Raw genomic sequence first — 121,896 nt, forward strand, 5'->3', positions numbered from 1 at the left:
CTCCACCCTCATGACCTAATCACTTCCCAAAGCGCCCACCTCCAAATACCATCACTTTGGGCATTAGGGTTTCAACGTATGAATTCGGGGAGGACACAAACATTCAAGCCATAGCAGTGTGCTGGTGAATTTCACTCACTGGTTCCATCACTCAGGGAGTGAGTCAGTCATTGAACAAACGTTTATTAGCCCCTGCCACATGCCAGGCCCCATGCTGGACACCAAGTCTGCCATGCACACCAGATAATCAGGGGCCCTGCCCTGCTAAGCTGACAGGGAGGAAGCAGGTACAGTCCGGAGTGATCAGGGAGCACAGAAGTGGAACTCAACCTATATGTGGAGGAGGGTCAGTGAGAGATTTCCGGTAGAGGTGACAATTGAACTGGGACACAAACAATGAGTAGAAGTCAGCCTGGGAAAGGGGGCCAGGAAGGACATCTCGGGCAGAGGGAACAGCCTGGGAAATGTGAGAAGGCACAGGATGTAGACACAGAAGGGGCCCTCCCACAAGCCTCCTTTGTTTCAGGATCAGAATCCTCTGAGCGGCAGGTGTGTCCAGCACCATGTGACCCTCACAGCCACCGTGCCCCTCACCCCTATCCCCAGCTAGATATTATTCCCATCATGGCACCTGAGGCAAGGGAGGCTCAGAGAGGTTGAGTAACTCGATTGAGGTCATACAACAAAGACACTTTGGATCTGGACCAGCTTGGTGATCCAAGGAGCTGTTTATCGGGGGCTCTCCCAGAGTCTCCAGGGTTTACAGCCAGCACCCTCAGCAAGTCACCTCTCCCTGATGAGTCTCAGTTTCCTTACCTGCAAAATGAGACCTAGGTGAAGTGCCCCCTCACACACCTGTTAAAGCCACATCTCTCACTGACTTCATTAGGGCAATTGGCCTAGAAGCAGTGGTCCCTGGGGGAGGCTCAGCTACAAACCCTGTCCCAACTAGGCCAGGGACAAGGGCATCCCCCTGTAGGCATCTGGCCTAATTGGCAGGAGAACCCCCGGGAGCTGTGCCCGCTTCGCTGTGATCATTTCATGATCCATGAAACATTGGTCTCAAGCGCCTCTGAGCCAACCCCAGGACCCAGCTCCTCTGTGGCCGGAGAATGGGCTTCAAACACCAGACAGAGCCCTTCTCCCTGCCAGGCCCACACTGGATACCTGCCATAGATGCCATCACTTGATTCCCAAAGCACCCAGGGAAGCTGTACCTGTGTCTCCACTTTCCAGAGGAAGATTCAGGGTTGGGGCACCACCCACAGAGCCCTAGCCATGCTGGGGGCAGCCCTTGAGGGCTCCCCGGCTTCCCAAGCCTCGGTTCTCTCATCTAGAAAATGATGATGAGGCCCCTCTTTGAGCAAGGGATGGCCTAAGTTTCCTCATCTGTAAAATGGTGGGGATCTGACTTGCCAGGTTCCCGAAGGGTTAATCACCCAATAATAACAATAGTGCACAACTATTGAGCATCTACTGTGTGTCGGGTACTTTTTAGGATCTCTGCAGGTATTAACTCTTTTAATTCTCATAGCCATCTCTGGAGGTAGCTCCTGGTATCATTCCCATCCTACAGTTGAGCAAACAGAGGCACCGAGAGTTTAAAAAACTCACCCAGGACTTCCCTAATGGCGCAGTGGTTAAGAATCCACCTGCCAATGCAGGGGACACAGGTTCGATCCCAGGTCTGGGAAGATCCCACATGCAGCAGAGCAACTAAGCCCATGTGCCACAACTACTGAGCCTGCACGCCTAGAGCCCGTGCTCAGCAACAAAAGAAGCCACTGCAATGAGAAGCCTGCGCACTGCAACTAAAGAAAGCCCGTGTGCAGAAACGAAGACCCGATGCAGCCAAAAAAAAAACCTTACCCAAACTCAGATAAAGGTCTTAACACAGGAGGCCTCAATAAAGGTTAGCTTTCTTTTTTCTGTTCCACTCCCTTCAGTATCCAAAGAACCGCTCCCCACACTCTCCACCCTTCCCATATCTTCCACCTCCTTCTAAACAGTGACAAAGTGTGTCATTTGTGGGATCACCTAGGGGACAGAGTTGCAAATGCTTTTACCTTGACTAAAGTGAGACAGCAGAAGGAACTTCCCAGCCACGGGAGCTGTGAGCAAAAGAGTGTGTTCCCCAGAGTCAAGGCTGAGAGATGCTGAGATAAAAACTTTCACGAGACAGCAATAAGGGCAGGGGGCAGACAGCCCTTCCAAGTTCCTTCTGGCCTTAGGATTCTAGAAGCAGGACGGCAGCGGGCCCACATGATGCCATCTTGCTTGTATGTTTCTTCCTGGGGCTGGAGAATGTCAGGCTATTGTCTGGCACTGGGGGAGGGGGAGCTCCTCGGCAACAGGATCCTGGGATTGGTGACAACACCCCCTTCGCCACCCCATGCATGCCAGCCCCCCAGAGCAGCTGGGCAGCATTTCTGCTGTCTGTGGGCTCATTTATCACTCCAAGGGGGGCATCGCTGCCGTGAGGTCCCTGGGGACAGCTCTGCTGGGCCCCATCTGATTGAAATCCAGGCCCAGTGCACACACGGCCCAGGGAAGTGGCTGCCCAGAACCTGAAATAAATAATACCACAGGCAGGAGGCACAAATCTGCCTCTAATTATGGCATATCCTGATTAAATGGGGTGCATAAATAAATATTTCAGCTTGAAAGATGAATCAGCCTGGAGGACCGCGGTGGCCAGCCCCGCTCTGAGCCTCTGTTGTCCTGCTTCTTCCCCGTAGGGGCAGACAAAGGACAGAGCCTTGGCCTCTCTTGCTATGTGACTCAGGATAAGCCTCTCTCCCCACTCTTGGTCTCAGTTTCCTCATCCATCAAATGGGTATCAGTGATTACCCTTCAGCCAAGTTCAAAAGTCTGGAGTTAGAATCTGAAAGGGCATTTGGGGTGACCGGGTTTCACAGAGCCAAGGAGGAGTGATATTAATAGTAAAGAATAAATAATTGGGGGCCAGGTGGTCATGAGTTTGAATCTCAGCTCTGGGACCATCCCAGTGCCTCAGTTTCCCCTTTTGTATGTTGGGTAGATGCAAAGAGCCAGTGGGTACTCTGAGCTGCGCCTGGCACTTAGCACAAACGGTAGCCGCTTTGAGGATAAGCGACACCACACACGTTATTGTCACTGAAGTGGAGGTCCCCAGAAGACCCAGCCCCAGGCAAGGTCCACATTCTCCACACCTGCTCGGAGGCCCCCACCTAGAGACTTCTGTGCCTGGCCTAGCAGATGCCACCTACTGACTTCCGAGAGGAAGAGTAGTGATAGAATCGGGGGCCCAGGGGAGTGGAGGAGGAGGGAGAATCATCCCGGAAAAGTTTAAATCAATTAACTCCCTTCCAGAAAACAGGCTGGGAAATGTAATGGAGAAATAATGACTTTTCTCCACAGGATGAAATGACATAGACCAGGGCTCAGGAAGGAATCGGGGAGGCAGGAGCAAGAGCCCTGTCTGTGACTGCCTGTGTGGCCTTGAGTAAGTCTTGTTTCCCTCTCTGAGCCTTCATTTCCCATCTGTGCAAGGGGAGGGCTTGGGCCAGGAATGGCTAATAGATGGCATGCCTCCTGTCACTCTCCCCTCCCATGCCCATGGCAGGCATTGCTAATCAACTGCAGTACTGTTTTCATTGAACCAGGATGAGGTAGCAAAACTAATCCAAGCCAATGCTCGAGGCATTTCCCCTGGATGAGCCAGAGTTGGCATACAGGCACAGACTGGGTTTAGAGGGTCTGCAAGTCCTCCACTAGCACTAGGTCAATATTCACCAGTACCATTATCACTGGTTTGATAGACTCAATCCATCACAGCACTAATAGCAAAGGTTAGCATTCCCTGAGTGTTAGCTCTGGACCAGGCACTGGTCTAAATGCTTTCATATATTAATCTAATCTAATAACCATTAGATCTAATAACCATTAGATAAACCATTCCTATTATTATTATGCTCATTTTAAGACCAAGGCTCAGAAAGGGGAAGTGATTAGCCCACGATCACACAGCTAATAAGTGGGATCAAGATTCAAACCCATGCACCTGTCTTGCCGGAAACAGGCCAGATGGGGTAAGGGAGACCTTCTCTTCTCTTTTAATTGAAAGCCTAGGGAAGAGAACCACCATTTCTCCCGGCCAAGCTTTGTGCCAAATGTGTCACACACATTCTCAGTTTGGAGCTACAATTATCCTTATATTCTGGATGGGGAAACTGAAGCTCAGAGGGGTGATGGGACCTGCCCAAAGTCATATGGCTGGTCATTTGCTAGGGGTGGGGTGAGATGGCACTGTTCTCTATTTTCCACTGGCCCCCACCTGCAGGAATGATGCCCGTTTATCCTGGCACCTCCAGTGCCCTGCCCAGGAGCTGGCACCCTGGGGTCATGGAATGAATGAATGATACTAGTACTAGAGGAGTTCCAGGCTTAGGGTACACAGCACCCCTTCCATTACCAGCCCTTGGACCTCTAAGCCGACTCCTTGTCCCTGTCCCTTGCTGACCCACCTGCCCCAGCTGGGTGACCTCTCACCTCTGCTCATGACCCCAGATGACCCTGGAGGCTTCTGGTTGGGGACCAAATCCATCACTCCTGCGTGGTCTGTCTCAGCCCTGGCTCCCCCCATCCATCTTCCCACCACAGATAGAGGGAAGGGGAAGGTACTGCTCCAGGAAACACTGTCCAGTGTCCTCCCATCACCTCCCAGACAGCCTTTCCCCACCTGCAGAACCATTTGGTCAAATACCTTGGAACCCAATATATGACACTAAAGGCAGAGGGCTGTGGCTGGAGGGTACAGGGTGTGAAGGCACCTGCCTAGTACCCAACCCTCCCTCTTTGCCTCCCAGCAGCCCCCAGGGTGGAGACCCCAGAGACCCTCCAGGAAGCCATGGAGAAAAACTCTGTCCTGGGGACCAGGAGACCTAGGTTTGAATTCCTGCTCAGCCACTGGCTCGCTGTGTAATCTGGAGCAAGTCCCTCCCCTTCTCTAGACCTCACTTTCCCCATCTGCAACATGAGAGGATTGAACTCAGTGGTTTTCAAACCTTTTATTGTTGGAACAGTGGAGAGCTTTTTTCAAATTAAATCACGTGCTGAGCTCCGAGAGGAAAAAGAGATGAAATTGAATGTTCTCTGGTTGAAGTTGGCAGGGTGAGGGGTAGAGTGTGGACCTCAGAGCTCTAACTTTTCCAGCTCCGTTTGCCCACTCCCACCACTTACTAGTGGTCCCTGAGGCATCTTTCTAAAACTCTAAGGTTCCTAGAAAGACTTTGAAAATATAGGAACAGATATTTTTTCAATCATTTTATTATGAAACATTTCAAACCTACAGCAAAGTCGAAAGACATTTACAATGAACACTCAAATATCCACCATCTAGATTCTACCATCAATATTTTACTGTACTTCCCTTATCAAATAAGGGCACCCTCAAAGCTCTGCAAAATGCCATGACTCAGAGAGGACTGTGTTGGGGGCAGGGGTGGTTCTGAGTCCTTCCTGGGAAGCCCTGCGAATTCATGATGGCAACACCAGCTGCTGTAACAAATAGACCCAAGCATCTTAGTGGCATATCTCAACAGAGGTTCATTTCTCACCTAAGGGTTCAGAGCCTGTGTTGTTGGTCAACAGGTGGGCAACTTTCCTCAAGTGATTTAGGGACCCAGGCTTCATCCATCTTTGGTCCTGCCTTGACCTAGAAGGGTCGATCACCTGCCTGAGGGCAGAAGAGAAAGCTTATAGAGAAAAGGCACATTCACTTCTCACATCATGCTCACATTTCGTTGGCCAAAGCTACTCATTCAGCCATGCCTGGAAGTGTCATCCCCAGCTACATATTCTCCCTGGGCTCTGTTTCTCGGCGTCATTTCACCCATGGAATGGGCTATGAATTTCAGCAGGGGGTTGGCTATCTTTGCCATATCCAGCATGGCTGGAAGCCCCACCGGCCACCCTAAGTCATCCTAACTATGCCCTGTCTCCATGCTATCCCATGCCCAGCCAGCTCTCCAGAGGAGTTTAACTTTGCTCAATAAACATGTATTGAGCTCTTATTGTATACCTGGGCTCTGCGCCAACCCTTGACCATACAAAGATGAACAAGACCAGCCCCCTGTTCTTCAGTGCCTTCCAGTAAATGAAACAGACAACTCTTTCCCCTCGAACCCTCCCTTTCCTGAGAGAAAGCCCGTGAGATTTTCCACTTAGGAGGGAGGGTATATGTGACGTTGGAACACTAGAGGAAGGATCGGATGTGATAGATCTTTACTAGGCACATTTTGTGTGCCCAGAACATTCACGTGTGTGAGCTCATTTTTCTTTCACTCTGGCAAAGGCACTTTCTCCATTTCATATAAGGCAATGGATGCCCAGGCTCAGAGTGGTGAAGGACTTGCCTAAGGCCACACAGCTAGCAGTGGAGAGGGGATTTGAACCCAAATATCACTTTCTAGTTCTCTGCCCTTTTCTGCTCCGCCAGGGTGTCTTCTGGAATCTGTGATAGAAGAGAGACACAGAGCATTAGCTTCTTGACACAGGCCCTAAGCTAGGGGCTTCACACATGTCCCCTGATTTCTAAATCCCTACACCCATGAAGTTGGGGCTGTTATTCTTGTCATTTTAGAAGGTAAAGAGCCGAGGCTCAGAGAGGTGAACTGACTTACCCAAGGCTGCACAGCCAGTTTAATTTCATATCCTGGTCTGTTTGACCCCATTAGGTCACGTCTTGATGTATGGGTGGTTTTTGTGGCTAAACATAGAGGCAGTGGGACTGTTCCTTGTTACCAGAATGGCTTAAAAGGCAAAGGGATGCTTTCTCCATTAACGATGGTGTGAACACATTTTAAGGAATGGAATGGTGTCTCTGAGCAACAATGGTTTACAAAACAGCTGCAGACAGCTTAGCAGATCCCCTCCCTGCTGGATCCCAGCCAGAAGGGGGCTCTGGGGCAAGGCAGGAGGCACCTTCCTGGAGCTCTCTGGGTCTGAGCCAGGGGCTGGGGCTGCGGGAGGGAGCCCAAGGCGACCGGGCAGGAAGCAGGGACCCAGCCCATCGACAACAAGGACCCAATCAATGCTATCTCCCCAGGCCATGCCTGGCCAGACATTGACTTCTGCCGCTGTTGTTAACTCCCTGTTTATGTAACGCCTGAACTTTGCACAACTGAACCGTTTCATGTTCAGAAGAGGGCCTGTTGCCATGAAAACCAGGCTGCACGTGACAGCCGGGATGCGGCCGTGTCCCTGTTTTATTGGCCTGCGCTGAGTGTATTTTAACCTTGATAAGTCAATAACTTTTTGTACAAAAGGAGATCTGCCAGGCGGGCTGGGGAGGGCCTGCTGGCCTTTCCAGGCCAGAGGGGAGGTGGGGCGGGCTGGGTTTAATCCCCTGGAAATCTCACTGTCACTCAGAGCCCAGGAGAACCAGGCCCAGCTGGCCAGAGAGCAGAAATGACCTTGTTGGGGGGGGGGTCGCCTTTGAGGGGGGGTTGCCAGGACTACCCCCATCTCCAACCGTTTCTGGTTTGTTAAGGCCTCCAGCGAAGTCAGCAGGCCTTTGTGCAAAGACACCCACCAGGGCTCAGATCCTAGTTCCACCCACTCAAGAGCTCTGTGCCACCCTGATCAAGGCCACTGACCCCATCTCAGGGTCCACACCTGTAACACAGGCCAGTGGGTCCTCTTCATGGCTTGTTGCAAGGTTTACAGATCACGTATGAGAAGCACCTGGGGTAGTGCCTGGTCCATAGCAAGGCCTCAGAAGATGGATGTTATTACTATTATTGTTGCTATATTTTACAATAATAATCATTGATTATGCCTATAAAGAGCCCATTAGGCTTTTGGAAATGTTATACATATTTTCTCATCATAGTCCTTGAGTTAGGCAGGGCTAGTCCCAATTTTCAAATGAGGAAACTGAGGCCCAGGGAAGTTGGCTGGCTTGTCTAGGGGGTCATGTGATAAGATGGTGGTGCTGATTGAAGGAACAAAGCCTCCTGACTCCCAGTCCAGTGCTCTTTCAAACTCCATGCACAGGAATAGCCAACCCTGACTCTGGCAGACATCACTAATCAATGGTAGCACAGTGTTCTTTCCATTCTAATCCTGAGTGAGGCCTCAGAATCCTCCTCAACACAGAGCTGGTATTTGAGATGAGACTCATATGGAACTCTGTGCTCCCAAAACGGCTCCAGGTTCAAGTCCCACCTCTGGCCCAAACGTACTGTACAACTTTGGGTGAATGCCTTCCCCGGGGTTTCCTGATCCCCAGTAGTGAAACAAAGGATGGGGGGCATTTCATGGTTCCTGGATTTTCCGGGGGGTCTCCCAAAGGAAGGGACCCCCACCACCTCCTGTTTCCCATCCCAACAACCCAGGCCCCTCGAACCCTCCCCAAACTCCATCTACAAATATTGACAGAGAAGCTGGTATGTGTCTGTGATTACACAAGGTGCTGGGGACACAGCAGTGAAGATGGTGACATTGAGTCCCACCCCTACAGAGCTGACAGTCTAGACAGGGAGACAGGAAACAAACAAGTCAACCCACAGTGCTCAGAGAGTTGCCAACAGTGATAAGTTTGGGGAAGGGAAAAGCAAAAGTGAGGTGCTCTGGGGAGAAGAACTTCAGACGGGGGTAGTCAGGGAAGGCTTCTCCGAGGAGGTGACATTTAAGCTAATGAGCCAGCCGGGTGAAGAGCAGAGGAAGAGTGGTCTGGGCGGAGGGAACAGCTCATGCAAAGGCTTCGAGGTGGGAAGCAGTTTGGCGCCTTCAAGCAACCAAGAGGAGGCCAAAGTGGCTAGTGGGATGTGAGGGTGGGGTGTGGTCGGGGAGCTTGCGGGTGCCAGTCCCTGCGACTACCTGGGCCTCCTCAGCGCCCCTCCGTTGGCCTCCTTGCCCCATCCCCCCCAAAGCTTGGCCCAGAGAGAGGCTCCAGGTACTGGGGATGGGGGGCAGGGCCGGGTGAGTAACAAGGTTACACGTGCTTCTTCTTTCTCCTTTTCTCCAGAAGAAGCATAAAGAGCTCTTTCTTTTCTGCTTATTAATAGCTCTGATTAAATTATCTCTGAAAAACCTACATGGCGTGCACCAATGGGGGCTCGGCTCCCTCCAGGCTCTGGCCTAGATTACAGCAATGAGGGCAGGTGAGGCACCTGGGGGATGGGGAGGGAGGCTGGGCCAGGCCTGCTCCCCCTGCCAGGATAAAGGCTCAGTCTCCACCTCCTTGCCTCCCTCCCCAGCCCCAGCTCAGCCTCTGAGCCACCACCACTCTGGGGACATTCACCTGGGACACTGGGCCTTTGCATTGACAATTCCCTTTGCCAGGAGCACTCTTCCCTCACCTCTCCCCTTGGCTACCTCCTACTCATTTTTCCCAGGACAGCTGATCATTCTTTCCACCATCACTAGCCCACCAGCTGGGTCAGGTGCCTGCTCTGTGCTTTTCCCTTCCCTGTTACCCTAGGTGATAACTGCTAGTCGCCTTGTCTCTCCCCCATGAAACTTGATTTCCACAAGGCCAGGGACTGCGTCTGGGTTACTGCTGAATCCTCAGTGGCTTGCACAGGGCAGGTCCTTAGGAAATGATGAATGAATGAGTAGGGTTAAAGGGGGAATGATCAGGCCTCAGTGAGAGAGGCATGACTAACCTTACACACGTGGGAGAGTGGAAGCAAAAATTCTAGGCTCCAGGCCTCTTGAGCAGTGCCGCTGTGTCAACTAACCCCATTTCACCGATGGGAAAGTGAGGCACAGAGCAGACGAGTCACATGGCTAGTCACCTGAAGAGTTAGGATTCAAATCCAGCCTGTCTGATTGCCCTCCCTCTTCCTCTCCCTGCTCCCCCTCTACAAGAAAACAAAACAGAAACCTGGGCCACATTCATCTACTGACTCAGAGATTAATTCAACAAACCTTTATTGAGCATTGACCGTATGTCAGGCCCATGCTGGGGATAAAGCAGTTTGAATGCAGCCTCTGACCTCACAGAGCCCTCAGGTTGGTGGGGAAGACTGACAAAAGAGTGGGCCATTATAACACAGACTGGGTGTATCTATGAAAGGGGAAGCATTCCAGCCTGGAGAGCAGTAGTCAGGGAAGGCTTCCTGGAGGAGGTGGCAGCCTAACTGAAATCTGAAGGCGGAGCAAGCATCAACTACCTACCTGGAAAAGAGGACATTTTAGATGGAGTGGACAACCTGGGCAAAGGCCTGGAGGCCAGAAAGACACCTGGGAGGATGTACAGGTATTTTAACAAGGCTGAAGTGTAAGCGGCATACAGGGCACATGAGGAATGAGGTGCTCTCGGTCCCCTTTCCCCCTTGGAGCCTCTTGGACCCCTGGCTGGAGCCAACACAACGTTCAGGGGCCGACCTGCCTGTTGGTTCTACGGACCGTGGCAAATCCATCTTGACATTGTCTCCATTCACATAATGCAGAGTTATTGGACATGACCAAAAGCAAGGAAAGGCTGGGTCAAGGCTGAGAGTTGGGGGGCCAGGGGGCAATGGTACAAGGGTCTGACCTCAGGGCTGTGGGCTGTGGGAAATGGTATGGGGCAGTAGCACTGAGCTTGTGTATGGGGCATAAGTGAAGGTCCAAGCCTGAGCATCTGTGGGGACATCCACCTGCCTAGAAGGGTATAGGGGCACCTGGAAGATGAGTTCCCTATGTAGCTACCTTCGAGCCTGGTGCTGCCTGAAATGCCACCATTTAGCACATCATGGACTCACATACCTTCAGAGATGGAGGGGCCTTTTGAGATCATCTAACCCCTTGGCTGCACTTTGGAATAATGTGGGGATCTTTGGAAACTATTGAGGCAGAGACAGGTTGCCAGCTCCAGAGTCTGATTGGCAGGGCTGGGTTATAAGCCCCAACCTCCATTTTATAGCAGAGGAAACTGAGGTCCAGAGAGGAGAAGAAACTTGCCCTCAAGGTCACACCCAGTCAATGAGAGGCTGGCACAGAGCACAATAAATCAAGGTCAGGGGCTCTGGTTGGGACCCCAATCTGTCATCGTGTGACCTTGTGCAAGTCGCATGGCCTTCCTTGGCTGTAAGATGTGGATAATAATGGAATAGACCTCACAGAGTTGCTGTGAGGGTAAAAGGAGGTAGAAATATGTGATATAAATAGCACTGAGCATGCGCTTTGGCACATAGTAGGTGTCAAGTCATGGTAACCTACGACGGAAGAAATCCCAAACTTTGCAAAGGCTCGGGTGTGGCCCCCTGCCGCCATCTTCCCTTCCTGCTCTCTCTTTCTTCCCAGGGTTTTGATTGTCGCTGTCCCTCGCCTTGCACCTGGCCTGGGTCCACCAAGCATTCTCCCCACCTGCTCACGCCCAGGTCGACACAGCAGGTCGCCTGGGCAACCCACCCAGACGTCACTGGCAGCTCTGGCGGCTGGCCCAGGAGCTGAAGCAGCTGGTGGCTGGATCACGTTTCCAGGTGAATCCCCTCCCCCACCACAGCCCCCCCTCCGGGGGGTTTGGGTGGGGCAGCGGGGAGAAATAGAGTGGGGCACGGAGACAGGGAGATGCTGGGAACGGGGAGCGTGGCGGGCGGCCTGAAACAGGGCCAGCTTCTGTCCTAGATAAGGCAGTGCGTGGCCTACTTGGGCCGGCGCTGGAGCTTCCCTGCCGGTGCCTCTCCCAGGCTCTGGGTAGCTGTGGGTTGGCTCCTGGAAGTAGGCTAGGGCCCAGCTATAAGCAGCTCCTCCCACTGGGTACATTCACGAGGGTCTCCAGAGCTCTCCACATCTGAATGACCACAGCTGGCATTTATTGAGCACTTACTGTGTTCTGAGTCCTTTCCAGGCAATAATTCACTCTGCCCTCACACCAACCTGTAAGGTAGGAATTACGATACACAGACAAGAAACTGAGGCACAGAGCCATGAAGATAAATGTCAAGGCCACAAGGCCAGGGCTAGAATCCTGCCCAGGTTTTGTGGGACTGGGGGGTGTGGGGTGGGATGGGGGTGAGGGTCACACAGACATAGCCTGAGTGTGGTGGGAGGAGTTCTGACTGCTGCTTTGCATTTCTTTAGGGATCCTGAGATCTTTCCTGGAAAGCTGCCTCCCCAACTTGCTGTGTGATGCACACATGGCAACTGAGGGAAATGTCCCTCCCAGGGCTCAATTTCTCCAGCTGTAAAATGGGACTGCTAAATGGGCCAACCCGCGGGCTATCAGACAGAACAAATGAGAACCTATTAAGCTGCTTAGAAAGTAAAAGGCAAGGTGCGTATAGTTTGATGGAGTCAAAATTTGGACCCCAAAGAAAAAAGCAGGGCAAATAAACTTCCAATGAAGTATCAAACAAAACAAAATAAAACAACAAAAACAGAAACCCCAGGTGATACTGTGCCTCATTTTCTCCATCCGTTAAGTTGGGGCGGTGGGTACCAGTGCCTACCTCCCACATGTGTGGTGAGGATCCGGTGAGGTGAAACTTACAATGAGCATGGGGCCTGGTTTTATAGTTAGTGCTCCACAGATCTCAGCTGTGATGCCAAAATCAATCACTGCCACCAATATGAATTGAGGCAAAACACTCTGGAGTGTCACTTCACATCTCTTAGCCTCAATTTTCTCTATAAGTTGGGAGTATAATGATAGTACCTGCTATATCAGTTTTCTCATGTGTAAAGTGAGGGTGATAATACCTATCTCACAGGGTTGTGTGTGAGGTTTAGGTAAAGTATCAATACTTGGTTACATGTGTTAGCTTCTTTTTTTTCTTTTTTTATGTTGGGGGTAGGAGTTTATTAATTAATTAATTAATTTTTGCTGTGTTGGGTCTTCGCTTCTGTGCGAGGGCTTTCTCTAGTTGTGGCAAGCGGGGGCCACTCTTCATTGCGGTGTGCGGGCCTCTCACCATCGTGGCCTCTCTTGTTGCGGAGCACAGGCTCCAGACGCGCAGGCTCAGTAGTTGTGGCTCACGGGCCTAGTTGCTCCGCGGCATGTGGGATCCTCCCAGACCAGGGCTCGAACCCGTGTCCCCTGCACCAGCAGGCAGACCCTCAACCACTGCGCCATCAGGGAAGCCCTGTTAGCTTCTTTTATTACTTTTATTATTTTTAACGAACTCCTCATTGGGGTGTTTCCAAAATTAAGTGAAACAATGCAGACAATGCACCTAGCTTGTGCTACCAGATACTTGCTCAATAAAATGATACCGATTTTTCCACTCCTCGTTCCCGACAAAGGGACTACAAGTACCAGCATGCCCTGCGCCCCCAGTTGGGGCCCCTACGACCGGTACTGGCGCGCTGCATGCCGGGAGTTGCAGTCCTCACGAGGCAGGCTCCGCCTCGCCGCAGCTTGGGGTTGGAGGTTGGAGAGCCGCCCTGCCGGCCTTTGAATTTTGCCGCGAAAAGCGCGCGTGGCGGCCCTCGGCTCCGCCCCCCGCAGGACGCGGCGCCGCGTCACCCTGGTAACCGCCTCTCGGACGCCGCTGATTGGGCCAGACCGCAGGGGGCGGGCGGGGGTCGAGACGCGGCTGCGGCTGCGGGCGCTAGCGCCTGTCAGTCGGACCGGAGCGAAGCAGCGGGCAGGACTGCAGGGCTGACGGTTCCGTCGAGAGGCTGCGCGCGGCACCCGGGGGAGGCGAAGAGCCGGGCACGCCGCCTGTGGGGCGCGGCGCGCGGCACCCGGGCCCGAGGCGAGGCGAGGCGCCGGCGCGCGCCAGGCGGCTTGAGGCTGAGGCCCCGGGAGCCCCCACGCGCCGCCCGGGGCCATGGGCGCGTGAGAGCCCGGCGCGCGCCGCCCCTGCTGCAGCTCGAGAGCTCGAACGCCCAGTGCACCATCCTCCGGGCCGTCCTCACATCCGCCCAGCGCCACCCGGACCGGTTATTTCTCGGCGCCGAGGCCCCCGGGGCTGCACCCGAGCCTCCACCACCCGCTGCCGCCGACGCGGCTGCCGCTGCTCTCCGGCTTCCCCTCCCCCCACACCCGGGGCTCCGAGCAGGAGGAGGAGGGGCCGGTGCATTCTCGCCGCCTCTCTTTGCAACCTGCGGGGGCCGGTGCATGCCCAGCGAGGAGCCGGGCCGCTGCAGGTGCTTGCAGCCTCGGAGGAGGCGACCCCCCCACCCACGGGCGAACCGGGGGGCTGCAAGCCACGGGCGGGCGGTCGAGCGAGAGGAAGCAACAAAGACAGGCTGCAGCTGGGGCCGGCGAGAGGAGCCGTGGTCCCCGGGCTCCTGGCGCGGGCAGAGAGGGCGCCCAGGGGAGCTGCAGCCCCGAGCGGGACCTCGAGGGGAGGCGCAGCGCCGCCCGCCGGACGCTGTGAGCACAGGCCTCCGGCGAGGATGCGCCGCCTGAGAGCCCGCGCGGCCCGGATCCCGGGCGGGCACGACCCCCGCTGAGCCGAGAGAACCCCAACCCCCGACTTCGGACGGCGTGGGCCGGCGCCTGGATAGACCACACCGACAGCGTCTCTTCCCACCCGGAGAGAGGCATCGGCCCCCAAAGGGGGCTTCCTCAGGCAGCCGCTGCCGCCTCTGCCACCTCTGCATGGCTGCGACCCGGCGAGCGGAGAGTCGTAGCCGCTGAGACCTGGTGCCCTTCGACGGCCTGGCTGATTAGGTGAGTTCCGTGGGGCGGGGTTCCGGGATGAAGCTGGGGGCACCCTCTGGCGTCGGGGCAGCCAGACTGGAAATAAAGAGGCCCTGGGCTGTTGGGGATCCTGAAGCAGCAGTGGCCCTTGTCTGCCCCTTTCCCCCCCGCGCACAACTTGTCTAGACCGGCCTGTCGGCCAGAGTGGACATGGGGCGCTCGTTGTGAGGACTCCGGCAGAGCCCTGGGTGGGGCGTCTGCCGGAGAGGAAAGGTCACCCCACCCCTAAAGCCAACAGACAAAGGTAGCAGCTCAATCATCCGAAAATACCCCGGGAGTTCTCGCGTCTTAGAGTGGTTGGGGGAGCACCCAGGATGGCACACCTTGGGCTTCTCCCGAGTAGCCTCTGAAATCTTCAAGGGACATTAGCTCAGAGGGGGACGTGGTGTCCCGACCATGCAGGTGGCTGCGTTGAGGATTGTGCCCTCTGAGGCTGCACTGTAGCAGGGTTCACCTTACCGCCGCGTTCCTACAAAGAGCTCGCAGGGACGATGGTTTCCCCAGTGGGGTCATGGCGTGACGTCACTGCCAGACCTCTGACGTCGCTGCGGTTGCCGTGGCGACGCGACTTGTCCTGACCCAAGGCCGGAGGGGGCGGGGTCGTGGTAACCTGGAGCGAGGCTGGATGCCTTTGAGTAGTGGAGGGGTGAAAGCAGACTTCCCCCACCTCCAACTGCAGTCCTCTGACCTAAATCCCCAGCGCCCCAATGGGGTGGGAGAGGGAGGCAGTGCCAGCTGTCCCTGCTGATGCTCCTCCCCCCAAAGACAGGTGTTTAGCTTTGCCCATATAGCCTGGCAGTGCCTGGGGGCGCAGGACTCCCAAGCAGAGCAACTTTCTGCTTTCAAAAGGGGATGCTACAGAGGAGAGCTCCCTGAACCCCAACCAGCAGGCTGAAGTTCCCAGGGTCCCCAGAGTGATGTGGGCCCCCAGCCTTAAAGCAGGCTACTTCTGCTCAGGGAAACAGGGGTGACCCACCCCCAGCCAGGGAAGGTGCAGGGGAGCTGCTGCTTGCTGCCCCTCCAGTCCAGGGGTTCCCCCTGCTGCTCGACCCCAAGATGGCAGGGCCTTGGCCAAGCCTGAACTCCTGACTGCCCCACTCTCCTCTTGGTGTTTAAGATGATTTGACAAGCACAGTGTGGTGCTCATTAAGTGAATGGAGGATAAGTCAGGCCCATCAGTGCCAAGGTCTGAATAAGCGTGCCCCTGCCAGGGGCCAGCTTTGATGGGGGTCAGGCAGCAGCCCTCTCTTCCCCGCCACACCCCAGCCCTGGCCCTGTTCCTTGTGAAGGCCCAGAGCAGCATTCTGCTGCTGGCTCTTTGATTCCTCTTCTAAGTTCCTTCCAGCAGTTGCTGCCGGTGTCGGATGTGGGTGAAACTGCTGTGATCACATTTCTAGGAAAAGGTTAGAGAACTGTGTCATTGCTTAAGCGGTGCGGGGTGGAGTGACAGCGGAGGGGAGTGTGTGGGGGTCACTATGAGAAGCCAGGCCCCAGTCTCTACGTAGTGAGCTTCCCCCCACCACCGTTCTCCTACCAGGCTATCTAGCTAGATTTAACAGGTCGATAAGTATCAGTGGATCTGCTTTGGGGGGCTTGGCAGGGAGATGATATTTCCAGCTGAAATGGTGTCGTTAAACACACAGGCTTCCAAGGACAGAGCAACGGCAGATGGGGGTAGAAGCGGGAGAGGTGGGCAGAAGGGCTGTTTGCGCTGCCTCTAGAAGCTTCCCAGTTTAGAAACAAACTCGGAGTGCGCGCCAGAGATCCACAAACACAGGCAGTCGGAGGTCCTCCGTGGAGTGTTTACACTTCCACAGCCAAGGCGGAGGGAGAGGCTGTCAGAATTGGGCAATTCCTTCTGTTCCCTTCCCTGGGCTTGGCAATAGCACCAGGCGACAAGCAGGAGGGAGTGCCAGCTTACCCGGCGTCTCCTACGTGCCTGGCATTTTACAGGATCTCAGTTACTCTTTGGTAGTAGCTTATGTGCTGTGGCCCATTTTACAGATGAGGAAATTGAGGCTCAAACAGAGGAAGCAACAGGCTACAGGTGCTCAGCCAGGCAGCTGCAGAGGTTCAGCTCTGAACTGCCTTGGCTCCTGAGTCCCCAGGTCTTCCCGCCCCTTCCATGGGTGGAGGGAGGCACCCCCACTTGTTGGACAAGGGTCCCTGTAAGACTCAGGGGCCATCTGCTATGGAGGCACTGTGATGCCTTCCCACACTGAAACCCGGGTTTGAATCCTGCTTCCCCATTACCTACAGGACAGTGTTGAGCAGAGTAGCAACTTATGTCCTGGCCTTGTGAGCAGCCTGTTCCCCTCACCCCCAGCACCCCTTTCTCCAATACTGGGGTAAGAAAGGTATGGCATGAAACCTGCCTTCCAGGAAGGGTCAGGAGAGCCAGCCCTAGGCTCCTTGTCACCTACCCCTCTGGGCTTACCTCGGGGAGGGGTGTGAGTCTGCCCTCAGCCATTCTGGGCACACTCTTGGTTGGCCCTCAGCTGGTGGGGAAGTCAAGGATGTTGATGGGGCAATGACAGCTTTGGCTCCCAACCCAGCCTGAGGGTCAGGAAGGGCCCTATAACATGGTACCATGTGAGTCTCAGAAAGGACACATAGAGACCTGCCAGGCAGGGGAGTGGAAAGGTGTTCTGGGCATTAGGAGTGGCCGTGTAGCAAGCCTGAGTGCTGGAGTGTGCTGCTGAGGGGAAGAGGTGGCCCTGGGGTGGGTGTGTCCTGGAGGCTGAGGTGATGGGAGAGATTTAAGCAGGGAGAGGATCCAGTGAGGGCTCCCTTGACAGTGACGGAGACCCTGGACATCCCTTCCAGTCCGGGGGGGGTGTGGAAACCTTCTCAACTCTCTGAGCAGTCTCCTCTCTCAAGGTTAGCTCCCTACCTTCCACCCGCAGTAATCCTTATCACAGGTCTAATTCCATATAAGCTCACCCACCCCCTATCCCTTCTGAGCTTCACAGTTGCTCTGGACCGGGGCTGCACTGGGCTGGGTTTCTTAATGCCCAGTGGCTCGTGATTAAGAGGCAGGCTGTGGAGTGGGTCCACCTTGTTGGCTGTGTGACCTTGGGTGAGTAGCTTTGCCTCTCTGAGCCTCAGCTTCCTCATCTGTGAGAAGAAGCAGATAATAGCATCCACTGCCCAGCCTCGTGTTAGGGATTCAGTGAGGGCTGAGCACAGACGATGGCATACCATAAGCACTCCATAAATGCACATTCTCATGGCCACTGGTAGCCTTATCCTCAGAACAGGGCCTTGAATGGCTCTCCCAGTCCCTCTTGGAGCCAAAGATCAAAGACCCTAGGGCAGGTCAGGGATCCCCACCCTTCCAGCTGCCTGTGCTGTGTCTCCCACCCACCTTCCCAGAGCACCCCACGTGGTGAGCACACGTGGCTCCCATGTGAGCCCTTGGGGGCCTGGGGCCTGGCCAGGGGCCCCCCCTGCCCAATCTCCCTTCTGCCGCCTCCGCCTTCCAGTCCCTCACAAACCGGAGGAAGCTAGCGGAGCAGCTCGTATTCAAGGACCGTAATTCAATCGGGCGGCGGAGATTCCTCTGGGCTCCGGGGCGGGGGTGAGAACGGGGAGGCGCACACAAAAGGGCCGCCTTATTACCTCCCGCGGGCCGGGGATTGCTGCTCTCCCCCAGCAGCGGCCGGAGCCGCCTTTATTGTGTTAACCCATTTGCGTGTCAAGAGCTATTGTGCGCTTTCTCTGCCTGTGCGGGGCGGGCTGCGGGAGGAGGGCTGCGCGCCGGCCGGTCACCTCTGCGGGTGCCGCCCACCGCCCTGATTGGTTGCTAAGTGATTTGCATCCAAGGTAATCACTTTTATCTCAGAAGGATGTCGACTATAATTATAAGCTACTGACATCTTTTGAAATCTGCCTAATGACTATTTTAGTCTGCACGGGCTGGGGGTGGGGAGGGGGATTCTGGAGGCTGGAGGGGTGGGGTGAGGGAGGAGGCTGGAAGGGGGAGGGATTCCTTCCACCTGGGCCGTTGGTTGGTTTGTTAGTTGAGAAATATCTGAATGCCTACTGCGTGCCTGGAACAAAAGGCGGGGAATGGGGGGGTGGGCGGGTTGCATTCCTAGGGGCGGAGTTAGTACCATTTTAGAGATGGGAAAAATAGAGGTCCTGGGGATGAGCCACCTGCCCAGAATTATACACCCAATAAGTGGTCAGTCGGGACCTAAGTCTCTCTGACCCTAAATTCACGCGCTGGCCGCTGCTGGCCGCTGGAGTGGGGTGTAGACAGACATAATAATAGTAATCATTCCTGTCTGATACCTCCCAGGGTTTATGTCATAGCCCTATTTGACCAGGGAGGAAACAGGGGCACAGAGAGATTACATTACTACCCAAGGTCACACAGCCAGGGAGGGGCAGAAGTGTGAGGTCTGTTGATGGCCAGAAATAGGGGTGCAGCGTGGGCAGTGAGAAGGGTGAAAGGGCAGGCATGGGTTCCAGCTCCCCTCTCCCTCACCCCTTTGTGTTTCCATTTGGTAAACAATGGGCATCAGCCTGGGTTGAGGGCACCCTGCTGGCCACTGTCTGGGTGACAAAGCTCTAAGGAATCAGATGCCCTGCAGCCTACATGGGGAGTAAGATGAGTCTGCAACTGACTCGAATTATAGACAGAGCCAGAGCAGGGCTGGAGGAGAGACACTGAGGAGGGGAAGACTACAGCTGGTCGTGGAGGGCTTCCTGCAGAGGAGACTTTTGCTCTAGGCCAGGAGGACTGGGTGGATCTGCCCAGTATGGAGTGAATGGGGATGTCACTAGGAGGGAGTTTGAGAACCCAGGGGCATGACCAAAGGGGCAGGGGGAGCTTATAAGAGGGCGGAGGTAAAAGGGAGTTAAGCTAGGAGTGTTGCGCTAAGTACCTGACTTGTCCAGGGGAAGAGCAGCCAGAAGCCAGTGAAGGTGTCTGGCAGGGAGGGGTGCAATATGATCTGGGTGCCCGTAGGCCAGTCTGGCAGCCTCTGTAGGGGCTTGGGCGTTGCAGACTGGGATGAACCTTGGCTCCATTCTCGCTGGCTGTGTGTCCTCAGACAAGTCACTTTGCCTCTCTGGGCCTCACTTGCCTCATCTGTTCAAGGGCATAATAGCAGTTTTCTCACAGGCTTGTGGGTGGGATGAGCTTGAGTGTGCGGAGTGCTTGGGGGAGCTTGACTGAGCCTTTCAGAGCTAGGTGGGCTCAGGCCCAGGACCCAGCCAGTCATCCTGGCCTCACAACAAACCAGCATCCTGGCCACAGCAGCTGTTTGGGGCCCTGGGAGCCCCTGCCATTGTGCAGAGGGCACAGGGGACAAAGGCCTGGGAGGTCAGGGGGTAAGGCCGAGGCTGGCTGTGAACAGGTTCCTGAGGATGGGGACTTAATGACTCAGAACTTACTGACCTAGAGTCTGTGGGGCAGGGGGCCGAGGAGGGGGAGGAGGAGGGAGGTCCAGCCACCAGCTGTCTGCTCCAGGGTTTGCTGCCAAGGCAGGGGCAGCTGCCCCGCAGGGTCCAGGCCTGAGCTTGGCACTGGGAGAGGCAGAGGTGGCAGAGCCTCCTGGCCTGCAGTCCCCAGGCCTGAACTGGGGGCTCGGCTTTGCCCCTCACATCTGCGTGACCTCAGTCTCCTCATCTGTCAGATGGGCCAGAGGTCCACTTCGGAGGGCAGCTGTGAGGCTTGGCAGGAACCGACAGCAAGCGGGCAGTAAACAGGAACTGCTCTTTTTGCTCTTTATTCATCCGTTCATTCCGGGAGATTCACCGCTCTGTGCTAGGCTGCCTGCCAGAAGCTGGGGATGCAAAGATGAACAAGCCCAGTTGCCTCGAGAGGTGGTGAGGCTTTAGACACACCATCACAGTATAGTGGGTAGGTCGCCACAATATAGGAATTCACAGTGTGCAGGCACTGTGCCAGAGGCGGGGTGACAGCAATGAACAAGCCAGATATGGCCCCTGCCCTCTGGGGCCCCCAGTCTTTCAAAAGCATGCTAGGAAATCAGAGGTGGAAATGACTACTTCGAGCTGTAGTATTCAGGGAGGGCTCCCTGGAGGAGGAGGCACTTTCTATTGCTAGCTTTGGGGGCTTCTGTCTAAACACCATCACCTATTATGGGAATCACAGGACACGGCTGGTGTCTGCTGTGTACCAGACAGAGCTTTCCGCTTTGGCAACCACATCCTCATGTGGTTCTGGGAAGGGTGTTTTTGTCCCTGTTTGTAAATGGAGAAACTGAGACTCAGCAAGGTTTTGTCCCTGTTGTGTAAATGGTGAAACTGAGGCTCAGCCCAGGGCCACATGGCAGGTCAGCAGAATCCCCTTCGTTATCCACACAAGCTTTTGCCTGTCCTCTGCCTGTGAGGGTGCTGGGCTGTCACAGGAGGATCCCTGGGCAGGAGCTAAGGGGACCAGTTCTGGGCCGGCTGTTGCTTTCATGAGCTCACGACCTGGAGCAATTCACCCTCCACTCTAGCCTGGCCTCAGCCGTGTCCTTTGTAAGATGTCAAGGATAGCAAATCCGTGGCAGGTCTGGCTTGCTTTACTCTGCTGTGCCCTTGGCAGACATTGCCAGTCAGTTGCTGCCCTCTTCCCCCGCTGAGTTCTTCCCCTGACCTTGGGTTCTTGCCAGGGAGGGCTCTGGGCAGGTGGCACCAGTCAATCAGTGGGGCCTATGTGCTGAAGCCTGCTTGCCTGCCTGGCCTCAATAAGCTCAGGGGTCCCTTTAGCCCATCTTTGTACGGTTCAGAGGACCAGGGTACCAGAGTGAGGTGATTTCTGGGGAATCTCCTCTGAGGATATGGGTTGTTCTTCAGCCATGAAGACTGTTGAGGTGTGAGAGTCTGTTACCTTCCTCCAACTCCCAGAGTTGCACAGCCCATCACATGCTGAGCATGGGGTGCTGTAAGCAGATTGCAGATGCCTTCAGTCTGGGTAATAATAATAGCATTTATTGAGCTCTTCCTGAGAGCCAGGTCCTTCCTGGGCACCCTCTCATTCATCATTCCCCAGAGCACCTGCAGTGTGCCTCTCAGCACTCGTAGGAAGAAGTCTTAACCCATTTTAGAGATGTGGAAACTGAGGCTAAGAGCCATTAAGCAGAGCAGGGTTACATACTTACTCAGTGGCTGAGCTGGCATTCAAATCCAGGTCTTGAAGTCCACAGCCTGGGACAAACCGGGCAGCCTTCCTGGAGGAGGTGTCATTAAAGGCCAAGGCCTTAAAGGCTGGTGGACTTCTGACAGGCGGAGCTGGGCCTTCTGGGAAAGGGAAGGCGGTCCTTTTAGGTGAAGGGAACAGCATGAGAAGCAGCTCAGAGGCCACAGGCAAGAGTGTTTAGGTTGAGGGACTAGTGTATGGCTGGATGTGGCTGGAATGTTGGGGGGGACGGGGCTGTGGAGGAGACTGTGGTGGTCTTGGCATTTAGACTTTGCCCTCCCGTAGTAGGGAACTATGGCAGATCTTGGAGCACAGGAATGATCCAGTCTTGTCTAAGTGTATTTATTCAGCGCCTCCATGAACCCAGGGTGAGGTCAGCTGGTGCTTGGGGCTACCTCTGGTCTACTGGAGGCTTTAGCCTAGAACCTTGCCTGGCACATAGTAGGTAGGCATCCAAGAAATGTTTGTTGAATGAATCAATGAATGAAAATGCTTACCGGGTTGAAACGCTCCTGGTGTCCCTGTGGGCCCAGCTGCAAGGAGGAGAGAGGCCAGTCTCTCTCTCCAGGAAAAGCTGAACACCAGGCCTGGGGGTGAGGGCTGGGGGAGGGAACCAGGCAGGTACCTGGGGCAGGGACTTCCCGCCTTCCCCAACCCTGCTGCGTGTCCCCAAAGCCCTCCTAGACCTTTCCACAGGGCTGTCCGCCCTCCTCACCACCAGGCGTGGCAGGCAGCCTGGACCCAGCGCTTGGTGGGGATAAAAGATGAAGGTTTGTGACCATTTTTTAACTCAATAAAGGGAGAAACAAGCTGCAGGCTGCAGGCCGGAGATATAATTAGTTCACAGCAGTGGCGCTTTCTTGATTTAGCTTCTAAGAGAACAAGACAAGGATGTTATACCCAATTAGCAGTAACATCCAGTCGGGGCCTCAGTAGGTGAGATAACAAGCTATTTTTATGACTTTTCTTTCCCAGCTTGGAGGGGGTGAGGGGAAAGGGGGTATCGGGGCCTTATTTCTTTTCATCGGGGAACAATTATTAGTGAACGCGGGATTTCCCAAAGCCAAATGATGCATTTATTAACCCAAATTAAGCAGGCATGCCAGTGTGGCAGCTGGGGTGGCATTTTGAGGCCAGGACTAGTGGAAGGGATGCAGGCCCCTCACCTCCACTTTGGAAACCCTTGGAAATGGCTCCAAATGCAGAGGGTCCCTTGGTGTGGCAAGGGGAAGCCCAGGCCCTTGAGATATTCTTAGTGACTGCCTTGATTTCCCTACCTGCTTCGAAGAGGTACAAAGAGGCTTTGCCAGTTCCCCTGGGGATGAGGAAGGAGCCAGTTCTGGCCCTCGGCAGCTCTTCCTGGCACCACCTGATATCCTTTCTGCCAACTGGGCCAGAGGTTCTGGCTCCTCAGCCTTGAACCTGGCATTGCACTCTGCCCGCTGGACCCCCATTATGGCTCGTGCTGCCCGACCACACTTCCTGCCTGTCCTGAGTCCCAGCCCCAGTCTCTGGCAGGGGCTGAGTGGTGATTACCTCCCCCCCTCCCCCCTCATTACCCACACAGCCGGGTCACCCAGCACTGGCCAAGTCTCCGCTGGGTAGGGGAGCCCTGCCAAGCCCCACCCCAGCTGCCTGGCCATACTCCGACTCCTGGCGAGGGCTGGGGGATGCCCAGAGAGGGAGCTGGCCTGGCTGTCTCAACACACCATCATCTTGGGCCACAAGCCCAGAGCAGGTTTGTGGGCCTCCAACCGTCCTGCAGAATGTGGCCCCGCCCTGCCCCAAGTCCCGTCTCCCTGTCAGTGTGGAGCCCCGTGCTTGTGGCTCACACAACTGACAAATCCAGCCATGCAAAGTGGGAGTTTAATTGCAAACAGTTTTTATGGATCATGGGCCCATCTGTGCCACCATATGCAAAAGGGAAAAAAAAAATTCCCATAAAAAAGAAAAAACGTTTCTGCCTGCCCCATCCCCCCAAACTGACTCCAAAAGAAACATTTGCCAGGGTTTTTCTGGCTGGAGCCAAGCATGGAGCTGGGATCCACCCTGGGGGCTTCCTTTAGTGTGGGCCCGGCAAAGTCGGGGGCTAGGCGGGGCAGGGTTGAGCAGGCCCCGTGGGGCCTGACTGCTGAGACGAGGCTTTTTTGGCCTCAGCAAACTGCCAGGAGTTCCTGAACCCACTGGGTTTTCTCTGGGCTCCGGGCCTTTGCACATGCCATGGAGCTGTCCAAGTATCTGCTGTTCTTTCTTGGCATGGAATGGGCATTGTGCAGTATCGATGCAAATGTGGGCACGAGTGGGGCTCCTGGAACGAGGCGCCTCTTCTTCCGTTTCTAGCCCAGGAAATGCAGCCCCAGGAATTCATTTCCCCCAGGCTGCCCAGGCCTCACAGACTCCGCTCTTCCCATTGGTCCTGGCCACCTGGCATGGTGCCCAGCCCGGCTGGGCAGATGAGCCCTGTCCATGGGGTCAGCGCTCCTTGGGACCTCAGGAAGGGCTGAGTGGGCTGGTCTTCTGAGAGCACTCACCTCTGGGGCAGCCTGCTAGGGTTCTGTTGCCGCACCGCCTCATCCCAGCTGGGGGATGTCAGACTGTTGTTTTTTTCCCCTGCATGCCTCAGTTTTTTCCTCTGTAAAATGGGGATAAGAACTAGATGCGATACTGCATGTGAAAAGCCTCTGTTATCTGTCTGTCATATCTCTTCCCCAAGTGAAGGTCTTTGTTCACTGATGTCTTCCCAGGTTCCTAATCAGGACACTCGATGTTTATTGAATGAATAAGTCAGTGAGTGAATGAATGCATGCATGAGTGAGTGAAGTATTTGGAGGACTCTCTGGGGAGGGAATGAGACACAGGCTCCAGGCCAGCCAGAAACTCAGGGTTTTTACACCCTTTCTATTGGAGTCTAGAAACCACTCTGCAAACTGTGGGGATTATGAGTTCCATTCTACTGATGGGGAAAACTGAGGCCCAGAGAGAGCCAGGGCCTCTCCCAAGGTCATGCAGCTGGAAAGAGGCCCGAGTTGGGACCGGAACTCTGATCTGACCATGTTCCTCACCCTCACATTGTAGGTGAGGAAGGTTAGGCCCAGAGTGGGGAAGGGATTCAGCCAAGGTCACACGGCAAGGAAACAGCAGGCAGCGTTTGTGGGGTCCTTCCTAGTCCCTTGTAAACTGAGGAAACTCAGCCCCTCCAGCCTCGGAGCCAGGCCAGCCAAGTGTGCTGCTCCTCCCTCCTCCCCTGCCCTCCAGCTCCCCCAGGTCTGCACCAGGATCCCTGTGCCAGTGGGTTTCCCCATCAACTTCACCAACTGGCAGCTCCAGGCCGTATGCTGGGGTCCTGGTGCCTGAGGCCCGGTACTTGGGGCAGCCCTCCTGCAACAGGTAGCGGGGAAAAGGGGACCCCTGGGACCCGGGCAAGCACAGGCCAGCCAGGCCCCTGACAGGAGCCCAGGGCAGACACCAGGCAGCCCATTCCCCACCTGGCAGTGATCACCAGCTCCCGTTGTAATCATTAGAACTATTAGAAGGAAACGTTCGCTTGAAGCAAATGTCAGGCGCCGAGTTGTGCTTTGTAAACGCTCACAATTAATGCCAATCAGGGCCGGAAAAAAGCCGGCCCGGAATCCTGTCTGTTTCATCTCATTTGTCAGCTGGTGCCGCTCCGTGTTGCACATTTTCATACAATTGCTATAAACATAAAAGGGAAACTCCACAGTGTTCCCGGGCGCCCGGATGGTGCACGCCGGCTTAATTACTTGGGATTCTGCTGTTCACTTGGCCGCCCCGCGCCCATGGAAGGGAGAAAGGGGGACTTTGTGTTGGCAGGATGAGGGCTCCTGGGGGTCAGCCAGGGAGATGGGTCAGGCGCCCGGCCCGGGTCTCCAGCCATACCCTTCACAGGCTGAGGATGACTGTGAAACAAGAAAAAAAAAACAAAAAAGCAAAAAAACACCTAAAATACGTCTGCAAAATCCTCAAGGAGAAAAGAGGGGCTCAGTGTTCACCAGACTTTGGCTTTGAATCCCATCTCCTAGAATGATCTATCAGGTTTATTGCCCTCCCCCTGCATGCCAGGCCCTGTGCCACTTGCCAGCCGGGCCTCAGTTTCCCCACCTGTGAGTTGGGGGGTCATAGCCCAGTAGGTCAGGATTTCAGGCTGGCTGGGGCCAAGTTCCGGGCTGCAGGCATGAAGTAGGCTTTTTCTCATTTAGTTGTTACGTGGACCCTTTGAGGGCGGGCTGCTCTTCTTAGCAACAGGGAGTGTGAGGCCCGGAGTCTCACAGCCAGAAGTGGTGGAGCCAGGATTGCTGGACTCCAGAGCCTACCCTGCTGTGCCCTCCCAGGGTAACTGTAGGGTCAGAAGGAGATGATGGAGCTAAAAGTCCCAGCACACAGTAGGTGTTTTCATAAACAGTAGCTGCTGTCATCCCACTGCCTGCAGATGGGCCAGGGGTAGTAAGGGGCTCAGGTCCAGGCCTGAGGGACAGCACCAAAAGACGTAGACCTTGCTGGATGGAGGTAGTGAGGGGAGTGGTCTATAGGGGGATGCTGCCTGCCGCCTCTCCCGCAGTTGCCTCTGACCTGCCTCGGAGGTGCTGGGTGCTAACTGCATGCCAGGCCCGTATACCTAACCAAACCCTCCACTGCCCAGAAAGTTGGGCAGGTTGTCATCATTGCCTCCATTGTACAGATGAGAAAACTGAGGTCCAAACTGATCTAGGGCTGCAGAGCTAGGAGGTGGGGAAGCTGGAGCCAGATTCAGGTTTAGCCACTCCAAAGCCCTTCTCATGCCTTTCCAGCCCCCTCCCCATCAGTGGCCTGGATGTGAGGCCTGGCCAACTCTACGAACCCTCCCCAGGACCCTTTTGAGCTCTCTAGCTCTCTGTGGATGGGGTCTTCTGAGGCCAGGCTGGCTCGGCAGGGACACACTGGCCTTTGTTTAGGCTTGGGCAGGCTTGGGCCAGGCGGGGCAGCCAGTGGAGTGGGGAGAGGCGGTGCAGCCCAGCCGGCCAGGGACACATGCTCAGAGCAGGAATAGAGGCTCCTTTGTGTGGTGCTCAGTGGGGGAGGGGGTGCTGCCAGCTGCCACCCTGTGTGACCGGGGAGGCCTGAATCCTCCACAGAGGCCTGCCGCCATCCCCAAGGGACTGGCCAGGGAGCCTGTCATCTTCTCCCTGCCACCTCCTTCCACCATGATTTGCCTGCCTCTTGTTTTCTGGGGGCCCCGGCTGCTAGAGGGGCCAAGGGCAGCCATTAACCTGGCTTGCCGTGGGCCTACTGTGCGCCAGCACTGGGCCAGACACTCCACCATCCCTGCAGGTCAAGGGCAATAGTCCCACTTACAGGTGAAGACACTGAGGCTCAGGACAGGCCACTTGTCATAGTCACACAGCTGGTCCTGGGGCCAGGATTTGGCCGACTTCAAAGCCTTTTCTTCCCATGGAGTTGCCTTTTGGGCCTAGACCCAGAGCTGCAATTTGAGGTGCCGCTTCAGTTGCCGGGGTGGCCTGAGGAAGGCTGCTGGCTGTCTCTGTTGCCTGGGCAACAGGGTACCAGGCGTCCATTCCATCCCCATCCTGGCCAGGCTCTGGGCTAGCAGCTGCAGCTTTAGTGGAGACCAAGCCCGGGACCTGTTGAGGGCTGCCCTACCCATTAAACCTTCTCTGAGCTTTGATCCCCTTGGCTTAAATATGAGAATGAAATAGAATCCACCCCTGGGAGCATCAGGGTTGCTGGGCCAGGGGGCAGGTAATGTGCCAAGCTCAGTGCCTGCATGTACTCAGGCTGCACAAACGTGGCCTGGGGTTTCCCGGCACCCCTACCATCTCCTGGGAGAGGTGAGAGGACAAGGCAGTGGGTGGGTGGCATGGGTGTGAGGGTAACTCTTAGGAGCACAAGCACATGGCAGGGATTGGCTCACTGTGTCCCTGCCATAGCCCCATTTTGCAGGTAAGCAGACTGAGGCTCAGAAAGCTGAAGTGGGTTGTCCAGGGTCCCAGGGCCCTAAGGAGCCCAGGAACACAGGGAAGGTAGCTTCTCAGAAAGCCCAGCTCTTAGTGTTTTTCTGACCCCCACCTGGCCTGCAGCCACTGACCAAGTCCCGTCTGTGATTCCAGCCCTGTGGGAGGCCCAGAACCACCCACAGGAAGCCCCCAAAGGCCACTTGGCTTCCCATGGCATAGTCCAGCAACCTGGGACCAGCTTGCATCCACCAGGTCGTTCCCTGCTCTGTGCCTTTGCTCAGGCTGGGGCTCCCACCGGGAGCGCCTTCCCCACCCCAGGCTCATGCGGGCACACTCATGCCTTCTCTTCAGGGGTGATTCCAACTCTCCTCTTCCCTAAAGGGCTCCAAGTCCCTCCTCTGGGCCTGTACCCTGCTCACCAATGCCACAGCCCCAAGCCTCTTTCTCCAAACTCTCCGTCCACAGTGTGGCATGTAGTAGGCCTTCAGTGAAGTCTAAACAAAGATGCAGCCCTGGCCATCAGGACCAGGTCCCTGCCTAGCCTAGTGGAAGAAACAGATACAAACAGATCAGTGACAAGGCTGCATGTCTGGGGATGGGGTCAAGTGCAGGACATCCGAGGAGCAGGCAGGTCCCACCCCAGCTCTCCCTCCTCTACCCAAGGGAACCAACACTTCCAAGCCCTTACTATGCTCCTGAAAGCTCGGCCATCTCGGTTTAATCCTCCCAGGGCGAGGCAGGGGTTTACAGATGAGACAGGAGGCTCAGGAAGACAGATGCTGGCTGAGGTCACACAGCTTCTGTGGGCGGAGCCTCTGTTGGAGGCTTGGACCATCCGATCCCAAAGCCTGTGCCCTGCTCCCGGGTGGAAAACTCAGGTACCCACATTGGCCAACCAGGTGACACAATGAACAAAGCAGCTGCCACTGGGCCTCGTGGGAATGTGGGCCCCGGAGCTGCCAGCTCTAGTTTGTTTTCAAGAGAAACCAGACAATGAGAATTTTAGATGGAATTTTAGTTCTTTGCTTTTCAATACTGGCAACCGTGTCACAATTTCTTTTTACTTCAACAAACAGAGCACAGAAAAGATGTTCGTGGGCAGGATTTGTACCCTTCACTGATGTGGTGTGGTCTGGGTGGCAGGAATGATGGGGCTCCCAGGATGTCTTGCCTTCCCCATCCCCGGCCAACAAGAGTCCCCAGAACCCAGTGGCAGCTCCACGCACCCCTGAAGGCACCCCCAGCCACCGCCTTCACTGCCAGAGGCAGGAGGCAGGGCCCGAGCCCCACGAGGGCACCACCCAGACAGTTATAATCAGCAGCCAAGACTTCAGACTCACCCCATTATCCTGCGAGAGAAAACACAAAATGAAAACAAATTAACATGTTTGCATAGAAACTGCTGCAGCAACACACGCAGCCGCGCACACGCACGTGCTGGCGCATGCCCCGGCGAGGCTGGGAGACACCGCTGCCACCCCTCCCCAGGTCTGGCACCCACCTGGCAGGGCTGGGCCGGGCCGGGCTGAGCCCACGGCCCAGGGCCAAAATGTGCCCTAGGCCCAGCGACCTGACTATCCCCACACCTGGCTGGGCACTGTCTTAAGTCCACTGGCTTTCACGTTCTTCACTTTTTTGTTTTCTTTTCCAATTTAATAAACGCATGAAATTCATCGTATGCCAAAATTCAGCCTCACTGATCTGAACCCCTTTCTTCAGATGGGGAAGCTGAAGCACGTGGAGGTTAGTTGACCTGCCCAAGGCTGCACAGCTGGAGAGGAAGAGCTGGGGTTTGAACCTAGAGTGATCAGCCCTGGAGCCCTTGCCCACCCCTGCCCAGCGCGCTGTCTCGTTCCAAGGGCTGTGTGGGTGTGGTGGTCAGGATCGCAGAGCCACGTGGAGATGAGTTCAGATCCCTGATCCGTCAGTCCCTCGCTGGATGGCTTTGGGCAAGTGACTTGGCCCTCTCTGTGCCTCAGTTTCCCCTCCTGGAAGACTGGGATGATAATGGTCCCTTCCGCAGGGAGGTTAGGAGATTCGGTAGGTGAATGACTGCAAAGTACTACCTCTGGCACCTGCCCACGGGGTGGGGTCCCTCCCAGCCCCACACCGTTCAGTTGGCCCTCCAAGGCCTGGCTTGTCAGAGGAGCCCCTGTTGGGGGCCTTTGGGCTCCGAGCCAGGCGCTGCCCTTGCCCCCGGAGCACGCAGTCAAGGGGCTCAGGGGCCCTCCCTGCTGGGAAGCTGCTCGTCCTGGGAATGAGCCCTCTCCTGCGGGCTCCCTCGAAGCTCCGTCTGACCCAGGGTTGGGATTGCAGGGCGTGCGCCTGATCCTCCCTGCTGTGTCTGATTCTTCTTCAGGTCCTCGCAGCCTGGCGCACAGCTGGTGCTCAGGCAAGGCTCTGTGACTGGAGCCATCCCCTCGCTCCCACCCCCACCTGGGCATCTCTGGGGCTTGGCCCTGGGAGTTGAAGGAGAAACTGTGCTGGAAGGACTTGGGGCTTAAGATCTTGGGGCTCAAGGGTCCCCAGGCCAGGGCTGCGGACGCCTCCCCAGCCCCTTCCCCCTGCCCTGCAGGACCACAGACAAATCCCTTCACCTCCGCAAGCCCCTTGCGTTCATCTCTGGTCCATGATGGTGAAAGCTGAGGGTGGACATCGCCAGCACGGTGGGCACCTAGTGGGCAGTGGATTTGAAGTTGCTAAGAGGGCAACAGAGTAGCCTCTGCCCCCGATCGAGTGACAGTACTTGATCACCCGGCTTAGTCCTCACCACGACTGGGTAAGGGAGGGGAGGTTTCTAGCCCCATTTTTCAGATGGAGAAACTGAGGCCCCAAGGAACTCAGACTCAAGAGAGTCCCACTGGTAAGTGGCAGGGCTGGGGTACAAACACAGCAGTTCTGGGTTTGCGCTTTAGCTGCGGTGCTGTTTGGCCCTTCCTGGATGCCACCGGTCCGGGGTGAAGGGGGCAGTGTCTGGCAGGTCTGGACAGTGAGGACCAGCAGGCCGCCGTCCTGGTGGTGGTGGTAGAGGGTTAACTTCATTGACCTCAGGTTATTTGGCATCAGCCTCGGCCTATAGTCACGCCCACCACTCAGGGCCGCGGTGGCCCCCTGAGGGCGGTGGCCCCCTGAGGGCGGTGGCCCAGTGCCCCCCCCCCAGGGGTGGCTGGTGGGACATTGGGTGCCCACTTGGAATCCCAGCCCTCCCTTGGCATGGCCCTGCCACAGGCCTGAGAGTCCAGCAGACGCAGCTTCATGCCCCCACCCCACCATCTGGCCTCAGACAAACCCTTGTCCTGTGTCCCCCGGGAGCATGGGAGGCATGGCTGTGCCCACACCTCTCAGGATGGGCTCAAGCTTGGGACGTGGCTTCAGCATGTGGTCGCTGCCGGCTGAAGCAGCCCCTTGCTCAGACCTGTGAGGAAGCAGCCCTACCCCTCTTCCAGAGGATTCCCAGCCCTCGTGCCTCCAGGACACAGCTTGGGATGGGGCTTGCGTGGCCTCCCATCCGACGTGCCGCTCACCCACCTGCATTGACAAACACCCGCTCGGTTCTCTGGGGTCCCGGGTGTTCCAGACGTGCAGAGGGGTGTGTTGGATTGAAGTGGTAAACTGTGCAGTGAAACAAGGAGGGGAGAGACCCCAGGGGCCAGGGCAGATGACCGGAGAGGAGAGCTGTGAGCCCCGGGCATGCAGGGAGTGTTCGGGAAAGAAAGGCCCCAGTGTATCCTCTGTTCAGTGCGGATTTATTGAGCATCTGCTTTGTGCCTGGCCTCAGAGCGGGAAGACTAGAGCTGGGTCTGTGAGGCCCCAGGCTCGGCCGCCTCCCGGCTGTGCACCCCTGGGCAAGCCAGGCAGTCTCTCTGGACCCAGCCTCCTCTCAGGGGGCTGTGGAGAGGGTCAAGGTGAGACGACATTCAGTACGAGGTGGTTGAGAGCCAGGGAGTTCCACCCTCAGAGGTTCAAACCCCTGCCCTGCCCGCCCCTTGGGGGTAGGTGGGAGCCGCTTCGGTGGCTGTGTGTGGAGGGGGCATGGCCCCTGGCTCTGAGAGCAGAAGCTGGGGGCTGGTGGGGTACAAGAAGTAGGGAGAAAGTTCTTTTTCCTCCCCTATGACAAAAGTAATATTTCTCTTTTAGTGTTTGGAAATGACAAGTCTGATCAAGAAAAATTTGGCCATCATCCAGCTGCCCAGAGCTGGGGACTTGGTCTCACACTGGGGCCATCCTTCCCAGGTGTAGGGCACTTGGGGAGGGTCTGGTATTGCGTGGCATGAACGACCGTCCTGGTCAATCAGACCTCGCGTGAGTCGGTGCAGGGACACGGCCAAGTCTCGCCTGGGCCCCGCACCGATCGGCACGTTCCAGCCTGGGCTTCTGGAGCCACCTGCCCGCTCGCCTGCCCACCCGGCAGCCCATTGTCTGGCGTGTAGGGGCCGGAGCAGACGTTGTTCTGCACACATCTGATCCCGTCTTTTCCACATCAGATCATTTGTAACCGTCACCAGGCGATCGGCCCTGTCGCTGATTCAATCTCGGCTTTGTGCTGTCACAGCCGTTTTTCTGCGCCGGGCTGATTTTGAAAGGAGGCCCATCTTCTGGGCCCGCTTTTCAGAAGCAGGGGGAGGGGGGGGGTCTTTATGTGTGCGTGTGTGTGTGCACGTCCCCCCCCACATGTGCGCACACACACACACAGGCCTCTGCCTCTCGTCACTGAGAGTAGAATTTGGAATGAGGCAGGCAGACGAGGGCCCCAGGCCCCCTACCACCTGCTCACCCTGAGTACCTACTGTGTGCCCCAGTGTGCAAACACAGCAGAGTCTGTGCTCCAGTACAGGAGGTAGATGCTAAACCATTCCTCAATAAGATCATTTCAGAGTGGTAATGACAGTGAAGGAACTACAGTGGTGACAGGATAGTGGCCGGGGCAGAGGGTTGCCAGCTTAGACAGAGTGATCAAGGAGGGCCTCTTGGCGGAGGTGATGTTTGAGTTGAGGTGTGAACGAGGGGACGGAGCTGGCACAGAGAGTGCCACCCCATCTGAACTGAGATGTCTTCTACGTGTGAAATCCACCCCAGATTTCAAAAACTTACTATGGAAAGAAGGTCATAAAATACCGCATTAGTAATTTTTGAATACTGCTTCCATGTTGAAGTAATACTATTTTGGATCTATTGGATTAAATAAAATATATTATTAAACATAATTCTCCCTGTGGGTAGTAGAAAATTTATAATGACATTATATTTCTATAGGAGAGCACTGGATCTAGAGTATTTAGGTAGAGACAAAACTGTAATTGCAGAAGCCCTGGGGTGAGACCAGGGTCGGCCTGTGAGAGGACCAGGTGCACCAGGGGAGAGTGACAGACTGGGCAAGGAGTGAGGAAGGGGTACGTGCAGGGCCACAGAAGATATTGTTCGAAATGCCTTGGAGGCCAGCGGGGGAGTTTTGAGTGGGGAAGGCAGTGAGTTCCATATAGGAAAGCTCAGCCTGGCCCCTGCAGGGTGGAGTGTGGAGTGAAGGGGCCCGAGTGGAGGCCTGTAGGTGATGGGGCGCATGGTGGCGTCAGGGGCCTGTTGTAGAAGAGTGGTCCACAGGACCTGCTGGAAGCTGGGCTAGACCCGATATGCTTCCATCTGTCTGTCTCTCCACTCCTGGATTTCGATGCCTTCCCCTCCTCCTGTCTCTCTCCCCGCCCACCTCTACCCTCCTTGGCCGCTGTCTCCCTGTCAAGTCAGTGAATGTACAGCACCCCAGCTTTGTGTCCAGGTCGTCAGTGGTTGAAATCCCTTCCGAAAAGTTATTTTTAAGAAAACAGAAATGATGGCATATTTACCATAGAAAAATTATAAATGCAGAGAAGCACAAAGAGGAAAAATCAAACTCCCCAGAGGTAGGGGAGGCTCTGGCCCAGCTGGGGTTTGAACCCAGGTGGTCTGGCCCCTGCACCCCAGCACTAAAATCATGGCGCCCTGTGGCCAGATGACACAGAGGGAGCTCCCCTACCAGAGACGGGCTTAGGGACACTGCATCCCCAGCCTCGCTCATAGCAAGGGCAGAATGGGGAGACCTGGCCCACACAGAAGTGGGGTTTGCCTCTCAGGGGTTAATACTTTTATGTTTGTGCTCTTATTGGTCCCAAGTGCCCTGCCCTGTTCCCCCACCCCTGCCTGGAAGGCTCTACTGATTTCTGCCCCAGCCTGACCCCCAGAAGCATCTGTTGATCCTTGATTTAAAGACTAGCCCTCACCGGCCGCCCCCACCTAGGCTTTTCTCTCCTAAGCACTCCTGGCCGTTCCTGCCAGGGCCCAATCTTCCATCGTTCTTCCCCTGCCTCCAGGGTCTAAACCTCATGCCCGTCTGGCCCAGGCCCACCTCTTCCAGCCCCTCCCCCTCCTGAGGCCTCTGTTTCCTCACTGGTACACACACCATGGTAATCATCTCTCTCCTTCTCCCAGGCCTGGGGTGGGTTAAATGAGGTGATGTCTGTAAAGTGCTGAGCCCATGGGGAACACTAAAAATAAAAACGAGCTCCTATTATTGCTCTGAGTATTAGATTTTCTCCTTCTCCGTTGCTGGGTTAACCCTGAACTGTGGATGTAGGGACCTGGATAGGCGGGAGGATGGCTGGGCGCATCCAGCCCTTCCTGGCTCTACAGTGGACCTTACCTATGCCCTTTGCACACAATGTTTCTTCTTCCAGACCCCTTATCCCTAGAGTCATCTGGTAACGTGTTGCTCCTCTTGGAAGGGTCCATGCCCTCCTCCAAAAATACTGGGTTGGGCCTTTCTGCTGGGTTTCCCCCCGGCCCCCACTGTAGTAGCATCACAGCGCTGATGACGTTTGGTATTGATTACGGCTTCACCGCACGCCCCACTCCGCACCCCCACCCCACCCCTTTGCTGGAAGGTGACTGCCACTTTGTCATTGAAGAGCCAAGGCCAGAACTAGGAGAGGAATAAATGACTTGTAGGATGGGACCCCGCCCCAGACTTCCCCCCCTTGGGAGCTGGCTCTCAGAGAAGAAGGCTCTCAGGGAAACTGGCCAGGGGGTTCTGAGACTTGGGGGCTTTGCTCTCCAGCCAGGGCTTCCCGAAGGTTCATTTTCATGCGAATGAGCCCTGCATTCACTCCCTAGGTACTGTGGTGGGGGCCTCTGGGATAGAGCCAGCCAGGTCTGCTGCTGGTGGCAGTGACTGCCCATCTCACCCCATCACTGATGGGGCGGCTTTTGAGCCTTTGTGAGCCCCCCACCTACCCATGCACCCAGCACCTGCTCTTAGCCTCTCCTTGCCCTGACCCAGCACGTGTCCACAGAAAGCGGCTCTCCCCACCTTGAGGTTTGGGGGACCCTGCCGCTGTCCCCTCTGTCCTGGTGACCCTGCCAGGCCAGGACAGGATGCTCTCGGTCTTCTCCAGCAACCCAGAGCTGCTTCAGGTTCTCCATACTCACTGATTTCTTTCAGGTCTCCAAAAGCTTGTCTGTGTAGCTCTCTGCTTGGGACCCCCTCCCCCTTGCCTTGTTCACTTGGCTGTTTCCTACTTACCTGTTGATAATAATCATAAATGATACTAGTAATGGCTACCACTTAGGGAGTTACTACTGTGACCCTAGCACTTTATTCGTACTAAGCTGTGGTAAGGAATTAACTCCTTTTTCAGACGAGGAAACTGAGGCTCAGAGAGATGGAGGCATTTGCCCAAGGCCAGACTTAATGGATAAAGCTGGGATTTAGTTAAGAGACAAAGCTCAGGCATCTGGCTCTGAAGCCTGGGACACAATACTGTCACCCTCCTTATGAGGCAGTGGAGCTGTCCCTTTGTCTTGACAGCCCCCAAGCTAGGTAGGGTGGCTCCATCAAGGGTACACTTGTCATCCTGCCTTGTAATTGCCCCTCTGACGCACACACCCCTCTCCTGGCATCTGCCTCAGCATCTAGCACAGGACCTGGCACATAGTAGGTGCTTAATTTGTCACGTGGTCATCTCTGTAGGTTGGAGTGCTGCCCAGGGCAGATCACGTCAAGGTAGTTCCCATGGCGACCGACAGCTAGGCTCCCAGGCTCCGCCCCGCCCCTTTTTCCAGGGTGCCTGTGCTGGGAGCTGGCCATGGTGCTGAATGGCCTGGGGACCGCCGCCTACCCCAGCCCGCAGCCCTGTGTCCCAGTCGGATACGTCCTGAGCCTCGCCTTGCCCTAGCTCCCTGGGCCAGCCTCTCACTCATCCTCCCTTCATGAGAGGGTTTCCTGAGGGCCTATTGTTCACAAGCACTGGTCATGGCACCGTGAACCCATGGAGAAGGGATCGGGGAGAGCTGCTCGGGGCACTCCAGTTATTCATCAAACATTTATCGGGCATCTCGTGTGTCTCCAAGAAGCCTTTGAGGAACCTGGGCTTCAGGTGAATGCTGAGTAGAATTTCAAGGGCTTCATGCAGAAGGGGCTGCACGGGCAAAGGCCTGCAAGTGTGCAGGTGAGAGGCATGTCTTCAGGGATGCCTGCCTCTGGACTCTGCTGCCCGCCATCCAGAACTTGTGGCTGGTGGTTCACTCTTTGGCCTCCCCTGCAGCCCAGAGCCACCAGCATCTGTGGCTCCAGTGGTCTGCCCAGGGTAGGGCCCAGACAAGGTGCTAGAAACTATGAGTGAGGATTAAACGGAGGGGTGCTGTCCCCCAGGCAGGAGGCTGGCATCTCTGTCCTAGGAACAGAGGGAGCCAGGTTTTGCTCAGTGGCCAGATTCGCATTTTAGAGAGACCTCCGGCCTCTGGGGGTGGGGATCGATGCAGTGGTAATACTTGGCAGTAGAGGAGGCCTCCTCTGGAAGGGGCCAGTGCCCTCCCCCTCCCCCAGCCTTAAAAAAAAGAAAGTGAGACTCCCCTTTCTGGTGCTGCAGCCCAAATGGCAGTGGGAAATAATCACTTTTCACAGGCCCCTTTATCCACAGCCAAGCCCTGCGCCAGTTTAATCAGCAGTGCCAGCGTGACTTGGAGATTCCCGGGCTTGAGAGATCAGGCGAGGGGTTAAAGAAAATTACCCTGCCTCCTCCATGCTAATGCAATCTCTAACCAGATCTGCCTAGCCGCAGCTCAAATTGCTTTTTAGATTAACATTTAATTATTAACAGGGTCCCCTGGAAGGCCTCGGGCTCGGGCTTGGAACAGGAATGGGGGAGGGAGCGGCAGGAGGGGGTGGGGGAGGGCTTCTACTCTGGCTGCCTTGCGGAGAGAGTTGGGGCGGGTTGGAGGGGGAAGGGGTAGGGGAGAGTGGGGTCAGGAAGGGAGTGAGAAAGGAGACAGCAGGGAGGAAGAAGGGAAGCGTCAGGATAGGAAGGCAGATGGAGTGAGCGACAGCCATAGAGACAGGAGTGAAGGACAGACAGTGGATCCACCCATCGTGGGGGAAGGGTTGTGCACCCAGGTTCCCTATGGCACTCTCAGGCAAGGGCCCCTCCACCCTTCTCTCCTGGTCAAGGGCAGGCAAACCCTGCCCCTTGTGGTTTAGGGGGCCCTGAGCTTTCTGAGGCGTTGTGCTGGCCTGGCTCATGGTGGTGGGGACCCATCCAGAGAAGGGAGCTGGTACTCAGGGCCACACAGCCAGGATCCGACCCAGCTCTTCCAGGCTCTCAATCCAATGCTCATTCCCCTCCCCAGGCCCTCGGCCTTCTGCCTCTACTTCAAATTCTTCCCTGCATTTGGGGGCAGGCTCTGGGGCCAGGACAGGGTGAAGGAGAGCAAGGCTTCAAGTGCAGCCCTGGGGATGGAGGTGAGAACTGGGGGGCGGGGGGGGGAACTCCTGCCCCCTCCCCGTGAAGGCTGTGAGGCCCTGGGAATAGCACGCTTCTCCTTCGCCTGTTTTTAGGGAACTCAGGGTCCCAACTGTCCACTCAGCACTTAACATGCTGGGTTTTACCAGCTTCCTGATTCAACATTCCAAATCCCTCAAGAACAGACTACATCTAGAACCCACCCTTTGTGGACTCAGCCCTGTGTCTTGCACACAGGTAGTGCACTGGATTGTGTTTGAAAACCACATGGTAACATCCCCTCAAAGGCCCTCCTACGATCGGCTGGGCCACTGCCTGTCAGGTTTCAGCAAGGGAAACTGAGACTCAGAGAAGGGCTGTCGCTTCCGAAAGGTCACTCAGCCAATCAGAACCCTGGTGCTTGCCCCCTGCCCGGCAGGTGCAACCCTAAGGCCTCTGGGGCTGGCCCTCTACTGTGAACTTCTAGTCCTGTTGGACGCCGGGAAGGCCTCACATGACCTTCTCCAAGCCACAGCGGGTCTTTGGCCTTGAGTGGAGCCACAGAGGCCAGAGTAGGGAGCTCCAGGGAGGAGGGAAGGACGGGGGCTGGCAGCGGCACCGCTCATGGCCTTCACAGGGTCACAGCCTCCTCCTGCTGTGGAGCCCAAGTACGTCCCTGCATTCCACGTGCTCCAGGGCCAGCCCAGTCTGGTGAGGGGCAGACTGCTGACCTACAGGATACATGGGGGAAAGTCCTGCCCACCTGCCACTTCAGAGCAATATTGGAGGCCGGAGGGAGAGGCCAGGGAAGTCCACTTTGAACAGGCTGGCCTTGGGAGTAGGCAGTCACTTCCGGTTGGATATTCTGTTTTGGCAGGATGTTCTCACCGATTTCCATACTCCCAGCGTATGGCACGGGGCTGGCCCCCAAAAGATGCTCAGGGAGTATTTGCTGCCTGAATGAATGAATGAGTGAATGAATGGCTGGGTAAATGACAGCTGCCTCGAAACAGTTCCCTCCTGGAGGCAGGGCCTTGCTTTAGCCACCTCTGTACTGTTCTGAAGGCCTCTCGCGTTGTCCTCCATGAATGTTTATGGGATGAGTAGGTGGATTCCTGAGAGTCCCTCTTCCTCCTCTCCCTCCTCTCATCTCCCTCTCTGTGACCCCAGCCCCTCCCAGAGTAGAACCAAAGACTTGGGCACCGGGGAGAAGCAGGACTTTACTTCTGGAGCCAGGGCTGGAGGCCATACAGTGTGGACCCGTGTTGACACCCTTGGGCTCTGCCATCCAAAAGCTGTGTGACCTTGGGCAGATTACTTCTGCTGTCTGTGACCATTTCCTAATCTGTGAAATGGGGCTAAAAACAGAACCCACCACAGCAGCTGCTAGGAGGATGCTGTGAGATACAACAGACAGGATGCACACGGGGTGTGGCACAGAGGAAGCATTCAATCAATGTGCACTGCTGCTATTAGCAGTAACATGCGTATTGTAATTTTCAAGCTCCCTGTTCCCACTGGCAGCCTGGGGGGTGGCTCCCCAACAGCCTCTGCAGCCGGACAGGCTGGGAGAGATGACAAAAGGCGGGCAGGGCCAAAGGCCCCAATTCCCTGTTCTTTTAATAAAAATAAAGACAGCCTTTAGACATCCTTCTGCTATGCATTGTTCTGCCAAGGCGAGCAGCAGAGACTCAGTTCCTCCTCGGACTTGGAAAGTTCCTTCCTTTCTTTCCCCTCCCCTGTCACATTTTCTTTATCTAAAGCCTCAGCTATGAAAGGGCATATCGACAGCTGGGGGCGTTATCTGGTGGAGGGGACCTTTTCCTAGGGGTGCTTCCGAGATAAGGCGTCTTATCAGCCCCCACGTCGGGGGACGGTGCCGAAGCATTCTAATCGTTGAGGCTTGCGACATTTCCCCCCTCCCCCCCTTTTTTATTATTAAAGTCACAAAAGACCTTGGGCTTATAAACAGCCCGATTTACTGATAGGGTTTCAGAATGAGCATCGCTCCAAGGATGGTCCCTGGCTGGGGGAGTAATGAGCTGGGGCGGGGGCTCTGAGGGGCCAGCTTTCTGCAGATGGGATGATGCCAAGCGGGGGGTGGGGGGTGGGTCATGGGAAGATCATGAGTGTTTTAGGCACCTGCTCCAGTCCTGTCTCCAAGCTTGCTGTGTGACCTTGTGCAGGACGCTTGGCTTCTCTGGGCCTCCATCACTTCATCTGACAATAACTGATTCATTAATTTAGCCATTCATTCAACACCTATTTATAAAGTGATTACTCTTTGCCAGGCATTGGGGAGAAAGAGACAAATAAGACATGGTCCTTGCCCCTGAGAAACTCACAGTCCAGTGGAGAAAGACAGACATGAAAATTGGCAATTACAACTCTGTGTGATTAGGGCTGTGAGGGGGGATGCCTAGAGGAGGGGAGCCAGAGTCTGAGTTAAAATGGATCAGGTGGCGGTGCTGTAGGCAGAGGGACCAGCACAGGCAAAGGTTTGGAGGTGGGAGGCTGCCAGGCTGGAGGGAGCTCTAGGAGGGAGCTAGGAGAGATGAGGGTGGGAGGAGGGGAGGACAGGTCATAGCGCCCTTGAGGGCCAGGTAAAGGAGGTTAGGCTCTACTCTGGGACCAGAGAGAATTTTTATGGCCAAAAACAGGGCTCTGTTTTGTTTGTCTTGTTTGTAGATGAAGTGGATGATACCGAACTGGTCCCTGCCCATGTCCCACGCTGGAGCCGCCCACCTGCCCCAGCAGCAGGCACAGGCTCCTGGGAGAATGGGCAGTGGGTTGGGGGGATTGGGGGTGTAGAGAGAGAAATTGCTCCTCTCCAAGTGAAGACAGCCTCTTAGGCTGCTGGTCCTCCAGTGGCGAGGGATGAAATGATCCAGGTGGCTGCACCAGAAAAGCTGAGCTGAGGCCTTCACGTGGATACCATCTCCTCTGGGGAATCCTCTGTGGTCCCCTGGGCTGGGCCACGTGGCCGCTCAGCTCCCAGAGCTGCCCGGTCGTCCACCATCCGAGCACTCGGAAACCAGAGCCCTGCTGGGAGGGCAGCTGATGGGGTCTAGAGAGGCCCCAGAACAGGCAGCCTACCCCTCACCCGATTAGCACTGCAGTCCCAGCCTGCCCTTTTCAGCTGAAAAGCATGCTGGGGTGCATGGCCCCTGGGGAGGGGGGGCGCTGGAGAGGGGCTGGGCCTCTGGGCCCCCAGCACCTGGTGAAAGGCCAGAAGTGGGGAGGACCTCCCAAAGTGGGGCTGGGCTTGGCCAGGACCCTGGAGAAAAATGACCTGGGAAGGATCATGGAAGTGCTATTACAAGGCCAGAGAGGGGCAGTAGCTCCCCTGGGGTCACACAGCAGGCACTGGGGCAGGGGAGGTTCCAGGCTTCCAGCCCAGGTTTCCTCGGTGTGCCAGGTGGCTGGCCTCCCTCCTTCCTGGCCCAGCGCTGCCCCAGCCTGTGGGGAGCAGTGTAGCCCAGTGAAGAGGGGGCAGGTTCACCCAGTCACTGTCTGCTGGGTGGCCCCGGGGAGGGTGCTGCCTCCCTCTGGCCTGGGTTTCCCCATCTGTGGAGGGAGAGGGCTTGCTTGGGCCCTGCAGCTGGCTGGCCTTTTCCAGCTATCCCCTTTGTCCCCTAACCCCTGCATCAGAGCAGCAAGAAGTGGCTGCTGCTCTGGGCTGGAGTAGGGGCGAGGGGCTGGGCTGCCAGGGTCACCACAGGCCTCTTACCTTCCAGGTGGGCACATGATTGTGCGTGTCCGTGCACTTCCCGCGTATGCTGAGAGGTGCCAGAGGAGTGTGTCATTCGGGGTGGGCGAGGGTATGACGGGGTGTGCCCACCTGCAGGAAAATGTATGCAGCGAGCATGTCCGGGATGCATGTCCACGTGTCCCCAGGTGTCCAGGGGGGCCGGCTGCCCCCATGTGTACGGGTGTGTCCCAAAGGGCTCCAGCATGGCCCGCTCCCGCTGTCCGCGTCCCCAGGGAGCGGCGCCTCATTCCCGCAGTCAAGGGCTTTCATCCCTGCAATAGCCCTACTTCATTCCCTTTTTAAACTGTATAATTTCTGCCTGATTGTAATGGCATATTTTTAAATTACCAGAAATCAAAGCCAGGAAGTGGATACCAGATCTTTCATTGCATCGCTGCATTAAGGCTGGCGACTGGGCGCGTGGCGCATGAGAACCACCGACCCTCCCCCATCCACCCCCACTTTCTCTTTTTTTTTTTTTCTGAGACAGTAATAGGAGAAAATTGGTTTTGAAACTGAATAAAAGTCCCTTTCAGAGTAAATCATTTCTTTCAGGCTACCTTTGCTGAAAGTAAAATAGAGCATAATGAAAGGTGGGTACGTGATTGTCTTTCATTTACCGGGAGTCCAGGACAGACAGGAGGCTGCACCCGTCTCGGGGAAATACAAGATTGGAATAATTGCGCCGTAACAAGGAGCTTGTTGTGAAATTAGTATCTTAAGAAAGTAGTGAAAAAAGGCTTTTCCTCATGAATACTTCATTATTAGAAGAAAGCGGCAGAATTTAGGGCTCCAGACACCTGTTTAGTGTTAAATAACTTCTCTTTCTTCCCCTTCAACACACCCTCCCCTCCACTTGCTTCTTTTTTCAACCCAGCCCAGCTTGGTGGCTCAGGCCTTGGCAGTGGCGGTGGTGTGGGAGCAGGACAGGGTGGGCATGGGGCGCCCAGGCTGGGTGGACATCAGTAGTGTCCAGGGTTGAGCCCGCCTTCTCCTTACCCTGACCCTGGCAGGAGACCTCCCACCCTCTCCCCATCCATCCAGGGCAGGCTGTGTCACCCTGCCCCTCGGGGGCTCTGGGTTCTCGGAAAAGTGGGTTCTGTGAAGATAAAGATGCTCGTTTCTGTGTGAATCTGGGTGAATGAGCACAGGTGGACCTGTGTGGAGCCACATCTGAGCTGCTGCCCATGGGGGACCTCGCCCCAGCCTGGCAGAGCTGCCCTGGGTGGCCCTGCCCTTTCCGTTCGGAGTAGGGAACTCGGTCGGGGGCCCTGATGGCCCTCGGGGCCTGGGCTCAGGGCTCAGCACAGGTCACCTCTGGTTCTCCCGGGGACACCATCCCGGGCATCTCCCCTCCAGGGGCGCTGTGAGAAGTCTCCAGGCGGGGGATGAGGGCAGACCATCACCTGAATAAGTGGGGACACCCATTCGCCCACTGGCCGTTCCCGGGCACCCTTCCATGTTGGTTCCCAAGATGACCAGATGGGGCCTTTGCCCTAGATGAGCTCAAGGCTGAAGGTTGGGGGCGGGGAGGTTGGTACGGATTTGCTGGCAGGCGGTTACAAGAGAGCTGGAGGCCACCACCCTTGGAAGGACGGCCTGCTGGGGGAACACGAAGGGGGAGAGGGTCTGAGCAGGCCTGGGGGCGTCGGGAAGCCCCCTGGAGGAGGCGGCCCACACAGTGAGCAGGGCGGGGCGGGGAGGGGGGAGGTGGGCACAGAGCAGCCCCGGTGACCAGCGCCTCCTCTCCCTCTTCACAGGGCCCCTGCCGCAGAGCGCGTCCCCCCCGCCGCGGGCCCCCAGCTCAGCCATGCTGGCCTGCCTGCAGAGGACCCAGAACGCCCCCGGCCAACACCTGGCCTGCCCGACCAAGAGCCTGGAGCTGCGCAAGTGTGAGTGACACGCCCTCCTTATGGCCCTAGCCCCACCCCTTCCTCTGCCCACCCCGAGTCCACGGGGCTGCCTCTCTCCTGGACACACCAAGCTTTCCCCGCCTCGGGCCCTCGCAGGGCAGCTTCCAGGCGGGGAAAGCCGTCCACGCTCCGGCACATCTGCCCACCACCACCCTGCTTTGGACCGTCCGTGTTCTCCCAGGCCTTTGCCCAGGCTGTGCTGCCTCCCTGGGGTCCCTCCCCACTCCCTTGGTCTGGCTGACTCCCACTGGGTGTGACCTCCTCCCCAGGAGCCTTCTCTGACCACTACCAGCACCATGGCCCCGACCCCAGCACTTCTTCTGTGACCTGACCATGTGTCCTGTCTCCCTCTGCATTAGCAGAGAGGATAACGGGGAAGCAAACACAGCCGGCCCTCGAACAATGTAGGTTTGAACTGTGCAGGTCCACTTATAGGTGGATCTCTTTCAGTAGTGAATAGTACAGTACTACAGGGTCCGTGGTTGGTTGAATCCGCAGATATGGAGGAACCGAGGATACGCGGGGCCAACTGTAAGTTATGCCTGAATTAACCACCACGTTGTTCAAAAGTTCACTGTAGTCCTGAATGGGATCCCAGCTTGCGGCCTGAATTGCTGGGTGATCTTGGGCATGTCTTTTCCCTCTCTGGGCCATTAGGGAGCTGGACTTGGTAACCTCCAAGGGTCTGTCCTCCTTTACCATCCAGGACAGGGCTCCCAAACCCGCTGATCTGATTATTTTTAACCACCATAGGTTGTTTGGGTTTTTTTTTTTTTCCCCAAGTATTTAGACACATTTAAAAACGGGGAGATTTGTATAAAAATCTGGATGTAGTGTGTCTTGAACACAAATCAGAGGACCTGGTAACATAAGCCTGTGTTCCTGTCCTGTAGCTATTGGTTAGAATGTAACTATTGCCTCTTTAAAGGGGACACCCATCTCCAGTTCACCACAGTCCCCACCCTTTCCTATTGCCTCTGTCCTATAGTGCAGGAATGGTTGCCATTTACCATAGTGTTTACGTTGTTGCTTTTTGCTTTTTTAATATGTATTTTATCTTCAGACATGGTAATATACTCACGTGGTCCAGTATTCAAAAGGAATAAAGGGGTATAGAGATAAAACTCCTCCTCTCCCCGCTGTTGTGTGTCCTCTCAGAAAACGTTTTATGCACATCCCAGCAAATGTGTGTATATACATATTTTATCCACTGTCCTACCCCTCACTTTTTCACTTAGCAGTATATCCTATATGTCAGCCTCTAAAGAGCTTCCTCATTCTTTTGCCATATAGTTTTTCATAGCACGGATGATCCATAATTTATTTGACCAGTCCCCTAAGAAGAACCATACCCAACCTGTTGCCATTACAAGCAATGCAGCAACAAACTCTGTCACTGGGTATGTCACAAAGGTGTGAATAAAACTACAGCATAAATTTCTACAAGAAGAAATACTGGGTCGAAGGTATGTGCTTTTGTAATTTTGATGGATGTGGTTTGACTGACTTATCTATTCATCTTCTTGATCTATTTTTCTCATTGGGTTTTGTCCTTATTAATTTATAGGAGCTCTTTGTATATGATGGAATTAGACTTCTGTCTGTCATATGAATTGCAGATGTTTCCCCCAAACTGTCATTTGTCTTTGATTCTGCCATGGACGAGTTTTTTGAAGTATGGCCTTTGGATTTTGTGTCATACTTAGAATGTCCTTTCTCATGCTGAGATTATTTTTAAAAATAAAAAAAAAGGTGTCCCCAGGGATTCTTCTAGCTCTTCTCTGGTTTAATTTTTAAAATATACGATCTTTGATTAGTTGATAATTTATCTGGTGCAAAGTGTGGGGTATGGATGCAAGTGTATTCAAATATCAGTGCAATACTGTTTTCATTGTTGTAGCATTATAACACATTTAAACATTTTTAATGGCTTTATTGAGATATTATTCACGTACCATACAATCCACCCATTTGAAGTGTACCGTTCAGTGGTTTTAGTGTATTTACAGAACTTTACATCCATCACCACAGTTCACTTTAGAGCATTTTTATCACCTCAGAAGAAATCCCTTACCCACTCCCTCATCCCCCTGGCTCCTCCCTTCTCTATAGATTCCCCTGTTTTGGACTTTGCTAGGAAGGGACTCGTACAGTATGTGGCCTTTTGTGACTGGCTTCTTTCTCTCTGCATAGTGTTTCAAGGTTCATCCATGCTGTAAGCATGTGTATAAAACATTTTAATGTTTGCTGGTGCTTCTTGCTTGTTATTCACCATCCTCTTATGCAGAAATTCCTTGGCTGTTCCATTAGTTTTCTGTCTGGACTGTAGAATCACCTTATCTAGGTAAGAACAAAATCCTGTTTTGGTTTTTACTGGGATTGCATGCAATTTATAAATCAGGAAGAAATGACATTTTTATGATGTCTTTCCCTCCAATAACATGATCTATACCTTTCTGTTTGTTCAGACTTTCTTTTGTGTCCCTCAGGAATGTTTTAGTATTTTCTTCATTTAGATCTTACACATTTTTAGAGTTTCCTTCCTCTGGAAAGTTAATTTTTTTGTTGTTGATAAATTTATTTATTTTTATTTTTGGCTGCCTTGGGTCTTCGTTGCTGCACGTGGGCTCTCTCTAGTTGCAGCAAGCGGGGGCTACTCTTCGTTACGGTACGCGGGCTTCCCATTGCGATGGCTTCTCCCGTTGTGGAGCACGGGCTCGAGGCGCACGAGCTTCAGTAGTTGTGGCACACGGGCTCAGCAGTTGTGGCTCATGGGCTCTAGAGTGCAGGCTCAGTAGTTGTGGCGCACGGGCTTAGTTGCTCCGCGGCATGTGGGATCTTCCCGGACCAGGGCTCAAGCCTGTGTCCCCTACATTGGCAGGCGGATTCTTAACCACCGCACCACCAGGGAAGCCCCTTGCAAGTTTTATACCTTGATTTCTTTGTCTTATTTATTAGTGTTGTCTACTATCCCTGGCACAGTGAAAAATAATAGTGGTGACAGTAGACATTCTTGCTTTGTCTTTGCCCTTGAGAAACTTCTAGGATTTCCTCATTACACAGAATGCTGGTTTAGGGGCAGGTATTTTATCAGGTTAAATAAGTGTCCATCTATTCCTATTTTATTGAGAACTTTAAAAATCAAGAATGGAATCTGAACTTTACCAAATGACTTTTCAACGTCTGTGAAACTGATCATATGGGTTTTTTCTTTGTTCTGTTAATATGAATAATGATATAGATTTCTTTATATTGAACCATCCTTGCATTCCTGGTTGGTTCCCACATGGTCACGATAAATATTACATTATAACATACCATAGAATTGGATTTTATATTTTGTTTAGGAGTTCTGCCTCAATTTCATCAGTGAGAATAGTCTTTAGTTTTCTTTTTTTGGAACAGTTTTTGTTGGGTTTTGCTATCAGTGTTACATTTGCTTCATAAAGACAATGGAGGCTTTCCTTCTTCCTCTGTGCTTTATAACAGCTTAAGTAGAAATGGATTATCTGTTCTTTGAAGATTGTTTAATCCTTCATGAAGCAGTCTGGGCTAGTGTATTTATTTGGGAGACGGAGGGCTGGGTAACTCTGAGATAATGTTCTCTATTTCTTCTGTAATGATTGATCTAATTGTTCTTGAATGAGTTTGGTAAATTATGTTTCTCTAGAAAAGTACCCATTTTATCCAGGTTTTTGAATTTATTTGCATGAGGTTGCACAAAATAAATTCTCTTAAGTGATTACTTCACCCTTGTTTCTTATATTGTATATTTTGTGTGTGCTCCCCTCCACATTTTCTTGATTAGGTTAGTTAGCTAATGAGGTTATCTGCCCCCCTTTCCCAAAGAACCATCTTTAGGATCCATTTATTAGTAATTACCCTTTTCTGGTTCCTAATTCAATTTATGCATTTATCTTTATTAAAATCTTCCTCCTGCTTTCCTTTTTAAAATATGTCTTGAGAGGCTTAAATCTTTATACTGCTAAACAAGAAAAAAAGGAAAATTAAGGCTGTGAATTCTCTCAGCACTGCTTTAGCTGTATCCTGTAGGTTCTAGCATGTATTTTTATTATCAGTATTTTCTAGATAACTTTACAACTTTGGCTTTGATTTCTTCTTCTTTGGCTTCAGGCTCATTTGAGTTCCATCTATCCACCCAGGTAGTAGGTGCCTTTGTATTTCCAGTTCTATTGCATTATAATCAGAGAATGCTATCTATGATTTCTACTTTTTTGGACTTTAGTGAAGTTTTCTTTGTGATATAATCTCCGGTGATTTTTGTGACTTTTTATGGGAATTTGAAAAGATGTGGCTTTGTTTCCGGGATTCAGAGTTTGGTGTTAACCAGTTATATCTACCCTGTTAATTACATTAGTTAGGTCTTGTGTATCCAAGATGCAATGGAATTTAATGCACAGGTATTAGTACCTTAAATCTCCATAGTGAATTGCATCCTTCTCGGCTGTATTTAATACTTTTTGGCCTGGATTCAATCTTAACTATTAAGATGGTAACTGCCTATTAAGATGCTTTTTTAATTCACATTTTTCTTGAAACCTTTGCCAGTCCTTTTATTTCAACCTTTCTGAATTACTTTGTTTAGATGTGACTCATATAATACAGAGTTGAATTAAGCTTTGTGATCCAATCTGAATGCCTTTTAAAAAATTTTTAATAGAATTTAGGCCATTTACATTTATTGATATAACAGATGTCTGGTATTAGTTCAGTCATGCTGTGCTTTGTTTTAATTGCTTTGAAAAGTCTTTCCCTGTGTGATCTAAGTTCTCTGCTTTGTGTACCTACTACTCATAGGGAAGGCTGGTGTTCTTGTTCTAGTGGTGTAGCATTAAATAATCCCCTAATTTTTTTATCTCTTTGTAACAGCATCTATTCCATCTACCCTAAAATGAACAAAATGATGAAATTAGTGTATTTCCTTTTTCTCCCTACAGCACTTACTCAGCGTTCACTTTATCCTTTTAAACCTCTATTAACTGACATCAGCTTTAAATATCTTTTGATCCCAGCTATTAAAAATGAGGACACCTGTGTACTTATACTACTGTTCCCCTCTTTCCCCATCCCCTCTCTTCTTAGTGATACCATTACTTTACTCCTAGGGCTTGTGATGTTAACATCTGGTTACATCACCACACTCCCACAGTTCTATCCATCTCAGTCTCCTAGATAAACAGGGTCCATGCTCATCACCAGTTCTTTTGCCTTATTTTTCCACCATCTGAAGTTGCCCTTTAGTCTACGGCTTAAGGCCTCCCGTGAACAACACTCCTGGAATTCCCGCACATTCAGAATGGTCTGTCGACTTTCTACTTGAATGAGCAAAAAAATAATTCCTGGGTCACTTTGTTTCCTTGAGGATTTTTGTAGACCTTGTTCTGTTCTTTTCTTATGTTGAATGTTGCCATGGAGAAGTTGAAGCCTGAGCCCTCCTCCTTTATATTTCATTTTGATCTTTCCACATCTTTCATGCCATTACTTTACTAGCCTGTGTCTTGAGATTGACCCTTCAGAGTCTGTTTCTCCTGGAACAGTCTGTGCCTTTCGACAGGCGGTTCCAAGGCTTGTATTATTTCACTTTCCTTCTTTTGGGGACTCTAGTTAAGCACAGATTGGCTGTCTTTTGCCCATCTTCCCTATGTACCCTCTTCTAATTACGCCTTTCTGACTCCCTATTTCCCTTTCATTTTGATCACTTTTCATCCTGTTTTCTATGACTTTTTTTTCTCCCTGTGCTCATTCCATTTCTCCTTTTATAATAAGTTTTTCCCTCCTACTCTTTGCATTTCTGCTTTATGGAAACAGTTGCTTACTACATTGTTTCCTTCACAATGAAATATTTGGCCATAATCTTCATCTCATCTGTGGCCACATTTTTCTGATGGGAAGTGTTTATTTGCCAACCATTATTTATAATTTGCCTTTCCTTTCCTTTTCTTATATATTTTGATTAGGTCCTGTGCTGGTTCAATTTTGATTACTTGCCTCTGGAGGGTATTTCCAGAAAGACAAGGGGGACCTAAGATGTTATATCAACATCCTCAGAACTGAAGGTCCTCTGATGGTGTTCTTTCAGAGATAGGGGTTTACAGAATACATGTCTGCCTCATCAAAAATAGAACAATGACAGATAATCTGGAAGGGCCTTCGGTTTCAAGGAAAAATGTTTTTCATGCACAGCCCCCTTCCCTCCTTTACGTGGCCTCCAGGGAGAACATGTTCTCTTTTATAAAATTAGATACTTCACTGAATAGATTGTCCTGTGGCACATAATTCAGAAGGCATGAGAATTTACAGTGAAAAATAACTCTCCTTCCCAGAGGAAACCAGCATTAGCAGTTTCTTAAATACCCTCCTGAAAAATGCATGCACGTAGGAGGGGCAGTAAATACCTTTTATGTAAACATTTGCACCCCGACACACTTCTCAGCTCCTTGCCTTTTTTCTTACCGATGTGTCTTGGAGATTATTCCTCACCTGACAGAAAGAGTACCCTCGTATTCCATTGTACAGATGAATATAACATTTTAACCATCTCCCTGTTGATGGACCTTTAGGTTGTTTCTGGTCTCTTGCTATTCTGAACGGTGCTGTAATGAACATCAACTTCGTACACGTACGTATATCTGTGCAAAAAATTCTTCCAGGATGGGCTTGCTGGCTTAAAGGATCTGTGCATTTTAACCTCTGATTGCCACTGTCCAGGTGCCAGTGTTTCCTGCCTTGCCCTCTGCTGCCAGCTGGCTGGAGAAAAGGGCTGGGCACAATGACCTGGGCCAGTCCTTCCTTCCTGCTCCAAGGTCGGAACTAGAGAATGTGGAGGGCCACCAAGGATGTCCTGCTTCCCCTGCCCACTCAGACCCTTTGACATCTTTGCACTTATTGGAAAAGACACTGACTCTGCCTGTAACTGAAGAGCACAGCAGAGAGGGCGGCAAGAAGGGAGATAAGCAAATTGAATTGGGTGCCCTGGTGCCTGGTCAAGGCCTGGAAAGACTCCCAGGCATTCAGGCCTAGGCTGACCCTCTTGTCCCTGTGGCCCCCAGGCAGAACCGAGACAGCAAGGGCTGGCCCTGAGCTTTGTGACCAGACCTCGGGCTATGCTGTTTCTCACTAAGGGAGAAAGGTCTCGACTGGGCCACATGTAGCGTGACCTTGGATGAGTCAGTTGGCCTCCTGGGGCCTGCATTCTCCCTTCTGTAAAGCAAGGGGTCAGATCAGATGGACTTAAGAAGCCATCCAGCTCTGACCATCTGTGATAATAATGTCAAAAATCCGGTGGGGAGAAGACGTGGCCTGGTCTGAGCCCCCCTCCCTCTTCCTGTGAAATGGGATCAGAGCTGCCTGACCACACTGGGCTGCACGAGGACTGACCTCCACAAGCGCCCAGAACATAGTCAGTGAACCAGAAATGGCTGTTTACCTCTCTAGGACCTGAGGTCAGGCAGGTGGCCGAGCCGGGGGCGTGGGCAGCCACGTGTCCAGGAGCCCAGGTGGCTGGCTGTTGTAGCCTGTTCCAGCTAACCGGAGAAAGTGACCTGGAGAAAAAGAGAGGGAAAAAGATGTGGCGGGAGGCAAAGTCCATCCCCCTTCCCTACCTCAGGCCTAAGATCTTGGGCTACTCCCAGCTGGGTAGAGTCCCTGGGTCCCAAACAGGACCCACCCATCCCTGGGACAGAAGCCTGTTCTTCTCAGCTGCTCAGGACCGTGCCCCTAATAAATATTTGACTTTCTCATCATGGTTTTGATACACAAACTTTGAGTCACACGCCGCTAAAAGTATGGGCCAGGCAGAGAGGCACCATGGGGGCTTGGCTGGTGCAGGGGTAGACTCAGGGACCTGTCATCCAGGGAGGGAGGGGCCGTGGCAGCTACCCTAGGAGACTGGTGTGAGCGTCCAGCCTCGCTCTGCCGGACCCTGGGCGAGGGACGCAGCCTCTCTGTGCCTCAGGCTGGTCCTCTGAAGATGAGGATTGAGTTACTGCCCTGCCCTCTTCCCCAGGAGCCCCCAGGACACAGGCTTTGAGACCAGATGGCCTGGGGGTCAAATCCTGGCTGTGCCCTGAATGGGATGTATGTGTGGTCTTGGGCAAATGACTGGACTGGCCCTCTCTAGGCCTTAGTTTCCTCCGCTGTGACGTGGGAATAAGAAGAAAAGGAGAGAATCCCCAGGGCCTGGCAGCAGACTCAAACCCTTTACCTGCCCCCGTCTCCCCCAGAGGGCAGGACCCCTTTCCCCACACCCATACCCACAAAGGGATAAGAGGTTCCCCAGCCCATCCCTCGCATCTTCACAGGTGAAGCTTCTCCCCAACGCCCACCCCTCCTCACCTGACTCCTGCCCAACGCCCCCAACCCCAAAGGCTGGCGCCATTGCCCCTGTGGGCCGTAGCCCCACAAGCATTCCTGCAGGTGCCGCTGCTTCCACTAACACTAATAAAATAAGGAAGAAACAAAGCAATTTAAAATTCCAATAAAATTAAAAAGCCACCGCTGGCCGCACCACAGATTCAATTACAGAGCTGTTGCTGAGCACAGCCCCGGGGAAGGAGGGATGGTCCAGGGCCACCCCCGCCTCGGAACCGAGCCCAGGAGAGGAGAGACGCTCAGAGGTGACAGCCAGGACAGGTCCGGATGGAGTTAGCCTCCTTTTACGATTGAATGAATAAAAATAAGCTCTTAGCAAACTAGGATGGCAGGCAACTTCCTTCTTCTGTTACGGGAGGATACAGCCACAATCCACCACAAACCAACCCAAGGGTTGATAAAATCAGAGGAGGACAGAGACCCAAATCACTGCCTTCCCACACTGTACAGAGGTCTTGGCCATCTCAGTAAGACAGAGGATAATAAATAAGTTTTAAGGATTAGAAAGAAGTCAGACTGTCTGCATAGAAACCTCAAGAGAACAAGAATTCAGCAAGATTTGCAGACAGAACATCAACATACAATACATAAAGTAGATAACCAACAAGGAGCTACTGTACAGCACAGGGAACTATACTCAATATCTTGTAATAACCTATAATAGAAAAGAATCTAAAAGAGAATATATATGTATATATATATACACACACGCATAACTGAATCACTTTGCTGTACACCTGAAACTAACACAACATTGTAAATCAACTACATTTCAACAAAGTTTTTAAAAAATAAAAGTGGAATAATAGAAAAAAATTTTTTAAAAAAAGAATATCAACATACAAATGCAATTTCATTCCTCTACAGCAGAAGTGGGCAAACTTCTTCTGTAAAGAGCCGATATTCGGCCTCGCAGGCCACACAGTGTCTATTGTAACTACTCAGCTCTGCGGCATCGTGGTGCGAAAACTGCCACAGACGCACAGAAATGAGTGTGCATGGCTGGGTTCCAATAAAATTTTATTTACAAAAGCAGGTTGCACACCACATTTGGCCTGCAGATGGTAGTTTGCCAGCTCTGTATCTATAACGAAGAGTTGGAAAATGTGTATTACAAAAAGATACTAGTTCACTTGGGGGTGGGGACAGTTTTACATGTATGGTAACAGGGACTATACAACTCACCCATTAAAAGTATACTAGTGAATTCTTTTTAGCATAAATTCACAGTTGTCCAACCATCACCAATTATGAACTTCCAGACCATTTTCTCCTCACCCCCAAAAGAAACCCCATACCCAATAGCAGTCACTGCCCAGCTACCCCTCAGCCCCCTCACAGCCCTAGGCAACCACTAAACTACTTTGTCTCTCTAGATTTACCGACTTTGGATATGTCATATAAATGAAATCATGTCATATGTGGCCTTTTATGTATGGCTTTCTTAATGTTTTCAAGGTTCATGTTGTAGCATGCATCAGTACTTCATCGTTATTAGTGCAGAATAATATTCCATTGTATGGATATGCCGTGTTTTGTTTATCTACGTATCAACTGATGGACATTTGGGTCATCTCCACATTTTTGGCAATTATGAATAATGCTGTGAACATTTGTATATAATTTTCAGTGTGGGCGTATGTTTGCATTTCTCTTGCATATGCATCTAAGAGTGGAGTTGCTGGGTCACATGGTAATTGTTTGCTTACATTTCTGAGGACCTGCCAAATTGGTTTCTAACGCAGCTGTGCCATTTGACATTACCACCAGCAGTGTATGAGGGTTCCAGTGTCTCCACATCTTACCAAAACTTGTCATCTTTTTGATTCCAGCCATCCTAGTGCAGATGAAGTGGTATCACTGTAGTTTTGATTTGCATTTCCCTAATGGCTAAGGATGTTGAGCATCTTTTTATGTGCATATAGGCCTTTGTATATCTTCTTTGAAGAAATGTCTATTCTGCTCTTTTGCCCATTTTTAAATTGGGCTGTCTTTTTATTAAGTTGTAAATGTTCTATATATAATCTAGTTACAAGTTCCTTATCAGATTCATGATTCACAAATATTTTCTCCCATTCTAGGGTTGCCTTTATCACTTTCTTCATGGTGTCCTTTGAAGTACAAAAGGCTTTAACTTTGATGAAGTAAAAATTTCTTTTCTCACTTGTGCTTTTGGTGTTGTATCTAAAAAGGCTTTGCTTAACCTAACTACATTAAGGAGGAAAATTTACTCCTATGTTTTTGCCTAAGAGTTTTCTAATTTTAGCTCTTACTTTTAGGTCTGTGATCCATTTTGAGTTAACTTTTGTGTATGGTGTGAAGAAAGGTCCAACTTCATTCTTTCGCCTGTGGATATCTTGTTCCAGCACCATTTGTTGAAGAAACCAACCTTTCCCTATTGAATTGTCTGGCTCCCTCGGCAAAAATCGGTTTACCGTAAACGTGAGGGCTTATTTCTGGATTCTCAATTCTTTGGACCTACATGTTTTTCTCATCCCAGTACCACACTGTCATGATTACTGTGGCTTTGTAGTAAGTCAGGAAATCAGAAGTTGTGAATCCTCCAACTTTGTGGTTTCTCAAGATTGTATTGGGTCTTGTGGGTCCCGTGAATTTTAGGATCAGCTTGTGAATTTCTGCGGAGAAGCCATCTGGGATCTTGATAGGGACTGTGTTGGATCTGTACACCAGTTTAGGGAATATTATCATCTTGATATTAAGTCTTCTAATCCATGAATGTCTGATGTCTTTCCATTTATTTAAATCTTCTTTAATTTCTTTGAAAAAAATTTTTTTTCAGATTGTAACTTTTGCTCTTTCGTTAAATTTACTTCTAAGTTTTATTTTTTGAAGCTCTTGTATATGCAATCATTTTCTTAATTTTGTTTTGGACCATTCTTTGTGCATGTATAGAAATACAGTTGATTTCTGTATATTGATCCTGCAAACTTGCTGAACTTGTTTATTCTAACAGTTTTTTTAGGGAACTTCATAGGATTTTCTTTTTCTTATAAACTTATTTATCTATTTATTTATTTTTGGCTGCATTGGGTCTTCATTGTGGTGCGCGGGCTTCTCGTTGCAGTGACTTCTCTTGCTGCGGAGCACGGACTGTAGGCGCACGGGCTTCAGTAGTTGTGGCACGTGGGCTCAGTAGTTGGCACGTGGGCTCAGTAGTTGTGGCTTGCAGGCTGTAGAGCACAGGCTCAGTAGTTGTGGTGCACAGGCTTAGTTGCTCCGCGGCATGTGGGATCTTCCTTGAAGATCCAGGGCTTGAACCCGTTTCCCCTGCATTGGCAGGCGGATTCTTAACCACTGAGCCATCAGGGAAGCCCTCATATGATTTTCTATGTGCAAGATTATGTCATCTATGAAAAGAGATAGTTTTACCTCTTGCTTTTTATGTGAATGACTTTTATCTTTTTCTTGTCTAATCGCCCTGGTTAGAATCTTTAGTACAATGTTGAACAGAAGTGGCAATCTTATTCCTAATTTTTGAGGGAAAGCATTTGGTCTTTTACCATTAAACGTGACATAATCTGTAGATTTTTCCTAAATACTCTTTCTCAAGTTGAGGAAGTTCCCGTCTATCCTAGTTTGTTGAATGTTTTATCATGAAGGTACCTTAGGTTACATCAGATGCTTTTTTGCATCCACTGAGATGACCATGTGGTAGTTGTCCTTTATTCTATCTGTATGGTGTATTACATTAATTTGAGTTTTGGATGTTAAGCCAACTTTGTATTCCTGGGATAAGTCCCACTTGGTCATGGTGTATAATGCTTTTTATATATTACTGGATTAAGTTTGCTAGTATTTTTTTGATTTTTGCATGTACAGTCATGGTATCCATGGGAGATCGGCTCCAAGACTCCCCCCCGCCCCCCGGCGATGGATACAAAAATCCACAGATGTTCAAATCTCTTATATTGATACATAAAATGGCATAGTATTTGCGTATAATCTATGCATATCCTTTTTTCTTTTTTTGGCCGCACCGCGTGGCCTGTGGGATTTTAGTTCCCCAACCAGGGACTGAACCCCGGCCCTTGGCAGTGAAAGCGTGGGGTTCTAACCACTGGACCACCAGGGAATTCCCCTGCATATACTTTAGATCATCTCTAGATTACTTATTCCTAGTACAATGTAAATACTATGTAAATAGCTGTAAATATAATGTAAATGATATGTAGATAGTTGTAAATATGATGTAAATGCTATGAAAATAGTTGCTGGTGCACAGCAAATTCAAGTTTTGCTTTTTGGAATTTTTGGTCCTCGGTTGAATCCATGGATGCAGAACCTGTGGATACGGAGGACCGAGTACGTATTCATATATTCATGATATTAGTCTATAGTTATTTTGTGGTGTCTTTGTCTGGTTTTGACATTAGGGTAATACTGGTCTCACAGAATTAGTTTGCAAGTGTTCCCTCCTAGTCTCTTTTTTAGAAGAGTTTGTGGAATAATTGGCATTAATTCTTCTTTAAATGTTCTATAGAATTCAACAGTGAAGCCTTCTAGGCTTGGGCTTTTCTTTGTGGGTAAATGTTTTGATCACTAATTTAATATATTTATTTGTTATAGGTCTATTCAGATTTTCTATTTCTTCTTAAGTCAGTTTTGGTAGTTTGTGTCTGTGTAGGAATTGTCCATTTTATCTAAGTTATGATACTATTACAATTTATTAAGGGACCTAAAATAAATTGATAAAAGAGGTAAATGACCTCTATGGAGAAAAATTTAAGTTTATATAATGACAGTTTTTAAAGACCAGAACAAACTTAGACATATGTCCTGTGCATGGACAGAGATTCAATATGGAAAAAATTCAATCCAATCCCTACATCCTGGCCATCCTGTGTATAACTTGAAAACCTGGTGTAGAAGTTGATAAGGAAAGAACAAAGGGCCAAGAATGGCCAAGGTGCTTTTGACAAAAAAGTATAAGGACCAGGGACTTCTCTGGTGGTCCAGTGGCTAAGAATCTGCCTTCCAATGCAGGGGACGATCCCTGGTCGGGCAACTAAGATCCCACATGCCGCCGGACAGCTAAGCCCACACACCACAACCACTGAGCCCACGTGCTGCAACAAAAGATCCCGTGTGCCGCAACTAAGACCCAACTCAGCCAAATAAATAATAATTAAAAAAAAAAAAGAAGTATAAGGGCCAGTACTGCCATGGCTTAAGGCTGAAACCATGGGACTAACAAAGGGAAAGAGGGGACCAGGGGATGGAGAAGAGCATCTAGAAATAGATCCACACACTACCAGCTCCATCTAGGATGAATTGGGTCTTGCAGATCACTGGGGATGAATATGCAGAGCTGGGACAACTGGTTATACATATGGAGTAAATGACATTGGAGCCTTACCCAACACCATACATCAACAGGAATTCTAGGCAGACCAAAAAAACAAGGAAAACAGATAGCATTCTTTGAAGAAAGTGACAGAGAACGTCATCCTCAGGAGAGGAAGGATTTGCAAACTGAGAGGGGAAAAAAAGCACAAGTGAAAAGACAGGTTGGACCACAATAAAATTTAAAACTCAGCAAAATACACCAAAAAAAAAAAAAGTCAAGATGAGCCCCCAAACTGAGAGAGGATGTCTTCAGCACTTAAAACGGACCCGTATGCAGAATAGAGAGCCAGGATGTGGTGGCACAAAGACAGCAACGGGGAGGGGTAGGGAGCCAGTGGTGGGTGGGAGGGGGTGAGACTAAGGATTGGAGACAGAGACTGGAGCGGGGAGGGAAGGGATGGGGGGTCAGACCAGCATGGATGTGGACGGAGACAGACAGGAGTAGGAAAATGGCCCAAAGGAGGGAGAGATGAGCCAGCAGTTCCAAAGGGCGAAGACAGCTGCCACGAAGACAGAGGGACAGGGACTTCCCTGGTGGTCCGGTGGTTAAGACTCCAAGCTTCCACAGCAGGGGGCGCAGGTTCAATCCCTGGTCGGGGAACTAAGATCCCACATGCATCATGGCCAATGCAGCAGGGTGAGACAAGAACACAGGCAAAGCCCAGGGCGGGGGAGGGACATTGCTGGGTCCTGGGAGAGAGTGAGGGGTGGACTCCCAGAGACCGAGCCCAGTCAGGGAGAAGGTCAGGGAAACCGAGGTGCAGGAAAGTCAGACTGGGGAGGGACTGAAGTACTCCCAGACCTGCCTACGGGGAGGGACACCTTGGCCGCTGCAGGGCTCCAGCTGGGGCTCCAGTGGGGAAGGAGGATGTAGACACGGGTACGTGTGCCTGCGAACACCTGCCAGTCTCTGCATGTACAGGATGTCCCTGAATATCTGGGCACACGTGGCTCACATGTGTGACCCTAGAGCATGTGTGTGAGCTTGGACATGTGTACACACACATGCTTAGAGAATGAGAGGACCCTTTGTGCGGCGCCCAATGACCACCACTATCTTGTACTGCCTGCTCTGGCACAGAAAGAGCTAGAAGGCAGGCAGCCAGCCTTCTCTGAGCACCACTACGTACCAGGCCTTCTGACACGCATCCTCTTGTTTAATCCTTACTCCGTCCCCTTAGGAGAAGTGGTGGCCAGGGAGCTGGGGCCACTCCCCTACCCCCAGCTGGTAGCTGGGGCACCTGGAGTGACACCAGGGCCTGACCTTCAAGGCCCTGGGGCTGCCACCGGGGCAGTGGACTGGAGGCAAGTCAGGGTGGCTGGCCGCCGCCCTTCCCCTCCCTGCCTCCCTCCCAGCAGAGGCCAGAGAACAGCTGCGTCTGCCCCGGCCCTACGTCTGCCCCGGCCCAGCGCCTTCCCCTGCCCCCCTCCGGGACAGCCTCATTAGGGATTCTGCTGGTGCCACCAGCTAATTAGTGTCACGTTAATTGAGCATTCAGAAGGCTGCCACCTCCAAGGGCAGAGTGTCGGCAGCAAAGGGGAATGCAGATACGGGCTGTTCCTCCCGGGGGGCTGGGGCCAGGCCCCAGGCCCAGGGACCCCTCCTGTCCTGGACACCCCACCCCAGCCCCGTTTCAACACAGATCATGTTCAGTTCCTGAGCCTTAGGGAGGAGGTGATAGGCAAAATCTGTGACAACATAAGAAGGAAAAAAACCTCACCAAACATCTGCTATGCTCCGGTGCCCGGCACACCTTTCATTCTCCCACCCCTCCTCTAGGAAAGCTACAGTTATCAATAGCCCCATTTTACACTCAGAAAGTCTGAGGTCCACCAAGGGAACAACTTCGCCGGGGGCAGGGTTGGTGGGGACGTCCAGTGGCTCAGCAGGAAGCTGCACTCAGCCGCACAGGGACTGGCGTCTGGCTGGTAGGTGCCTGGGGGCACCTGGGGCTGCCACCGGGGCAGCACAGAGAAGCCCGGAGCGTGGGAGCAGGAATCCTGGGCTGGGGTCCTGCCCTGGCCACCCCTCCCACCTCCACCTGCCCCCTGACGGGCAGGTACCACGTGCCTGCCCGTACAGAGTATCACGCTGACTTCGGCAACCCCTGATGCGCCCGCCCCTTCAGCCCCTTACAGACGAGAAACTGAGGCTCACGTCCAGCGGCTGCCCCAGGTCACCCCCAGCAAGTGGCTGAGCTGGGCATCAAAAGGCCATGGCCTGCCTCCAGTCGGAATCCGAGCTGCTCACCTCTCCCCAGTCTCACCCCTCCAGCTTCCGGAAGGCAGGGTGCCACCGAGGCCCACGCTCCTGTCTCCCTGTAGCAACATTAAATCCCACTCGAAGGGCTGCTTTTAATTGGCTTAATGTACTTGTTAATAACTGCGTCTACTTATCACACCTGTAAAAGGCCCATAACACTAACTTAACGACAGCGACGGCTCGCCTGCACCGCCAGCCAGCCAGGCAGTCTTTCACATTTCCCAACAAGGCTTTCACAGGGGCCATGGCGGGGAGGGGGGGCAGGGGGCAGGGGCAGCCCAGTTCATGGGGGGAGATTCGCTAGACCCCGCACCGTCATTCGCGCAATGCTCCCGGGCACCTGCCACGGTTCCACACATTCTCTTAGGCATCAGGGTGCTGAGAAGGAGCAAGGCCTGCCCTCAAACAACTCCAAATCCAGCCCAGGAGACAAGCCAACAGCTACAGCAGGGGAGTGCTGGGGGGCAGGCAGGGAAGGCTGCCTGGATGGGGGCCGGGGGCCGTGTCTCAGCTGAGACCAGGGGGTGTAAGCAACACCTCTTCTTCATCCTCTCGGCACATAATTTAGGCACCTACCGCGTGCTGGGCACTGCATGGACAATTCCACCCCACCCCAGGTTCACCCTTCCAGATCAGGTACTGGAGGGGACCCAGAGATGGGGCACTTCTCCTCGGGGTGTGGGGCGGGGGAGACAGACGGACACAGACTAGACGAGCAGGGTGTCCAGGCCATCGGCATCAACCTGAGAGAACCGGTCCAGCCACGGTGTCCATGGTGCCCAGTGATTGAGAGCAGGGTCCCGGGGCACAGATGCCCAGGGCTCAAATCCTGGCTCACAAATTGTTTCTCTGCCACCAGAGGTCTCAAACTGGCAGCCCACGAGCCACAACCTGCGCACCAGGTGTGTGGTGTGTCCTGCTGGTGTCTGAACACTGTTTCAAAAGAAAACACCTCTGGGGACTTCCCTGGGGGTCCAGTGGTTAAGACTCTGTGCTTCTAATGCAGAGGGGGCGCCGGTTCAGTCCCCGGTCAGGGAAGTAAGATCCCACGTGCCGCGCGGCCAAAAAATATAAAACAAAAAACCAAAAGAGAACACCTCAGGGCAGGGCACGCCTTCCCCGCCCACCTCTGTCCTTGCCCCACCTGGGCTCTGGCTCCTTGGCAACCCATCTGTCTGCCAGCAGTCAGCAAACCACGCAGGGATTTGCGTCTGCAACCCTCACCGATGTCCTGTCCCTTGAATGCCTATCCTTCTCTTCTGGAACCCAGGGCCCACCTCCCAGGGCCTCCACGGGGCTGGCAGAGGGGCAAGGCCCGGGTGTTTGGGGCGATGCCGGACCCAGAGGTGGCACTCAACAGAGGGGGGCGGTCAGCATGTACAGGAGGCTCGGGGACACCGTGCAGGCATCCAGGGGCCTGTGGGGGGGCGCTGCAGAGGGAGGTCAAGGCCAGGTGGCCTGAATGCCACCCTGAGCAGCTAAGACTTCATGCAAATGGGGGGCTCACGGGAGGGTTTTACAGAGAAAAGCAAGGCAGCTGGGGGCCTGGAGGCGGTGAAGGGGCTTCAGTGAATTCATCGCCAACAACCTTGGCACCCACTGAAGGCAGGCACCATCTCCAGTGCTCACAAAAACTCTCGAACGTCAGCAACAGCAGTATCATCCCCATTTTACACAAGAGAAAACCGAGGCTCAGAGAGGGCAGCGGCCTGCCTAGGGCCACACAGCCAGTGTGTGGCAGAGCTGGGATTTGACCGTGATTCCTTCTCAAAAGGCTGCCGACCACCCTCTGTGCTCTGCCCAGGAGCAGACGCTGCCCTATGACATGGGGAGCCGGGGAGCCTCAGGCTGCTCAAGGCCAAGGGCAGTGGAGGATGCTTTGAAGCAGACATCAAAGGCAGCACCCTGGGAGGAATGGGAGCCTGTGCCTGTCCCCCACCCTAAAGCAATACTCAGGTGCAGCTGGCCACCGGCAATTACAGAAAAGCACAGAGAAGAAATAAAATATGCCTCCTTCCCAGGCCAGCCCCTGTTGGCATCCAGGGCTTTTTTCCTTCAAGTGTTGGTTCGAGAGGGAAGGAGGAAGACACAGCCCCCTTTGTGACCTCTTTCCGCATCCCTGTACTGTACCCACTTCCCGGCATCATCAGAGCCTTCCAACACCCTAAGCGTTAGTGCCCAGCGAGGTGTGTTTCTGCCAGGGGCCTCCTGGGTGCTCTGTCTCATAGGGACAGTCAGGCTGCTCCCGGGATGATTTCTTCCTGTTTCCCACCCAGTAGCCTTAGGGGTCCCATTAAAACCCACATCAGGTCATGTCCCTCCTCTGCTCCCAACCCTCCCCTGTGGAGCAAAGCCCAGGTCCTCTCAATGGCCCCAAGGCCCAGCCCATTTGCTCTGTGCGCCCCCTGCCTCTCCGGTCCATCTCCTATGACCTTCCCCCGCCGGTCCCGCTGCGCCTGGCGCACGCATCCACTCCCCTCAGCCTCTGCTGCTGGGACCACTCTCCCATCAGACGCCCACGCGGCTCACTCCCACACCGCACCTCCTTCCGCGGTCCTGAAGAGCTGCTTTATCAGAGAAGCCTCTGCGCTGACTGCCGTGTCCGAACGAGGCGCCCTTCCATCCCATCCCTCTCCGTCCCCCACGCCCTGCTGTCCCGATGACTACGGCTGCGTAACAAATCACCCCAAAGCTCAGCGGCCTCACACAGCTCTGTCGTATGCTCAGGACTATGGACAGGGCACCATGGGGTTGGTGTCTCTGCTCTGTGATGTCGCTGGGAACGGGGCTGGGGTAGGGGGCCTTGCGGGAAGACCCGGGCTGGGGCTGGAACCTTCCGAAGGCCTGCTCCCTCACACATCGGGTGGTGGGTGCCGGCTGTTGGCTGAAACACCCACACATGGCCTCTCCACGTGGCCTGGGCTTCCCAGAACATGATGGTGGGGATGGACATGACTCCGGGGATGGACCTCCTGAGAGACAGATCCACCTGGAGCTCCAGGAGGCAGCCATACGCCCTCAGGACTGAGCCATGATAGTCATCAGTGCCACTTAGTGATAGCCATGATAGTCACTCAGCGCCACTGAGCCATGACAGTCACCAGTCACCACGCGTTCTATTCAGTAGAATCGAGTCGCTTAGTTCATGTTTAAAGGAAAATTAGCCTCCGCTGTTTGTGGGAGGAACGCCAAAGAATTGTGGACATAAACTACGACACCTGCTCTCTCCTGGTTCGCGGGGCCTATCGCTGCCGGACGCATTACACGTTATTGTCTGTCTCCCCCAACTAGATGTCAACTCGGAGAGGGCGGGAACTTCGGTTTGCTTTGACCGCTGCTCGTCTCCAAGCCCAGGACAGTGCCTGCACGTGGGAGGGCTCAGAAGACACCCAGGGGATGCGGGCTTGGGGGGAGGCGTCTCTCCATGGGGCTGTCTCTGGCTTAGCTTCTCCCAAGTGTCGTGACTGGCGGTGAACAGGGGCTCCCAGGCTGGACGGGTCCTTCTAGCCACAGCCTCGTCATTCCTTCAACGCAACATTCCTGAGTTCCTACTCCATGTCCTGTGGGCAGTGGGGACAGCACTGAACAAGCCAGCTCAGGGAGTCCAGTCTGCTGGGGCAGCAGGACAAGCCCAGGGCAGTCAGAATCTGCCGTGGTGCCTGCAGCGATGCACCAGGCGCCGATGGAACCTTCGCTGGGGTGCCCTGGCCAACTCGGGGAACCAGGCAAGGTGGGCCCTGGGGCTCCCCAGGGGGCCCACAGGGCCATGGGTCCCCTCCTCTGCCCATTAACCCCGTGAGCGCTGCCCCCCATCCTTGCCACTGCATAGAAGCCTGCCGCAAACAGCTGGCTTGGCTGGTTCATTCATGTGAGGCCTTTTTTGTGTCATGACATTTGCCAAAATGGGGCTGTGCAATTGCACTGAACACTGGTGGTGGTGCCCACCTCCGGGGGAGGGTCAGGAGCCTTCGCCCAGCGGGACTCGGGGGCCCAGCCTGGCCCGAGTGGCCAGAGGACCCCCCCCGCCCAAGCCAGGGCTACTGTACGCTGGTGGACAAGGCTGGGGTTGAGGCCCCCGGGGTGGCTCAGCAGAAAGCCCTTCAGGAACAAGGGAGACAGTAGAGGCCGCAGATGCAAAGACTCACAGGGGTGCAGCAATCAAGCCAGGTTTGGAACAGGGTGACCCTGGTACACGCCCACCCAGAGACAAGCACGTGTCCAGGGGAGGCCTGCCGAGGGCCGCCAGCCGGCAGTCTCCAGGAGCCGAGGGCAGCCGTGAGAGCTGCCCGGCCGTGTGCCCTCTGATGGGTCACTTCCTGCCTCTCTGAGCCTCCGGGCTGACTCTATAGTCCCTCCTCAGGACTGTCCGCCTCCTAATTCTAAGGAGGAAGAGGGGGAGCCTCCTGAGTCTCCTGGCTTCAGCTGGGGCCTGCCTTGGGGTGCAGGTGAGGGGATGATGACATGGAAGGCAAATCCCAGCTCAGCCCCTCCCCGGCTGTGTGTTCTCGGGAAGCTTCCATTTCCTTCTCTGTAAAATGGGGGCCTGGATTAGTTAGCTACTGCTGTGTAGCAAGTTGCTCCAGAACTTAGTAGCTTAAAGCATCAGTGATCACGCACCGTCTCTCACGGTTTCCGTGGGTCAGGAGCTCAGGAGCCACCTAGCCAGTGGCTCTGCTCCGTGTCTCTCGTGAGGCTGCAGGCGGATGTTGGCAGGGGCTGCAGTCCTCTGGAGGCTTGGCCAGGGCTGGAAGACCTGCCCCCGAGAAGGCGCACGTGACCCTCTATGGGGGCCTCCCCCTCGGCTGCTCCGGCATCCTTACAGGCGGCCGCTTCCCCAGAGCAAGTGATCCAAGAGGGGAGGAGGCCACAGAGCCTTCCACGACCCTGCCCTGGAAGTCACACTCCTTCACTTCCACGGTATCTTACAGGTCACACAGGTCAGCCCCATGTGGAGTGGAAGGGCGTGAATACCAGGAGGTGAGAAACACTGGGGTCGGGGACAGATCTTGGAGGCTGCCTGCCAAGTGCCACAACTTGTCTGCTTCCTTATCTGTAAAATGGGACCACCTCCCACCTCTCGGAGCTGTCAGGTGCTCCAAACAAGAGGCATGGAGAAAAGCTGTAGGCAGGGGGCCTCACATATACTAAGTGCTCACCAAAGGACGGCCTCTGTGTCACGGCACCACCGTCCGCTCCAACAAACTGGAGGGACCAACCCACCCTGGCTGAGCCCTGTTGACCAGCAGAGGGGCCAGATGGGCCCCTTCTTTCAATGAATGGAAACTAGTAACAGGCATTGCTCTTTTTTTTTCTTCTTCTTAAGGTTTTAAGCACCTAATTTATTCCATCCATTAGATGGATTTTGTAGATTTAATCATTTTCACAGTTGGTGGCTCATTGGATACTCAAGATAAACTCCAAATGAAAGTATACGGGTGAGGACAAATGAGTTTTCACACCACAATGGCAGAAACTTGCTTGGGAAGAGAGTTTAAGAGGAACAAAAATACATACAGATATGATTTTTTTCCCCCGGCAGCCGCTTTTGCTGACTATAGTAGGTTACCACAGTTAATTTCACCAGTTTTGTTCATCTGTAAAATTGCATAAAAGTGACATTTTTGTGCTCATTATAGCAACTGCTGATTTATGGCTGGTAAATGAAGAGCTGGTCCCTTTTTTGCGGGACTCTCCGAGCGGCGCTAAGTGCCCATGAAATTGCTTGTATAATGTAGTTTAAATCCAATCTCGGAGAAAGATTCCCCCATTGGCCAAAGTGACATTTCCATTCTCCACACTGAGTTTATTTTAGGTCACTTAGGAGTGGGGGCTGCCCCAGGCAGGGTCAGGATGGGGGGCCTGGGGTCAGCTCCACCCACCTGGCCCAGGTTAGGCCACACGGATGGAGGGGCACTGCCCCAGCCTCCTTGGGGTGCTCGGTGCCGCCACCCTCTTCCCTCCCCACTGTCCTGCCCAGGTCAGACCACATCCCTGCGCCTCAGGGCAGAGAAGAACGGTCTTCCTAACGCAGGCCTGCCCTGCCCCTCACCTGCTTAGAACCTTCCACAGCTGCCGATGCCTTGGGCGAGGGCTCCCAGCACAGCAGTGCAGACACTAGGGGCCTGACAGGTCTTTGTGGTGGGGTCTTTGTCCTGTGCATCGCAGGGTGTTTAGCAGCCTCCCTGACCCGTGCCCACCAGCTGCCGTAGAGCCCTCTCTGCAAGCTATGACAGCCGAACTCGTCTGTGGATGTCAACAGTGTGCCCTGGGGACAGAACCATTGAGAACCGCTGCCCCACAGCGAAGAGCCCCTGCTCTGGCCCGACACCCTCCTGAGCTGCCTGTCGTGGTCTTTCCTCCCCTGCATGCCTGCTCTGGGCTTCTGCTTTTATTCTGGTTTATAGTTCCCACCGGGACAGGCTTCCTCACCTCTGGACCTTTGCCTGTGCAGTTTCTTCTGCTGGAATATGTTTCTCTCCTCCCTCCTCGCTCCTTTCGCCATTGCCTTTAGCAGGGATGCCCTTTCTTCCAGAAAGCTACCTCTGAAGCCCTGGGGGTGAGGCTCCCCCATCACGGCATGCATTTTGCTCAGACTGGCTCTAAGTCCACAAGGGAGTCGGGTGAGGCTCGGGAAGGAGGGGATGTGGTGGGAAGGCCTAAGGAAGGCGGTGGGGTCTGCACTGTGTCCTAGCCACAATGCCAGGCCCAGCCATGCACAAGCCCTACCCCTTCCTCTCCCAGGAAGACCCCTGTGCCAGGCAGGTGGAGGGGTCTTAACACACTTAGACCCACTTCTGCTAACGCTCTACCGCACGACTCATGAAAGCCTTACAGCCCTCCTGGGAGGCAGTGTTGGCAGCGGTGTAACCCCATTTTAGATGAGGAAACTGAGGTTCAGAGTGGTGAACACCCCCCCACACCCTCGCAGGAGTCACTGTTGGGTCCCAGGGGTGCCCACAGGGCCGAGAGGAAGGCAGTGCACCATGAGACCTTGTAGGGTCCTCCTCACCCAAGGGCCCAGCCAGGTCACGATCTCCCATCACCTACTGTTTGTCTCACCCCCTGCTCGGCCCCTTGGCACAGACATTCCTTGAGGCCGCCCTGCAGATCTGCCACAGTCCTTATCCCCATTCCACAGGTGGGAAAACTGAGGCTCGGCCAGGCCAACAACTTGCCCAGGGCCATACAGCCCTGCAACCAGACAGGACTCCACCTAGGCAGCCAGCTCCAAAGCCCAGGGTCTCTCCATCTGCCTCACGCAGGCCTCCTGCTCCACTCCCCGCGCCAGAGGGGGTCCTGAGCAGCACTGAGGAATGTCTTAGGACCAGGGAGGGGCTTTGGATGGGAGAAGGGGGTCTACCCACCGGCAACCCGCCTCCCCCACAGCAGGGCCCAGTTGTGCCCACTGACGGTGGGGACAGTCAGCCTGTCACACAGAGTACACCCTTCAGGGAGATTCCCGGCGGTCCAGTAGTTAGGACTCCACGCTTTCACTGCCAAGGGCCCGGGTTCAATCCCTGGTCAGGGAACTAAGATGTCACAAGCTGTGCGGCGTGGCCAAAAAAATAAACAAACAAAGTACACCCTTCAGCTGCCGTGCTGACAGCTCACAAAAAAGGCAGTGGCCACCACACAGGTCTTGCAGGTGACAGGCAGACCTGGGGAGGGGAGGGGCAGCCAGCGGGGGAAAAACCCCTCCTTCCCGGCTGCCTGTTGGTTGAACGAGGGTCGGTGAGCACCAGGATGAAAGCCACCTGCGGCAACTTGCCCCGCGCCAGGCCATGTAGCAACTCACTGAGCCATCCATGGGCCATCATCACCCCATTCTACAGATGAGGCGCCGAGAGGACAAGTAAAGGGGCAGAATGAACACCCACCAGAGTGGTGGTATTGGGGTTGGCCAAAAAGTTCGTTCCGGTTTTTCCATAAGATGGCACGGGAAACCTGAACGAACTTTTTGGCCAACCTAATACAATGGACGACGGTACCAGCCAGGTGGAGTGGAGGGTTTAGAGCCCCCGTAACTCCCGTGCTGGGGGGGGGGGCGGTGTGCGGGGAGCACAGCTGGCACAGTCTCTTCGGCAAGTTGTTGGGCATTTTCTCCTGAAGCTGAACATTCTCGTCTCTCCTTTGTCCCAGCAGTTCTGCTCCTGGGCCTATTCCCAGCAGGACTCACTGAATACGTGCCCCAGGGGCTGTCACACTATTTGTATCAGCTCCAAACCAGAAATGACCCAAATGCCATCAGCAGTGGGAAGGATGAGTAAACTGTGATGTAGTCACACTCAAACATCACACGGCCATGAGAATGAACAGACCGCCACGCCCATGGCCACCCGGACGAACCTCGAAACATAACCTTAAGTGGCGGAGGCCCGACAGTGCAAACGAGCATGCACTGCAGGATCCCAGCTCACCTGTGCCAGGCCCAGGCACCACGAGTCCGCGCCGTTAGGAGCCAGGAGAGCCGTTCCCTTGGTGTGGGTACTGACTAGGAGGGGGCGCAGAGGGCCCTCTGGGGACTGGCACAGGCTTCTCCCTTGACCTAGGGTGTCACACGAGTGTGTTCTGTTTGTGAAAGTGCAGCCGGCTTGTGATGTATGCAGTTTCCTTTAACGTACTTTACACTTTGATCCGAAGCTTAACGATTTAGAAAGAATGAATGAAGGAGCAAGTGACTGGATGGAAAAAGCGAGGGACGGGTGGCTGGCGAGTCGTTCCGGGGACAGTGGCGGGGTGCGGCCTCCGGGCCTCGCCGGGTCGCAGGGTCGGCTCTCACCTGTGCTTCCTCCCCTCCCGTGTCCCCACAGGCGAGACGGTGGCCAGCTCCATGCATTCCTCCCGCTACCCGAGCCCGGCCGAGCTGGACGCCTACGCCGAGAAGGTGGCCAACAGCCCGCTCTCCATCAAGATCTTCCCCAGCAACATCCGCGTGCCCCAGCACAAGCACCTCAGCCGCACCGTCAACGGCTACGACACCAGTGGCCAGCGCTACAGCCCCTACCCGCCGCATACGGCCGGCTACCAGGGCCTGCTCGCCGTCGTCAAGGCCGCCGTCTCCTCCTCCGGCGTGGCTGCGCCCCCCGGGCTCACCAAAAGCGTGCTCAAGAGCGCCGAGGGCAAGCGGACCAAGCTGTCGCCGGCCGCCGTGCAGGTGGGCATCGCGCCCTACCCGGCGCCCAGCACTCTGGGGTCCCTGGCCTACCCCAAGCCACCCGAGGCGCCCGCCCCACCACCCGGCCTGCCCGCGGCCGCGGCCACTGCCGCCTCCGTCATCCCCCTGCCCGGCCGCGGCCTGCCCCTGCCGCCTTCCAACCTGCCCTCCATCCACAGCATCCTCTACCAGCTCAACCAGCAGTGCCAGGCCCCAGGCGCTGCGCCCGCCGCCTGCCAGGCCGTGGCCGTTCCCCACCCCAGCCCAGCCAAGCACGGCCCGGTGCCCAGCTTCCCCAGCCTGGCCTACCCGGCCACTGCCGGCCCACCCGATTGCCGGAAGGGCGCCGAGCTGGGCCAGGGAAGCACGCCGGCCTTGACGTTGGCTGGGGCCACCAAGCCCACAGGGTACGCAGACGGAGGCCTGGATTACCTGCTGTGGCCGCAGAAGCCGCCGCCGCCGCCCCCGCCCCAGCCGCTGCGGGCCTACAGCGGCGGCACGGTGGCCAGCAAGTCCCCCGAGGCCTGTGGGGGGCGGGTATACGAGCGGGCCGGCGGGTCGCCCGTCAACTGCGGCGTGGGGCTGCCCACCAGCTTCACCGTGGGCCAGTACTTCGCTGCCCCCTGGAACAGCGTGCTGGTGACCCCCACCAGCGACTGCTACAATCCGGCAGCCGCGGCAGTGGCCGTGACCGAGCTGGGGCCGGGGATGGCCCGGGAGCTGGCGGGGCCCCCGGCGGAGACCCTCTCAGGCCTGCCCAGCAAGAGCGTGTGCAACACGGCCGTGCTGAGCAGCAGCCTGCAGTCACTGGAGTATCTCATCAACGACATCCGGCCCCCGTGCATCAAGGAACAGATGCTGGGCAAGGGCTACGAGACGGTGGCTGTGCCCCGGCTGCTCGACCACCAGCACGCCCACATCCGCTTGCCCGTCTACAGATAAGGCCTGCCTGGCAGATGCACAGACGGACAGGGCGCCCAGGGGGGAGGCAGGCCGCAGAACAGGGTGGGCAGCACGCGGGGCGGGGGTGCCAGCCCCGCGCTGTGTCCGAGTGCCCATTTATACCCACAGGGAAGCCAGGCCGGCTGCTGCCGGCTGCTGCTGACACGGAGTGGCAAGGTGACCTCACTCGCCAAGGCCCCTCCCCACCATCAGCTGCCCCAGGACACGCGGAGGGCCGGGGGGCAGCTGCCAACATCCACACCTTCCTCCATCCAAGCTGGCAGAGGCAGGGAGAGAGAAACCACTTAAAACAGAAGTGGTTCTTTCCGGCTCTCCGGGAGAGGGGGTCAGACCACAGTGATGCAGAAGGAAATGTTAGGGTCTAGAGTCGGGGTGGGATCAGAGCGGCCCCCAGGGCTTAGACAGCTCCTCCCTCCACGAGCTCCCCAGTCTCCTGGAAAAAGAGCAGAGGGGGCCTAGAGGAAGTCATCGAGCCCACAGCGCCCTCACTGCCCTCTCCAGGCGAAGATCACTCGAATACAGGCTCCGGGGACTACAGGTCCCCCTGCTCCTCCTCTTCTAGACTCTCTTCCCCTCCCCACCATTCCTTCCCAACACAGAATCCCATCTCCATTCTCCAAACCCTGGACTACCACCTTCTCCCTTCCCTTCAGTACATCTTACAGGGCTTCTGGGCACGGTTGTGCAGGCTGTGTACTGCACAAGGCAACTCATCTGAGGAGACACCATTTGCATCCTAGACTTGTATATTTATTACAGCAATTTTCTGAATCTTGAGGAAGGGGCACCATTCACCCATGTGCACAAAGGCGCTATAGGGGCTAACAATGTCAGAGGGACCAGACCCCGCCTCCTTCAGGGGTTCTCCTAGGAGCCAGTTCCGGGGGCAACCTGCTGGTTTTAATTGGGAGATCCAATCCAACTCTTTTCCTGCAAGCCACCCTCCAAGGCCTGCCCCACACCATTCCGGGGGATAAGGCAGGCAGGGGGTCCCCCCATTAAGTCTCCAAGGCCCGATTTCCCCAAGTCCTGGCCCCTCTGGCACTCCAGAAGCGGTACTGTATCTCTCTCCAAGGCCTGTTCAAGCACTAAGTGCATTTACAAATCTCTGAGAATGTTTTTTTTTTATACTAAAATTGACCATTATATTCTACTGTGAGAAGTGCGGTCTGCACTATATTGTTTTAAAAACGAAGAGAAAGAAAAAAAAAAAAAGGAAAACACAGATGGTGTCTCAGCTGTGGGATGTTTTGCAGCTCTTGTTTTTGTTCGTTCTTCCTTCCTCCCCTTAGGAGTAAAACGGGCTGTCTCCTTCCCTGCTGACTGGGCTTGGAGCCCTCGGAAGCAGGCCAGGAGCCTCCCGGCCCCTCCTCTGCTGGGCCACTTCGTATGCAATGTTTCATTTACTTCTCCAGCTCTTTCGAAGTGGACACTGTCATTTACCCTGTTTACGTGTCAGCCACTCAGTTGGGTCAGTGATCGGTCCTAGAGCAGCCAAGACAGAATTGAGCCCGGGCTGCTCTGGCTCATTCCCTGAGGGGTACAGAGGTGGTCTGGGGCTGGTGTTCCCCTGCATCACTAAATTCCTTCCCAGCTCTTCCTCTGTGCCTGGCACCATCCCTGCTTCCCTGGAGGCAGAGTGGCTGGGGACAGGCCAAAGTGGCTGAGCAGTGGCCATCTCCCTGGCCAGCCCCAGCACACACACACCCCGTGCCCTGGTGCCTGGGGATGTCCAGGAGACCATCCCTGCTCCAGGATGCTCAGCATTTATCAGGCACTTACTGTGTGCTGGCCATTTTCCTATACACGGCAGCTCTTTGGAGCCTCACCACTGCTTGCAAGGTAGCGGGTGTTCTAGAGGAAGAAGTGGCTCAGAGATGTGAAGCGACCTGCCTGAGGTCACACAGCAAGTCTGTGGAAAGTTGTAGTTCAAGCAGCAAAGCACAGACTCTTCCTCACGTCCTGTCCCCACCTTCTCCCCTGGCTTGTTGGCCCAATGTCTGAACAGGGGGAGTCCCCAGTCTGATTCAGGCCTCCCCTCTCATGCATGGAGCCCTGTCTGGATGCCTGGCATGGTAGGTTCAGGGCAGAAGAGGGACAGAGGGGACACCCTGGATGTGACCTTGCAGTGCAGACACCCACCTCCCTAAGGCCAGACCCCTGAGCCTGGCAGCACACGGAGACTCTGAGAGGAAGAGGCTGTGTCCAGGGCGGGACCCGAGCCCATCTGAGCTGGGTCAATGAACCAAACACACCACCCAGGCCCTGGAGAGCAGGAGCAGGGGTCCTGCTGGGTGACAAGCTAGGGAAGTCAGCGCTGCGTGAAAGGCCCCTGGGAGTTATCACAAATAGGATGTAAACGGCAGCTGACACAGTGCTTTTCTGACCACACGTACTTGAGTCTCATGACAGCCTTCTCGGGTATATAATAAAAGCATCCCCACTTTACAGATGAGGACGCAGAGAATCTGAGAAACGGCCACAAGGATGGTAAGAGGGAGCCAGGTTCCGGCATCAAGCCCCACACGCTGGGCCAGGCTGCCTCGACGCTCCACCCTCATCCATCACTCAAGTACGCCTGGGGGCATCGCAGCACCCAGGGCAACCCAGCCCCTGGAGTGAGCTAGCCTGGGTGCAAATCCTACCAATGGTACTTTGAGTGGCCCGGAACAGGTCCATCCCCAAAGGGGGCAGCGCCAGAACCAGAGATGGGATTCAAGGAGACCACAGCACAGTGTGGGTACTTGGGAGAGGGACAGAGCAGCAGGGTCTACAGCCAGGTTTACGGCTGCTTGGCAGCCTGTGGCTCAGCTGTTCTAAGGGGCTACCAGCACCAATTCTAGGTAGCCCAGGCCCCCACGTCCTGGGCCCACCACCAGGCCCGCCCACACTGGGGCATCAGGAGAGAGGACAGAGATGGGAGCCACCCTCCAGGTCAGGTCCCTCACACCCGGGGGTGAGGACCCGCCCCCTATCCTGGGAAGAATCTTACCCTCTGCAGGGTGGGTCTGCAAGCAGGGCAGGTGCAGGCACGGAGCACAGCCAGTCGGGGCATGGCCCCAGGACCCAGCTGGGGTTCTAGCTCTGTCCTAGCACTGGCTCCCTGGGTGCCTTGGACAGGTTTCTCCTCCCTGGGAGCTGAGCTAGCTGATCTCAAAGGGCCCTCCAGCCTCGTCATTCTGGTGTGAGGCACTCCTGCCCTTTATACCACATTGGAGGAGCAGCGCAGGTGATAACGATGTTATCATTACTACAATTACAGACAGCCCAGTTGCTGTAGGCAGATTGGCTACCAGGCTCAGCACTAAATGGTATTTAGGCCTCACAACTGTTCAGGTGCACGTGATATGGGCCCAGAGAAGAGCAATCACTTTGCCTGAAGTCACACAGCTGAGGATGGAGATCAGAGAAGCAGCTCGGGTAGAACACCAGCCCTGATTCAGAGTCTAAGCTCTTAACTGCTGTGCTGTGCAGGGACGAGAACTACCACCGACCCCCGACTATGGCCTGCTTGGCTCCAGAACGCAGGTCCGGCCTCAGTTGCCACACCCCGCGCCGCTGGGACTTCATGTTGGGTGAACGAGGGAGAGGGGAGCCGCTGCCAGCCGATCCAGCCCCCTCCCCCCACCCGAGGTGCAAGCCTGTCTCTTCATAAGGACGCTAGGAGCCTCTTCTTCTCCCTGTAGCTGTCTTGGGTTCACCCCCAGTTAGAGCTGAGCTGTCCAATACGGTAACCACGTGTGGCTGGCCCAGAACCGAATCTATTACTACCACTTCAGGTCATAACAGCAATTAGAACATCACCCCATCTTCCAGAGGCATCAGACTGGAGGGAGGGCTTCGACAAACATTTGAGTGGAGGGAATCCACGTGGGGAACACTCACCTTTTCAGGGTGGCTCCGTGTTTTCCTGACTCATCCCAGCCTTTAGATCCCGCTCCCATTTCGAGCCCTGCCTTGCCTCCAAGCAGCGAATTCGAACCCGCACCGCTCAGCTCTGAGCTGCATCTGAGACTCCACGTGCGCCTGGGTTTCCCCCTGCGCTGTATTGCGCCTGCGCGTCCCGGGTGCTCTTAAAGGGCCCACACGGCTGCCACAGGACCCCCTTCGCTGGCCATTGGAAGGGGGCCCAGCCAGGGGGGCGGGCAAACCCGGTGGACAAAAGGTTTTTTGTTTAAATCATCACCATCACCAGCTCACTAAAGAGTGGCAGGAGGAGGGGAGGAGTCAGGAAAAACTGGCCTCAGTGTCCTCATAGACTCCATGTGTGACCCTGGGTGACTTGTATGGCCTCTCTGAGCCTTGGTTCCAGTTCTCTGAGCCTCTATCAAAGGGAGTGGAGGCATTTGAAGGACTGGGATGGCATCAGGTGATGTGTGATCAGGATGACAGGGCAAATTAGTCCTGTGAGTGGGACCCACCCCCAGAGCAGTGGGGCCCAAAGGTTCCAGTCCTGAGGCTACCGCCCACCAGCATGTGGCCTTTGGCAAGTGACTGCCCCTCTTTGAGCCACCTATGTCTCAAATGTAAAGTGAAACTAATATTACAATGCACATACCATGTGGTGTTGAACAGAGGAGACAGGTAGTCAGATCTACTAGGCAGCCCAGATCCTGTTCTGTAGATGTATTATTTCTGTGTTCACCTAGTCTGGCTGATTTTCACCTTGGAAAGTGGGTTTCTAGGTTAAAAGAGTTTGAGAAATAGATGCCTATGTCCCCCTCCCCCCACCACCTTGGAGATGCACAAATCACATTAGCATATTAAAGGCTCTGAAAAGTCCTGCAGGCAAGATACCCTTCCAGCTTTAACCCAGCATTTCCCTAACTTTTTCCGATCACCTAAGTTTTTGTTCCTATCTGTTAGCATCCCAAGGAACAAATGGGACTTAAGGAAATACTGAGTCCTTACTCTTGTGTTGCAATTGGGGAAACTAAGTCCTTTCTCCTCACTGGGCCTCAGTTTCCCCAACTGCAACACAAAGACTCCTAATGAGTTTGCTGCAGAGCCAGAACTGGAATCCAACCCTGACCTGAGTCGTTGGGCCTCACGTCCTAATTGGCCTTTGTCCACTGTGTAGAGCTAGGCCCCAAAGAAGGGAAAGACCACCAGGGAGAGAAAGGAAGCCCTCACTTGAGAACTGGGGATGATCCTCCATTTTGAAAATGAAAAAAGGTTCAGAGAAGGGAGGCAACTTGCCTGAGAGCACACAGCAACTAGGTCCTAGACTTTCCAGAGGCAGATACAGACTCCTTTTTCTCCTTGTGGGAGTGGCAGTGGCAGGGTTTCCTCAGTCTTGTAACGTCAGCCTCACTTAATGGGGAGCTCACTCTAGGGGCTCCCGACCACGTCCCCAGGTTCCAAGTTTCCCTAAGGCCTCCTCCGAGGAGACTCCCGGGTGTGACTACAGCAGCCCCTGGTGGCCAATCTCCACGACCAGCCGCCCCACCCTGTAGTGGCCAAAGGCAGATCTGTGGGATCCAGTGGGTATATCCCAAACTGAGGGGGGGAGTCTCTGATGACGCTGAGAAGACTCTGAGCTGGGATATGGGGATCTGGGTTTGAGTCCCATCTCCACCCAACCTGTCCCATCTTCACCTGTTAGAAGCCATCACAGCCTGTTGCTATAGAAAAACAGAATGTCCCCGTGCTGTGGAAAGGCCAAATCGCTAAAAAAAAAGAAAAGAAAAAAAATCCTGCCACCCCCCAGCAGGGGTCTCCTTCTAAGCCAGAGGATTCAAATCCTGAGCCCACCACATCCAGCCTGTGTGTGCTTCAGCAAATGCCTTTACTTCACTGGGTCTCACTTTCTTCACCTGCAAAATAGGCAGAAAAATTTGTTCTTGTATCTTCATGATTTGGGCAGGGTAATAGGAAATCCTGACTCATGGGTATAAATGAGGAAAAAACATTGATTATCTCAAACAATCATAAGAAACCCTATGGTAGGGTAGCTCCAGGGTTCGTTAACTCAATAGCACAATGGTGTCATCAAGGACCCATGTCCTTTGCACCTGTCTGTTCCACCAAGCCCTTTCATGGTCACAAAATGGCTGCTGCAGTTCTGGGCATCACATCCAGACCTGACAGTGCCCAGCAAAAGAGAAGACAGTGTTTTTTATATTTCTCTTTTTCCCCCCAGAATTCTTCCTCCTTTGGCAGACTTTCCCTTCTGTCTCACGGTCCAGAACTGGTTCACATGGCTATTCCTATACCAATACCTAGTAAGGGAGATAGAGTCACAGTGGTTGGCCCGGCGAAAGCCCATGACTGTAGAGCAGAGTGGAGAACTCTGAACAAAATGAGGTGCTGTGAATAAGGAAGAGAGTCATGACTTTTGGAGAGGCATCCACACCAGTCCATGAGGTCCCACACATGGTTCCTGAAATATGAATGCCAAGCACTGAGCACAGCGCCTAACACATGGCAGGTGCCTTATGTGTGTTCATTTGTTCTCTCCTTTTTCTGCTTCCCTCCAAAAACACAAGACTCCCAGCCTGGCCTCTCCTGACCCAGCCTCCTGCCCTCCATCCCTCGGGCTGGGGTCTCCACTGCCCAATGCCCCTTCTACCCTGTCCTCTGGTTCCATCACCACCACCTCCTTTTGTTTCTGTCTCAAAAGCTTGGGATGAACAAGGATCTCCCCATTGTCCCCCATGACTTCAGATTCCTAAAAAATAAAAGACGGGATGTGCTCGATTCTCATGCAAATGCTTTTGCCAGGGAGTCAAAAATTAATAACAGTATAAACAGAGGCCTGGAGTATTTAACCACCCCGTCCAAGCAACCAGAGTGATCAGAATACACCGTTATCCGGGCAAGGTGTGGAGACTGACTGCCAACTACATTATTACATTCGGAAATGTCAGAAGCGTGTGAACGCCGGGAGGAGGTGAACAGTATGGTTGAAAATGACTTTTGATTAAAAAAAAAAATCCCCAGCATTCATCTAAAACAATAATAACAGCCAATAATAACAGTGCATGTAATAATGAACTATTCACAGGCATAAGAGGTAATTGTTCAATTAAGATCCAAGAGTTTCTGAGACTGTCTTTTCTGATGGGGTCCCATTGTTTTTGACTCTGGTAGCACTAATTATTTCCCAGTAGCGCTTTAAAGTTGGGATGAAAAAAACCCTGCTGTCACACATGACATACAAGTGCTTTAACATTATTAAATACACATACACGCACATAATAAGAAATCCTTGTTGGAATAAAGTTAAGCGTATGTTCAAACTGACAGTCTCCAGGGTTCAGCGGAAGTGGCAGGCAACAGCCAGGGTCTTACCCCACTGCAGAAGCGATCTGGCCTCACCACCTCTCACCCCTCAGGGGTCAGAGTGTTTTCTCTCCAGGATGGGGTCTGAGGGCAGAATGCCTGGGTTCAAATCCCACCTCCACCACTTACCAGCCAGCTGCCCTGGGCAAGTGTCTTCCCCTCTCTGAGCCTCCGTTTCCCCATCTATAACATGGAGTGCAGTGGACATTCAGTTTTTTGGGTTTTGTTTTTTGTTTCTTTTTGGCCTCACCAGATTCTAGTTACTCTTTCTTCTATTGTCCGTATTCATTAGCTATTGCCACAAAATTGATGCCTGCACTTGAAAAAAATCACAAAACTCAATGACATACAAAAAAATGTTTTTGGTCCCGCATCTGTGGGGTCCCTCTGATCTCTGCGAGGCTTGCCTGGGATGACATAGCTCTATTCCACGTTCTCTCACCCTCCTCCCGGGTGCTGGCGCCGGCACGTCTGCTAACATCCCACTGGTTAAAACAAGTCACATGGTTAAGCCCAGGGATGCAAACTTATGCTTTGCCCACAGTCGAAAGACAAAGTTGTACTGCAAAGGAATGGCTAAAGGGAAGAGTCAGGGCCACTGAAGCAGTCTAGCACAGGTAGCAACACTCCAACTTTCCTCGGGAACTTCCCCTCCCCACGCTCAGTCCCTGTAGTCCGGGAGAAGTTAACATCACCCCTGGTTCTAGCTCTACCTTTCAGAGATTCTGATCCTCAGGTTTTTCTCCATTAAAGAGAGATTAGTGAGCGTCAGGAAGGTCATCAAAAGCCCAGAAACATCAAACTGAGACCATGTCCTAATCAGGAGGGACGTTTTCCTCTAAGTGATTCTATGTCTAATGTGTCCCCTGAAAATATTTTGACATACCACCAGTACATGCCCTATATTTTGAAGGACATTGGGAAAGGTCATCTTTCAGATCTTACAGGAACAAACAAAATCTCAATGGCCTGAAAATATTTTAAGTTCCCCCTAAACAGCTTTTGAGTTATAGAATATCAACACCCAAACCACCAAATATTTAGAAAATCACAGTTGAAAAAGTTACTATGTATTTAGCTGAAAATGTTCTCAGAGGAAAATTCATAGCCTACAATTCTTTCGTTATTTTTTAAAAAATGAATGAATTAAACATTCACCTCACTAATTTATGGAGTCTCTTTGAGTTGAGAGGGTGTTTTGATTTTGTGGGCCAGCCCATCACAAAACCCCCTAGAGATATGACCTCTTTATAGCCCCAGAATAAGTCATAGCCGTTTTCCATGACAATGTTGCCCAGATCGGGTAGAGGGTGGGCATCTGGGAGAAGGCTTGTCGCAGATGTTACTGGCTGCCTAGGCAACATTGGTTTCCCCATCCTCCTTTCCCACAGAACCGAGACCTGGCTGGGGAAACTACCTTTTTCCATATTGTCTTCTGCTTCTTTGAGACAACTGCTGCTTCCAGCCTGCTGATTGGCTGAAGCATGGGACACATGACGCAATTCTGGCCAATAATACAAGAGGGGAGGTTGGCTGGGGGACTTCAGGGAAAGGTTTCCTCCCTCATAAAAAGAGACACAGGAAGAACTGTTTCTCCTTCTTCCTCTGGATGCTGCCGAATCTGGATGTGATTCCTGAAACAGTGGCGCCATCTTGTTTCTTTGATGGAGGCCTGTGTGAGGAAAAAGCCAGCACATCTGGTGGGTAGTGCCTAGCACAGTGCCTGATAAACGTTTGAAGGGCTAAATGAGCTGGCAGAACCCTTAATGAATCACAGAGACTTACTGCCCTCCCTAACTTGGGACTTCCTGCTGAGACAATAAATATTCTTTTCTTCAAGCCAGTGTAAGTTTTCTGACTTGCTGCCCCAAACACATAACTGTTGGAACACCACAACCACAATCCTCTCTTCTTTGAAAGGCCCAGGGAATCATCTGACCTTCACAAAAGCTGTGCCCCATTTTACAGTTGAGGACACTGAGAATCAGAGTTTAGGCCCTACCCACGGTTACCCAGAAGGCTTGGCTCAGCCAGGGAGGGCATCCCAGCCCCCAGCACAGGATTGGCTCAGGCATGACATGTGACCCGAGTCCGTCCAATCAGAATGGCTCTTGGGACCTCCATTGAGAATGGTGGAATGAGGAAGCAAGTAGCCCTGGGAGAAGCTGGGTCATCCCTGGATCACGAGGACAGCCCATCAGCCCCTGGAAGCCCATCAGCCCCTGCCTATCAGCAACATAGAGGGAGATGGAAAGAATGCGTCTGTGGGAAGGTTGGCGCCCCTCAGCCACCCTCAGCGGTAATACAATGAGTCTCCCCTTCATTCTCATATAGCTGAACAGACTATATGCCATCCTTCTGACCGACGGGGACATGGAGGCCCAGAGTAAAGGGACCCATTGCCACAGTTTGGGCAGAGGGTGTGAACTCGGGTCTCAGACCCCACACCCTGTGCATCTCCCACTGCAGCTGCCCTTGGCCAGGTCCTCAGAGACCCAAGCTCTTCTCAACTGAAGCTTCAGAGAGGAAGTAAGGCCTAGTCCAAGCCGGGACCAGGAACCTGGGAGGTCAGAGGGAAACCAGCTGACTGCAGATTCCTCCGCTTCAAGGTGGAGCAGCAGGATGGGGTATTTTGGGGGCCTCTCCTCATGCCCAGAGGCTTGGAGCTGCCCTGGGGGCTTGATCAGCAGCGGGGTGGGACCCTGGGAAGAATGGCTGCCCTCAGAAGGGAAGCAGGTCGGCCTTCAGCTCCAGCTCACATTCACAGCCCCGATGGCACGCGGTCCCATCCACAAGCACTCTCACGGCTCCAGTCACCACCGCTGGCCTTACTAAGGCCGCTGTCCTTCTCAGCATCGCCCCACTGCCGACACCGGATGGCTCACCCATCTCTGTGCCTGTCAACTCCGCCTCTGCTCTGCCCTCTCCCAGCAGCCTTCCCACCCACCAGCACATCACTGTCCCCCCACCAGCATCACTATCCCACGAGGAGCTTTACGATCTCCCCACTAGCATTACTCTCCCCCATCGGTGTCATTACGCGCTCCCAGCATTTCGACAGATTTACTATCTCCCCCCAGCATCACTATCCCTCCGCCAGCACTCCTCCTCTCCTCACTCCCTTTGTCTCTACCTTCCCATCACACTCCACTCTCACCTCCATCTCTCAGGCCACCACCCCCCATCCAGCCCCCACCAACCATCACCCTAAACATCACCTTGGTCGTTACTACTAACCCTCGTTCTGTTCTCATCCCCACCGCCCCATCCCCCCAACACAGGCATCTCTTAGCTTGTCCATCTCTGTGCTGTCATACCCGTGCCTATTACCATCTTCCCCACCGTCTCCACCATCAGTGAACATTTATTGAGCACCAACAATCCCCTACAGAACACACGGAAGGCGCAGCCCCACCCCGAGTGCCCGGCCCTTCAGCAAAGCCACCCCACTTCAGCCCAGGGTGGCCTGTGCGGCCACAGCGTGGGGCGGGGCCGGGGGCTTAGCCGGCGGCAGTGCACCTGGGACGGGGGCCTGAGGCCTCTGCCAGGCTCCAGTTGGGGGTGGAGGTTGTGCCACTTTCCTGAGAACAGAGCAAATAAATAAATGGAGAGGCCAGGGTCTGAGCCCTGGTGGGCGGAGAGACTGGTGTTGCTTATGTGACTCCATGGGAGTGAGACAGGCGGCCAGGAGCCTCGTGCCCGGGTGGGGAGGTGGGGCTGGAGGCAGGAGCCTGGGGACCAGAGGGTCCTGGGGCCTCCCTGGCATCTCCACCTGGCCCTCACCTCTGGGGGTCGAACAAGGGTGCAGGGGACACCCCAGGAGGCGCCGCTGAAATGTGGGTGGACTAGAAATGGGCGGTGGAGGGGACCCTACTCCTGCCTGCAGCCCCTAGAGGGGGGCGTCGTCAGTCCTCCACCTGGGGGGATAACTCTGCTGGTGGCCGTCACAGCTGGGGTTCCCCACGTTGTCCAGAGGCACCACCACCTCGTCCGGGTTCGAGTTCTTGTTCAGCTCCACCACGCGGGGCACCACCGAGGACCAGCGATCTGTAGTGAGCGTGGCGGAGGGAGAGTGCACATGCATATATTGAGCACCTTCTGTGTACCTGGCACTCCACAGTGCTCTAAAGGGGGAGGTATATTATCCCGTTTTATAGGGTGGAAAGTGGGGCTCAGAGAGGTCACAGAGTCCGCCCAGGAACACACAGGAGTAAATGAAAGAATAAGAATTCAAGCCTGGGTCAGGACGCCTGAGTGCCCATGACCTCTCCACTGCATGTCATGCACTCAGCTGAGTGGAACGGAGGGGCCCCAGGCCTTCACAAGCAGCGGAGGAAGCTCAGTGGCCAGCCCATCAGACCCTCCCATTCTACAGATGAGAGCACCGAGTCCCAGAAAAGGGACAGGACTGCTCAAAACAAATCAGTGAGGAGCAGGAACAGGGCTCCCCCTCTGCACCCCTGAATGTCCCCCACCCCTCCACTCCGCCCTCTACTCACCCCTCCGGAGGCGGCCCACGGTGTGCGAGAAGCCGTAATACTGGTAGTTCTCGTTCTTGCCGGGGTCCTCGTTAATGATGCCCAAGTTCTGGTTCCAGTGAGACCAGTTTACCTCATCCACCCTGGTGGGGCCACAGCAGAGGGAGGGTCAAGGGGAGCTCCCCAGAGATAGCACCCCTTCCCCACCCCCAGGCAGCATCCCTGTTCCAGCCTCCCAGCATACCCTCCTACTTTTTTTATTCTGATAAAATATATATAACATAAAATTTGCCATTTCAACCACTTTTTTGGGGGGGGGGGCGCTGCACCACGCAGCTTGCAGAATTTTAGTTTCCCTGCCAGGTGTCTGTCCTGGCAGTAAAAGCACGGAGTCTTATCCACTGGACTGCCGGGGAACTCCCCCTCAACCACTTTTGAGTGTACAATTCAATGGCATTAAATACATTCCTAAGATTGCACAACCATCACCCCTATCTATTTCCAAAACACTTTCATCACCCCAAACAGAAATTCTGTCCCCATTAAGCAATAACTCCCCATTCCCCTTCCCACCAGCCCCTGGTAACCTCTGTTCTACTTTCTTTCTCTATGAATTTAACTATTCCGGACATTTCATGTAAGTAGAATCATTCAGCACGTGGCCTTTGTGTCTGGCTGCTTTCACTTAGCATCATGTTTTCAAGTTTTATCCACAATGTAGCCTGGATCAGTACTGCATTCCTTTTCATGGCTGAATAATATTCCATTGTGTGGAAAGACCTTATTTGTACGGCTATATATCCATTCACCTGTAGATGGACACCCTCCTTCTTGATATTCTCACTCTTATTATTGAGACACCCTCCTAAAGTCAGGTTATACCCTTTTGGGCCCAAATGGGCTCAAGATCATTTTTCCTTTCTAAAATTATTTTTAAGTTATTTTCATTCAGTTTCCATTTTTTGAGCATTTTTTCCTATGGGTCAGGACCCAGCAAGGAAGATACATTCTCTGTTGCCATTTTACAGATGAGGAAACTGAGGCTTGAACTATTCATCCAAGGTTACAAAGCTGATAAATCACGGTCGGGGCTTGAACTTCAAATTCACATTGAACAGGACTGACTAGCTGGCCTGTGAGGTGGGGGCTACCATAGCAGAAACTGACTTTGCTTGACTCCAAACATGATGCTTTTGCTCTGTGCTGGCAACCACATTACAAAGACTGAGTCCCCTTAAAAGAAAAGACTCACCCAGGGGTTCCCCTAAGAAGCTGGCATTCCCTGTGCATCTGGGTAACATCCCAAGCCCTGGAAGCTGCTAATAGCTCAGATTCCCCCTTTGAGACGGAGACTTGAAACCCACCCCATTGGTTCGCCGACAGAGGGCGGTGCCCTGTGATGAGAACCCGCCTGAGTCCGCTTCCTCCACCAAAGGACAGAGCAGTAACACCTGTTGCCATCGGGGGGTGTCTGTCCCAACGTGCGTCAGGTGCTGGCCGTGCACATCTCACGTGCCAACCCGTCTAATCTACACAGATGGCCGAGGGAGTGATGCTATCATTGTCCCCATTTCACAGATGAAGAAACCAAGGCTGAGAACTAAACCAACTGGCCCAAGATCAGCCGGTGGAACTGAGTTCTGGTTGGGCCCATGGGGGCCTCAGTGGCTCGGGAAGTGGCAATGGGTAGAAAATGTAAGGAGGCCCGATGGTCCTGTCCTGCCCACTCACCCGGCCTCACCTGAAGCACCACCTGCGGTCTGGAGTGCCGTCTGAGCTCTTGCCCACGGTCACCATCTCGCCGGAGCGGAAGGCCTTCCTCAGGAACACAGGGAAGGAGCGCTCGATGTCCAGGATGGTGGTGGCCCACTGCGGGGAGGGAGGGAGGGCGGGCAGGCGTGGGTGAGCCGCCCCCAGCCTCGCCTAACTGCTCTCAAGGCAGGAATGATTCAGTGGGCCAGTCTGGACAAAGAACTAGGCTTCCCAGCTCCCACTGCCTCTGGATTAAAAACTCAAACACCCACAGGGGCCTGGCAGAAGAAAATGAATGAAGAAGGATCAGCAGCCTGTGCCCCAGGACACCCTGTGTCCCCTCGGTGCTGAGCATCCCCAGGGAGGGGTGGGGACTGGGGCAGACCAGGGGGTGCAGGTCCCCCACCCCACGTAAAGGGGGCAGCCACCTCTCATTTATCTGAGCGCCGCCAGGCAGGAATGTGAGCTCACCTTGCCAGCCTTCCAACCTTTCAAGAAAGGCCAGAAATCTGGATTTTTCTATGAAATCTCTTAATTTAAAAGTTTTGCATTAATTTAAAAAAATATGGTGATGCAGGAAAAAAATAAATCTGAGCTGGTCAAATCCAGTCCATAGGCTGCCAGTGGCATCTTATGAGTTATACCCAGTGGGGAAACTGAGGCCCAGGGAAGTAAGCAGTATGGATAAAGGTTAAGAGCAAGTCCAGATGGTTCCCTGAGACCCAGACCTGCGAGGAGGAACTTGGAGTTTTTTCTCACTGCGCCTTTTCCTGGAAATGCACCAAGTGATGGTAAATGTGGATGCTGCGTTCCCGGGCCTTACAGCGACAGTGAATTTATTGGGAACCCCAGTTATTGAACTGCATGCACCCAGGCGGGCTGTGACCCCCACCCCCAGGGCCTCTGCTGTCTAGGACTGCACAGCAACCTGTGGGAAGCAAAGGCAGCAGCTCCCCAGCACCCACGAGGCCTGCATCTACATCCAACCACATCTGCTTGGCGGGGGACAGGTGGGGAATCTGGAAGCTACCCCTGGGCTGGTAGAAGCCCCTCTGATGAGAATGCTGACGCTTCCCAGCTCTGGGGTGGCCTGTACGCATGCCAGCCTTGTCTCTTGGGCCAGGGTGGGGCACGGAAGCTGCCCCCCCCCACCCGCTGTGCTCACTGCAGAACCCTCACTGAAATGTGAAATGTGATGCTCTTTGAGCATTGCCTGTGCCGATAGAGCTCGCTTGCCGACAGAGATCGCTCAGTGGAGCCGGGTGAAGCTGACTGTATACCACAAACTGGACCACAAGGGAATCTGAGCCCACTGCTGGTGGTCAGGCAAGAAGCCACCTGGAAGTGTGTTAGGCGGCTCTGGGAAACAGACAGCAGTCTTCGGTGCCCATTTTACAGACAGGGCAGTGGAGGCAGAATGAGATGGTGCGGCTCGCCCAGAGCACAAGGCTGAGGGGGTGAGGTGGGTCAGGTGGGCCCATCTTAGAAGGAGAAGAGTGGGCGGCAGGGTGGGGATGGGAGTCCTGGGGCCTCACCTGCAGCTTCCAGATGTGCTTGCTCTCCTTGGACACCTGGCCCACCGTCTCCCCCATGAGGGCAATGAGCATGTTGAGGAGCAGCACGAACGTGAGGATGATGTACGTGACGAGCAGGGTGATGAAGACCGCGGGGTACTTGGTGCTGCTCAGCATCTCCAGGTCGCCCATGCCGATGGTCAGCTTAAAGAGGTCCAGGAGGAAGGTGCTGAAGGTCTCGCTGTCACGGCACGAGGGGTACGTGGGCACTGTGCAGTTGGTGTGGTCCTCGCCGCACATCTTCACATTGGCACACGGGTTCAGGAGGGAGACCAGGGCTGTGGGAGGGACGGCGGTGATGTTCACCGAGGGTGAGGACGCCGGCTGAGGAGTGGGAAGGACCCTTCCCATTTGATGGAGGGGAACGCTGAGGCCCGGTTAGCGGACAGCGCTGGCCCAAGGTTACTAAGCGAGGAAGCCACGCCAGCAGTCACATCTGGGCCCTCCTGCATGCAAAGCCTTTGCTCTCTCCACAAACTCTTGTTAACAAGGAAGAGGTTCCCAGGACCTAGTCCAGTGGTTCTCAACCAGGAGTAATTTTCCCCCCAGGGCACCTCTGGTAGGTCTAGAGACATTTTTGGTTGTCACAACTGGAGGAGGGAGCACTACTGGCACCTAGTGGGTAAAGATTAGGGATGCTGGGACTTCCCTGGTGGTCCAGTGGTTAAGACTCCGCACGTCCACTGCAGGGGGCGTGGGTTCGATCCCTGGTCAGGGAACTAAGATCCTGCATGCCATGCGGCATGGCCAAAAAAATTAAAAAAAAAAAAAAGACCAGCAATGCTGCTCAACATCCCACCATGCACTGGACAGTTCCCACCACAGAGAATTATCTGAATCCCAAATGTCAGCAGTGCCAAGGCTAAGAAAAACCTCATCGTGCCTATTGTTCTTAGAGGTCTTGGGAGCCTGGAATGCCAGCATTCTGGGGGCAGACTCTCTCGCGTGCTCCTGTTTCCCAGCTCACAGCAGCCCAGAGAGGAAGGGTGGAAGAAGCTGTTCTCACTAAGACCCTCACCCCCTCCAGACATCTCAAACTGATCGTGGTGCTCATCCCTTCCCACTAAACCCAGAAGAAGCTTCAGAGTCCTTCTCAACACAGTTTAGCACCAACATGTGCATCTGCTCCTACACCATTCACAGCAGGGAGCGTGAGGGGGCTGAGCCCCTTCAGTCAGTGGGGCATAGACTGTCACCATGCCTTCAACCTGGGATTACAGTAAGCAGGTTCCAACTCATATACTAATGCTATTCAATTCTGTAGTGACTGCTGAAATATGTGTTGAGAGGGATTCTGTGATCCATTAGCAATGTCTGTCATGGGCACAATAGTGGGAAACAGCAGCACATGTACCATGTTTGGGATATGTTAGCCTCAGAATGAAGATCTAGTGTTCCCTAACAGGAGAAGCCCTGGGACCAAGCTGACCACTAAGTTGCTACTTTAACCCCTAGGTTTCTGCCTCAGTTTCTATATTTAGGACTGTGGTACGGCTGGACTCTTGATATGACTTTCAAACCATTGGAGAACCCTTGACAATCTGTCTAGTTCTTTCCAGTCCTACTCCTGGTAGGGGCAGTTGGCCCCTGTCCCTCTCTCCCCAGCTAAGCTAAGGCCACAGTTCTCCTTCTCCAAATTAATCCACACAGAGCCTTGGCACCATCTGGGTTAAAATATCACCATCATCAGATTTCCTGCTGCCAGTGCTGGTTCCTAGACCAACCTCCTCAGATGTGAATGTGGCCTGGTGAAGTCTGAGTTGGCCACTCCCTTTTGGATACTGGGCATTGGATGGCAGATCACCCACCCCTTGGGAACCAGCCCAACAGCTTGATTAGTTTCCCATCCCTGGTCCTTCCCCCATGGTCTGTGCCACTGAGGTCCCACAGCATCAGGTCATCAAGGAGAAAGCCTATTAGAGGGAGCCAGTGCTGAGCCTTAAGAAAGACCTGGGCTGGGGCTTCCCTGGTGGCGCAGTGGTTAAGAATCTGCCTGCTAGTGCAGGGGACACGGGTTCGAGCCCTGGTCCGGGAGGATCCCACATGCCGCAGAGCAACTAAGCCCACACGCCACAACTACTGAAGCCTGCACACCTAGAGACCATGCTCCGCAACAAGAGAGGCCACCACAATGAGAAGCCCACGCACCACAGCGAAGAGCGGCCCCCGCTCGCTGCAACTAGAGAAAGCCCACATGCAGCAACGAAGACCCAATGCAGCCAAAAATAAAATAAATAAATTTATATTAAAAAAAAAGAAAGACCTGGGCTGGTAGGTGAATGATTAAAATGCACCCTCCCCTGTAACCACACCCCTTCAATGTGGCTTTGTAGCTCCTGCCACCAAGAGGGTAGAGTCTATTTCCCACTCCTTGAATCAAGGCTGGCTTTAAGACTTGCTTTGGTCAATAGGGTGAAGCAGAAGTGATGCTGTGCCAGGCAGTGACCTTGAACACTTCCGCTCACATTCTGGGAACCCTCAGACCACCATGTGACCAAGTCCAAGCTAGCCGGCTGGAGATGAGTGACCCCAGGGAAGACAGCGAAGTCACCCCCAACTGAGGCCACCCCCTAGCTACACCAGTCAGCCGGCAGCCAACCCGCCAGCTGAGCACAGACACAGGAGCCCATCAAGATTAGCCAAACCTGGCCCAGGTCGGCACAACCACCCAGCTGGGCCACAGACTTGAATGTAATCGTCAGTGGTGGTTGTTTTAAGCCACTAAGTTTTGGGTGGCTTCTTTTGCAACAATAGCTAAGACACCAGTTTTACCATTCCCTAGCTTTTGAACTTGGGCACATTATTTAACCTTTCTAAGCCTTGGTTTCCTTATCTGTAAAAGGTGATAAGAAAGGCACTTCCCTTACAGACTTGTTGGGAGGATTAAATAGGCAGGAATGGGAAAGGACTTAGCCCAGTGCCAGGCACACAATAAGAACTCTACAAACGCTGGTTATTTTCCTCCACACATTGTGGTGGCCGCTCCAGTCCCAGTACCACCCCCGCCAGGCCCACCTGGGCACCCGGAGCTCACCTGAAGCGTAGCCAATCATGAAGAGCAAGTAGACCAGCAGGAAGCGGAAAAGATCTTTGAAGAGGATCTAAAGACCCCGGCGGGAATATGGAGGCAAAGATGAGACACGTGGTTTCTCGCTTTCCCAACACCTCATCCCAAATCTTCTCTCCAGGTCCACCCTGTCCCTCTCCGATGTCCAGGCCCTGCCCACTGCCCCCACGGCACCCCACAGCCTCAAGGCCGCCAGCACTGTCTGTACATATGTGGTGTGTGTGGCTTTCTCCAAGGACACACAAGTCCAGAGGGAACCCCCCGACCCCATACCTTCTGGATCATGATGCTATAGGTCCCCGTCAGCTTCAGCCCACGGGTGAAATAAAGGGCGTTCATCCAGCCCAGGACCAAGGCAAAGACCATGACGGCCAGGTAGGCCTCAATCCCCGCCAGGTAGAGGGCCGCCGAGACAATCACCAGCACAGAGTAGATGAAGCTACAGGGCAGCAGAGGTCACAAGGGGGGCCAGAGGGGAGAGGGGAGAATGAGGCCCTGGAGGGGGAGGCATGCCCTCAAGCCCTCTAGGTAGTAGGTCAGTCCAATGACACCCAGAAGAGAAACCATGTGGATTCACTGGGTTCCCCAGCATCCTGTTAACCAGAACGCTCAATTAATTGGCAACTGATACATGTGTAATGGCCCTGAGGCCCTACCAGAACCCAAAGTGATGTCCTTTGGAACTGGTAGAGAAAGATTCAGTGGTGTTCAGGGGTGATTTTGTGGCTAAGTGAATTTTCATTGTTCTCTAACTCTAAGGAAAAGGCAAAAGCTGTAATACACACGTAACAACACATCCTGTGCCCTAGGCAGACATCATTAATCAATCCCAGCACTCTTTCCCACTAAACACAGACACAGCCTCAAGATTCTTAACATGGGCACTCCTGGCAGACTTTAGCAATTAATCACAAGCATAAGAGGTTAAATTATTTCTATCCATGGTGTATATGGTGATAACTCTTTAGCAACCAGAATCTTGCTTTAACCAGAAGACCCTTTTGCTTGACACTGGCCTTGTCCTCATCAGGCTGGGTGAATTCACTCCTAACAGAGTCAGCCCCTATCCCACCACCAAACCTGGATGATGTCCCTCCCAACCCCACCTTCCTCACCCCGAAGCTGCCACCCCAGGGACCTCTACTCACTAGAGTAGTTGGAAGGAGCCATCGATGAAGAGAGAATTCACTCCAGGGCATTTCTTCATGAACAAGTCTTTGATCTGGAGGAAGGGAGGGGACGTGTGAGAGAGGTGGAGCCAAGAGAAGTGTGGAGGGGAGGAGAACGGAGCTAAAACAGGTGGAGGGAGAGGAGGGGGACGGGCAGGGTGAGCGGGGGGATGAGGGGGGAGGCCAAGCACTCACGTTGGTGAAAAAGAACAGGACCCCGGTGAAGAGCGTGATGATCTCGCCGGCCAGCCTCAGGTAGTCCACCGTGGTGAGGTAAGGGTATGGTGGCTGGGGGGCAGGGAGCATGCAAGTCCTCCTCCAGCCCCACCAACATCTGGTCCCAGATCCATATGTTCCCCAATGCCCCGAACATCTACGTCCTGTGGAGCCTCCTCCCTCACCCTCTTCCCCCTGGGTGTGGGGTAGGCACCTCCCCATCCGTTTCTTTTTTTTTTTTTTTTGGGGCTGCACCATACAGCTTGTGGGATCTTAGTTCCCCCGACCAGGGATTTACTGAATCCAGGCCCTCAGCAGTGACAGCACGGAGTCTTAACCACTGGACCGCCAGGGAATTCCCCCTATCCATCCCTAAGCCTTCTCCAGTCCCTCCCACGGGGGAACCCACTGTGCCCCAGCTTCTGCCTGGTTCGCGGTCACTCACAGTGCCCTCCAGCGGCTGGTAGTAGGCGGTGAGGGTAAAGATGACCATGGCGCACAGATAGGAGGCCACGTTGATGTAGAAGGAAACGGCCCCAAACTTTCGCCACTTGTCCCGAAGTAGTTCATTGATGGGTTCCACGGCCAGCATCTCGTGGCGATTCTGTGGAAGGCGGGGTGGTCAGGGGGCTAGACAGGCTGACTCCAGTACGCCTTCCCCCACCTTCTGCCCTGGGAGCACTTTTTCCTCCTAATTTATTCTTCAACGACACCCAAACTTCTGGGCTCAGCATTCGAGGCTCTGCCCAATTCTGCCCCAACTTACCTTTCCAGCCTGTTCTAGACTCATAGAACCCAGAGCTAGAAAGATCCCTAAAGAATATCTATTCTTGTGGTCCCCAAACTCCAATCTGTGGATGGTGCCAAGCCACTGGCAGCAAAATCACCTATGGAGCTTGTTAAAAATATAAATCCCTGGGTTTCAACCTCAGAAATTCTGATTCAGGAAGTGGGACTTGGAAATTTAGCCCAAGGATAATAAATACTTGACTCACCACAATTTTCCAACTCTGAACCCAGGACAGATGTCAATAATTGAGTCCCACACAATAGTTCTCTATACAGTTCCCTGGGCAGACACTACCAATCAATCAGAGTTTGCAGCAGAGATGCTAAACTTCCCACCATCCCCAATCTAAATCAAGTTGGTCACTAATTTCAAAGATGAGGGAAGTGACCTCTGGTAGGGGAAAGGCATCTGTCCAAGCTCACAGAGCCAGGGCTAGAAGGGAGACCTTCTGCACCCAGGACCCAGCACTTTCTACCCCATTTGTACAGCATCCTGTCCCTTTAACGACTTGAGTTTATCATCAAGGATTTGTGCAATTATGTAGTCACAAAGATGCCACTGCAGTGTTATTCCTGATAGTTAAGTGCAGAAACAAACCCAAATGACCAAGAATAGAGGAATGGTTCATTAGAATGTGGTACATTTCCACACAGCAATGATATTGCAGAAGAATATTTAATGGTGCAGAACGATGTTCATAAAATACTCCTAAGTTAAAAAAAAAAGAGCTTTTGAAAACTTCATATAACAAATGCTAATGATAATAGCTGACACATAATGTTTACCCTGCGCCAGGCTGTTCATTTGGTCCTCCCAGCAACCCAATGAGAAATGCTCTATCTTTATCCACATGGTACAAAAGAGGAAGCTGCAACTCAGAGAGGTTGGGTAGTTTGTCCTGAGTCAGACAGCACGTAAGTTACAGAGCCAGGATTCTGAACCAGTCCTACTTGCCCCTGAAGGCCGACCCTTACAACCTCTCATTTCCCCCCAGTGCCAGATGCTGTTCTGGGCACTTAGTTGGCCTCTTCTTCTGCACCCAGTTCACAGACCCACCACTTTGGGCCCCTCCTTCACTGGGCCCCATCTCCTGCCCTGATGCCTACCTCGATCTTGCTGTTGTACACCAGGATCTCCAGCACAGAGGCCTCTTCCCCACACGTGTCCAGGGAGGAGAGGTCATAGAGTGAGGAATACACTGGCCCATAGGCCCAGTCCTTGAACTTGCGGGACAGATGCCTGGTGTCCTCGTCTGTCACCTCCCGACGGATGATGTGCTGAAAGATCTGCATGGGAGAAGGGAGGGTCAGGGGGTCCTCTGGGGGGCGGGGAGCACTGCTGCTGGGCCACACACATTGGAGGGACCCGGGGAGCTTGGTCAGCCCATCAAATAGCACCTTCCCAGAGAGCAGGATGGAGGGAAGGGTAAAATATTTACTGAGCACCTGCTGCATGCCGGACCCTTTCCTCACATCATCTTGTTTATTCCCTACCCTTACCATCCTGGTTGACAGATGAGCAAACAGAGGCTCAGAGAAAAGAAGGATGTTGCCTGAGGCCACACAGCCCACTGAATCCAGGCTGAACCCAGGTCAGCCTTGAAAATCTGAGTTGTCATGAGTATCTTCTTTATATAATTAAAACAGCAATTAATCAATCTTACTGATCAGTTAAATCTAGTAACAATTATCCTATTCGGTCCTTCTTATTGCTACTCCCACTATCTCTGGCTTACACACAGGGGAACTGGGCAACAGATCCAGGTGGGGGTCCCCCCAGGCCACAGAGTTCAATAGGCAAAGTCAGATTTTAAACCCAGGCCTTTTCTACCGCCTCAGGACTCTGGCATAATTGTGATTTTAGTAATTTTTTGCTATGTTTTAAATAGAGGAATAATAACTCTTACTGATTATTGAGCACTTATTACCCATCCCAGGATCTTTATTAACAGCTTTAAGTGGATCACTTCATTGAGTTGTCAGAACACCATACCACAGGGCACTATTGTTATCCCCATTTTACAGATGAGGAAACTGAGGCACAGACCAGTGAGATGCCTGAGGTGACATGCTGGGAAGTGGCAGAGCCTGGCCTTGGACCCAGGTGCTCCTGACTCTAGAGAACCCCAGATTTGGTTCTCAATCAGGTCGATGGGTGCCCCACCCAGGGGACAATTTGGCAATGTCTGGAGACATTTGGGGTTGTCACAATCGGTGGGGGGTACTACTGGCATCTAGTGGGTTGAGGCCAGGGATGCAGCTAAACATCCCACAATGACATAGAGCAGCCCCACGCCCCAGAACATCCAGACCCAAATGGCACTAGTGCCCAAGCTGAGAAATCCTGCTCTAGGCCCTGTGCTGTGAGGCCTGAGAGGGAAGCGACTGGCACACAGCCACTCAGCAGGTTAGAGGCTGAGCCAGGACCCCTGCCATGGAGTAGAGGGGAGTACTGCAGGGCTGCAGCTCTGGGACTCAGCTCTCTGTCAGTGGCTTGCCCTGGCTGGTGGGAATGGGGCAGTGAGCATCCAATGGGGTGGGAGGAGCAGAGAGGCTCTGGGATGAGGTTGAATAGCTTGGCTGGACAATAGGGAGCCACAGCAGTTCTTGAGCTGGGACATCTGCACACTGGGGTTGGCAGGATGGGAGGTGGGTGTGCACATTAATAATAATGCGTGCCAGCAGCAGTCCCTCCCGTGTGTGTGTGTGTGTGTGTGTGTGTGTGTGTGTGTGTGTGTGGAGGGGCAAGAATGGGTGTGTGCCCCCGGCCCTGCCCTCACCCCAATCTTGCCCGTCTTCGCAGCCATCATGAGGGGCGAGAGGCTGTCGTTGTTGAGCACGGCCTCCAGGTTGCTGTCGGGGAAGAGGCGGGCACACTTGAGCAGCAGCAGGTCGTACATCTTGGTGACGAACTTGGTGTTCTCGCGAGTGTTGTCAGCGATGGCCACCAGTGCGTGCAGCACTGTGTTGCCACGGGAGTCCTGGCGCCGCATGTCCGCCTTCTTGTGCGGGTTCTCTGTCAGGTAGTTGACGATGTGGGGCTGGTTGGTGCAGGCCGCCAGCGACAGGGGCAGCTCACCTGTGGGTGAGGGGGTGGTCAGTGACGGGGCCCCGGGGGCGGACACTCAGGGGCAGACGCCGTGACAATGGATGCAGTGCCCACGGTCAACGTGGACAAGCCCCGGCTGACTGCACGTGTCTGGAGGCAATGCCCCCGGGTAGACGGGGGCGGAGGGGGGGCGTCGTGTGACTTGGAGGCTGTGAGGGATTCTTTAAGGGACTTTGTGCCTGAACCCCAAATAACATGGGCCTTTGAGCAGGGGTGAAATTTAAAATCTTTCATGGGTCCAACTGGGACATGGCGGTGATGGAATTTGGGCCCTGCAATCGACCATCAGTCCCAGCTTAAGTCAGACTGGAGGATGCGAGTGTTAAGGGGTGGGGACACCCCATCACAACCCTCTGATCCCATCACGATCCCCACTGTAGAGATGGGGAAACTGAGGCTCAGGGCAGTGTGGTGATGCTCTACTCCTCAAAGACAAGACCTCAGTGACCAAGACCAGTAAGGCGGCCTGTGTACTGGGTGCTGTCTGGGCCTGTGGCCAGCGCAGCCCTGGCTGTTTGGGGAGGGGTCAGGGCTGCCAGCACCACCATAGGCCCCCAGCCCGCAGCCTCTCCCCCGTGGGCCCCAGGCCCCACCGGGCCCCTCCTCACCAAAGTAGAAGTAGCCTCCCTCATCCTTGGGCTGGAAGAAGCGTCCCCGGGCCTGGGCGTGAACATCGGCACCTTGGGCCACCAGGAGCTCCACGTAGTGTTTGCAGCGGCGCTCGATGGCGATGTGCAGGGCGGTCTGGCCTGGGATGGGGTGAGGGACAGTCACCAGGGGCAAAGACCCAACCAGTCGTGGGAGGCGCTGGGGTGCAAAAGGGAGAAATCCACCCGAGGGCAGCAAATAGACCTTCAGACATTCCCAGATGTGGAGTCTCTGATGCCCAAGGTCCCAGATCTGCTGCATCACACAAGCAGAATCTTAGGCTCAAGAGATATCCAACTTGGAGGGTCCCAAATGTGGGAACTTTTCAGACTCATAAGAGGCTTTCATCCTAGAGGAAACAACGGCATCATGGTCTCACAGAATTTGGGATATAAAATTCACAGCCTTTGAATCTGCATATCCAGGAATCTGGAAGGTCAAGTTGGATTCACAGATCTCAGAATTTAGACCCAGGGAGCTGGCACTGGTGACACCTGTGCCTCTCTGAGCTGGTGGCTCATAGAACTATTGCAACAAAGCCTCAGAGTATCCAGAACCTGAGCATCTTGGGTCCAGATTTCCAGGTTCACGGCCCCTTTGGCTCACTGCATCTGGGAACCTTGGAACCTTTGATTGTGAAACTCAGAATATCCAAGTTGGAAGGGGTAGTTATTGTCCTTTCGTCCGTTCATTCATTCATTCAACAACTGGTTCCTGGGGATGTGCTGAAACTTGGGGCCCAGACTGAAGCTCTCAGTTGGGGGGATGGTTGGACAAGTGAAGACGGTGCCCCCCTCCCGCCCAGCCCAGGGCCTCACCTCGGTAGTAGATGTCCCGGAAGGGCGAGTTGATGAATTCGCGCATGTTGCCCGTGCGCTCAGCGATGTCCAGAAGCACAGGGATTGTGTCATTGCGGCCGTTGCTCAGATTCAGCAGGGCTTTGGGCAGGCAGGTCTTCCCCGTGGATGGCTCTGTGAGTAGAGACGTGCGGGAGAAGGGGCGCTCGGCCCGTGGCCCAAACTGCTGGGCAGCTGTGGACAGGGCACTGGGCAGGGAGCCAGAGGTCCTGGCCGTGTCGGTCCTCCTCTCCGAGCCTGTTCCCTATCTGCTCCCCATGGTACTGAGAAGGTCAAATAAACTCAGAGGAGCAGAAGATTTTTTGTTTGTTTGTTTGTTTTGCGTACGCAGGCCTCTCACTGTTGTGGCCTCTCCCGCTGCGGAGCACAGGCTCCGGACGCGCAGGCTCAGCGGCCATGGCTCACGGGCCCAGCCGCTCCGCCGCATGTGGGATCTTCCCGGACCGGGGCACGAACCCGTGTCCCCTGCATCGGCAGGCGGACTCTCAACCACTGCGCCACCAGGGAAGCCCAGGAGCAGAAGTTTTTTAAAATGTGGGAAGCTGCAGCCTGTAGAGAGGTTGGTGTTTACCAAAGCATATCTGGAGAGAATTTTAAAAAATCAAATAAAAAGGCGGAATGCTGGGTTAAACAAAGCCAACCGTATTTCTTCACTACAGGACTTCTCAGAACCTTTAATCTGTTAATGAGGACTGTGAACCTCTAAAAGCAGACCCAGGAGGCAGTCTTTTCCTGCCTGTTTGCACATAGATCCTTTTCCCATGAAGCGATTACACTAGTGCCCCTAGAGGGGAGCAGAGGGAGTGCAGCATTCCCCAAAGTGGAGGCTGTGAGCCATAGCGAACGTGAAATTACCTTCGAGGATTTGGGGGCTTCTGCAGATGCAGCAATAATAACATTAAAAACCCGAGTGTGCAAGGTTTCATCCGCTTGACAAATCCCTCCTGTGAAGTCAGTCTTTGTTTTGTCCTAATTGGTCCTTAACACCTCCCACTAACGCTTACTGTCCCTTTGCAATTTTCTTTCCCTTGTATTAATTTTTATGGTGACAGGAGTTGATTTATATCTTTAAAAGAGCGAGTCAATGAAAAGAGAACTTACCTGTGAATCAGGCAGGGGGCAAAACGGCCAGATGCAGAAAGGGGATCAGGAAAGGGATGAGGAATGCGAAATGCAGGTGTGGGCTGAGGGGCCTGCTCTGGAGCCAGGTCTTTGGGGGCTCGAATTGGGCTTTGCTCCTGATTTCTGTGTGACCTTTTCTGCTTCAGTTTCTTGTCTAGCTAAATTGAGGCTACAAAGGGAAATTGTGGGACTTCCCTGGTGGCACAGTGGTTAAGAATCTGCTTGCCAATGCTGGGGACATGGGTTCGATCCCTGGTCCAGGAAGATCCCACATGTCACGGAGCAACTAAGCCCGTGCGCCACAACTACTGATCCTGTGCTCTAGAGCAGGTGAGCCGCAACTGTTGAGCCCGCGAGCCACAACTACTGAAGTCCACGCGCCTAGAGCCCGTGCTCTGCAACAAGAGAAGCCACCGCAATGAGAAGCCTGCACACCACAACAAAGAATAGCCCCTGCTTGCCGCAACTAGAGAAAGCCCGCGTGCGGCAACAAAGACCCAACGCAGCCATAAATAAATAAACTTATATATATATAAAAGGGAAATCGTGAGCTAATAGGTATTTGTTGATGAGCCCAGAGCCAGGCAGATAGGAGTCTTCAATAAGTAATACTGCTGCCTTTATTACTCCACGAGAAATGCTTTAGAGCCTCTCCTTAGGTGCTGGGAAGTGGTGAAAACGCAGAGACCTGAATTTCTGTCCCACGCTCCTAGGAGTGAGGTTGCTCGGACAAGCCTTGTTCTGGTTACTTTTTGCTACACCCCTGGCGCCCAGCCCAGAGTCGACACCAGGTAACTATGTACCGAATGATAATGGACTCCAGTTCCCCATCTTCATAAGGTGGAGGGGACCCCAAATGCTGGCCGAGGCCCCTGGGGATTCTGTCCAGACACACCCGCACTCAGGGGAACCTCAATCAGTCTGTTTTCTAATTGTCAGGCAACTCATGATTCTCCACGCTGACCTCGTCATCTTTCCCTCCCCAAAGCCCAACCCAGTCTGCATGTGTCCCCTCCGTAGATGATGGTGTCCCCAGCCAGCCAAAACTTGTGTGTCACTCTTATCTTTGTCCTCCCTTCTCCCCACATCCAGCAAGTCCCACAGATTTTACCTATTTCTCCAACCCCTCCACCACGCTCCATCTCCACTGCCACCAACCTGGCCCAGCCACCATTTCTCTCACGTGCCTGGTTTCCACCAGCCTCTCTGGACGTCCTTTAATCCACTTTCCACATAGCAACTGAGTCCAACTCTGGTCATGTTTAGCCACAGGGCCTTTGCACATGCTGTTCTTTCACCTCCTCTCTAATCCTTCCTCCACCTCTTTTTACCTGGCTAACTGCAGTTCATTCAGACTTAGCTCAAGTGTCACCTCCTCCCAGAAATTCTCCCAGATCTTCCTGATTAGGTCAAATTGTCCAATACAGCCTCTTGTGGACACAAATTACAGTTTGTAATTGTGTATTTATTTCTGTGATTGCTTGATCAAGTTGGTCTCACCCTCGAGACTGAGAGCAACTTGAGGACAGGGTCATATCTGCTTCACTCACCACTTCCGCCCCACACCAGCACAGAGCCTGACACTTGGTAGGTGCCCAATAACCACTTGTTGAATTAATACACATTCAGCGAAGGGGCAAGCTGGGCACTGCAGGGAATTCCAAACCACAGGAGCTCAAGTGGTTTGTGTGGGATGTGGAACTAGACCCTGGATTTGGACTTCCACACCCCCAGGCCCAGGCTGTAGCAGGGTCCGGGGCTGCCAGCCTGGGTCCTGGTATAAGACACGAAGAACGGCGGCTACCCAGAAATGGGGAGGGGTTGCAGTTACGGACTCCACCAGTAGGTGGCGAAGTAGCTCTGCCCACGAGGGGATGAGGGGCGGCTGGAGCCAAGGGCCCTAAGTTAACTGCCAAGTTGGAGGTTGTGTGTGGGCGGAGGGGAGGGCCGGTCACTGACTCCCCTAAGAATCAATGAGCCTCTGGCTCACGAGCCTCTGGCTAGAAAAACACGCAGGGGCAAATCCAGGTTTTGGGGAGCCTGAGACTTACACAATTTGGGGATCCTGTTAATGAAAGCGAACACACAATTACAAGTTCCAGATTAGGTCCAGGGCTACAAAGGGCCAGAGCACGCAAGGGGCCTGAAGCCTAATTAATGGGCCTCACGGTAAATCCCCCTCTACAGGTGCGTTATTCTGTACAATTTCAGGGCCCTCTCCCAGCCTATCTTAGGGTCCCCCACCCACCCTCACGCAGACATACTGGCCTGGGGGTTCCCAGCCTAGGCTTAGAGCCCCCTTTCAGCTCAGTCCTGAACTCAGAAGCCAGAAGGCTTGGCAAGCCCAGCCTGATGCTGCTCTGTCCGCCGAAGCACAGGCACCATGATCCCCATCTCACAGGGGTTCACTCCACCCCCAAAGCTCCCCACTTTTGCCTGGTGAACTTGGGGGGCCAGGTGGGGCCATTTGGCCGGGGCTTAAATGTGGGTTATCGCCAAATGAGATTCACACCATCACGGAGACCCTCTCCGCAACTCTAAGCTCGTGCCCCAAACGAGGCCACAGCACCTGGCTGGGCACCATGAATGAATATTTTTTATAAGTCCGGTAATTCTCTTCTGATGGACACAATAATACAGCATCATATCGTTTTGGTGTTCAAAGAATCTGGTTGATAAAGGTATATGTGAAAAATATACTGCAGACCCGGTCAGCCTACTTTCACACTTAATTTACTTGAAGTACCTAAAGTCTCCAAAAATGGCCCCTGATCTCCCTGAAGCTTCGTCAGCCCCGAGCTGCCACAATTCTCGACATTTTATATGGATTTGTGGGGTCACTCGGCCAGTTAATTACAGCTCACCTGGCACCCGGCACTTAGCAGGTGGCTGACTTGGGTGGAGAGGCTCACAGGCCACCTTCCCCAATTTGCAGGGAAGCCCTGGGGTAGTGGAGGGAGCTAGTGCCCCAAGGTGGGTGTTCTGAGCCTGGACGAGGCTGGAGAGTGAGCTGTCTGGGCTGAGTAAGTCCCAGGGCAATGGTGACTGGGCTCCAGCCTATAGCGGGGAGCCAGAAAGCTGGGCGGGGAGGGGGGCAGAGCCTCAGAAGCAGAAGCAGGAATGCCCTGCTCCCCACTCCAGAGCTCCCCTCAGAGGGGGCAGGAGCTCCTGGGACCCCAGCTGCCTTGTGCTTGGCACTATGGAATTCTCTGTCCTCAGAGGCCAGGACTATGCTATTATTATTCCCCAGGGTACAGATGAGGAAACTGAGACCCAGAGAGGCCACACGTCCCTTAAGTGGTAATGGTGGGATTTGAATCCAGGTGGGTAAACTCTGCTCACCTATGACACTAATCTTTTCATAAATGAAGCCTGAATGAATGAACAAAGAAAGGCAGCAAAGGCCCAGAGAGGTTAAGTAATATGGTAAAGGACACACAGGACCAGACTCCCTGTCCAGTGCTCTTCCTGGCTAGCGCAGCCCACTAACCCAAGGGAAAATGCTGAGGGGAAAGGGGGCCCCCAATGCCAGGCCTCCCCCAACCCCCAGCTGGCCCACCTGCTATTCCTGGGTGGCTTACCCCGGAACTCCTCGTCAGTCAGCCGCTTCTTGTGGGTCAGCAAGAAGGGGAGCAGCCCGTCCAGGTCAGCGGTGGAGCCCCGAGACACGATGTCAAAGAGGATAGGCCGGTTGAAGACTTTGAGTATGGGAGGCGGCTGGGGCGTGGGAGCTTTGGGGCTCTGTGGCTGCTTCCTGAAAGGGGAGGAAGACGGGTGATAGGAGGGCTCATCCTCTGCCCATCCCACAGTCTCTAGCCTTAGGGGCCCAGGGATTGGGGGGTGGGGGCAGCTGGAGCCCTAGGGAGGGACCAGACTGAGAGGAGAAAGACATCTGGAGACACAAAGGAATGTTTTATCCCAATAGACTCTACCTGGTACCAGTGTGTTGGTTGGAGACAGACAGAAAACACACAGCCCACCCATCCACCCACCCACCCATCCATCCATCCATCCATCCATCCATCCACCCACCCATCCATTCACCCATCAATCCACTCATCCATCCGTCTACCTATCCATCCATCCACGCACACACACACCCATCCACCCATCCACTCTTCCAGCCATCCATCCACCCATCCACACACCCACCCATCCACCCACCCACCATCCATCCATTTGTCATTTACTAAGTACTTAAGAATCCAGAGACTGGAAGAGACAAAGATAGTAAGAAAATAAAGGAGGAACACCAGACTAAAAGATAAAGCAACTCTATCTTTTATTCAATCATTCACTCCTTGATTTATTCATTCAACAAACATTTGAGACAAATGAGGCCACGCACATAGGTGCTTAGTCCAGGCCCCACCGAAGTCAACACCCAATAAATGTTAGCTGATATTCCTATTATTATTTAGCGCCTACTGTGTGTCCAGAGTCTGTATGTGTGGGAGAAATGCCGAGCTACAGAGGCAGGTGGAGACAGAACAAGATGGAGAGGGCTGGGGGAGAGGAAGCAATGGAGAAAGAAAAAAGGGAAAAAAACACACATTCATTCAGTCATTCAATAAACACTCATTGGGCACCTACTGTGTGCTAGGTTTTGAGAGCCAAAGAGCTGGAGCAGCAGCAGCCCAGGGGCACCATGAGGGCAGGGACGCCCTGTGTCATGTCCTCACGCACCCAGTGCCCGGAACATACAAGGGCGAAGAACAATCTGTGAAATGAAGACAGGATGGAGAAGAGAAAGAGGTGGAGATGGGGAGGGAGAAGAGGGGGTGTAGGGGAGCAGAGAGTGAACCACGACAGAGGTGGCAGGGCCAGAGGGGGAAGGGACACTGAGGCAGGGGCTTCAGGGCAGAGAAGGCCAGCGGCTCACCAAGGGGAGTGGACAGCCGCTCTCCCTCCTTCTTCTGCCCGGGCCCCAGATTTTACACCCCAGGGCAGGGCCTCCAGTGATGGGGGGCCAGGGAAGGGGGAAGAGGTGCTTCCTGACGACGGGGGCACACAGGCTAGGGCAGCCCCCATTTTATCTGCTCCTGAACTGTGACCTTTGAGCCAAAAAATGAGATGAAGTAACACCCTCGCCCTCAGTCTTCACCGAGGCAGCCTTTGGGGTCTCTGAAGACCTCAGCCGCTTAGCCACGTCCCAGCTCCTCTGCGGCCCCCGCAAAGCCGTTAGCCCTGGCTGTCTGGGGTGATGGTGGGGATGAGGGCTTGAAGGAGGGGATCTGAGGGAGGGGAAAGGGAGACAGGGAGTCCACCAGCTTCCAATGTGACCTTGGAGGGATGGGACACCAGGGCACTTTGCTGCCCTGGGCCTGTTTCCACCTCTGAGTGGAGGTTATGCAATTTGTCCAGTACAGCATGTGGACTGCGAGGCCCCATTTCTTGGACACATTGAGCCCCTCTAGCCTTGGGCCCCTGTACATGCACTTCCCTCCACCTGGAACACCTTCCTCCCACCACCCCCACTGTGTGGCTGCCCTTTTTCACCCCTTAGCGTTGGGCTTAAATGTCAGCTGCTCCAGGAAGCCCTCCTGGACTACCTTTTCTGTATCAGCTCCCCTCTCCCACCTCAGCACCTCCCCAAAAGTGAATTGTCTAATCACTTGCTTATTACCTGTCTTGTCCTCCAAACTGAAGGTACCAGTGACAGCTACTCAGTGTCTGAGCTGAGTAGGGGTAACGTCTGTTCTGACTCACCCCTGGAGCCCCAGGGCCAACCGCCCTACCTGGCATGTGGTGGGTGCTCCAGAAACGGTCACCGAACAAATCGGTGGCTCAGTGAATAAATAAAGGAAACAAAGCCAGGGCTGAGGAGGTGAGTGGTCTTCATCCAAGGGCATAAATGAGTCTGTGATCAGCAAGGGGGAACAGAGGAGGACCAGGTGACAACAGGGCATCCGCAGACTTCAAGACTCTCCTCCAGACACACACACAGGCCTGAGAGAGGTTTTCATGGGCGGATGGCTGGGCAGAGAGACAGCAGATGAATAGACGGGTCGATAGATATTTGAATGAGCGATGGTGGATGGATGGACGGACTGGACAAGTGGATGGCTAGGTGGAAAGATAGGTAGCTGGATGAATGAATGAGTAGATAATGGATGGATACACAGATGGATGGATATACAGATGGATGGATAAGTGGACAGACAGATGAATGAATAGACAAGTATACAGAAAGGTGGACAGATAGGTGGATGGATGGATGAGTGAATAGGTAGACGAATGAATGGATAGAAGGATGGATGGATGGGTGAATGGATGGATGGATGGATGGATGGATGGATGGATGGATGGATGGATTCAATACAGAGGCGGAGACCCTCGGCCAGGCAGCCAGCAATACTTACTCTATGACCTTCCTCCTCCACCGCTTGTCACTGGGGTGCTGACGATAGGTGCCATAGTCAAAGAGCGAGTCCATGGGCGCCTTCTTGGGCCCAGGCACCACTGAGGACTCATACAAGGTGGACTCCAGCAGGTCGATGGGGTTGGGCACCCCCTTGCGGAAGGCGCCCTGGAACTTCATGCGCAGGTTTGGTCGCCCATCGCCTGGGCCGGCAGGGCGACCACTATCAGCCGGAGAGGGCGACGGGGAGCCGTCCTCCCCCTCGAACAGGTTGGCCAGCGAAGAGAGGGGGAAGGCCTCCCCGCCGGGGATGCCACTCTCATCCCCGGGGGGCTCGGCTACCTCCCCAGGCCCCGCGCGGGGGCCTTCGCTGGGATCCGCCATGCTGCCCCTGGACCTGTCTGCACTGCTCGGCCTGCAAGGGAACAGGAGGGGAGTCAGGCCGGCTCCAGGAAGCCCCCTCCCACGTGGGCAAACAGCACTGCTGCCAGCTTCTTCAAAGCCACCGTTGTAATGACAGGGGTTCAGGGTGGCCACTCCCAGATGTGGTTGGCCGCCAGCCCCCGGCAGGAGCTGCAACAGAGCCTCTTTCAGGGACCTGGAAACATGAGTCTGCCTCAGGTCCAGGTACCCTGGACGTTAGCTGGAGGAGAAAGGGCATCAGAGTCACACTGGGTCCCCAGATCTGGAGCCTGGGGCCTACTCCTGGCCAACCAAGCCAGCTTCGGGGCCCCCAGAGCAGGGTTCAAGTTCCAAGCTCCACATTTAGCAACCGTGTGACGCGAAAGTGGATGGTTCACAGCCTCGGTTTCCTCACCTGTGAAATGGGGATGCTGAAGCAGAGAGCACGTGTTCCAGTGGCCAGTGCCGTGCCTGCCACACCGTAAGCACCTACTAAAACATAACCATCAAATCTATGCTTCAGGGACACTAGGTGCTCAGAAATACTCATGAACCCACTGTGGGAGTCAGTAGCCCTCAATTTCCCAGCACCATCATTATGACCCCATTTCACAGAACAGGAAACCAAGGTTCCGAGAATTTAGTTAACTTCCACAGTGCACAAACTCTGCTCCCCAGTGCCAAGCGCTGACCCCTTCCCTCCCCTCTTTGCCTGGTTAACTCCTGCCCACCTGCGATCCCAGCTCATGTCCATTCCTCTGGGAAGCCCTCCCTGACCATTTGTTCATGAGATTAGTTAATTCCTGAGCTGTGAGCACCAGAAGATAGGGAATGCATCTGTTTCGTTCACTCCTGTGTCCCTGACACCTAGAAGGGTGCCACATGGACAAACGACCTGATGACAAAGGTATTATTTGTCCCCATTTGTCAGATGAGGAAAATGGAGCTTTAAGAGGGGAAGTCATGGGCTTCCCTGGTGGCGCAGTAGTTGGGAGTCCGCCTGCCGATGCAGGGGACGTGGGTTCGTGCCCCGGTCCGGGAGGATCCCACATGCCGCGGAGCGGCTGGGCCCGTGAGCCATGGCTGCTGGGCCTGCGCTCCGCAACGGGAGAGGCCACAGCAGTGAGAGGCCCGCGTATAGCAATAAATAAATAAAAAGAGGGGAAGTCACATAGCTTGTAAGAAGAGTTGGACTTCAACCCAGTTCTCTCTGGCTCCCAGGCCCAACTTTTAGCCAGGAGAAGGGCAAGGGAGGGACAAGGCCCTGCTGGCTGTCAGCCCCCTGCCCTCTGCAGCACGCCACTGGGAGGGCTAGACACCAAGGGCAAGTTTCCTGGAACTCCGACCATCCCACCCGGGCTGCAGGAAAATGTCTGGAAAGCCCTCTTTTCTATATCTCTCCATCCCCACACATTAGCAGAAAAACAAATAAAGATTGGTTCCCACCTTGTTTGTTTTGTGGCTGCCAGGAGGGAAGGCTAGGGCACTGCAAGAGGCCTCTCTTGGCAGGTGCAGCAGGGCACACAGAGGGTCAGAGCTCCTGCCGGGGACAGACCCCCTTCTAGGCACCAGAGGGTAGGGATAGCCTAGATTTTAGAGTCTTCCAGGCCTGGGTTCTAACCCCAGCTCTGCTATTTATGTGCAGCATGACCTTGAGAAAGTGACCTTAGCTACCTGAGCCTCAGTTTCCTCATTTGTAAAATGGGTACAATACAGTAGCTTTTTTCATACATTTGCAGGAAGAAGTAAATGAGATCAGGCATGTCCAGTGTCAACCCTGGGATTAAACTGGGGGCTGTCAATGATTATAATCAAAGGAGTAAGTAAGGGTTAGGAGCACAGTTGCTGAAATCAGATATACCCAGTTCCCATCTTGGCCCTGGTTAATTAGCAGCTGTGTGATCCTGGGTAAATTACTTCCTCTCTCTGGGCCTCAGCTTCCCCACCTGTAAAACCAGGGTAAGCACACCTCCTCCTAAAGCTCTTGGGAAATGCCAGTGCCCTCAGGAATTTGAAGCACCCACTTGATGCCAGCACTTAGTAGGACTTCAGGAGACATTAGTTCCTATCCACCTGCCAGGTGGGAAAGGGAGACCCCTAGTGGTTGCCACATGAGTCTGGGCTTAGTAATGCAGGAATGGGGGTATGTGGAGGCAGAGAGGGTGTCCACTGGGGTGCAGGCATTGAGGGGGAAGATTAGACTTCCCCCGGCCCAGTCCTGTTCACCTCAATGGGGACCCAGGGTCAAGGGAAGAGGAGGCATTGGGCACGTGCTTCTGCTGTTAACACCCTCCTTATTCCTGCACCCCGTCCCAGGGCCCCACGGGGGCAGGACAGCCCCTGCCTTAGGGGGGCCAGAGGAGGCAGCCGCTCAAACCCCCACCATGCCTGCACCCCCTGCCCTAAGAAATCTCAACTCAGATGGCATCCAGGGTTTCTGGGGACTCCACAACAGGGGGTCTGGAGTCAGCCAGCCCCAGGTTCAAATGCCCCCTCAGTCACTCACACACTGCTCGTAGCCTTGACAAGACACATAGAGATCAATATGAACATATTAATTATGGTGAAGTAGCAATTTTGAACTAAACCCCCATCATCATCGTGATTATGTGGCTCTGATGGGCCCAAGTGCTTCATACACGCACTCTCACCCGGTCCTCACTGCAACCTTAGACCAGCAGTTCTCAGCTGGGGGCCCTTCTGCTCCCCAGGGACACTCGGCAATGTCTGAAGACATGTTTGGTTGTCACACTGCGCAGAGGAGAGAGGGCTACTGGCATCTAGTGGGTCAAGGCAGACCAGGGATAGTGCCAGACATCCTACAATGTACAGGACAGTCCCCACCACAAGGAACGACCCAGCCCAAAAAGTCAATAGTGCTGAGGTTGAGAAATCCTGCCCTGGAGGTAGGTACTGCTATAACTCCCCTTTCACAGATAAGGAAACTGAGGCTCAGAGAGGTTAAGTGACTTGCCTGAGACCACCCAGCAGATTAGTGACAGAACCAGGATTCAAATCCTGGCAGTTGGCTGTGCAGCCTGGTCTACCCTAACCCCTCAGTTGAAGGCATGGCCTGGGAGCCAGGCGCCACACCAGACCCTTAGAATATCTTGTTCAAGGTGCACAACAGCCCCGGGAGGTAAGGGTTATTATTCTCAGCTCATGCTAATCTCTCTGAGCCTTGGTTTCCCTACAATAAAATGAGGGTTGCAAAACAGCTTCTATCCCATAGGGCTGCTGTAGTGGGCAAGTCAGGTGTCTCTTGGGCACCTAATAAGCACTTGACAAATACTTTAATCATCGTCGCCATTATGATACGGTCCCAGTTTACCTGTCCTCCTCACCACCCCGCCTGCCGGGCACACACATGTGGTAGGACTACAGCCTGGCATTCACGGCCCAGGTTAACATTCACCAAGCCCTCCCAGCCTCTCCCTTGGTTAACCGGCCAGAGCCTCCCATTTTACAGCTGAGGAAACTGACTCTGAGATGCCACACAGAGAGTGAACGAACGGCCTTGAAGAAGGCCTCTGGACTCCGAACCTTGGACTCCTTCCACACCACACAACCCAAGTGTGTACAGACACCACTATGCACATCCACACACATATACACGTGTACACACACGTGCGTGTGCACACACACACACGTGCGTGTGCACGCACACACACATACACACACAGCCTGCTCTGTGGCCATCCCCTCCCCAAACACTGCCCTGTTCTCTGTGGTTGGGGATAGAGTTCACTCCCTGTTCTAATTTGCCCTGTAGGCTGTTATTACACATTCCAAACCCATGCCAGATTTAGAGGGAAGGAGGGGTACAGGGCAGGAGAGAGGCTGAGAGTCCTCCTTCATCTCCTCTGTGTGTAAATATCGTGTATGTTTCTTCCTGTCTCTCCCCATGTGATCAGGCACATGCCGGCTTGCCTGCTGTGAGCCCTGGGAATGCCTTTGCAGCAGGTAGCACCCAGATGGCACCAGGAGCATGTCTGGGGCTCAGCGAAGGACATTTAGGCAGAGCGTGGACATCCCCACACACTGTGTGACCGCTGTGTTCACTTAACGCAGCAGATTTCAAATGTTTTTGTTTTAGCATCAAGCAGCAGGACTGGAAACCATTCACCTATGTATTTACTCAACAAATGTTTATTGAGCACCTATTGTGTGCCAGGTCTTGGGGACACAGACGTCAGCAAGACAAAGAACTCCTGCCCTGCTGGGGCTGACCTGGTGGGAAAATAGAAGAAACCGCTATAGACAAAGCAAGAAGCTGAGGCATGTCTGGTGGCAAGAGCTGGTTAGACCAGAAGGGCTCGGGAGTGGCCGAGGTCAGGGGTGCAGGGGTCCCGGGCAGGGTGAGGAGATACAGTGCTGAGCCAGGGTCCCCAAGCCTTCCTCTCTGCCTGGGTCAGACTCCAGGCTCTCCAGAAACATGGCTGAAGGTCATGCATTCTGCTCTGATGGCCCTGCGGACTCAGTCAGAGCAGCCAAACCCACAATCCCTCCCCCCTAAGGAGGGGGCACCTGGTAGGAGCTAAGGGGGCATGGAAAGAACTTGCATTTTGATGTCAGATCAGCGGGTTGGCTCCCAGACTCACCGCTCATCAGCTGGAGGAGCTTGAGAGACTTACTTAGCCTCTCCGAGGCTCGCTTGCCTCACCTTTCCTTGAGGAACTTAACTGGGTCATCGTGAGGATTATATGAATTGAGTCAAGCACCTGGCACAGAGTAAGCCCTCAGTAAACAGCAAACCGCAAGACTACGTGAATGGCAGGTGCCTTCTGAGAATCCCGGACTCAGCCGGGGTGGGGTGGAAGTCTCTTGCTCCATCCCCCTGTCCCCACGCAGAGGGTAGAAGAAGGGACCCATCCTCACCATTACCCCGTGGCTTTGCCTGATCTCATGGAAACCCTGGCACGTAATGTCAAATCCCATCCTCCTGATTATGTGACCAAGGAAAGCTGCTTAAATCTGGGGGCAAGTTTAGGCGTGCAGGGGCTGCTCTACCCCAGGGGGAGGAATTCCAGGGAGCTGGGATCAGTGCACTCCATCTGCTGAGTGCCACCTGCTTGCAGGGCAAACAGGAGTGGAAGCTCAGGGAATTCACAGTCTAGGAGGGAAGGCAGATGGCTTTCCCCCTCCAGGCCTTTGCCTGGGCTGTTCCCTCTGCCTGGGATGTACTTCCTCCACTAACCCTTTCTTTGAGTATCATCTCAACCAGCACTTCCTCTGAAAAGCCCTCCTGCCCCCCCCACAGTCTAAACCGGCTCCCTTGTGTTCACTCTTAGAGCAAATTGTGCCTCTCTTTATAGCGCTTCTCATGATTAGACTTTGACCTTTACTTATATCATTCTCTTATTCATCTTCTCTCTTCTCCTCTAGTTTTGAGTTCCATGAAGGAGGGACTCTTTTGTGTCTGCTGTCTCTCCAGCAATCAGCATCGTGCCGAGGCATCAGTAAGTTCTTACACTGCAAGGCAAGGTCCTCTGAAGTTCTGGAAGGAGGAAGGTGGGAGGAGGCAGCACTAAACCTGACGGGCACAGGGAGGGGCTGCAAGGAGGAGGGCTTGACAAGTGGAATGGGATACAAGAGCAGAGGAGACAGCAAGGTCAAGGGTACGGAGCTGGGAAAGAGCAGGGGGCACTGAGGAACGGTGCAGCCTGAGGCATCAGAGAAGAAAGGTGGGGAGGAAGAAAAGATGGGTGAGTGGGTGGGCGGATGGGGAGGTGGGGAGGAAGATGAGGATGGATCCCAAGGTTTGCTGGTGCCGAGAGAGAAAACACCGGCTCTGTCCAACGCCCCTCCCTCCAGGTGAGGAAACTGAGGCTCAGAGAGGTGGAGTCACTCTTACAGGGTTGCCCAGCTCCTTAGAGGCAGAAGCAGGTCTAGGATGCACGTGGCCCCAGGACCTATGCCTTCAGTGGATACTTTACAAGGACCAGGAGACTCGAGAAGAAAAGGGTGGAAGATGGGGGTTGAAGAAGAGTGGTTTAGGGTGAGTGGTGGGAACCAGGGGCCCCAGAGGCAAACTGCCCACTCACCAGTTGTGTGACCCTGGGCAAGTCACTGGCCTTTCTGTGCCTCTGTTTTCTCACCTGTAAATGCTGATGACCATAGCACCTATCTCCGGATTGTTGAGAGGGTTAAAGAAGATAGCACCCAGCAGAGAGCACACACCCAGTAAATGATGGCTGTTGTCAGCATCGTCGGTATCATTACATCATCATTATTAGAAGATGAACAGACAGGCTGAGGACCAAGGAAGGTATGATAGCCAGGGAGGGCGGAGTGGCTGGGACCAGAGCCTGGGACTCTGGCAGCCACCTCAGAGCAGCTCCACTGGGAGCTCAGCCCCTTGGCCAGGCAAAACCCACTGCCTGCCAAGCTGCCCGAGGCTCCCTGGGCCCTGGCAGGCGGCAGCAACAGGGGGCATCACGCCATGCCGGGCACCTTCCCCAGACAGCCTGTATTTACCTAGCAGGTCTCAGCCCAGCCCGCTTCCTGTTTGCTGCACAGTGGCTGCCTGACCAGGCCTGACAGAGCCCCAGTGTCCTGTCGGGTCCCCCCACCCAGCAGGGTGCCCAGGCGGGGCAGGGCTGGGGTGACTCACTGGGCCCCACAGAGGGCAAGGCCAATGTGACCACGGCAGTTACTTGGTCATTCTGCAAGTCCTTGGCCAGAGGGATTCCAACAGTGCACACAAATACCCCTCTGAGCTCTCACGGGCACGCATTTGCTTCCAAGGTCCCCGGCCCCAGGGTGGGAGCCACCAGGAGGCAGTGTGGCTAAATGGTTTAAGAGCACACGCTGAACAACACTGAAGGCCACATGTGATAGGATCCCATTTACATGAAATGTCCAGAATAGGCACATCCATAGCAACAGAAATCAGATTAGTGGTTGCCAGGGGCTGGGGGGAGGCGGGGAGACAGTGACTGCTAGCGGGTATGGGGTTCATTTTGGGGGTGATGAAAAGTCACGGAAACTAGACAGTGGTGATGTCTGTATAACTCTGAACACTCTACAAAGCCACTAAATTGTATATGTTGAAAGGGTGAGATGCATGTGAATTACATCTCAATAACACTTCCCAGCTTGGTGACCTCAGACAAGTCACTTCCCCTCCCGGAGCTTCAGTTTCCTCGGTGCAACAAGGGAACGTCGTGAGGTTAGACGCTCATAAAGGGTCCAGCACAGGGGCTGGCACAGAGCAGGGGCTCGAGGACATGAAGTCCCTGTCCCAGGAGGCTCCGGCTCCTTCTTCCCTTGCCTTGCCCCCTCCCATCAGAGCACAGCCCTGGATTCCACCCTCTAACTCAGCCCTGCTCAGAGCGTGATGCTACCCAGATCCAGCTAGGAAGACGGAGGCCCCTTCTCCCTAGCCCAGCCCCTCTCCTGGAGGACAGTCACAGCCACAGAGAGCCCCCCCCAGAGAGGATTCTGTGGCCTCAGAAACTACCCAACCTATGTCCTCTTCCCCACCTGCCACTTCCTGGCAGGGCGGCTAGGAGCAAGTCATCTCTCTCTGGGCCTCAGTTTCCTCATCTGTACAATGGGGGAAACAATTACTGCCACCTGGGAGGGGTGAACCCATATTTGCTTTATAGCTATTGGTTGGACTCTACATTCACGCTTTGAATTAAAAAATAAAATGATAGCTCTTACACCAAAAGGCTGTTGTGAGGATTGAATGATAATGGAAGATGATTGAGTTGATAATTCAAGAGTTTAAGACAGCGCCTGGTGCATAGTAAATGTTAACAAAAGGCAGCTGCCTTTTCATTGTTAATATTCCCTCAATTTACAGCTGGGGAGACGTGACCCAGGACTTGTGACTCTACGCGAAGACCTGGCCTTCTGAAAGGGTCTTCTCCCCTCCTTGTTTCCATCTCTCTTCCGTCACGACCCCATTTCCTAGCTGGGAGACTGAGGCCCAGAGGAGACAGGATACCCACCCACCCATACCTACACACACCCCTCCACCTCATACCCACGTGCAAAAATCTCGAGGTGACCAAGTCAGAGAAGAGAGCAGACACCGTGGAATGAATGGGTCGGGCAGGAGCCGGGAAGGGAGCCCCAGGCAGCAGAAAACCAGTTTGAGATCCTGTCTCTGCCCCAGCCGGCCTCACCAGCCTATGCCAACAGTAGGCTGCGTCTCTGGCTAACTGCTTGGAATTATGGCTGAGAGTAAGGCCTGAAATCCCACATTAGCAGTGCCTATCCTCCCATTGATACATGTCACACAGCATCTTCTATCTCTTTTAATCCAAAAAATAACTCTAGAAGTTAGATATCATCGTCTCCATTGTCAGATGAATAAACCACGTCTAGGGAGAATGGAGGGGAGGGGCTGACATTTATCCAACACCCATCATGTGCTGAGCGCTCTCGCGTTTACTTCTCATCCCCATTTCACAGATGAGCAAACTGAGGCTTGGAGAGACCAAGAGACCCAGCCGAGGTCACAACTCAACAGGAAGGGAATGTGGCTAGGATTCCAACCACCTGCTTTTAAGCTCATTTGAGTTCATCCCTTCAGGGTCTATGAAGCCCTCTCCCTGGGGTCATCTTTCTAAATGCCACGCCCCTTGGAAGTCACGGGGCAAGCGGGCACGGCACAAAAAGACTTAGAGTTTCGATCGTGGCTTTGCCACTTAGTAGCTGTGTGACCCCAGGCAGATTATGTCAGCTCTCTGAGCCTCAGTTTCCTCATTTCTAAAAGCGAACTAATCACAGCACCTACTGCTGGGTTGCATGGTCATTGTGGGTGTCAGAGCCTCATAAAGTGCAGCCCCCAATGATGGGAACGCGGACACAAGCTCCAGGAAGGCAGGGACCTCTTCTGTTCCAGTCACCACTGAGTCCCCAGTGCCTAGGACAGGGCCTGGCACATAGTATCTATCCAAGATATACTTGCTGAATGAATGAACAAACGAATGAATGAACGCATGTGTATAAGTGAAAGGAATCACAAACAGCTAAGTCATCCTCCACAGGGCAGACAGAGCTCCACAGCTGAACCTCTACCCAGCTAGCTAACTTCCTCCTTCCCATCCTTTGACATAATTTATTGAGCACCTGCTGCGTGCTGGGCTCTCTGACCTATGAGGTTCAATGTCCCCCCATGAGGTGGCAGCTATCATGAGTCCATTTTGCAGATGAGGAAACTGAGGCTCAGAGATGCCAGGACACTTGCCCAAACCCAAGTCTGAATCTGAGCAGGCGGGTTCTCCTGATGCCCCCGCCTTGCTGATTCATCTGTTCAGTCACTCATTCCTTCCTTCCTTCACCATTCACTCTGTCCACAGGTATTCCTCAGCCCCTCCTCTCTGCCAAGGGACACAGGGACAGGAGTGAACGGGCAAACCGGTCCCTGTCTGAGGTCAGTTGGCCCCTTGCCCACCGGGGTCCCCCTGAGCCTGTGGAGCCCATCGGGGACACACGTTGGAAGTAGCCCCCCCCCCCATATATACCCTTGACGAGCTGTCCCAGAAGGTGGTCAGCCCTCCAGGTCAGCCGGGTGGAAGCCAGGCCACTCCACCCTCAGGGAAAAACAGGCGTCCAGTGAGACTGAGGACCCTTTGTGCGGCGGCAGCAAGGGCGGGGGCAGGAGGGGCGGCCGTTACTCACCACCCAAAGAAAAATAAGCATGTTCCCGTTTGGTCAATGGCCCTCCTGTCTGCCCCACCACACCACCACCTCCTTCCGTAGCCTCTCCCACCCTCTGACCTCACCTGGAGCAGACCTGTGAGCGCCTCCTATGCCCCTGGCGTGCCGCCTGTGACCATCCCTCACAATTGAGGAAACATGCTCAGAGACGTGGGGTGACTTGCTTGAGGTCACACAGCCTGCAGTGGGCAGGGCTCGGAGCAGAAAGGGGAAGCCGATGACCAGGAAGGGGCTCAGAGGTGGGAAGGAAGTCAGAGTCACAGTGAAAGCGAGGGCCTGGCCTCCCTTCCTCATTCCTGCTCGGCCAGGGTGACAGCTCAGGGGCACCCAAGGCAGGGGGAGTCCAGGCCGGGGCAGGAGTGGCAGTCAGAATAACCCAGATCTCCCCAACTGGCAGAGCTCTGACCTCCAGCAAACCCCAGGTGGCAGCCCCAGGAACACCGCAGCAAGTGGCCAAGCTGGGACGCGAACAGAGGTGGGTCAGACTCCAAGAGGGGAGAGTCCAGTGGCCTGTCAGGAAGGAAGCTGAGCCACCCACTGGGTTTTCAGGGACCCAAGATGTCCAGTCACTGGGATCTGGCTTTCAGGTCCAGCTCTCCCATGAGCCAGCGGGGCATCCCTAGGCAAATTACTTCTCTCTCTGAGCCTCTCTGAGCAAATTACTTCTTTCCTCTGCTGTAAAATGGGACTCAGTATTCCTGCCCTGCCCACCGCCAGTGGGGGTGATGCCGTGACACCATCAAGGGGACTGTCAGGCAATAGACACTGGTTACACACTGAACAGTCTGTGTTGCTCTGGAGACTGTCCACAACCACCCCACGAAGCAGGCACTAACATTATCCCATTTTACAGATGAGGAAACTGAGGCCCAAGAAGAAGTAAGGGGACTTACTGAGAGCCGGGATCTGAACCAGGTAGCATTACATTAGGAAAGCAGGAAACTCTGGCGGTCCTGGCGCTCAGTCAATGCCCGTAAATATTTTGTAGCTGAAAAGGCAGCACCCCTTGCCCAAACGCAAGTCTAGCTCTGCCCCTGCTACCTTCCACCTGCTTTCCTGCCACAGAGGGGTTCTCAGAGAGATGAGCTGGAGGAAAAGGCACCCTGGCACAGGCCGGGGGACAGGATGAGGAAGACGATAATGCTCAGAGCCCCATCTGTGTGCCCTGGACTGTCCTCGCAAAGAGGGGGTTGACAGCCTCATTTGACAGATGAGGAAACCGAGGCTCAGAAAGATGAGGTGACTTGCCCGAGCTCCCCTGGTGAGAAGGCAGCAGGCCTCGGATTTAAACCCAGGCCTGTCTGAACAATTCAGGTTCTTATCTCTAAAGTACAGACTATCTTCCCATGACCCCAGATCCAGACAAATGCGGACAGGCCACTTTGGAAGTTAAGGGCATGGATTTTAGAATCAGATAGATGGAGTTCAGATCCCAGCTCCGGCCCTTCCCAGCTGGGCAAGCAACTTCACCACCTTGACCTCAGTTCCTCCCTCTCAAAAATGGGTATAATCCCAGCTTTGCATCCAAATGTACTGAGTGTTGGGCTCAGTGCCTGGCACACAGTAAGTGCTCAATAAATGTTCGCAACCATCGTAATGACCGCTAATGCAGCCCACGCTTGGCTAAAGCCAGAAAGAACCTTGCACCCAGAGTTCAGAGCGGCAGCTGCGGGGCCCAGGACCACAAGCATCTCAAGAGACCTGAATTAATCTTTAACAGGTGAATTCCACCCCAACTTGGTGACACACAGCATTCCAGAGGGCTTGCTAGCATGAAATGTTCCCTTGGCTCCCCAGATCTTGTGTGTGACAAGAAGAGGAGCTAGTCCCTGGGTCCCCATGAATTGGGGAGGGGCCTGGAGTGTCTTTCCCGGAGTCAAATGGGAGAAACTGAGGCAGACAGCAGGCTGCGGGCCTGGGAGGGGTAGAGCCGCCTGCTCCATGTGGCCCCCTCCCTCCTGGGAACACACGAAGGACCTCAAAGGACTCTGGCCCTCTCAAAACGATGTTTTCAGTCACTCAACCGTGCAACAGTGATTTACTGAGCACCACGTGCCAGGTGCAGTGAGGCCAAGGCTTGTGTGGTTCTCTCCCTCCTACACCTTCCAGCCGCCCCTGCCAGTCCCTACCTGGGGCCTCACACCTCTGGCCTGGATGACTTCCCCTGCCTGGGGACCGGCCTCCCCGCCTGGCCCCCACTCTGCGGACCTTTCAAGACCACACATCCGGCATGTCCCTCCCAGCCTGGACCCCTATAGGGTTTCTGGGTCTGACCCAGTCCCTGCCTGTCTGATCCCCTGTCCTTCCTGTTCATGTCACACACTCCAGACAAACAGGATGATGTCTCAGCTCTCCAAACCCTAGTTTTCCACCTGGTGACAGGTAGGAGTCAGGTCTATACCTAAAAACCCTTTTGCCCAATATTTGCATTTATTCCTCCAGGTGAGGCTCAAGTGCCACCTTGATCAAGCCGTCCCGGGTACTGGATCGCCACAGTGCCACCCCCAGAGCGCTCTCCTGGCCCCCACTCACGGGCGGCACACCCTTCACGGCATCCAGCACAGTGCTCCCTTGCTGGGCACCCTCAGGTCTGGTGTGGGGGCTCCTGCTGGAAGCCACAGCTGGCACGAGGGGCAACCCCAGGGTCAGGGAGGCAGCCGTGGGAGAGGGGCAGCCCTTCCTCCCATCTCACCGGCTCTCTTGGACCGCTCAGTTCACGCCCCTCGGGCTGGGGCTAGGCTGGGTCTGAGGTGCCTCAGTGCCCAGCCTAGGGCTGACACAGGATGGCTTTCCCAGAGGGTTCGATGGACAAAGGAAATGGCTGAGGCCCAGCTCACACCTGAGGAGGTGGCGGGGGTGTCCACAGCCGCGGCCCGGATGTAAGGCATCTGGTCTGGATTTAGCTTGGGGAATCCCAGGCATCTCCACTGGGGCTCTCTTGCACGCTTCTTCCTCAGGTGCCCATTCCCTAAACCTTCAGAATGACCCCACCCTGCTTTCACAAACGTGAGCCTGACTGGCCCATGACCGCCATTTGCCATGTGTCTTGGGAGCCCCTCCCCGCTCCGATTGATCAATGAAGGTGGGCAAAGGGGCCCCCAGCCTTTCTGGTTCCCACTGTTACTCAAACAGAATGATGCAGAGAAATGCGGAAATGGCCAATCACCTTTCTCACCCCCTTCCATTAAGAAGATGTTGGGGCAACAACAGCACGAGCATAGTAACAGCTGGGGCTCCAGGCACGGCGTGGGTCCCCTCAGAGGTCCGCTGTCCTCACCCCAGCCCCGATGTTCACCTTCAGCCGACCCCATTTTCCAGATGAGCTCTCTGTCCCTCAGGCAGCTGAGGGAGCAGCCCAGGGTCACACAGTAGTGGGGTGGCAGAGTGAGGGTTCGGGCCCACACAAGCCCCACTTTTAACCTCACAGATGACCTGGGCCGACCCTAGTACCTGATCTCTCAGAAGAGGCCACCTCTTCACCCCGCTGTCCCCGCCCCAGAGATAAAGTGGCAAAGCTTAGACCCTCCAGTGGGTCTTAGTGTCCCAGATCAAAGCTCACACATGACATCAGGCCCCTACCCCTGCTCCCAGCAGAAGCCCTTGTTGCAGACACTCAGCAGCCATAAGCCCACCCCTTCCTGGGTAACTTCCAAGACACCCCCTGGGCACCAGGCAGGGAGGACGTTGGAGCCGGACAGCCCTGGGTGTAAATTCCACTTGGCTACATCCCGACCTGAGAGCCTCAGTTTCCTCATCTGCAAAATGGGGAAGACAGATGGAGAAACCCGCTGGGGCTGGGCCAGGCAGGGGTGCCTGTGGCTGGGACGGCCAGCCACGCGGGGAGGATGGGAGGTCTCTCCCTGTCTTCAGAGACCTCCCAGGAGTCTCCAGGGCATAGCTGGAGGGGAGGCTAAAGATTTTCCTGCCTCTTGCGGGGAAAGAGCCATCTCTCTGGGGCTCAGTAACTACGAAGTGGCCTTTGGAAGTTCCAGGCTCCCAATTCCCTCCCAGAGGTGGGGGGCAAACCTCAGGACCCCAACTCCCTCTTCCAAGCTCTCCAAAAAGGAGGTGACTCCGGGGTGGGCTGCAGGGCCTTCTGTGTTTGCTTCCTGGGCTTGGATACTGGGGGACCTGGGCCTGCATCCCCGGAGCCCACGTTGGCGCCCTCTTCGCAGGTAACAAAACCCAAGCCCAGAGAGGTGGTGCCCGGCCCAAGGGCCCCCCGCGGGTCCCGCGCCTCCCGCGCCTCCCGCGCTCCAGGCCACCACTCCGCAGCTTCCACGACATGCCCGGAGGAGCGCGAGGTCCTCGGCTGGGTCGTCCCTCCCGGGGTCCCCGCCCCGAAGTTCCAGGCCCCACTCACCTCCGGGAGGGCTCCGCGCCGGCGGCCGGGAGCACAGCGCTTCCTGAATCCCGGCAGCCGGCCCCGCTCCCTCCCGCCCGCCGCCGCCGCCGCCGCCGCGTCCCTCCTCCCCGAGCTCAGGTTCCACCTCGCGCGCCGCCCGCGGACTGCACCCCGCCCACCCCGCCCGCCCTGCAGCTGTGGCACCGAGCCTACCCCGCACCCGGGATCGGCTCCCCTGCGGGGAACAGAGGAGGGCCCTCAGTTTTCTCACCTGGAAAGTGGGCTTCATGATCCCTGGTAGAGGGCAGGCGCTCCGTGGAGGGGGCTCTGCCTGGAATCCTGAGATCATGGACTCCTGACCTCTCCAGCCTGGGACTCCTTCCTTATCTGTTAATGGGCATCTCGCTGATTGCTCACCGCTTTCGCTCGTTCATTCATTCAGCAGACAATTCAGAGACAGGTCTGCGGTAGGTCCCGGGCCTCAGGTAGCTCCACGTCCAGGAGGGGAGACACCTGTGTTACAGACAGTGCAGGTCCAGGACTAAATCAATGTGAGCTCCTCTTAACTTCACCTCTACCCAGCGCCTAGCACGGAGCCTGGCACTGAGTAGGAGATCAACGAGTGCTTTTTCTTTTATCAGATGGCGAAGGTAAGCCCCACCACCCAGACACACCTTCTACCCCAGACACTTGAATACCTCCATGGGACGGGCAGCTCACTTCTGCCGGGACTGGTTGGAAGCCTCGAGCCAGACTCCCTGAGCCCAAGCCCTAGCTCTGTGACTCACTAACTGAACAGCTGGTCCCTTCTCTGTGCTCCAGTGTCCCCTCTGTAGAGCGCAGTGTAGATATGTCCCCACCTCACATCACAGTGAAGATGCTGGGAGCACCAGGTCTGTGCAGAGCCCAAGGAGCATTCTTAGCCCTTTTTATCGTTATTGTTTTTACTAAACTGAGCTAAATCTCCCACTGGGAAGACAGTGGGGTACGTCCTTCCTCATGAGCTTGCAAGTAGAAATAGTTCCCATGGGGTGTCGGTTCGGCAGCTAGAAAGTGGAATTTGAGAATCGCTGGAGACAGAGAACCTTAATGGAAGTGATGTGTTCAAACCACCAGTTTGAGGACTCCCCTGGTGGTCCAGCGGTTAAGACCCCGTGCTTCCACTGCAGGGGGCATGGTTTCGGTCCCTGGTCGGGGAACTAAAATCCTGCATGCCTTGCGGCCAAAACGAACAGACAAAAAATTAAAATAAAATTCAAACCACCAGTGTGAAACATTTACCAAAAAGAAACCTTAATAATGAACTCACTGAGCAAGGGGTGGGGTGGGGGGGTGTCATGTAAACCTTCCTCCCACCAGGCTATGAGGTAGGGACTGCTGTGCCCATTTTACAGATGGGAAACTGAGGCTTGGAAGGTAGTGTGGCCTCTCCAAAGCTCCCTCCATGAGGGGATGGGGAAGAGAAACTTTTTACTCTGGGTTTCCAGGATCTTAAACAGAGCAGACAGGCAGCTATCTGGCAGTGAGGAATGTAAACAGGGGCCCCTCATACTTCCCTGATGGAAAGCCCATCTGTTGGGGGTCTTCTGGGCCGGGGCTGGGGCTGGGCCAGGTCGGGAAGCAGAGGAGTCATGGGCATAACTAGCCTGGAGCCCATTTCTGCAGAAAGACCCTTCTCAAATGAAAAGAAAATGACAGGGGTAATTCAGGTTAGTAGGAAGGTGATGGAGGGGATGAGAGAAAATAGGGTCGGGGAGGGTGGCCGCTCTTCTCCAAAATTAGGAGGAAGAGGTATGAGCCCTCAGCATCTGTATGGTTAACCCAACTCCCTCCTGAACCCAATTTCATGGACGGGGCAACTGAGGCCCCATGTAAAAAAGTGACTCATCTTGGGCCAAGAAGCTGAATCTTGGCCCCTATGCCAGCCATGGGTTTAAACTCTGTTTTGCCACTGATGAGGTGGGAGCCGTGAGCAAGAGCCTCTCCCTCTCAGTGCCTCAGTCTTCTCATCTGAAAAATGGGTATCAGTTCCTACAAGACAAGGACCACGTCTGTCTCATTTGCAGCCACAGGACCAGCCCCTTGGCACTTAGTAGGTGCTTTTAAAATACTGTTTGATTGAGACTTCCCTGGTGGTCCAGTGGTGAAGACTCTGTGCTCCCAATGCAGGGGTCCCAGGTTCGATCCCTGGTCAGGGAACTAGATCCCACATGCATGCCGCAACTAAAGATACCGCATGCTGCAACTAAAGATCCTGCATGCCGCAACAAAGATCTTGCGTGCCACAACTAAGACCTGGCGCAGCCAAATACGTTATAAAAAAAAATTATTTAAAAAAAAATACTGGTTGATTGAGCTGGAGGAAGGGGGGAATAGAGTCACAGTTTAATGGGTACAAGCTTTCAGTTTTGCAAGATGACAAGAGTTCTGGAGATGGATGGTGGTGATGGTTGCACAACAATGTGAGTGTTCTTTGAGCCACTGAACTGTACACTTACAAATGGCTTAAGATGGCAAATTTTGTTATGTGTATTTTACCACAATAAAAGAAAAATTAGGGAAAAAATACTGGCTGATTGAAAGCATGCAGGCCTGCCTTGCAGGGAAGTGGGGAGTGGGAAGAGAAAGTGAGGTGCTCGGGGCACCCAGCAAACACTCGGTGGTTTGACTAAATATGAACAAGGGCCACTGCTAGGATGTGACTGCCATTATTTCACTGTTTTTTGTCTCTGGTGAAACTCTCCAGCTCTGCCTTGGAAGAACAAGAGACTCTCAACAAAAGGAACTTTTCCTCTTAGGGAAGGAAAAATTTTCAAAGCCCTTAAAACAGGCAGAGAGTCCTGTAGAGGCTATAGGCAGGCCCAGCACCTTGTCCCACATGGGTCCCAGAGTTCCTAGCAGGGGCACGGCCACTTCCACTAAGGGAGGTTCCTGGGCAGCATCGAGGGTCTACACTTAGCAAGTGCCTACTGTATGCCAGAATCAGTGCCAGGCACTGGGGAGAGATCGGGAGCCAGATGGGTCCATATCTCAGGGACTTTATACCTGGTACATCTGCCCCAACCCCCGGTTATAAAAACAAGACATACGCACCTCACTTTACAGTTAGCATAGCCCTGATGCTGCCAGTTCACCTCCTGACAATGAGGAAGGGAGAGATTCCTATGCCATCTTCTATAAAAGGACACAGAGAGCTCACGTGCCTGAGATCCTACAGCTGGTAGCATTTGAACCCAAGCTGGGCAGACTCTAGTATAGCAAAGTCAATGAGAATATGGTCTCAAAAAGACAGATCATAGGGCTTCCCTGGTGGCGCAGTGGTTGAGAGTCCGCCTGCCGATGCAGGGCACGCGGGTTCGTGCCCCGGTATGGGAAGATCCCACATGCCGCGGAGCAGCTGGGCCCGTGAGCCATGGCCGCTGAGCCTGCGCGTCCGGAGCCTGTGCTCCGCAACGGGAGAGGCCGCAACAGTGAGAGGCCCGCGTACCGCAAAAAAAAAAAGTTGAGTCCTTGGTAGCAACCTCAAGGACTTGATTTTTAAAAAAAAAGACATATGTGTCAGCAAAGATGTGGAGAAGCTGGGACCCTCATACACCACTGGTAGGAATGTAAAATGGTGCAGCCACTGTGGAAAAGTTTGGCAGTTCCTCAAAAAGTTAAATACAGAATTACCATATGACCCAGCAATTCCACTCCTAGGGATACAGCCAGGAGAAATGAGAACATATGAATACCAAAAAAACTCGTATACAAGTGTCCACAGCAGCACTATTCATACCAGCCAAAGTAGAAACGACTCAAATGATGAACGGATAAATGAAGTGTGGTATATCTATACTGTGGAATATTATTTGACAATAAAAAGAATGAAGTAATTCCCTGGCGGTGCAGTGGTTAGGACTCTGCACTTCCACTGCCGAGGGCCCAGGTTCGATCCCTGGTCGGGGAACTAAGATCCCACAAGCCACATGGTGCCGCCAAAAAAAAAAAAAAAAAAAGAATGAAGGGTTCATGCCTGATACGAAGTGGATGGACCTTGAAGATATTATACTGAGTGAAAAAAGCCAGACATCAAAGACCATATACTGTATGATTCCATTTATATGAAATGTCCAGGAGAGGCAAATCCATAGAGACAGAGAGTAGACTAGGGACTTCCCTGGTGGCACAGGAGTTGAGAATCCGCCTGCCAATGTAGGGGACATGGGTTCAAGCCCTGGTCTGGGAAGATCCCACATGCCGCGGAGCAACTAAGCCAACGTGTCGCAACTACTGAGCCTGGCTCTAGAGCCTAAGTACCGCAACTACTGAAGCCCACACAGCTAGAGCCCGCACACCTCAACGAAGACCCAACGCATCGCAAAAAAAACAGAAAAAAGAAAGAACGTAGACTAGTGTTTGCAAGGGGCTGGAAGGGCTTGGAGTGGTGATGGCTAAAGGGTATGGGGTTTCTTTCTAGGATGATGAAAATGTTCTAAAATTGACTGTGGTAAGAATTGCATCTATCTGTGAATATACTAAAAACCATTGAATAGTTCAAGTGAGTGCATTGCATGGTATGTGAATTGCATTTCAATAGAGCTGTTACAAAAGATTAAAAAAAAAAGAAGAAGAAGAATGTGGTCTCTGGAGTCCAAAGTATCTGGGAGTGGCTGTACCATATTTCTAAGCTGTGTGACCTCAGGCAGGTGACCTTGCTTCTCTGAGCTTTACTTCTTTGTCTATAACATGGGAATAGCAACTGCCCCTACCCCTTCCCCTACCTGGGAAGATTAAACACGATCATGTTCGTGAGGGCCGGCAATGCCGGGACATAGTAACTCTCAGTAACTAGTCCTGTGAGGGCACCGTGCTTCCCCCACCAAGACCAACATCCCCTTCTGAGCGCTCTTATGTTTACCCTACACTCTCCCTTACACATCTTCCTTCCCGCATCTTGTGAGGTTGGCATTAGTGTCTCCATTTTACAGATGAGAACTACTGAGTCCAGCAGGCAGCAGGCATCCCTGGCATGGCTCTCCCCTACACTCCCAGGCAGAAACTTCCTTCCTCTCTGTTCCCACACCCCATGCTGTTCTGCCTCTGCCCTCTCCCCTCCTTCTCTCCCCTGGGCACCCCCTTAGCCCTGCTGGTGTCCTCACAGCTCCAGAGCTTGGTTTAGGCCAACAGTTGGTATCTAGGTTCCTGAGGGCCTGAAGCTCTCCTCAGAGTTAGGGATGCAGCCAAAACCACCACGTGGGGCTAGATTCCTGCAGACCCTGGCCATCTCATCCCGTCCTCCGAATATACCTCAGAGGGGTGGGTTTCTCCAGCCCTTTTCACAGATGGACAAACTGAGCCTCCATACAGTGCAAGCCCTTTGCCTGAGGTACCTGCTGGTGATGCAGTCAGGATCTGAACCCAGGACCGTCTGAATTCGGACGACAACTCCAGCCCCTCTAGCAGCCACTTGGCACTGGCCCCTGTGCCTTAGTGCCCTCAACTCTGACATGGGAAGCCCTGCTCACATCCACCTGGGTGAGATCAGGGAACATGGGGTTGTAGGCGTGAGAATTCTGGTTGGCCTTTTGGCTTTTTCTCTGAGTGCCAGGGAAGGGCTCAAGTCATGATGTGGAGAAGAAACAACTGGGGACGAGGGTGGGGGAGAACCAGGGCTGGGCTGTGTGCATTTATGCAACAACTGCTGTGTGCCAGGCACTGCATAGGGCTTGATCCTCACCAATCCCTCCCAGCTACAGGACAGGAACATACT

At 53.9% G+C, this 121,896-nt stretch overlaps 2 protein-coding genes and 1 non-coding gene across 6 annotated transcripts; 2 read left to right on the forward strand and 1 right to left on the reverse strand.

The window, feature by feature from the left end:
• The first annotated feature begins 43,055 nt into the window (after positions 1–43,055).
• On the forward strand, positions 43,056–70,965 carry FAM222A (family with sequence similarity 222 member A). The gene is made up of 2 exons (XM_029216322.1): positions 43,056–43,137; positions 67,990–70,965. Exons 1-2 carry the CDS (start codon positions 43,056–43,058, stop codon positions 69,273–69,275), a joined length of 1,368 nt encoding a protein of 455 aa, XP_029072155.1. The 3' UTR covers positions 69,276–70,965.
• An 8,961-nt stretch (positions 70,966–79,926) lies between these two features.
• On the reverse strand, positions 79,927–116,647 carry TRPV4 (transient receptor potential cation channel subfamily V member 4). 4 transcript variants are annotated; one of them, XM_029228341.1, is made up of 16 exons: positions 116,416–116,647; positions 101,724–102,137; positions 98,943–99,115; positions 94,201–94,353; positions 93,343–93,483; positions 92,406–92,704; positions 90,733–90,912; positions 89,282–89,440; positions 88,816–88,908; positions 88,600–88,673; positions 87,725–87,890; positions 87,419–87,485; positions 84,346–84,662; positions 82,800–82,927; positions 81,080–81,201; positions 79,927–80,627 (listed from the first exon to the last, which is right to left on the reverse strand). In XM_029228341.1, exons 2-16 carry the CDS (start codon positions 102,104–102,106, stop codon positions 80,470–80,472), a joined length of 2,613 nt encoding a protein of 870 aa, XP_029084174.1. In that variant the 5' UTR covers positions 102,107–102,137; positions 116,416–116,647; the 3' UTR covers positions 79,927–80,469. The 4 variants fall into 4 exon arrangements, with proteins under 4 accessions (XP_029084174.1, XP_029084155.1, XP_029084146.1 ...); XM_029228322.1 differs by lacking the exon at positions 116,416–116,647 and adding an exon at positions 116,163–116,224 and having other exon boundaries at positions 101,724–102,616; XM_029228313.1 differs by lacking the exon at positions 116,416–116,647 and adding an exon at positions 116,163–116,211.
• Positions 116,648–118,270: 1,623 nt separating this feature from the next.
• Positions 118,271–118,343, forward strand: TRNAG-CCC. Its single transcript has one exon. It is a non-coding gene; the product is annotated as a tRNA-Gly (tRNA).
• Positions 118,344–121,896: the final 3,553 nt, after the last annotated feature.

This window comes from Monodon monoceros, unplaced genomic scaffold (genome assembly GCF_005190385.1).
Source record: "Monodon monoceros isolate NGI ecotype Baffin Bay Population unplaced genomic scaffold, NGI_Narwhal_1 Super_Scaffold_1, whole genome shotgun sequence".
Lineage (NCBI taxonomy): Eukaryota > Metazoa > Chordata > Mammalia > Artiodactyla > Monodontidae > Monodon > Monodon monoceros.

Bases quoted from the DNA above. Each gene is read 5' to 3' on its own strand.
- FAM222A (XM_029216322.1), top strand. From the start codon at position 43,056: ATGCTGGCCTGCCTGCAGAGGACCCAGAACGCCCCCGGCCAACACCTG. The intron at 43,138-67,989 runs GTGAGTGACACG...GTGTCCCCACAG, and splicing joins GAGCCTGGAGCTGCGCAAGT to GCGAGACGGTGGCCAGCTCC.
- TRPV4 (XM_029228341.1), bottom strand. From the start codon at position 102,106: ATGGCGGATCCCAGCGAAGGCCCCCGCGCGGGGCCTGGGGAGGTAGCC. The intron at 84,663-87,418 runs GTGAGCTCCGGG...TCCCTCCCACAG, and splicing joins CATGATTGGCTACGCTTCAG to CCCTGGTCTCCCTCCTGAAC. The intron at 82,928-84,345 runs GTGAGGCCCCAG...CCCTCCCCGCAG, and splicing joins AGCACATCTGGAAGCTGCAG to TGGGCCACCACCATCCTGGA.